Consider the following 135208-nt stretch of genomic DNA (forward strand, 5'->3'; position numbering starts at 1 on the left):
ATAACCGTCAGTCAAGTCAGCGTCACAAATTAAATAATTAAAATTAGAAAACATTGGTAAAATATTATATTGTCATTTAAAGAATTATAGATTTACATCTCTTGAACGCAATCAACTTGCCAGATTTAAAAATAACCTTACTGGGAAATCACACTTTGCAATAATCTGAGCACTGCGCCCAGAAAAATACGCGTTGCGATACAGACTAGACGTCATGTTGGGGAGATCTAAAATCGAAAATACTATGTAAATAATCCATTACCTTTGATTCTTTTCATCAGATGTCACTTCCAGGTATCACAGGTCCATAACGAATGTAGTTTTGTTAAAAAAAGCTCATCATTTATGTCCAAAAATCTCCGTCTTGTTAGCACATGATCTAAGCCAGCCGGACTTCTCGTCATGAACGAGGGGAAAAAATATATTTACGTTCGTTCAAACATGTCAAACGTTGTATAGCATAAATCATTAGGGCCTTTTTTAACCAGAACATGAATAATATTCAAGGTGGACGAATGCATACTCTTTTATAACGTATTGGAACGAGGGTACCCAACATGAACTCGCGCGCCAGGTGTCTAATGGGACATCATCGTTCCATGGCTCTTGTTCGGTCAGATCTCCCTCCAGAAGACTCAAAACACTTTGTAAAGGCTGGTGACATCTAGTGGAAGCAATAGGAAGTGCCAAAATATTCCTCAGCCCCTGTGCTTTTCAATGGGATAGGTTTAAAGGTAATACAACACATCAGGTATCCACTTCCTGTCAGAAAATGTCTCAGGGTTTTGCCTGCCAAATGAGTTCTGTTATACTCACAGACACCATTCAAACAGTTTTAGAAACTTTAGAGTGTTTTCTATCCATATATAATAAGTATATGCATATTCTAGTTACTGGGTAGGATTAGTAACCAGATTAAATCGGGTACATTTTTTTTATCCAGACGTGCAAATGCTGCCCCCTAGCCCTAACAGGTTTAATTACCTACTAAAAATAGTGATTTTCTCAGACAGCAGCTCTACACTTTATTGACTGACTGATCCAGTCATCCTTCCATCCCTCCTCAGCCTTCCTCTCCTCTGAAGACCCAGTGAGTGTGGAGCTCAGTCAGAGAGCTGTTGAGGGACTGGTTAGGAAGAACACTTCTACAGCCAGAGAGGTGAGAGGTCACACATGGTTTAGATGGTAAATATTTATGTTCCCTTAGCGGTTCATCACATCAGCAAAAGGGAATATGTTCCATCATCTGTTTATTTACATTAGTGCAAATGGTCCACTGATATTGGTGTAATTTCTCACCCCTTTTGCCTGTATGATAGTTAATTTCCCCTCAGACACACATATTTGTTCTTTGATATTATGAAGGTAATTTGTGTCAAATGTACTTTTCCCCACTCATTCACCCCATCTCTTTACATTGCTTATGCATATTCAGTGGCCTGACTGCATCCAGACTATGGCAAAGGCCCATCCTGGTAGATCTGAACCTAATGCAGCTTGGAGTGATCAGAAGTCACATTTAGGTGCCAGGTGTAACTGAGGCCATAGATGCTCCATATCCTTTACTTTGAGTTTTTTATATAATATGACTAAATGTGTTTCTTTCTGTGTTGCAGGGGCAGTCAAGAAATGGAACGGCAAGGCCACAGAACATGACATAAGTAGAGCTGTGGGAGACCACCTCAAGCCCCTGGTAGAGCCGGTGGTGGTGTTTACCACTCCACCACGCCTTCAGCAGGCTGGAAAAGTGGGATTGATACTGTTTTACATACTAAGAGGGTCTCTTGATTGGTCAGTCATTGGGTTAATTTGTTTTGCAATATGTTCAAATCAAATCAAGCTTTATTTGTACAGCACATGTCAGACATGGATGCAACACAATGGCTTCACAGGAAAAAACTATGAAAATTAAACTGAAATATTTAGTACACAAATATGAGGATAAAAAAACAGAAGACTAACAACTGAAAGACTAATGAGCATTCTAAGGAAATGCCATTGATTAAAATATTAACAATATGATGCTATATCCAACCCAAAATATAACTTGTTTTTTAGGAGGGGCTCTGAAAGACACTATGGGGGTGTCCACTGAAAGTTGACTAGTAACAACAACTGGGACATAAAAGACACCCACCATGAGACCCACTAAATCTGCCCAAGAAGAGGCAAACAAAAGAAAAACCCACACCAAACTTAAAGACAGGAAGCAAACCAAAAAGGTGGAGCAACTAAAGGTGTTGACTCTCCACATGTATCAAGACAACTGGAGCACTGGGCCAGACACTTAAATAGAACCTGGACCAGCTCAGGTGAAACACCTTCCCATATATTCCTTCCCTATATACACAATATACACAAACATCTGCCACAATAATCATATTACTTGTATTTTTTTAAACAAGCACCTTATAAATTGCTCAAGCACCAAAAACGCTGTTGTTTTGACAAGTAGCAATAAATCACTGATCGATTAGGGGGGAAATCAGGTTGTACGTGATGTTGAAACTAACACAACAACAAAAAAACACATGGAAATGAGAGATATATTTTACCTCACTGGTTAGAGGACAACCTGCAGAAGACAGTCAGCTACATTTTGGAGTGATGCATTTAAATGTAGGGGTCGCTAAACAAAGGAACGCAACACATTTGTCATCACTCATCAATATCATGTTGAAATCAATTGTGTGAGAGGGAGATGAGATTGCACGTCCTGTTAAAACTAACAGCTCAAAAACCACACAGAATCTGGGAATAATGTGTACATCCCTGGTTAGAGGACAATTTGTCGAAAACAGCTAGCTACATTTTGAAGTGTTGCATTTCGATTCAAGTGCATCACCAACGTGGTAAGTGTAACACGACCCTTTTTGTCTTAGTCACTTTTTGTTAAAACTCATAAATAGTACTCTTCCATTTCAGAGCCTGGATTTTTTCCCTGAGGCTAATATCCATATCATGTTGAAATCAATAGAACAGGGGACAAACGTTTAGGGTTCTACATTGTGACATCATTAAAATACTCCTACTACAATGTTAAAACATTCTACATTGTGACATTATTTCTTTGAAATCATGAAACAACTCCATGTATTTTCTGATGTTTAGTCAGACATCTTTTATCAGTGTCTCTCTCACCACATTGATTACAGCTAAGAGATTTCTCTCCTGTGTGTGTTCTCTGTTGCAAAGTCAGCTGGCTTGATGTAGTAAAACCCTTCCCACAATGACTACAGCTACATTGTTTCTCTCCTGTGTGTGTCCGTTTGTGTATATTCAGGCTGTCTGAACGAGGAAAAGTCTTCCCACATTGATCACAGCTATAAGGTTTCTCTCCTGTGTGTGTTCTCTGGTGTAGAGTCAGAGAGCCAGATCGACCAAAACTCTTCCCACATTGATCACAGCTATAAGGTTTCTCTCCTGTGTGTGTTCTCTGGTGTAGAGTCAGAGAGCCAGATCGACCAAAACTCTTCCCACATTGATCACAGCTGTAATATTTCTCTCCTGTGTGTGTTCTCTGGTGTAATGTCAGCTGGCAAGATTGACCAAAACTCATCCCACATTGACCACAGCTATAAGATTTCTCTCCTATGTGTGTTCTCTGGTGTTGAGTCAGATGGCAAGATCGACCAAAACTCTTCCCACATTGACCACAGCTATAAGGTTTCTCTCCTGTGTGTATTCTCTGGTGTAGAGTGAGAACGCTAGATGTAGTAAAACTCTTCCCACATTCATCACAGCTATAAGGTTTCTCTCCTGTGTGTATTCTCTTGTGTAGAATCAGAATGCTAGATGTAGTAAAATTCTTCCCACATTGACCACAGCTATACGGTTTCTCTCCTGTGTGTATTCTCTTGTGTAGAGTCAGAATGCTAGATGTAGTAAAACTCTTCCCACATTGATCACAATTATAACATTTCTCTCCTGTGTGTATTCTCTGGTGTTGAGTTAGATGGCAAGATCTACCAAAACTCTTCCCACATTGACCGCAGCTATAAGGTCTCTCTCCTGTGTGTATTCTCTGGTGTAGAGTCAGAACGCTAGATCTAGTAAAACTCTTCCCACATTGATCACAGCTATAAGGTTTCTCTCCTGTGTGTGTTCTCTGGTGTTGAGTCAGATGGCAAGATCTTCCAAAACTCTTCCCACATTGACCACAGCTATAAGGTTTTTCTCCTGTGTGTATTCTCTGGTGCACTGTCAGCTCTCCAGATTGACCAAAACTCTTCCCACATTGATCACAGCTATAAGGTTTCTCTCCTGTATGTATTCTCTGGTGTTGCGTCAGATGGCAAGATCGACCAAAACTCTTCCCACATAGACCACAGCTATAAGGTTTCTCTCCTGTGTGTATTCTCTGGTGCACTGTCAGCTCTCCAGATTGACCAAAACTCTTCCCACATTGATCACAGCTATAAGGTTTCTCTCCTGTGTGTATTCTCTGGTGTAGAGTCAGATGGCCAGATCGACCAAAACTCTTCCCACATTGACCACAGCTATAAGGTTTCTCTCCTGTGTGTATTCTCTGGTGTATAGTCAGAATGCTAGATGTAGTAAAACTCTTCCCACATTGATCACAGCTATAAGATTTCTCTCCTGTGTGTGTTCTCTGATGAATTTTAATTGAGGTGAATCTTTTCCCACAGTCAGAGCAGCAGTGAGTTCTCTTCCCTGTGGATCTCTGCAGGTTTTTCTTGAGGTGTTCTGATCTGGAGACACTCTTCTCTGCCTTGTCAGCATCATGAGGTTGTTGAGGCTCCCCAGAGGATCTACGATAGTTAAGTATCTCTCCTGTGTGAACAACAAAGTCAGACAGATGATTAAAGGCCCACAACAGCGGTAATCCACTGTAAAAGGTGATGCCAACAGCGTAGCCATGATGTTATACAACAATTGACGTCTGTAATATATGTTACAATTATTTGACATTTGTCTTAAAATGAGCAAGAATAGTCATATTTTGTCTTGTTTTCACATTAGTAGTAACATCTAAGATTGTAGGCTAGAAATAAGTTATTCATGTTGTTGAACCTCTAAGCAGTGTGCCGGATGACTTTTGGTCTCCAATATAGGCCCCTTTCTGTGTTTGCTAAAATTGTGGCACGAGGGCAATTTGATTGCAGAAACTCCTCCCTGCTCATGAGGAAACCGATAGTTATGGATGTACTATATCTGCCTGGAGCAAAAATGGTGAGCAAAGATTTTAGTTTTTCACAATGTATTCTGAATGTGAATAGGGGAAACCTCAGGGGAGTAACCTCCATTTCCAGGTTGCTTATGAGTGTATTTCACACTACTTTGGATTATAATTGTAAGGCTTGTTTGAATGTCCAGCTTAATATAATGTTTGCTGCAGTATTAAGAACCGCGTTAATGACAGTATCCATTTGGGTGTTGTCAATAAAGTTACGATTTCACCTTTATTTAACCAGGTAGGCCAGTCGAGAACAAGTTCTCATTTACAACTGCGACCTGGCCAAGATAAAGCAAAGCAGTGCGATAAAAAAACAACAGAGTTACACGTGGGAAAAACAAACGTACAGTCAATAACACAATAGAAAAATCTATATACAGTGTGTGCAAATGGAGTACGGAGGTAAGTCAATAAATAGGCCATAGTAGCGAAATAATTACAATTTAACAAATTAACACTTGAGGGATAGATGTGCAGATGATGATGTGCAAGTAGAAATACTGGTGTGCAAAAAAAGTAAATAAAAACATGGGGATGAAGTAGGCAGTTGGATGGGCTATTTACAGATGTGCTGTGTACAAGGTTGCAAAAATGGTGGCGGATAATGTTAGAAAGAGGGTCCAGATTGTCTAGCCCAACTGATTTGTACGAGTCCAGGTTTTGCAGCTCTTTCAGAACATCAGCTATCTGGACTTGGGTGAAGGAGAAGCGGGGTAAGGTTGGGCAAGTAGCTGTGGGGGGTGCAGTGCTGTTGGCCGGGGTTGGGGAAGCCAGGAGGAAAGCATGGCCAGCCGTAGAGAGATGCTTGTTGAAATTCTCGATTATCGTGGATTTATCGGTGGTGACAGTGTTTCCTAGCCTCAGTGCAGTGGGCAGCTGGGAGGAGGTGCTCTTATTCTCCATGGACTTTACAGTGTCCCAAAACCTTTTGGAGTTAGAGCTACAGGAAGCAAATCTTTGTTTGAAAAGGCTAGCCTTTGCTTTCCTAACTGACTGTGTGTATTGGTTCCTGACTTCTCTGAAAAGTTGCATATCGCGGGGACTATTCGATGCTAGTGCAGTACGCCACAGGATGTTTTTGTGCTGGTCGAGGGCAGTCAGGTCTGGAGCGAACCAAGGGCTATATCTGTTCTTAGTTCTACATTTTTTGAAAGGGACATGCTTATTTAAGGTGGTGAGGAAATCACTTTTAAAGAACAACCTGGCATCCTCTACTGACTGGATGAGGTCAATATCCTTCCAGGATACCCTGGCCAGGTCGATTAGAAAGGCCTGCTTGCAGAAGTGTTTTAGGGAGCGTTTGACAGTGATGAGGGGTGGTCGTTTGACCGCGGACCCATAACGGACGCAGGCAATGATCGCTGAGATCCTGATTGAAAACAGCAGAGGTGTATTTGGAGGGCAAGTTGGTCAGGATAATATCTATGAGGGTGCCCATGTTTACAGATTTAGTGTTGTACCTGGTGGGTTCCTTGATAATTTGTGTGAGATTGAGGGCATCTAGCTTGGATTGTAGGATGGCCGGGGTGTTAAGCATATCCCAGTTTAGGTCACCTAACAGAACGAACTCTGAAGATAGATGGGGGGGCAATCGATTCAGATATGGTGTCATGGGCACAGCTGGGCGCTGAGGGGGGTCTGTAACAGGCGGCAACAGTGAGAGACATGATTTTTTTTAAATTAGAAGCTCGAACTGTTTGGGCATAGACCTGGAAAGTATGACAGAACTATGCAGGCCATATCTGCAGTAGATTGCAACTCCTCCCCCTTTGGCAGTTCTATCTTGACGGAAAATGTTGTCGTTCGGGATGGATATTTCAGATATTTTGGTGGGCTTCCAAATCCAGGATTCAGACACGGCTAGGACATCAGGGTTGGCGGAGTGTGCTAAAGCAGTGAGTAAAACAAACTTAGGGAGGAGGCTTCTGATGTTAACATGCATGAAACCAAGGCTTTTACGGTTACAGAAGTCAACAAATGAGAGCGCCTGGGGACACACAGGGCCTGGGTTAACCTCTACATCACCCGAGGAACAGAGGAGTAGGATGAGGGTACGGCTAAAGGCTATCAGAACTGGTCATCTAGTGCGTTGGGAACAGAGAATAAAAGGAGCAGATTTCTGGGCGTGGTAGGAAAGATTCAAGGCATAATGTACAGACAGGGGTATGGTAGGGTGCAAGTACAGTGGAGGTAAACCTAGGCGTTGAGTGACGATAAGAGAGGTTGCATCTCTGGAGGCACCAGTTATGCTAGGTGAGGTCACCGCATGTGTGGGAGGTGGGACAAAAGAGCTCTCTGAGCCATGTTGAGTGGGACTAGGGGCTCCGCAGTAAAATAAAACAAGGATAACTACCCTAAACAACAGTATACAAGGCATATTGACATTAGAGAGACATAAAGCGAGGCATAAAGCAATCACAGGTGTTGATAGGGAGAGCTAGCTAAGACAACAACAGGTAAGACAACAGTTAATCAGCTAAGACAACAACAACAGGTAAAATGGTGATGAATGGGCAGAGAGGGTCGGTTAACTACACACAGGGCCTGAGTTCGAGGCTGGGGCCGACAGATAAACAAAATGGAGTAGTGATTAATGAACAGTCCAGCAGGCATCAGCTATGTAGCCAAGTGATCATAGTGTCCAGTGAACAGCAATATATGAACCAGGGCAGCCGTTAGGTAGTCATTACTACGCTAGCCAGGAGATGCGCCTGGCTCGGGGCTAACTGGTGCTAGCTTCGGGACAAGGGCGTCACCGACGCCTGGCAAAGGCCGGTTGAGGGAACATCGGACGGAATTGCGTCGGCAGACCAGTCGTGATGGATCAGCGGTGCTCCGTGTCGACAAATGGTCAAGGCCAATTGGCAAGAGGCATTGTAGCTGGAGTAATTTTGTTTGGTAGCCGGGAGATGCACCTGGCTCGAGGCTAACTGGTGCTAGCTTCAGGACAAGGGCGTTAGCCACTATAGCCAATCTGGTGCAAAGGTCCAGAGCTTACAGCAGGAATCCCGTGATGTAGTGGCTTCTAGTCGTCTCAGTGAAGAATCTGGGAGGCATCAGCTGTGTAGCTGAGTGATCATAGGTTCCACTGAGCAGGCCGGGAGATGGGCCTGGCTCAAGGCTAGCTTCGGACCTGGGCCACTCGGTAGCAGCTAGCTAGCTGCGATTATCCAGTGTAATGGTCGGCTTTTCACCAAAAACACTCACAAACTTTTACAGATGCACAATCGAGAGCATCCTGTTGGGCTGTATCACCGTCTGGTATGGCAGCTGCTCCGCCCATAACCGAAAGGCTCTCCAGAGGGTAGTGAGGTCTGCACCACGCATCACCAGAAACTTTAGGAGCATAACATCAGAATATACGAAGGCCAGCAGCAGCAGGAGGAGTAGGCTAAGGAAGAGTTTTTTTTCTAATGGTTATCTTGTTTCAGAGGGGTGTCATCAATAGCCCATAATGACAAAATGAAAACAGGTAAAAAACAAAAATACCTAATTAACATAAGTATTCAGACCCTTTGTTTCCATTAATCATCCTTGAGATGTATCTACAACTTGTTCGGAGTCCACCTGTGGTAAATTCAATTGATTGGATATGATTTGGAAAGGCACACACCTGTCTATATAAGGTCCCAAAAAAACCAAGCCATGAGGTCGAAGGAATTGTCCGTAGAGCTCCGAGACAGGATTGTGTCGAAGCACAGATCTGGGGATGGGTACCAAAAATAATTCTGCAGCATTGAAGGTCCCCAAGAACACAGTGGCCTCCATCATTCATAAATGGAATACTCTTCCTAGAGCTGGTCACCCGGCCAAACGGAGCAATTGGGGGAGAAGGGCCTCGGTCAGGGAGGTGACTAAAAACCTGATGGTCACTCTGACAGAGCTCCAGAGTTCCTCTGTGGAGATGGGAGAACCTTCCAGAAGGACAACCATCTCTGCAGCACTCCACCAATTAGACCTTTATGGTACAGTGGCCAGACAGAAGCCACTCCTCAGTATAAAGCATATGACAGCCTGCTTGGAGTTTGACAAAAGGCACCTTAAGACTCTAAGACCATGAGAAACAAGAGTCTCTGGCTTGATGAAACCAAGATTGAACTCATTGGCCTGACTGCCAAGAGTCACGTCTAGAGGAAACCTGGCACTATCCTTACGGTGAAGCATGGTGGTGGCAGCATCATGCTGTGGGGATGTTTTTCAGCAGCAGGGACTGGGAGACTAGTCCGGAAAGTATTATGTGAAATTATTTTGATGTGATATTTAAATATTGTGTGAAATTATTCTGAATTGATATGAAAGTACAGCAATTTATGCTTCTAGAAACGTATCGCAACTGAGAATCGATTCACATTTGACTATTTTAGCTGCCAGAGCCAGTCTACCTCTGAAAATAACATACAGTCCTTGGACCTTGAGGAGTAACGGGGGCAGCAATCAGCAGTAGAAACAATAACAAAGCGTACTCCCTGCCCGTTTCGGGTAAAAAGCTGAGGGATGGGGCTGGAGAAATGTAACCATCCATGATAAACATTCTAGTTTTAACCATGTTTTGAGGATATACAGTGTTTGTTTATATTTACTGACAAACATTGGAGTGAATAAAAGCTTAGATTTTGGGTTCTGATAGGGTACAACAGTTGAACTAAGCTCATGAGGCATTTATAAGTGATTTATTCAAGAATCAGATGGGTACATATCATTAATGTTTAAGTCCCAAAATGGATGTAACAACTGCTGATTGCCCCTTTAAGAGAACATCTTGGGCTAATCTAATAGGAGATATTGAGGACTACAGTATTTCAGGCGTTGTCATTGGATGCATTTGATCAATTGTTAACGTTTTGTTGATGGTCCACTCTTGATGTTCTACACGTTACAGCGTAGCTTCAGCCATTCCTACAGAACAACATTAAAGTGTAGAACCCCTTTACTGCATATTGGTTCAACGACTGCAGAGACAATACTTACTGGTGTTAAACAGATCTCCAACCTCCTCTTCTTCCTCCAATGTGACAGTCATCTCCCCCTCCTCTTTCACTCCAAAAACGACATCCTCCTCTTTCTCTGCCGCCTCTTCTTTTACTGTAACATCCTCCTCCTCTTTCACTCTGAACGCGTCTTCCTCTTCTTTCACTGTAACGTCTTTCTCTTCTTTCACGGTAACAGCTTCACCCTCTACTTGTTTTTGTATTGTAACACCTTTCTCTTCCTCCTCCTCTTTCACAAGAGCTTCTTTCTCCGTCCAGCAGACCTCCTCTTTAACAGGAGAGTAGTTTAGTGAACTCATGGTCGGAGATGTTAGCTAGTTAGCATTAGCGACTAGCCTAGTTCTAAGATAACTTAGCAAACCAGCTAGCTGACAAACAACGTAAATATATAATTAAATGGGCCAACAAGTACATACAACAGAAGTGTGTTTAAAACACTGCGAATAATATACACCAAAACAGTGTAAAGAGCGTGAATGTTGTAGCTATGTTTGCTAGAAAGCTACCGAGGTGTCTGACTAGCTGTTGTTGTTGAAGGAGCGTTCGTCCACTAGATTATACGTCACACTGGCAGCATCGCCTGAACCTAAAACACGCACATCGCCATCTGCTGACTGGAGGGGGCAACGCAGTTGAGGAACCAAACGTTTATTTTTCATTTTTTTCAGAAAAGTTTAATATTATATTAAGTCGTTCAAAGAGAAGCATGTGTTGATTGATTCGTTTTTAATGAGTGAGAATTTTAAACAAAGTTTACACCCACTACATATTTGCATTGAACCATACTTCTGACATGGATCATTTTGACCCCAGAGGCATATCTTTTATCATAGCCAAAATGTGGTGTATTCAATTCTTCCAATTTTTCATGACTTTGTCAATCAACTTGTTTTTAATACATATAAATCATGGTTTACGGTTTCTGCATCAAAATGGACTTATAACAAATTCAAATCCTTTGGAGTCCTTTTGACCCCAGCCAAAAGCACCTTTGAAAAATAGGATGTTTATTTCAAATCAAAATCGAATCACATTATATTGGTCCTATACACGTGTTTAGCAGATATTATTGTATCTAAATGCTTGTGTTTCTAGCTCCGACAGTGCAGTAATATCTAACAATTTCACAACATATACCCAATACACACAAATCTAAGTATTTGAATCTAGGTTTCTCTGTAGACATGATCCATCCCACCAGAGGGTGGAGGGGCACCTGTATCAGTGGTTTTGACCAGATAGACACCTGCAGACACACAGTATAGTGCCTCCCATGTACTCTCCTAAGATTGGACTTTTCTATACCACGTATCACATGACTGTGTACAAAACTGCCAATGGTAGAAAACTCTGCCAGCAATATACGTAAAGTATTCAGACCCTTTGTATATGTATATAATGAACAGACTAGGTCTATACTGCTCCTACATGGTCTAACAATACATCATGTAGATGTATATAATGAACAGACTAGGTCTATACTGCTCCTACGTGGTGTAACAATACATCATGTAGATGTACAGTATTTGATCCCCTGCTGATTTTGTACGTTTGCCCACTTACAAAGAAATGATCAGTCTATAATTTTAATGGTAGGCTTATTTGAACAGTGAGAGACAGAATAACAACAAAAAAATCCAGAAAAAACGCATGTCAAAAATGTTATACATTGATTTGCATTTTAATGAGGGAAATAAGTATTTGACCCCTCTGCAAAACATGACTTAGTACTTGGTGGCAAAACCCTTGTTGGCAATCACAGAGGTCAGACGTTTCTTGTAGTTGGCCACCAGATTTGCACACATCTCAGGAGGGATTTTGTCCCAATCCTCTTTGCAGATCTTCTCCAAGTCATTAAGGTTTCAAGGCTGACGTTTGGCAACTCGAACCTTCAGCTCCCTCCACAGATTTTCTATGGGATTAAGGTCTTGAGACTGGCTAGGCCACTCCAGGACCTTAATGTGCTTCTTCTTGAGCCACTCCTTTGTTGCCTTGGCCGTGTGTTTTGGGTCATTGTCATGCTGGAATACCCATCCACGACCCATTTTCAATGCCCTGGCTGAGGGAAGGAGGTTTTCACCCAAGATTTGACGGTACATGGCCCCGTCCATCGTCCCTTTGATGCGGTGAAGTTGTCCTGTCCCCTTAGCAGAAAAACACCCCCAAAGCATAACGTTTCCACCTCCATGTTTGACGGTGGAGATGGTGTTCTTGGAGTCATAGGCAGCATTCCTCCTCCTCCAAACACAGCGAGTTGAGTTGATGTCAAAGAGCTCCATATTGGTCTCATCTGACCACAACACTTTCACCAGTTGTCCTCTGAGTCATTCAGGTGTTCATTGGCAAACTTCAGACGGGCATGTATATGTATTCTTGAGCAGGGGGACCTTGCGGGCACTGCAGGATTTCAGTCCTTCACGGCGTAGTGTGTTACCAATTGTTTTCTTGGTGACTATGGTCCCAGCTGCCTTGAGATCATTGACAAGATCCTCCCGTGTAGTTCTGGGCTGATTCCTCACCGTTCTCATGATCATTGCAACTCCACGAGGTGAGATCTTGCATGGAGCCCCAGGCCAAGGGATATTGACAGTTCTTTTGTGTTTCTTCCATTTGCGAATAATCGCACCAAATGATGTCACCTTCTCACCAAGCTGCTTGGCGATGGTCTTGTAGCCCATTCCAGCCTTGTGTAGGTCTACAATCTTGTCCCTGACATCCTTGGAGAGCTCTTTGGTCTTGGCCATGGTGGAGAGTTTGGAATCTGATTGATTGATTGCTTCTGTGGACAGGTGTCTTTTTTACAGGTAACAAGCTGCGGTTAGGAGCACTCCCTTTAAGAGTGTGCTCCTAATCTCAGCTCGTTACCTGTATAAAAGACACCTGGGAGCCAGAAATCTTTCTGATTGAGAGGGGGTCAAATATTTATTTCCCTCATTAAAATGCAAATCATTTTATAACATTTCTGACATGCGTTTTTCTGGATATTTTTGTTGTTATTCTGTCTCTCACTGTTCAAATAAACCTACCATTAAAATTATAGACTGATCCTGTAACGGTTGTTGTCGGGAATGGAGGACCAAAACGCAGCAGGAATGTGGAGGCTCATCTTGTATTTTATTTTGAACCAAGAAAACACCAAAATAACAAAATAAGAACGAACGATCAACAAAACAGTCTTGTCAGGCTCACACACGCAAAACAAGAAACAATCTCCCACAAACACTAAACCAAACACATACCCATATATAGGACTCCCAATCAGAGGCAACGAGAAAACACCTGCCTCCAATTGAGAGTCCAACCCCAATAAACCAGACATAGAAATACAAAAGACCAGAGACCACATAGAAATACAAACATAGAACATTACCCAAAAACCCAGAAATAATAAATCAAACGCCCTACTAAATAAACCATCACCCCGAACCACATAAAACAAATACCCTCTGCCACGTCCTGACCAAACTACAATAACAAATAACCCTTATACTGGTCAGGACGTGACAGATCCTTTCTTTGTCAGTGGGCAAACTTACAAAATCAGCAGGGGATCAAATACTTTTTTCCCCCACTGTAGGTATTGGAGATGGGAGTGTGTTCTAGTGGGTCCTGATAGGTGTGATGTAGTTAATGGAGATGGAGGTGTGTTCTAGTTGGTCTGGACAGGTGTGATGTAGTTAATGGAGATGGAGGTGTGTTCTAGTGGGTCTGGACAGGTGTGATGTAGTTAATGGAGATGGAGGTGTGTTCTAGTGGGTCTGGACAGGTGTGATGTAGTTAATGGAGATGGAGGTGTGTTCTAGTGGACAGGTGTGATGTAGTTAATGGAGATGGGGGTGTGTTCTAGTGGGTCTGGACAGGTGTGATGTAGTTAATGGAGATGGAGGTGTGTTCTAGTGGGTCTGGACAGGTGTGATGTAGTTAATGGAGATGGAGGTGTGTTCTAGTGGACAGGTGTGATGTAGTTAATGGAGATGGGGGTGTGTTCTAGTGGGTCTGGACAGGTGTGATGTAGTTAATGGAGATGGAGGTGTGTTCTAGTGGGTCTGGACAGGTGTGATGTAGTTAATGGAGATGGAGGTGTGTTCTAGTGGGTCTGGACATGTGTGATGTAGTTAATGGAGATGGAGGTGTGTTCTAGTGGGTCTGGACAGGTGTGATGTAGTTAATGGAGATGGAGGTGTGTTCTAGTGGACAGGTGTGATGTAGTTAATGGAGATGGAGGTGTGTTCTAGTGGGTCTGGACAGGTGTGATGTAGTTAATGGAGATGGAGGTGTGTTCTAGTGGACAGGTGTGATGTAGTTAATGGAGATGGAGGTGTGTTCTAGTGGGTCTGGGCAGGTGTGATGTAGTTAATGGAGATGGAGGTGTGTTCTAGTGGGTCTGGACAGGTGTGATGTAGTTAATGGAGATGGGGGTGTGTTCTAGTGGGTCTGGACAGGTGTGATGTAGTTAATGGAGATGGAGGTGTGTTCTAGTGGGTCTGGACAGGTGTGATGTAGTTAATGGAGATGGAGGTGTGTTCTAGTGGGTCTGGACAGGTGTGATGTAGTTAATGGTGATGGAGGTGTGTTCTAGTGGGTCTGGACAGGTGTGATGTAGTTAATGGAGATGGAGGTGTGTTCTAGTGGACAGGTGTGATGTAGTTAATGGAGATGGAGGTGTGTTCTAGTGGGTCTGGGCAGGTGTGATGTAGTTAATGGAGATGGAGGTGTGTTCTAGTGGACAGGTGTGATGTAGTTAATGGAGATGGGGGTGTGTTCTAGTGGGTCTGGACAGGTGTGATGTAGTTAATGGAGATGGAGGTGTGTTCTAGTGGGTCTGGACAGGTGTGATGTAGTTAATGGAGATGGAGGTGTGTTCTAGTGGGTCTGGGCAGGTGTGATGTAGTTAATGGAGATGGAGGTGTGTTCTAGTGGGTCTGGACAGGTGTGATGTAGTTAATGGAGATGGAGGTGTGTTCTAGTGGGTCTGGGCAGGTGTGATGTAGTTAATGGAGATGGAGGTGTGTTCTAGTGGGTCTGGACAGGTGTGATGTAGTTAATGGAGATGGAGGTGTGTTCTAGTGGGTCTGGGCAGGTGTGATGTAGTTAATGGAGATGGAGGTGTGTTCTAGTGGGTCTGGACAGGTGTGATGTAGTTAATGGAGATGGAGGTGTGTTCTAGTGGGTCTGGACAGGTGTGATGTAGTTAATGTTTGTATGATGTTGTCGTTTGTGTGTGTATGTTTTTTATTGTTTATAAAATATAAAATAAAATATTTTTAAGTCCCAATGGAAAGTTACACCTCACTGTTCTATTTTTAGAGTTATTACATGAAACCAATCAGAATTCAGAAGAATGCCAAAGTCAGGTGTGATGTAATATGGAGGACCAGCCTATTCCCTATGATGTAAACTACAACAGAAATAACTTCAAATGTATAACTTCATACTAAACCAATCGTTTGCACTCATGGGTTCCCACTAGATAACACAACCACACAGTATATGAAACGCATGAGGTGTGGCTAATGTTGACAAGCTGGAGCTAGCTACCGAGCTAGCATACAAACTCTGTAGCACTGAGTAGATCCTCCATATGACGTTGAGAAATACTGCATTGTGGATAGTTTAGAAGATATCCAGAAATAAGTTAAGAAATATGTAATAACACAAACATATAACTGTACTTATAGGAAACCAGATCGTGACTACAACTAAGTTACTAAGTATTTAACCACACTGTGTTGTTACACTGGTGAGTAAAAACTCATGCTTCCTACCCTTTAACTTGTTGTCTGAAAATAAAATGTCAATTTTACTGAACTGCGTCCAGTCAGCAGATGGACTAGATGCCGCTTAGGCCGCCCATTGTGACTCCATCAAGAATTCAGCAGAGCAAGTTTGTATGAAGGTCTGGTTATTAAATGGGTACATAGTTTAATAGTAATATCCTCTAAAACGCTCTGGTGACAAACTTTACTGCCCTGTTTCCAATTGTCCACATGGCTGGGAGAACCTATTCAAGTAAGTAAGTAAGTAAATAGATTTTGAAAATGTAAAAAACAACAATGTATTATTAGCTAACTAGCTACAGTGCAGGCTAACTCAAATGAGCTGCTAAAAGAGCTAGCCACCTAGCCAACTTCAAATACTGTATAGATAGATAGCTATCTATCAATCTATCGAAGTTAATTAAATATCACCAGCTACCTAACTTCATATTAGCTAGCTATCCTGATGTATTTATCACTGTAAAAAACAAACTCCAAAAGCATTTGTAGGTAGCTAGCTACAGTGGAGGAAAAAAGTATTTCATCCCCTGCTGATTTTGTATGTTTGCCCACTGATAAAGAAAGGATCAGTCTATAATTTTAATGGTAGGTTTATTTGAACAGTGAGGGACAGAATAACAACAAAAATATCCAGAAAAACGCATGTCAGAAATGTTATAAATTGATTAGCATTTCAATGAGGGAAATAAGTATTTGACCCCTCTGCAAAAGAGGGCCAAACCCTTGTTGGCAATCACAGAGGTCAGACGTTTCTTGTAGTTGGCCACTGTAACAGCCATGGAGGAGGGTGAAAGGATAGCAGCCCCAACTGTCAGTGAGAGAGGAGGCTATTCTGGATAGGGCAGGTACTTTTGTGTAGTTCCTGTCCCTAGAAGTGAGGACGGAGATAATAGTAACATAATATTCAGTGTGGTATAATTTGACTATAATGAAGTCGGTTTCTTGTGAGGTTTTCTGTCCTCAGATAAAGAGCGCTATGAAAGCCAGTCTACAAATGAAGAGGTCCCAATGAAGAGCAGTGGTTCTCAGTCCTGGGGACTGAAAGAGGGGCACATCTTTGTTTTTGCCTTCACACTGCACAGCTGATTCAAATGATCAACTCATCATCAAGCTTCAAGTGGTATTTATGTATTCATTTGTGATGCTATCCTTGATATGATCCTGTTATTGTCACATGCTACACATGTACATATGTGTGCCCATGCATCTATCAATCCAATGTTATCATGATTTGTTATCAGGGATATTATACTTTAGTAATCCACAATGACCTGGTGATGTAAAAGTCTAATAATTACATTGTCTTCCATATTCCTACAGAGACCTTGTAACTGGAGATTCCTTCAAAACGATTGCCTACAGTTACCGTGTAGGGCACTGCAAGGTTGGGTGACCAGGGTCATCTGGGACTGCCTCCTGGATGAATTCAGGTGTGTGAAGGCTACCTGTGTCCTGCGTAACTTCATGAGGATGGACACGAGGACCAGGAGGGGATCTGCTGCTCACCGCCGTGTGCCAGAGGAGAAGTCTGCTGCTCTGCAGGATGTTTCAAGGATGGGGTCCAACAACGCAGTAAGTTCACCGTTAGATACCTTAAGATGCGTTTGGGAAACCGGGCCCAGATATCCAGTTTCCTCCTCTTCTTCTTCCTCCTTTTTGGATGTAACAGTCATCTCCTCCTCTTTCATTCCAAAAACTGCAGCCTCTTTCTCTGCCTCCTCTTCTTTTACTGTAACATCTTCCTCCTCTTTCACTCAGAACGCGTCTTCCTCTTCTTTCACTGAAACGTCTTTCTCTTCTTCTTTCACGGTAACAGCCTCACCCTCTACTTGTCTTTGTATTGAAACAGCCTCCTCTTCCTCCTCCTCTTTGACGAGAGCTTCTTTCTCCGTCCAGCAGACCTCTTCTTTAGCAGGAGGAGAGTAGCTAAGTGAGCTCATGGTCGGAGATGTTAGCTAGCTAGGCTAATGCTAACTTAACCAGCCCGCTAGCTGACTAATAACAACAACACCGTAAATATGAAATTAAATCGGATAACTAACTAGACCACAGAAGTGGGTTTAAAACACAGTGACTAATACACACGAAAGCGTCTAAAGAGCTTTATTGGTTCGGCTATTTTGTCTAGCAAGCTACCGAGGAGGCTGAATAACTGTTGCTGCTGTTGAAAGAAGCGCTCCGTCCACTACATTATACGTCACACCAACAGCATTACCTTAAATTCCCAGACCGCCATCTGCTGACTGGAGTGGGTAACGCAGTTGAGTAAAATGTTTATTTTATTTTCAGACAAGTTAAATTGTAGGAAGCGTGAGTTTTTACTCACCAGTGTAACAACACAGTATGTTTAAAGACTTAGAAACCTAGTTGTATTGAAGATCTGGTTACCTATAAGCACAACCAGTTATGTTTTTGAATTATCACATATTTATATATTTTTTTTAATTTTAGTTCACCTTTATTTAACCAGATAGGCCAGTTTTAGAACAAGTTCTCATTTACAACTGCGACCTGGCCAAGATAAAGCAAAGCAGTGCGACACAAACAACAACACAGAGTTACACATGGAATAAACAAACGTACAGTCAATTACACAATAGAAAAGTCTATATACAGTGTGTGCAAATAAGGTAAGATTAGGGAGGTAAGGCAATAAATAGGCCGTAGTGACGAAGTAATTACAATTTAGCAATTAAACACTGGAGTGATAGATGTGCAGAAGATGGATGTGCAAGTAGAGATACTGGGGTGCAAAGGAGCAAAACAATAAATAACAATATGGGGATGAGGTACAATTGAAGTCGGAAGTTTACATACACTTAGCCAAATATATTTAAACTCAGTTTTTCACAATTCCTGACATTTACTCCTAGTAAAAATGCCCTGTCTCGGGTCAGTTAGGATCAACACTTTATTTAAGAATGTGAAATGTCAGAATAATAGTAGATAGAATTATTTATTTCAGCTTTTATTTCTTTCATCACATTCCCATTGGGTCAGAAGTTTACATACACTCAATTAGTATTTTGTTAGCATTGCCTTTCAATTGTTTAACTTGGGTCAAACGTTTCGGGTAGCCTTCCACAAGCTTCCCACAATAAGTTGGATGAATCTTGGCCCATTCCTTCTGACAGAGCTGGTGTAACTGAGTCAGGTTTGTAGGCCTCCTTGCTCGCACACGCTTTTTCAGTTCTGCCCACAAATTTTGTATAGGATTGAGGTCAGAGCTTTGTGATGGCTACTCCAATACCTTGACTTTGTTGTCCTTAAGCCATTTTGCCACAACTTTGGAAGTGTGCTTGGGGTCATTCTCCATTTGAAAGACCGATTTGCGAACAAGCTTTAACTTCCTGACTGATGTCTTGAGATGTTGCTTCAATATATCCACATCATTTTCCTCCCTCATGATGCCATCTATTTTGTAAAGTGCACCCAGTCCCTAATGCAGAAAAGCACCCCCACAACATGATGCTGTCACCCCCGTGCTTCATGGTTGGGATGGTGTTTTTCGGCTTGCAAGCCTACCCCTTTTTCCTCCAAACATAACGATAGTCATTACGGCCAAACAGTTTCATCAGACCAGAGGTCATTTCTCCAAAAAGTACGATCTTTGTCCCCATGTGCAGTTGCAAACCGTAGTCTGGCTTTTTTATGGCGGTTTTGGAGCAGTGGCTTCTTCCTTGCTGAGCGGCCTTTCAGTTTATGACGATATAGGATTCATTTTACTGTGGATATAAATACCTTTGTACCTGTTTCCTCCAGCATCTTCACAAGGTCCTTTGCTGTTGTTCTGGGATTGATTTGCACTTTTCGCACCAATGTACGTTCATCTCTAGGAGACAGAACGCGTCTCCTTCCTGAGCGGTATGAAGGCTGCGTGGTCCCATGGGGTTTATACTTGCGTACTATTGCTTATACAGATGAACGTGGTACCTTCAGGCGTTTGGAATTTACATGTGTAGAAAATAAAGCATTTGACCTTTCCACTGCGTTAACAATGGAGGATTGGTTGATTTCCAGTTTAAGTATTTAAGATGATTAACGAGAAAAGTATTGTCCAACCATCGGGTAACTTGTTTCATGTGCATCAAAGGTGAAGGTGAATTTCAGATGTTCACTGCTTGTATTGATGAAGGAGTGGAATCGATGAAGTTCCTCTGCTGTCCCCTGGAATAGATGGAACACGTTATCAATGAAGCCTTTTTCAGAGCCTGATGAGGTGCAAGAATGGATTGTTAGGACTGACAATCACATTATTCTCTAACAACCCCACATACAGATTGGCATAATTTAGGGTGACCAAATTTTAGTTTTCAAAAAAGAGGACATGTCCGGGAAAAAGAGGACGTATGGTCACCCTACTGTAAATGCAATATATTTGGAAAAAATCCCATTATTTTCCAGTGTTTCTTTGATGTATTGCGCGATCGTATCAGCTGTCTCATTTGGAGTGTTTTTAACTTCGACTAATTTACTTTGCACGCCACCATTCTTCCAATACAAATACTGAATAAGCAGAGGGAATATTTTCACAGCACCGTGATTGCTCCCATCAGTAGAAACACCACAGTAAGGTATGTCTTCTAGTGCTTTCTGAGCTATGTCGACAGAATGTGGTGCTATCACAGCGTTAACAATTGCTTCGGTCTTAGTACGAGCGCTTGAAAAAGGTCAAAGCAATGCAAAACCCCAAAAACGCACACAAAGCATGGCGACTGTAGGAAGCAAAAGCCGAAACCCGGACATTTTGGGCGATTTAGAAATCCCGGCCGGACGCATTTTTTTAGGTCCAAAAAGAGGACATGTCCGGGAAAAAGAGGACGTATGGTCACCCTACATAATTAGATGCTATTTTTAAACTACAATGACCATAATGCACTGCGTGCCTTCTTGTCTTGTCTGTGTTTATTTTACACCTGCTATGTAAAAGAGACAGAAGAATGCACGATGGTCAATGCTATCTGGGATCCTTGGGACATCCCTATCCTGAACCCTAACCTTAACCCCTACCTTAACCATTTTAAATGTCAATTTCAATGGGCTATGGACGTCCCAAGGATGTATCTCTACCTGAAAATACATGATCTAAGTGATTGATAGTTGGTATTCAGCAGTCATAAAGCCTTATTTACTTTAATGAACTACTAAAATAGTGATTTTGTCAGACAGCATAGACAGCAGCTCTACACTTTATTGACTGACTGATCAATTCATCCTTCCATCCCTCCTCAGCCTTCCTCTCCTCTGAAGACCCAGTGAGGGTGGAGCTCAGTCAGAGAGCTGTTGAGGGACTGGTTAGGAAGAACACTTCTACAGCCAGAGAGGTGAGAGGTCACACATGGTTTAGATGGTAAATATTTATGTCCCCTTAGTGGTTCATCACGTCAGCAAAAGGGAATATGTTCCATCATCTATTTTTATTTACATTAGTACAAATAGTCCACTGATATTGGTGTAATTTCTCACCCTTTTTGGCTGTATGAAAGTTAATTTCCCCTCAGGCACACACATTTGTTCTTTGTTATTACATGAGCCACTGCCTGTTCAGCCTGCTATCATCCAGAAGGCGAGGTCAGTACAGGTGCATCAAAGCTGGGACCGAGAGACAGAAGCTGTTTTTCAATCTCAAGGCCATCAGACTGTTAAATAGCATCACTAACACAGAGAGGATGCTGCCTTCATTCACAGACTTGAAATCATTGGTCACTTTAAGGAATGGAACACTAGTCACTTTAATAATGTTTACATATCTGGTATTACTCATCTCATATGTATATACTGTATTCTATCCTATTCTACTGTATCTGTCACAAGTATTACTCATCTCATATGTATATACTGTATTCTATCCTATTCTACTCTATCACTCATCTCATATCTATATACTGTATTCTATACTATTCTACTGTATCTGTCTGTGCCACTCTGACATTGCTCGTCCATATATTTATATATTCTTATTCCATTACTTAGATTTGTGTGTATTAGGTATTTGCTGTGAAATTGTTAGATATTACTGCACTGTTGGAGCTAGGAACACAAGCATTTAGTTAGATATTACTGCACTGTTGGAGCTAGGAACACAAGCATTTAGTTAGATATTACTGCACTGTTGGAGCTAGGAACACAAGCATTTAGTTAGATATTACTGTTGGAGCTAGGAACACAAGCATTTCGCTACACCTGCAATAACAACTGCTAAACACATGTATGTGACAATAACATTTGATTTCATTTCTTATGAAGGTCATGTGTAAAATGTACTTTTCCCCACATTCATCCCATCTCTTTACATTGCTTATTTATATTCAGCGGCCTGACTGCATCCAGACTATCAAAGGCCCTTCCTGGTAGATCTGAACCTAATGCAGCTTGGAGTGACCGGATGACAGAAGTCACATTTAGGTACCAGGTGTAACTGAGGCCATAGATGCTCCATATCCATTACTTTGAGTGTTTTATATAATATGACTAAATGTGTTTCTGTGTTGCAGGGGCAGTCAAGAAATGGAACAGCAAGGCCACAGAACATGACATAAGCAGAGCTGTGGGAGACCACCTCAAGCCCCTGGTAGAGCCGGGGGTGGTGTTTACCACTCCACCACGCCTTCAGCAGGCTGGAAAAGTGAGATTGATACGGTTTTCATACTAAGATGGACCAAGAGTCTGTTGATTTGTCAATTATTGGGTTCATTTGTTTTGCAATATGTTCAAATCAAATCAAGCTTTATTTATATAGCAAATTTCAGACATGGATGCAACACAATGGCTTCACAGGAAAAAACAATGAAAATAAACAAATATTTACCACAACAAACACAGGATAAAAAAATATTAACTGAAAGACTAATAAACATTAAGGAAATGCCATAGATTAAAATATTAATTGGATGCAACATCCAACCCAAAATATAAGCTTGTTTTACTACATTGTTTGTTGTTACGTTCCCCAGCAAGAAAACCAGAAATGTCCCTTAAATAGAAAAGAGAACTAACAAAGAGTCACTGACAACAACCACAACTAAACAGGTGAGGTTTTAGGAGGGGCTCTGATAGACACCATGGGGGTGTCCACTGAAAGTTACCTAGTAACAACAACTGGGACCTAAAAGACACCCACCATGAGACCCACTAAATCTGCCCAAGAAGAGGCAAACAAAATAAAAACCCACACCAAACTTAAAGACAGGAAGCAAACCAAAAAGGTGGAGCAACTAAAGGTGTTGACTCTCCACATGTATCAAGACAACTGGAGCACTGGGCCAGACACTCTTAAATAGAACCTGGACCAGCTCAGGTGAAACACCTTCCCACTAACGAGATGGACAAGCCAGCACAGGTGTAACACATACTGACTAACGAGGTGACACCAATCAGTGCGTCCTACGTGCTAACGAGCTATACGTGCTAACGGAGCTAGACGTGCTAACGAGCTAGACGTGCTAACGGAGCTAGACGTGCTAACGGAGCTAGACGTGCTAACGAGCTAGACGTGCTAACGAGCTAGACGCGCTAACGGCTAGACGCGCTAACGGGCTAGACGCGCTAACGGCTAGACGCGCTAACGGGCTAGACGCGCTAACGGGCTAGACGTGCTAACGGGCTAAAATCCAAACCTCAAAACATAAATGGAAAAACCAAAGCCTGTAACACCTTCCCCCTTAAGACAACAAATATATCCTATATTTTTGTTGGACAAGTTTGATTACCACCAACAGAAAACAACTTCCATTTCACATGATAATCAACTACAAAGCTTCACCTTCACCAATATAAACATGGTGTCTACTGGCTGTCAACAATTAAAACAAGAAAAAAAAACATATTTCTAAATAATAATATACAATAGTATTATTTTCTCTCCTTTTTCTTTCTATAGAATCCTAAAACCCACTAGCTTCTAGAACTCTCGTCTTCCTAAAACTCACTAGCTTCTAGAACTCTCGTCCCCTTGGAACGAGTCCAAACAAAACTCATCTCCAATACGGAAAAACGTGCAGTCAAAATAAATTGTGATCCATGGCAACGCACTGGCTAAACGCAAAACACAAATCTTTTTGACTGCCCACCCTTGAGACAATCAGCAACCAAGTTGTCCTTACCACAGACATGTCTGATTTCAAGAGGAAACTCCTGCAATATCCGTAGTAACTTTCCACCTCACTGCGGAGCTTCTCTCTCTTTTCAGGGTTCACTAGATAGGCATATTGTTGGATCGGGCCCAGTCCCCAATGTCATGCTCTAGTACATTTGGGTTGGCACATCTGAGAATGAACCCTGATATTCTAAAAGCAGGGCAACAATGTCAATATAATTGTACCAAAAATTGTCAGTTGGTTGCATAAATAATTATGATTACTAAATGTTACATGAAATGTGAATATGAAAAATTTGGTTGCATAGTCTTATTTTCAGTCTTCTCAATTACATGTTGCTAGGTGGGATAGCCCAATGTCAAAACACAGTTTTAACGTGTCCAAATCATTTACCAATATGCAGAAACAGTTTGGGATAAATCGAAAACCTAAACATAAAATGTGCTATTTACACAAACATCTGCCACAATAATCATATTACTTGCATTTTTTTAAACAAGCACCTTATAAATTGCACAAGCAGTAATAAATCACTGATATCGATTAGGGGGGAAATCAGGTTGTACGTCCTGTTGAAACTAACAACAAAAAAAAACACATGGAAATGGGAGATATATTTTACCTCACTGGTTAGAGGACAACCTGCAGAAGACAGTCAGCTACATCTTGGAGCGATACATTTAATTGTAGGGGTCATTAAACAAAGGAACACAACACTTATTTGTTATAACTCATCGATATCATGTTAAAATCATTTGTCTGACAGAAGGGAGATGAGGTTGCACGTCCTGTTAAAACTAACAGCTCAAAAACCACATGGAATCTGGGAATAATGTTTACATCCCTGGTTAGAGGACAATTTGTAGAAAACAGCTAGCTACATTTTGAAGTGATGCATTTTGATTGAAGTGGGTCACCAACGTGGTAAGTGTAACACAGCTCTTTTTGTGTTAGTCACTTTTTGTTAAATCTCATAAATAATACTCATCCATTTCAGAGCCTGGATTTTCCCCCTGAGGCTAATATCCATATCATGTTGAAATCAATAGAACAGGGGACAAACGTTTAGGGTTCTACATTGTGACATCATTAAAATACTCCTACTACAATGTTAAAACATTCTACATTGTGACATTAATTCATTGATATCATGAAACAACTTCTTTATGTATGTATTTTCTGATGTTTGATCAGATAACTTTTATCAGAGTATCTCTTCCCACATTGAACACAGCTATAAGGTTTCTCTCCTGTGTGTGTTCTCTGGTGTGATATCAGGTTGCTTAGCTGAGAAAAACTGTTCCCACATTGATCACAGCTATAAGGTTTCTCTCCTGTGTGTGTTCTCTGGTGTAAAGTCAGCTGGCCAGATGTAACAAAACTCTTCCCACATTGATCACAGCCATGAGGTTTCTCTCCTGTGTGTGTTCTCTGGTGTATCTTCAGATGGCTAGATGTAAAAAAAAACTTCCCACATTGATCACAGCTATATGGTTTCTCTCCAGTGTGTGTTCTCTGGTGTCGTGTCAGGTTGCTTGGCTGAGTAAAACTCTTCCCACATTGATCACAGCTATAAGGTTTATCTCCAGTGTGTATTCTCTGGTGGGATATCAGGTTGCTTAGCTGAGTAAAACTGTTCCCACATTGATCACAGCTATAAGGTTTCTCTCCTGTGTGTGTTCTCTGGTGTATAATAAGATGGCTAGATGTAGTAAAACTCTTCCCACATTGATCACAGCTATGAGGTTTCTCTCCTGTGTGGATTCTCTGGTGTAATGTCAGCAGACCAGATCCAACAAAACTCTTGCCACATTGATCACAACTATAGGGTTTCTGTCCTGTATGTATTCTCTGGTGCACTGTCAGATCGCCAGATTGACCAAAACTCTTCCCACATTGAGCACAGCTATAAGGTTTCTCTCCTGTGTGGATTCTCTGGTGTTGAGTCAGACTGCTAGACTCAGTAAAACTCTTCCCACATTGACCACAGATATAAGATTTCTCTCCTGTGTGTGTTCTCTGGTGTAGAGTCAGATGGCCAGATGTAGTAAAACTCTTCCCACATTGAGTACAGGTAAAAGGTTTCTCTCCTGTGTGGATTCTCTGATGAATTTTAATGGCTGCTGAGGAGGTGAATCTCTTCCCACAGTCAGAGCAGCAGTGAGTTCTCTTCCCTGTGGATCTCTGCTGGTGTTTCTTGAGGTGTTCTGATCTGAAGAGACTCTTCTCTGCCTCGTCAGCATCATGAGGTTGTTGAGGCTCCCCAGAGGATCCACGATAGTCCTGTCTCTCTCCTGTGTGAACAACAAAGTCAGACAGATGGTTAAAGGCCCACAACAGCGGTAATACACTGTAAAAGGTGATGCCATGCTCTTTGGCTTTTCCATCAGCCTGACAATGAGGGTTTGTAAACTAAGTGTTTGGCAAATTGGCCCATAACTTCACCTAAGAATAACATAGACCTACTGTAGGACCCATAACTTCACCTAACAACAAATATACCCATGTCGTGATGTTTGTCATGCGACTGTCATTCAGAAAATGATTTCCTGGATCAGCTGATGATAGTTGAACATGTGACTAACTAAACAGCTACAGTATTAAGTATTATGTGTAATTATTGAAGACCCGCGTTAATGACAGTATCCATTTGGATGTCGTCAATAAAGTTAATGTGACTCTAGGTTAAAACCATTGGATCTAGCAAACTCTGAAATGACTTAGGATTTCTGTGCCCATAAAACTGTTTTCCCAGTGTAACATAAGGAGACACTAAATGTTACATAGTTAGAGAGCATTTCAGAATACAAAAAAACATAATATGACAAGGGTAACATTATGACTATAACTACTATTCCCTGAAGGAGGGAAACTAGGTACAACATACTATTAAATCCACACGTTATGACTATAACTACTGTTCCCGGAAGGAGGTAAACTAGGTACAACATACTATTAAATTCGTGCCTCGCTGGAAGCCCCGCCTTCCACAGGTGATGAGCGTGAGACTCGGATTTATTTCTTAAATTGAATATCTCACTTCACCGACCCAGGAAGTGGCGGGGCCATACAGGAGTTGTAACTCGTTCATAACTGGCACGCAGATCGGTAGAAATGCTAAGATAAATTGGCACTTTAAATGGAAATGTAAAAAGTTTGCCGGTTTTACCGGAAACTTCAGGAGCATAACATAGCATCCTCAAGTCATTTGTGTGTGTTAATTATTTAATAAAAAACTTGAAGCATCAGTTCAGTTCAAGTTCCGCACATACAGTTGATTTTATTAAACACATGGGGTGTGTCTATATGGAAAAATACACGTCATAACATTTCAACCAATCAATTGGTAGAAATAGAATACTATTTTTAATTTTTATTTGGGACAGCCCTAGAACATAGTGCATTCAGACCCCTTCCCTTTTTACACATTTTGTTACGTTACAGCCTTATTGTGAAATGGATTACTTTTTTTTTAATGATCAATCTTCAGACAATACCTCATAATGACATCACAATACCCCAGAATGACATCACAATACTCCATAAAAGTGAAAAAAAAGTTTAGAAATGCTTGCATACCAGTGGTTGTATCTATGTAGGACATGCCAGTAGGTTGTAACTCTCTAGGTCATGCCAGTAGGTTACAGTAGGTTGTAACTCTCTAGGTCATGCCAGTAGGTTACAGTAGGTTGTAACTCTCTAGGTCATGCCAGTAGGTTACAGTAGGTTGTAACTCTCTAGGTCATGCCAGTAGGCTACAGTAGGTTGTATCTCTCTAGGTCATGCCAGTAGGCTACAGTAGGTTGTATCTCTCTAGGTCATGCCAGTAGGTTACAGTAGGTTGTAACTCTCTAGGTCATGCCAGTAGGTTGTAACTCTCTAGGTCATGCCAGTAGGTTACAGTAGGTTGTATCTCTCTAGTTCATGCCAGTAGGTTACAGTAGGTTGTAACTCTCTAGGTCATGCCAGTAGGCTACAGTAGGTTGTATCTCTCTAGGTCATGCCAGTAGGCTACAGTAGGTTGTATCTCTCTAGGTCATGCCAGTAGGCTACAGTAGGTTGTAACTCTCTAGGTCATGCCAGTAGGTTACAGTAGGATGTAACTCTCTAGGTCATGCCAGTAGGTTACAGTAGGTTGTAACTCTCTAGGTCATGCCAGTAGCTTACAGTAGGTTGTATCTGTCTAGGTCATGCCAGTAGGTTACAGTAGGTTGTATCTCTCTAGGTCATGCCAATAGGTTACAGTTGGTTGTAACTCTCTAGGTCATGCCAGTAGGTTGTATCTCTCTAGGTCATGCCAGTAGGTTACAGAAGGTTGTAACTCTCTAGGTCATGCCAGTAGGTTGTAACTCTCTAGGTCATGCCAGTAGGTTACAGTAGGTTGTATCTCTCTAGTTCATGCCAGTAGGTTACAGTAGGTTGTAACTCTCTAGGTCATGCCAGTAGGCTACAGTAGGTTGTATCTCTCTAGGTCATGCCAGTAGGCTACAGTAGGTTGTATCTCTCTAGGTCATGCCAGTAGGCTACAGTAGGTTGTAACTCTCTAGGTCATGCCAGTAGGTTACAGTAGGATGTAACTCTCTAGGTCATGCCAGTAGGTTACAGTAGGTTGTAACTCTCTAGGTCATGCCAGTAGCTTACAGTAGGTTGTATCTGTCTAGGTCATGCCAGTAGGTTACAGTAGGTTGTATCTCTCTAGGTCATGCCAATAGGTTACAGTTGGTTGTAACTCTCTAGGTCATGCCAGTAGGTTGTATCTCTCTAGGTCATGCCAGTAGGTTACAGAAGGTTGTAACTCTCTAGGTCATGCCAGTAGGTTGTAACTCTCTAGGTCATGCCAGTAGGTTACAGTAGGTTGTATCTCTCTAGGTCATGCCAGTAGGTTACAGAAGGTTGTAACTCTCTAGGTCATGCCAGTAGGCTACAGTAGGTTGTATCTCTCTAGGTCATGCCAGTAGGTTACAGTAGGTTGTATCTCTCTAGGTCATGCCAGTAGATTACAGTAGGTTGTATCTCTCTAGGTCATGCCAGTAGGTTACAGTAGGTTGTAACGCTCTAGGTCATGCCAGTAGGCTACAGTAGGTTGTATCTCTCTAGGTCATGCCAGTAGACTACAGTAGGTTGTAACTCTCTAGGTCATGCCAGTAGGTTGTATCTCTCTAGGTCATGCCAGTAGGTTACAGTAGGTTGTAACTCTAGGTCATGCCAGCAGGTTACAGTAGGTTGTATCTCTCTAGGTCATGCCAGTAGGTTATAGTTGGTTGTAACTCTCTAGGTCATGCCAGTAGGCTACAGTAGGTTGTAACTCTCTAGGTCATGCCAGTAGGCTACAGTAGGTTGTAATTCTCTAGGTCATGCCAGTAGGCTACAGTAGGTTGTATCTCTCTAGGTCATGCCAGTAGGCTACAGTAGGTTGTAACTCTCTAGGTCATGCCAGTAGGCTACAGTAGGTTGTAACTCTCTAGGTCATGCCAGTAGACTACAGTAGGTTGTATCTCTCTAGGTCATGCCAGTAGGTTACAGTAGGTTGTAACTCTCTAGGTCATGCCAGTAGGTTACAGTAGGTTGTAACTCTCTAGGTCATGCCAGTAGGTTACAGTAGGTTGTAACTCTCTAGGTCATGCCACCAGGTTACAGTAGGTTGTATCTCTCTAGGTCATGCCAGTAGGTTATAGTTGGTTGTAACTCTCTAGGTCATGCCAGTAGGTTACAGTAGGTTGTATCTCTCTAGGTCATGCCAGTAGGTTACAGTAGGTTGTAACTCTCTAGGTCACGCCAGTAGGCTACAGTAGGTTGTAACTCTCTAGGTCATGACAGTAGGCTACAGTAGGTTGTAACTCTCTAGGTCATGACAGTAGGCTACAGTAGGTTGTATCTCTCTAGGTCATGCCAGTAGGCTACAGTAGGTTGTAACTCTCTAGGTCATGCCAGTAGGTTACAGTAGGTTGTAACTCTCTAGGTCATGCCAGTAGGTTACAGTAGGTTGTAACTCTCTAGGTCATGCCAGCAGGTTACAGTAGGTTGTATCTCTCTAGGTCATGCCAGTAGGTTATAGTTGGTTGTAACTCTCTAGGTCATGCCAGTAGGTTACAATCGGTTGTATCTCTATAGGTCATGCCAGTAGGTTATAGTTGGTTGTAACTCTCTAGGTCATGCCAGTAGGTTGTATCTCTCTAGGTCATGCCAGTAGGTTACAGTAGGTTGTAACTCTCTAGGTCATGCCAGCAGGTTACAGTAGGTTGTATCTCTCTAGGTCATGCCAGTAGGTTATAGTTGGTTGTAACTCTCTAGGTCATGCCAGTAGGTTACAGTAGGTTGTATCTCTCTAGGTCATGCCAGTAGGTTACAGTAGGTTGTAACTCTCTAGGTCATGCCAGTAGGCTACAGTAGGTTGTAATTCTCTAGGTCATGCCAGTAGGCTACAGTAGGTTGTATCTCTCTCGGTCATGCCAGTAGGTTACAGTAGGTTGTATCTCTCTAGGTCATGGCAGTAGGCTACAGTAGGTTGTAACTCTCTAGGTCATGCCAGTAGGCTACAGTAGTTGTAACTCTCTAGGTCATGCCAGTAGGCTACAGTAGGTTGTATCTCTCTAGGTCATGCCAGTAGGCTACAGTAGGTTGTATCTCTCTAGGTCATGCCAGTAGGCTACAGTAGTTTGTAACTCTCTAGGTCATGCCAGTAGGCTACAGTAGGTTGTATCTCTCTAGGTCATGCCAGTAGGCTACAGTAGGTTGTAACTCTCTAGGTCATGCCAGTAGGTTACAGTAGGTTGTAACTCTCTAGGTCATGCCAGTAGGTTACAGTAGGTTGTAACTCTCTAGGTCATGCCACCAGGTTACAGTAGGTTGTATCTCTCTAGGTCATGCCAGTAGGTTATAGTTGGTTGTAACTCTCTAGGTCATGCCAGTAGGTTACAGTAGGTTGTAACTCTCTAGGTCATGCCAGAAGGTTACAGTAGGTTGTAACTCTCTAGGTCATGCCAGTAGGTTACAGTAGGTTGTATCTCTCTAGGTCATGCCAGTAGGTTACAGAAGGTTGTATCTCTCTAGGTCATGCCAGTAGGTTACAGAAGGTTGTAACTCTCTAGGTCATGCCAGTAGGCTACAGTAGGTTGTATCTCTCTAGGTCATGCCAGTAGGTTACAGTAGGTTGTATCTCTCTAGGTCATGCCAGTAGCTTACAGTAGGTTGTATCTCTCTAGTTCATGCCAGTAGGTTACAGTAGGTTGTAACTCTCTAGGTCATGCCAGTAGGTTGTATCTCTCTAGGTCATGCCAGTAGATTACAGTAGGTTGTAGCTCTCTAGGTCATGCCAGTAGATTACAGTAGGTTGTATCTATTTAGGTCATGCCAGTAGGTTACAGTAGGTTGTAACTCTCTAGGTCATGCCAGTAGGCTACAGTAGGTTGTATATCTCTAGGTCATGCCAGTAGGCTACAGTAGGTTGTATCTCTCTAGGTCATGCCAGTAGGCTACAGTAGGTTGTAACTCTCTAGGTCATGCCAGTAGGTTACAACTCTCTAGGTCATGCCAGCAGGTTACAGTAGGTTGTATCTCTCTAGGTCATGCCAGTAGGTTATAGTTGGTTGTAACTCTAGGTCATGCCAGTAGGTTGTATCTCTCTAGGTCATGCCAGTAGGTTGTATCTCTCTAGGTCATGCTGGTAGATTACAGTAGGTTGTATCTCTCTAGGTCATGCCAGTAGGTTGTATCTCTCTAGGTCATGCCAGTAGATTACAGTAGGTTGTATCTCTCTAGGTCATGCCAGCAGGTTACAGTAGGTTGTAACTCTCTAGGTCATGCCAGTAGGTTACAGTAGGTTGTATCTCTCTAGGTCATGCCAGTAGGTTACAGTAGGTTGTAACTCTCTAGGTCATGCCAGTAGGCTACAGTAGGTTGTATCTCTCTAGGTCATGCCAGTAGGTTATAGTTGGTTGTAACTCTCTAGGTCATGCCAGTAGGTTGTATCTCTCTAGGTCATGCCAGTAGGTTACAGTAGGTTGTAACTCTCTAGGTCATGCCAGTAGGTTACAGTAGGTTGTAACTCTCTAGATCATGCCAGTAGGTTACAGTAGGTTGTATCTCTCTAGGTCATGCCAGTAGGTTACAGAAGGTTGTAACTCTCTAGGTCATGCCAGTAGGCTACAGTAGGTTGTATCTCTCTAGGTCATGCCAGTAGGTTACAGTAGGTTGTATCTCTCTAGGTCATGCCAGTAGGTTACAGTAGGTTGTATCTCTCTAGGTCATGCCAGTAGATTACAGTAGGTTGTATCTCTCTAGGTCATGCCAGTAGGTTACAGTAGGTTGTAACTCTCTAGGTCATGCCAGTAGGTTACAGTAGGTTGTATCTCTCTAGGTCATGCCAGTAGGTTACAGTAGGTTGTAGCTCTCTAGGTCATGCCAGTAGGTTACAGTAGGTTGTAACTCTCTAGGTCATTCCAGTAGGTTACAGTAGGTTGTATCTCTCTAGGTCATGCCAGTAGGTTACAGTAGGTTGTAACTCTCTAGGTCATGCCAATAGGTTAAAGTAGGTTGTATCTCTCTAGGTCATGCCAGTAGGCTACAGTAGGTTGTAACTCTCTAGGTCATCCCACCAGGTTACAGTAGGTTGTATCTCTCTAGGTCATGCCAGTAGGTTATAGTTGGTTGTAACTCTCTAGGTCATGCCAGTAGGTTGTATCTCTCTAGGTCATGCCAGGAGGTTATAGTTGGTTGTAACTCTCTAGGTCATGCCAGTAGGTTACAGTAGGGTGTAACTCTCTAGGTCATGCCAGTAGGCTACAGTAGGTTGTATCTCTCTAGGTCATGCCAGTAGGCTACAGTAGGTTGTAACTCTAGGTCATGCCAGCAGGTTACAGTAGGTTGTATCTCTCTAGGTCATGCCAGTAGGTTATAGTTGTTTGTAACTCTCTAGGTCATGCCAGTAGGTTACAGTAGATTGTATCTCTCCAGGTCATGCCAGTAGGTTACAGTAGGTTGTATCTCTCTAGGTCATGCCAGTAGGTTACAGTAGGTTGTAACTCTCTAGGTCACGCCAGTAGGCTACAGTAGGTTGTAACTCTCTAGGTCATGACAGTAGGCTACAGTAGGTTGTATCTCTCTAGGTCATGCCAGTAGGCTACAGTAGGTTGTAACTCTCTAGGTCATGCCAGTAGGTTACAGTAGGTTGTAACTCTCTAGGTCATGCCAGTAGGTTACAGTAGGTTGTAACTCTCTAGGTCATGCCAGCAGGTTACAGTAGGTTGTATCTCTCTAGGTCATGCCAGTAGGTTACAGTAGGTTGTAACTCTCTAGGTCATGCCAGTAGGTTGTATCTCTCTAGGTCATGCCAGTAGGTTACAGTAGGTTGTAACTCTCTAGGTCATGCCAGCAGGTTACAGTAGGTTGTAACTCTCTAGGTCATGCCAGCAGGTTACAGTAGGTTGTAACTCTCTAGGTCATGCCAGCAGGTTACAGTAGGTTGTATCTCTCTAGGTCATGCCAGTAGGTTATAGTTGGTTGTAACTCTCTAGGTCATGCCAGTAGGTTACAGTAGGTTGTATCTCTCTAGGTCATGCCAGTAGGTTACAGTAGGTTGTAACTCTCTAGGTCATGCCAGTAGGCTACAGTAGGTTGTAATTCTCTAGGTCATGCCAGTAGGCTACAGTAGGTTGTATCTCTCTTGGTCATGCCAGTAGGTTACAGTAGGTTGTATCTCTCTAGGTCATGGCAGTAGGCTACAGTAGGTTGTAACTCTCTAGGTCATGCCAGTAGGCTACAGTAGTTGTAACTCTCTAGGTCATGCCAGTAGGCTACAGTAGGTTGTATCTCTCTAGGTCATGCCAGTAGGCTACAGTAGGTTGTATCTCTCTAGGTCATGCCAGTAGGCTACAGTAGGTTGTAACTCTCTAGGTCATGCCAGTAGGTTACAGTAGGTTGTAACTCTCTAGGTCATGCCAGTAGGCTAGAGTAGTTTGTAACTCTCTAGGTCATGACAGTAGGCTACAGTAGGTTGTATCTCTCTAGGTCATGCCAGTAGGCTACAGTAGGTTGTAACTCTCTAGGTCATGCCAGTAGGTTACAGTAGGTTGTAACTCTCTAGGTCATGCCAGTATGTTACAGTAGGTTGTAACTCTCTAGGTCATGCCAGTAGGCTACAGTAGTTGTAACTCTCTAGGTCATGCCAGTAGGCTACAGTAGGTTGTATCTCTCTAGGTCATGCCAGTAGGCTACAGTAGGTTGTATCTCTCTAGGTCATGCCAGTAGGCTACAGTAGGTTGTAACTCTCTAGGTCATGCCAGTAGGTTACAGTAGGTTGTAACTCTCTAGGTCATGCCAGTAGGCTACAGTAGTTTGTAACTCTCTAGGTCATGCCAGTAGGCTACAGTAGGTTGTATCTCTCTAGGTCATGCCAGTAGGCTACAGTAGGTTGTAACTCTCTAGGTCATGCCAGTAGGTTACAGTAGGTTGTAACTCTCTAGGTCATGCCAGTATGTTACAGTAGGTTGTAACTCTCTAGGTCATGCCACCAGGTTACAGTAGGTTGTATCTCTCTAGGTCATGCCAGTAGGCTACAGTAGGTTGTAACTCTCTAGGTCATGCCAGTAGGTTACAGTAGGTTGTAACTCTCTAGGTCATGCCAGTAGGCTACAGTAGTTTGTAACTCTCTAGGTCATGCCAGTAGGCTACAGTAGGTTGTATCTCTCTAGGTCATGCCAGTAGGCTACAGTAGGTTGTAACTCTCTAGGTCATGCCAGTAGGTTACAGTAGGTTGTAACTCTCTAGGTCATGCCAGTAGGTTACAGTAGGTTGTAACTCTCTAGGTCATGCCACCAGGTTACAGTAGGTTGTATCTCTCTAGGTCATGCCAGTAGGTTATAGTTGGTTGTAACTCTCTAGGTCATGCCAGTAGGTTACAGTAGGTTGTATCTCTCTAGGTCATGCCAGTAGGTTATAGTTGGTTGTATCTCTCTAGGTCATGCCAGTAGGTTACAGTAGGTTGTAACTCTCTAGGTCATGCCAGAAGGTTACAGTAGGTTGTAACTCTCTAGGTCATGCCAGTAGGTTACAGTAGGTTGTATCTCTCTAGGTCATGCCAGTAGGTTACAGAAGGTTGTATCTCTCTAGGTCATGCCAGTAGGTTACAGAAGGTTGTAACTCTCTAGGTCATGCCAGTAGGCTACAGTAGGTTGTATCTCTCTAGGTCATGCCAGTAGCTTACAGTAGGTTGTAACTCTCTAGGTCATGCCAGTAGGTTGTATCTCTCTAGGTCATGCCAGTAGATTACAGTAGGTTGTAGCTCTCTAGGTCATGCCAGTAGGTTACAGTAGGTTGTAACTCTCTAGGTCATTCCAGTAGGTTACAGTAGGTTGTATCTCTCTAGGTCATGCCAGTAGGTTACAGTAGGTTGTATCTCTCTAGGTCATGCCAGTAGGTTACAGTAGGTTGTATCTCTCTAGGTCATGCCAGTAGGTTACAGTAGGTTGTATCTCTCTAGGTCATGCCAGTAGGTTACAGCAGGTTGTATCTCTCTAGGTCATGCCAGTAGGTTACAGTAGGTTGTATCTCTCTAGGTCATGCCAGTAGGTTACAGTAGGTTGTATCTCTCTAGGTCATGCCAGTAGGTTACAGTAGGTTGTATCTCTCTAGGTCATGCCAGTAGATTACAGTAGGTTGTATCTCTCTAGGTCATGCCAGTAGATTACAGTAGGTTGTATCTCTTTAGGTCATGCCAGTAGGTTACAGTAGGTTGTAACTCTCTAGGTCATGCCAGTAGGTTACAGTAGGTTGTAACTCTCTAGGACATGCCAGTAGGCTACAGTAGGTTGTAACTCTCTAGGTCATGCCAGTAGGCTACAGTAGGTTGTATCTCTCTAGTTCATGCCAGTAGGTTACAGTAGGTTTTAACTCTCTAGGTCATGCCAGTAGGTTGTATCTCTCTAGGTCATGCCAGTAGATTACAGTAGGTTGTAGCTCTCTAGGTCATGCCAGTAGGTTACAGTAGGTTGTAACTCTCTAGGTCATTCCAGTAGGTTACAGTAGGTTGTATCTCTCTAGGTCATGCCAGTAGGTTACAGTAGGTTGTATCTCTCTAGGTCATGCCAGTAGGTTACAGTAGGTTGTATCTCTCTAGGTCATGCCAGTAGGTTACAGTAGGTTGTATCTCTCTAGGTCATGCCAGTAGGTTACAGTAGGTTGTATCTCTCTAGGTCATGCCAGTAGGTTACAGTAGGTTGTATCTCTCTAGGTCATGCCAGTAGATTACAGTAGGTTGTATCTCTCTAGGTCATGCCAGTAGATTACAGTAGGTTGTATCTCTCTAGGTCATGCCAGTAGGTTACAGTAGGTTGTAACTCTCTAGGTCATGCCAGTAGGTTACAGTAGGTTGTAACTCTCTAGGACATGCCAGTAGGCTACAGTAGGTTGTAACTCTCTAGGACATGCCAGTAGGCTACAGTAGGTTGTATCTCTCTCGGTAATGCCAGTAGGTTACAGTAGGTTGTATCTCTCTAGGTCATGCCAGTAGGTTACAGTAGGTTGTAACTCTCTAGGTCATGCCAGTAGGTTATAGTTGGTTGTAACTCTCTAGGTCATGCCAGTAGGTTACAGTAGGTTGTATCTCTCTAGGTCATGCCAGTAGGTTACAGTAGGTTGTAACTCTCTAGGTCATGCCAGTAGGTTATAGTTGGTTGTAACTCTCTAGGTCATGCCAGTAGGTTACAGTAGGTTGTATCTCTCTAGGTCATGCCAGTAGGTTACAGTAGGTTGTAACTCTCTAGGTCATGCCAGTAGGCTACAGTAGGTTGTAATTCTCTAGGTCATGCCAGTAGGCTACAGTAGGTTGTATCTCTCTTGGTCATGCCAGTAGGTTACAGTAGGTTGTATCTCTCTAGGTCATGGCAGTAGGCTACAGTAGGTTGTAACTCTCTAGGTCATGCCAGTAGGCTACAGTAGTTGTAACTCTCTAGGTCATGACAGTAGGCTACAGTAGGTTGTATCTCTCTAGGTCATGCCAGTAGGCTACAGTAGGTTGTAACTCTCTAGGTCATGCCAGTAGGCTACAGTAGGTTGTAACTCTCTAGGTCATGCCAGTAGGTTACAGTAGGTTGTAACTCTCTAGGTCATGCCAGTAGGTTACAGTAGGTTGTAACTCTCTAGGTCATGCCACCAGGTTACAGTAGGTTGTATCTCTCTAGGTCATGCCAGTAGGCTACAGTAGGTTGTAACTCTCTAGGTCATGCCAGTAGGTTACAGTAGGTTGTAACTCTCTAGGTCATGCCAGTAGGCTACAGTAGTTTGTAACTCTCTAGGTCATGCCAGTAGGCTACAGTAGGTTGTAACTCTCTAGGTCATGCCAGTAGGTTACAGTAGGTTGTAACTCTCTAGGTCATGCTAGTAGGTTACAGTAGGTTGTAACTCTCTAGGTCATGCCACCAGGTTACAGTAGGTTGTATCTCTCTAGGTCATGCCAGTAGGTTATAGTTGGTTGTAACTCTCTAGGTCATGCCAGTAGGTTACAGTAGGTTGTATCTCTCTAGGTCATGCCAGTAGGTTATAGTTGGTTGTATCTCTCTAGGTCATGCCAGTAGGTTACAGTAGATTGTAACTCTCTAGGTCATGCCAGAAGGTTACAGTAGGTTGTAACTCTCTAGGTCATGCCAGTAGGTTACAGTAGGTTGTATCTCTCTAGGTCATGCCAGTAGGTTACAGAAGGTTGTATCTCTCTAGGTCATGCCAGTAGGTTACAGAAGGTTGTATCTCTCTAGGTCATGCCAGTAGGCTACAGTAGGTTGTATCTCTCTAGGTCATGCCAGTAGGTTAAAGTAGGTTGTATCTCTCTAGGTCATGCCAGTAGCTTACAGTAGGTTGTATCTCTCTAGTTCATGCCAGTAGGTTACAGTAGGTTGTAACTCTCTAGGTCATGCCAGTAGGTTGTATCTCTCTAGGTCATGCCAGTAGATTACAGTAGGTTGTAGCTCTCTAGGTCATGCCAGTAGGTTACAGTAGGTTGTAACTCTCTAGGTCATTCCAGTAGGTTACAGTAGGTTGTATCTCTCTAGGTCATGCCAGTAGGTTACAGTAGGTTGTATCTCTCTAGGTCATGCCAGTAGGTTACAGTAGGTTGTATCTCTCTAGGTCATGCCAGTAGGTTACAGTAGGTTGTATCTCTCTAGGTCATGCCAGTAGGTTACAGTAGGTTGTATCTCTCTAGGTCATGCCAGTAGGTTACAGTAGGTTGTATCTCTCTAGGTCATGCCAGTAGATTACAGTAGGTTGTATCTCTTTAGGTCATGCCAGTAGGTTACAGTAGGTTGTAACTCTCTAGGTCATGCCAGTAGGTTACAGTAGGTTGTAACTCTCTAGGACATGCCAGTAGGCTACAGTAGGTTGTAACTCTCTAGGTCATGCCAGTAGGCTACAGTAGGTTGTATCTCTCTCGGTAATGCCAGTAGGTTACAGTAGGTTGTATCTCTCTAGGTCATGCCAGTAGGTTACAGTAGGTTGTAACTCTCTAGGTCATGCCAGTAGGCTACAGTAGGTTGTATCTCTCTAGGTCATGCCAGTAGGCTACAGTAGGTTGTATCTCTCTAGGTCATGCCAGTAGGCTACAGTAGGTTGTAACTCTCTAGGTCATGCCAGTAGGTTACAACTCTCTAGGTCATGCCAGCAGGTTACAGTAGGTTGTATCTCTCTAGGTCATGCCAGTAGGTTGTATCTCTCTAGGTCATGCCGGTAGATTACAGTAGGTTGTATCTCTCTAGGTCATGCCAGTAGGTTGTATCTCTCTAGGTCATGCCGGTAGATTACAGTAGGTTGTATCTCTCTAGGTCATGCCAGCAGGTTACAGTAGGTTGTAACTCTCTAGGTCATGCCAGTAGGTTACAGTAGGTTGTATCTCTCTAGGTCATGCCAGTAGGTTACAGTAGGTTGTAACTCTCTAGGTCATGCCAGTAGGTTGTATCTCTCTAGGTCATGCCAGTAGGTTACAGTAGGTTGTAACTCTCTAGGTCATGCCAGTAGGTTACAGTAGGTTGTAACTCTCTAGGTCATGCCAGTAGGTTACAGTAGGTTGTATCTCTCTAGGTCATGCCAGTAGGTTACAGAAGGTTGTAACTCTCTAGGTCATGCCAGTAGGTTGTATCTCTCTAGGTCATGCCAGTAGGTTACAGTAGGTTGTAACTCTCTAGGTCATGCCAGTAGGTTACAGTAGGTTGTAACTCTCTAGGTCATGCCACCAGGTTACAGTAGGTTGTATCTCTCTAGGTCATGCCAGTAGGTTATAGTTGGTTGTAACTCTCTAGGTCATGCCAGTAGGTTGTATCTCTCTAGGTCATGCCAGTAGGTTACAGTAGGTTGTAACTCTCTAGGTCATGCCAGTAGGTTACAGTAGGTTGTAACTCTCTAGGTCATGCCACCAGGTTACAGTAGGTTGTATCTCTCTAGGTCATGCCAGTAGGTTACAGTAGGGTGTAACTCTCTAGGTCATGCCAGTAGGCTACAGTAGGTTGTATCTCTCTAGGTCATGCCAGTAGGCTACAGTAGGTTGTAACTCTCTAGGTCATGCCAGTAGGCTACAGTAGGTTGTATCTCTCTCGGTCATGCCAGTAGGTTACAGTAGGTTGTATCTCTCTAGGTCATGCCAGTAGGTTACAGTAGGTTGTAACTCTCTAGGTCATGCCAGTAGGCTACAGTAGGTTGTATCTCTCTAGGTCATGCCAGTAGGCTACAGTAGGTTGTAACTCTCTAGGTCATGCCAGTAGGTTACAGTAGGTTGTAACTCTCTAGGCCATGCCACCAGGTTACAGTAGGTTGTATCTCTCTAGGTCATGCCAGTAGGTTATAGTTGGTTGTAACTCTCTAGGTCATGCCAGTAGGTTACAGTAGGTTGTAACCCTCTAGGTCATGCCAGTAGGTTATAGTTGGTTGTAACTCTCTAGGTCATGCCAGTAGGTTGTATCTCTCTAGGTCATGCCAGTAGGTTACAGTAGGGTGTAACTCTCTAGGTCATGCCAGTAGGCTACAGTAGGTTGTATCTCTCAAGGTCATGCCAGTAGGTTACAGTAGGTTGTATCTCTCTAGGTCATGCCAGTAGGTTACAGAAGGTTGTAACTCTCTAGGTCATGCCAGTAGGCTACAGTAGGTTGTATCTCTCTAGGTCATGCCAGTAGGTTACAGTAGGTTGTATCTCTCTAGGTCATGCCAGTAGGCTACAGTAGGTTGTATCTCTCTAGGTCATGCCAGTAGGTTAAAGTAGGTTGTATCTCTCTAGGTCATGCCAGTAGATTACAGTAGGTTGTATCTCTCTAGGTCATGCCAGTAGGTTAAAGTAGGTTGTATCTCTCTAGGTCATGCCAGTAGATTACAGTAGGTTGTATCTCTCTAGGTCATGCCAGTAGGTTACAGTAGGTTGTAACTCTCTAGGTCATGCCAGTAGGTTACAGTAGGTTGTAACTCTCTAGGTCATGCCAGCAGGTTACAGTAGGTTGTATCTCTCTAGGTCATGCCAGTAGGTTATAGTTGGTTGTAACTCTCTAGGTCATGCCAGTAGGTTACAATCGGTTGTATCTCTATAGGTCATGCCAGTAGGTTATAGTTGGTTGTAACTCTCTAGGTCATGCCAGTAGGTTGTATCTCTCTAGGTCATGCCAGTAGGTTACAGTAGGTTGTAACTCTCTAGGTCATGCCAGCAGGTTACAGTAGGTTGTATCTCTCTAGGTCATGCCAGTAGGTTATAGTTGGTTGTAACTCTCTAGGTCATGCCAGTAGGTTACAGTAGGTTGTATCTCTCTAGGTCATGCCAGTAGGTTACAGTAGGTTGTAACTCTCTAGGTCATGCCAGTAGGCTACAGTAGGTTGTAATTCTCTAGGTCATGCCAGTAGGCTACAGTAGGTTGTATCTCTCTCGGTCATGCCAGTAGGTTACAGTAGGTTGTATCTCTCTAGGTCATGGCAGTAGGCTACAGTAGGTTGTAACTCTCTAGGTCATGCCAGTAGGCTACAGTAGTTGTAACTCTCTAGGTCATGCCAGTAGGCTACAGTAGGTTGTATCTCTCTAGGTCATGCCAGTAGGCTACAGTAGGTTGTAACTCTCTAGGTCATGCCAGTAGGTTACAGTAGGTTGTAACTCTCTAGGTCATGCCAGTAGGCTACAGTAGTTTGTAACTCTCTAGGTCATGCCAGTAGGCTACAGTAGGTTGTATCTCTCTAGGTCATGCCAGTAGGCTACAGTAGGTTGTAACTCTCTAGGTCATGCCAGTAGGTTACAGTAGGTTGTAACTCTCTAGGTCATGCCAGTAGGTTACAGTAGGTTGTAACTCTCTAGGTCATGCCAGTAGGTTACAGTAGGTTGTAACTCTCTAGGTCATGCCACCAGGTTACAGTAGGTTGTATCTCTCTAGGTCATGCCAGTAGGTTATAGTTGGTTGTAACTCTCTAGGTCATGCCAGTAGGTTATAGTTGGTTGTATCTCTCTAGGTCATGCCAGTAGGTTACAGTAGGTTGTAACTCTCTAGGTCATGCCAGAAGGTTACAGTAGGTTGTAACTCTCTAGGTTATGCCAGTAGGTTACAGTAGGTTGTATCTCTCTAGGTCATGCCAGTAGGTTACAGAAGGTTGTATCTCTCTAGGTCATGCCAGTAGGTTACAGAAGGTTGTAACTCTCTAGGTCATGCCAGTAGGCTACAGTAGGTTGTATCTCTCTAGGTCATGCCAGTAGGTTACAGTAGGTTGTATCTCTCTAGGTCATGCCAGTAGCTTACAGTAGGTTGTATCTCTCTAGTTCATGCCAGTAGGTTACAGTAGGTTGTAACTCTCTAGGTCATGCCAGTAGGTTGTATCTCTCTAGGTCATTCCAGTAGGTTACAGTAGGTTGTATCTCTCTAGGTCATGCCAGTAGGTTACAGTAGGTTGTATCTCTCTAGGTCATGCCAGTAGGTTACAGTAGGTTGTATCTCTCTAGGTCATGCCAGTAGGTTACAGTAGGTTGTATCTCTCTAGGTCATGCCAGTAGGTTACAGTAGGTTGTATCTCTCTAGGTCATGCCAGTAGGTTACAGTAGGTTGTATCTCTCTAGGTCATGCCAGTAGGTTACAGTAGGTTGTATCTCTTTAGGTCATGCCAGTAGATTACAGTAGGTTGTATCTCTTTAGGTCATGCCAGTAGGTTACGGTAGGTTGTAACTCTCTAGGTCATGCCAGTAGGTTACAGTAGGTTGTAACTCTCTAGGACATGCCAGTAGGCTACAGTAGGTTGTAACTCTCTAGGTCATGCCAGTAGGCTACAGTAGGTTGTATCTCTCTCGGTAATGCCAGTAGGTTACAGTAGGTTGTATCTCTCCAGGTCATGCCAGTAGGTTACAGTAGGTTGTAACTCTCTAGGTCATGCCAGTAGGCTACAGTAGGTTGTATCTCTCTAGGTCATGCCAGTAGGCTACAGTAGGTTGTATCTCTCTAGGTCATGCCAGTAGGCTACAGTAGGTTGTAACTCTCTAGGTCATGCCAGTAGGTTACAACTCTCTAGGTCATGCCAGCAGGTTACAGTAGGTTGTATCTCTCTAGGTCATGCCAGTAGGTTATAGTTGGTTGTAACTCTAGGTCATGCCAGTAGGTTACAGTAGGTTGTATCTCTCTAGGTCATGCCAGTAGGTTGTATCTCTCTAGGTCATGCCGGTAGATTACAGTAGGTTGTATCTCTCTAGGTCATGCCAGTAGGTTGTATCTCTCTAGGTCATGCCAGTAGATTACAGTAGGTTGTATCTCTCTAGGTCATGCCAGCAGGTTACAGTAGGTTGTAACTCTCTAGGTCATGCCAGTAGGTTACAGTAGGTTGTATCTCTCTAGGTCATGCCAGTAGGTTACAGTAGGTTGTAACTCTCTAGGTCATGCCAGTAGGCTACAGTAGGTTGTATCTCTCTAGGTCATGCCAGTAGGTTATAGTTGGTTGTAACTCTCTAGGTCATGCCAGTAGGTTGTATCTCTCTAGGTCATGCCAGTAGGTTACAGTAGGTTGTAACTCTCTAGGTCATGCCAGTAGGTTACAGTAGGTTGTAACTCTCTAGGTCATGCCAGTAGGTTACAGTAGGTTGTATCTCTCTAGGTCATGCCAGTAGGTTACAGAAGGTTGTAACTCTCTAGGTCATGCCAGTAGGCTACAGTAGGTTGTATCTCTCTAGGTCATGCCAGTAGGTTACAGTAGGTTGTATCTCTCTAGGTCATGCCAGTAGATTACAGTAGGTTGTATCTCTCTAGGTCATGCCAGTAGGTTACAGTAGGTTGTAACTCTCTAGGTCATGCCAGTAGGTTACAGTAGGTTGTAGCTCTCTAGGTCATGCCAGTAGGTTACAGTAGGTTGTAACTCTCTAGGTCATGCCAGTAGGCTACAGTAGGTTGTAACTCTCTAGGTCATGCCACCAGGTTACAGTAGGTTGTATCTCTCTAGGTCATGCCAGTAGGTTATAGTTGGTTGTAACTCTCTAGGTCATGCCAGTAGGTTGTATCTCTCTAGGTCATGCCAGGAGGTTATAGTTGGTTGTAACTCTCTAGGTCATGCCAGTAGGTTGTATCTCTCTAGGTCATGCCAGTAGGTTACAGTAGGGTGTAACTCTCTAGGTCATGCCAGTAGGCTACAGTAGGTTGTATCTCTCTAGGTCATGCCAGTAGGCTACAGTAGGTTGTAACTCTCTAGGTCATGCCAGTAGGCTACAGTAGGTTGTATCTCTCTCGGTCATGCCAGTAGGTTACAGTAGGTTGTATCTCTCTAGGTCATGCCAGTAGGTTACAGTAGGTTGTAACTCTCTAGGTCATGCCAGTAGGCTACAGTAGGTTGTATCTCTCTAGGTCATGCCAGTAGGCTACAGTAGGTTGTATCTCTCTAGGTCATGCCAGTAGGCTACAGTAGGTTGTAACTCTCTAGGTCATGCCAGTAGGTTACAGTAGGTTGTATCTCTCTAGGTCATGCCAGTAGGCTACAGTAGGTTGTAACTCTCTAGGTCATGCCAGTAGGTTACAACTCTCTAGGTCATGCCAGCAGGTTACAGTAGGTTGTATCTCTCTAGGTCATGCCAGTAGGTTATAGTTGGTTGTAACTCTAGGTCATGCCAGTAGGTTACAGTAGGTTGTATCTCTCTAGGTCATGCCAGTAGGTTGTATCTCTCTAGGTCATGCCGGTAGATTACAGTAGGTTGTATCTCTCTAGGTCATGCCAGTAGGTTGTATCTCTCTAGGTCATGCCAGTAGATTACAGTAGGTTGTATCTCTCTAGGTCATGCCAGCAGGTTACAGTAGGTTGTAACTCTCTAGGTCATGCCAGTAGGTTACAGTAGGTTGTATCTCTCTAGGTCATGCCAGTAGGTTACAGTAGGTTGTAACTCTCTAGGTCATGCCAGTAGGCTACAGTAGGTTGTATCTCTCTAGGTCATGCCAGTAGGTTATAGTTGGTTGTAACTCTCTAGGTCATGCCAGTAGGTTGTATCTCTCTAGGTCATGCCAGTAGGTTACAGTAGGTTGTAACTCTCTAGGTCATGCCAGTAGGTTACAGTAGGTTGTAACTCTCTAGGTCATGCCAGTAGGTTACAGTAGGTTGTATCTCTCTAGGTCATGCCAGTAGGTTACAGAAGGTTGTAACTCTCTAGGTCATGCCAGTAGGCTACAGTAGGTTGTATCTCTCTAGGTCATGCCAGTAGGTTACAGTAGGTTGTATCTCTCTAGGTCATGCCAGTAGATTACAGTAGGTTGTATCTCTCTAGGTCATGCCAGTAGGTTACAGTAGGTTGTAACTCTCTAGGTCATGCCAGTAGGTTACAGTAGGTTGTAGCTCTCTAGGTCATGCCAGTAGGTTACAGTAGGTTGTAACTCTCTAGGTCATGCCAGTAGGCTACAGTAGGTTGTAACTCTCTAGGTCATGCCACCAGGTTACAGTAGGTTGTATCTCTCTAGGTCATGCCAGTAGGTTATAGTTGGTTGTAACTCTCTAGGTCATGCCAGTAGGTTGTATCTCTCTAGGTCATGCCAGGAGGTTATAGTTGGTTGTAACTCTCTAGGTCATGCCAGTAGGTTGTATCTCTCTAGGTCATGCCAGTAGGTTACAGTAGGGTGTAACTCTCTAGGTCATGCCAGTAGGCTACAGTAGGTTGTATCTCTCTAGGTCATGCCAGTAGGCTACAGTAGGTTGTAACTCTCTAGGTCATGCCAGTAGGCTACAGTAGGTTGTATCTCTCTCGGTCATGCCAGTAGGTTACAGTAGGTTGTATCTCTCTAGGTCATGCCAGTAGGTTACAGTAGGTTGTAACTCTCTAGGTCATGCCAGTAGGCTACAGTAGGTTGTATCTCTCTAGGTCATGCCAGTAGGCTACAGTAGGTTGTATCTCTCTAGGTCATGCCAGTAGGCTACAGTAGGTTGTAACTCTCTAGGTCATGCCAGTAGGTTACAGTAGGTTGTATCTCTCTAGGTCATGCCAGTAGGTTACAGTAGGTTGTAGCTCTCTAGGTCATGCCAGTAGGTTACAGTAGGTTGTAACTCTCTAGGTCATTCCAGTAGGTTACAGTAGGTTGTATCTCTCTAGGTCATGCCAGTAGGTTACAGTAGGTTGTAACTCTCTAGGTCATGCCAATAGGTTAAAGTAGGTTGTATCTCTCTAGGTCATGCCAGTAGGCTACAGTAGGTTGTAACTCTCTAGGTCATGCCACCAGGTTACAGTAGGTTGTATCTCTCTAGGTCATGCCAGTAGGTTATAGTTGGTTGTAACTCTCTAGGTCATGCCAGTAGGTTGTATCTCTCTAGGTCATGCCAGGAGGTTATAGTTGGTTGTAACTCTCTAGGTCATGCCAGTAGGTTGTATCTCTCTAGGTCATGCCAGTAGGTTACAGTAGGGTGTAACTCTCTAGGTCATGCCAGTAGGCTACAGTAGGTTGTATCTCTCTAGGTCATGCCAGTAGGCTACAGTAGGTTGTAACTCTCTAGGTCATGCCAGTAGGCTACAGTAGGTTGTATCTCTCTCGGTCATGCCAGTAGGTTACAGTAGGTTGTATCTCTCTAGGTCATGCCAGTAGGTTACAGTAGGTTGTAACTCTCTAGGTCATGCCAGTAGGCTACAGTAGGTTGTATCTCTCTAGGTCATGCCAGTAGGCTACAGTAGGTTGTAACTCTCTAGGTCATGCCAGTAGGTTACAGTAGGTTGTAACTCTCTAGGTCATGCCAGTAGGTTACAGTAGGTTGTAACTCTCTAGGCCATGCCAGTAGGTTATAGTTGGTTGTAACTCTCTAGGTCATGCCAGTAGGTTGTATCTCTCTAGGTCATGCCAGTAGGTTACAGTAGGGTGTAACTCTCTAGGTCATGCCAGTAGGCTACAGTAGGTTGTATCTCTCAAGGTCATGCAAGTAGGTTAATGTAGGTTGTATCTCTCTAGGTCATGCCAGTAGGTTACAGAAGGTTGTAACTCTCTAGGTCATGCCAGTAGGCTACAGTAGGTTGTATCTCTCTAGGTCATGCCAGTAGGTTACAGTAGGTTGTATCTCTCTAGGTCATGCCAGTAGGCTACAGTAGGTTGTATCTCTCTAGGTCATGCCAGTAGGTTAAAGTAGGTTGTATCTCTCTAGGTCATGCCAGTAGATTACAGTAGGTTGTATCTCTCTAGGTCATGCCAGTAGGTTAAAGTAGGTTGTATCTCTCTAGGTCATGCCAGTAGATTACAGTAGGTTGTATCTCTCTAGGTCATGCCAGTAGGTTACAGTAGGTTGTAACTCTCTAGGTCATGCCAGTAGGTTACAGTAGGTTGTAACTCTCTAGGTCATGCCAGCAGGTTACAGTAGGTTGTATCTCTCTAGGTCATGCCAGTAGGTTATAGTTGGTTGTAACTCTCTAGGTCATGCCAGTAGGTTACAATCGGTTGTATCTCTATAGGTCATGCCAGTAGGTTATAGTTGGTTGTAACTCTCTAGGTCATGCCAGTAGGTTGTATCTCTCTAGGTCATGCCAGTAGGTTACAGTAGGTTGTAACTCTCTAGGTCATGCCAGCAGGTTACAGTAGGTTGTATCTCTCTAGGTCATGCCAGTAGGTTATAGTTGGTTGTAACTCTCTAGGTCATGCCAGTAGGTTACAGTAGGTTGTATCTCTCTAGGTCATGCCAGTAGGCTACAGTAGGTTGTAATTCTCTAGGTCATGCCAGTAGGCTACAGTAGGTTGTATCTCTCTCGGTCATGCCAGTAGGTTACAGTAGGTTGTATCTCTCTAGGTCATGGCAGTAGGCTACAGTAGGTTGTAACTCTCTAGGTCATGCCAGTAGGCTACAGTAGTTGTAACTCTCTAGGTCATGCCAGTAGGCTACAGTAGGTTGTATCTCTCTAGGTCATGCCAGTAGGCTACAGTAGGTTGTAACTCTCTAGGTCATGCCAGTAGGTTACAGTAGGTTGTAACTCTCTAGGTCATGCCAGTAGGTTACAGTAGGTTGTAACTCTCTAGGTCATGCCAGTAGGTTACAGTAGGTTGTAACTCTCTAGGTCATGCCACCAGGTTACAGTAGGTTGTATCTCTCTAGGTCATGCCAGTAGGTTATAGTTGGTTGTAACTCTAGGTCATGCCAGTAGGTTACAGTAGGTTGTATCTCTCTAGGTCATGCCAGTAGGTTATAGTTGGTTGTAACTCTCTAGGTCATGCCAGCAGGTTACAGTAGGTTGTATCTCTCTAGGTCATGCCAGTAGGTTATAGTTGGTTGTAACTCTCTAGGTCATGCCAGTAGGTTACAGTAGGTTGTATCTCTCTAGGTCATGCCAGTAGGTTACAGTAGGTTGTAACTCTCTAGGTCATGCCAGTAGGCTACAGTAGGTTGTAATTCTCTAGGTCATGCCAGTAGGCTACAGTAGGTTGTATCTCTCTCGGTCATGCCAGTAGGTTACAGTAGGTTGTATCTCTCTAGGTCATGGCAGTAGGCTACAGTAGGTTGTAACTCTCTAGGTCATGCCAGTAGGCTACAGTAGTTTGTAACTCTCTAGGTCATGCCAGTAGGCTACAGTAGGTTGTATCTCTCTAGGTCATGCCAGTAGGCTACAGTAGGTTGTAACTCTCTAGGTCATGCCAGTAGGCTACAGTAGGTTGTATCTCTCTAGGTCATGCCAGTAGGCTACAGTAGGTTGTAACTCTCTAGGTCATGCCAGTAGGTTACAGTAGGTTGTAACTCTCTAGGTCATGCCAGTAGGTTACAGTAGGTTGTAACTCTCTAGGTCATGCCACCAGGTTACAGTAGGTTGTATCTCTCTAGGTCATGCCAGTAGGTTATAGTTGGTTGTAACTCTCTAGGTCATGCCAGTAGGTTACAGTAGGTTGTATCTCTCTAGGTCATGCCAGTAGGTTATAGTTGGTTGTATCTCTCTAGGTCATGCCAGTAGGTTACAGTAGGTTGTAACTCTCTAGGTCATGCCAGAAGGTTACAGTAGGTTGTAACTCTCTAGGTCATGCCAGTAGGTTACAGTAGGTTGTATCTCTCTAGGTCATGCCAGTAGGTTAAAGTAGGTTGTATCTCTCTAGGTCATGCCAGTAGGTTAAAGTAGGTTGTATCTCTCTAGGTCATGCCAGTAGATTACAGTAGGTTGTATCTCTATAGGTCATGCCAGTAGGTTATAGTTGGTTGTAACTCTCTAGGTCATGCCAGTAGGTTGTATCTCTCTAGGTCATGCCAGTAGGTTACAGTAGGTTGTAACTCTCTAGGTCATGCCAGCAGGTTACAGTAGGTTGTATCTCTCTAGGTCATGCCAGTAGGTTATAGTTGGTTGTAACTCTCTAGGTCATGCCAGTAGGTTACAGTAGGTTGTATCTCTCTAGGTCATGCCAGTAGGCTACAGTAGGTTGTAATTCTCTAGGTCATGCCAGTAGGCTACAGTAGGTTGTATCTCTCTCGGTCATGCCAGTAGGTTACAGTAGGTTGTATCTCTATAGGTCATGGCAGTAGGCTACAGTAGGTTGTAACTCTCTAGGTCATGCCAGTAGGCTACAGTAGTTGTAACTCTCTAGGTCATGCCAGTAGGCTACAGTAGGTTGTATCTCTCTAGGTCATGCCAGTAGGCTACAGTAGGTTGTAACTCTCTAGGTCATGCCAGTAGGCTACAGTAGTTGTAACTCTCTAGGTCATGCCACCAGGTTACAGTAGGTTGTATCTCTCTAGGTCATGCCAGTAGGTTATAGTTGGTTGTAACTCTCTAGGTCATGCCAGTAGGTTACAGTAGGTTGTATCTCTCTAGGTCATGCCAGTAGGTTATAGTTGGTTGTATCTCTCTAGGTCATGCCAGTAGGTTACAGTAGGTTGTAACTCTCTAGGTCATGCCAGAAGGTTACAGTAGGTTGTAACTCTCTAGGTCATGCCAGTAGGTTACAGTAGGTTGTATCTCTCTAGGTCATGCCAGTAGGTTACAGAAGGTTGTATCTCTCTAGGTCATGCCAGTAGGTTACAGAAGGTTGTAACTCTCTAGGTCATGCCAGTAGGCTACAGTAGGTTGTATCTCTCTAGGTCATGCCAGTAGGTTACAGTAGGTTGTATCTCTCTAGGTCATGCCAGTAGCTTACAGTAGGTTGTATCTCTCTAGTTCATGCCAGTAGGTTACAGTAGGTTGTAACTCTCTAGGTCATGCCAGTAGGTTGTATCTCTCTAGGTCATGCCAGTAGATTACAGTAGGTTGTAGCTCTCTAGGTCATGCCAGTAGGTTACAGTAGGTTGTAACTCTCTAGGTCATTCCAGTAGGTTACAGTAGGTTGTATCTCTCTAGGTCATGCCAGTAGGTTACAGTAGGTTGTATCTCTCTAGGTCATGCCAGTAGGTTACAGTAGGTTGTATCTCTCTAGGTCATGCCAGTAGGTTACAGTAGGTTGTAACTCTCTAGGACATGCCAGTAGGCTACAGTAGGTTGTAACTCTCTAGGTCATGCCAGTAGGCTACAGTAGGTTGTATCTCTCTCGGTAATGCCAGTAGGTTACAGTAGGTTGTATCTCTCTAGGTCATGCCAGTAGGTTACAGTAGGTTGTAACTCTCTAGGTCATGCCAGTAGGCTACAGTAGGTTGTATCTCTCTAGGTCATGCCAGTAGGCTACAGTAGGTTGTATCTCTCTAGGTCATGCCAGTAGGCTACAGTAGGTTGTAACTCTCTAGGTCATGCCAGTAGGTTACAACTCTCTAGGTCATGCCAGCAGGTTACAGTAGGTTGTATCTCTCTAGGTCATGCCAGTAGGTTATAGTTGGTTGTAACTCTAGGTCATGCCAGTAGGTTACAGTAGGTTGTATCTCTCTAGGTCATGCCAGTAGGTTGTATCTCTCTAGGTCATGCCGGTAGATTACAGTAGGTTGTATCTCTCTAGGTCATGCCAGTAGGTTGTATCTCTCTAGGTCATGCCAGTAGATTACAGTAGGTTGTATCTCTCTAGGTCATGCCAGCAGGTTACAGTAGGTTGTAACTCTCTAGGTCATGCCAGTAGGCTACAGTAGGTTGTATCTCTCTAGGTCATGCCAGTAGGTTATAGTTGGTTGTAACTCTCTAGGTCATGCCAGTAGGTTGTATCTCTCTAGGTCATGCCAGTAGGTTACAGTAGGTTGTAACTCTCTAGGTCATGCCAGTAGGTTACAGTAGGTTGTAACTCTCTAGGTCATGCCAGTAGGTTACAGTAGGTTGTATCTCTCTAGGTCATGCCAGTAGGCTACAGTAGGTTGTAACTCTCTAGGTCATGCCAGTAGGCTACAGTAGGTTGTATCTCTCTCGGTCATGCCAGTAGGTTACAGTAGGTTGTATCTCTCTAGGTCATGCCAGTAGGTTACAGTAGGTTGTAACTCTCTAGGTCATGCCAGTAGGCTACAGTAGGTTGTATCTCTCTAGGTCATGCCAGTAGGCTACAGTAGGTTGTAACTCTCTAGGTCATGCCAGTAGGTTACAGTAGGTTGTAACTCTCTAGGTCATGCCAGTAGGTTACAGTAGGTTGTAACTCTCTAGGCCATGCCAGTAGGTTATAGTTGGTTGTAACTCTCTAGGTCATGCCAGTAGGTTGTATCTCTCTAGGTCATGCCAGTAGGTTACAGTAGGGTGTAACTCTCTAGGTCATGCCAGTAGGCTACAGTAGGTTGTATCTCTCAAGGTCATGCAAGTAGGTTAATGTAGGTTGTATCTCTCTAGGTCATGCCAGTAGGTTACAGAAGGTTGTAACTCTCTAGGTCATGCCAGTAGGCTACAGTAGGTTGTATCTCTCTAGGTCATGCCAGTAGGTTACAGTAGGTTGTATCTCTCTAGGTCATGCCAGTAGGCTACAGTAGGTTGTATCTCTCTAGGTCATGCCAGTAGGTTAAAGTAGGTTGTATCTCTCTAGGTCATGCCAGTAGATTACAGTAGGTTGTATCTCTCTAGGTCATGCCAGTAGGTTAAAGTAGGTTGTATCTCTCTAGGTCATGCCAGTAGATTACAGTAGGTTGTATCTCTCTAGGTCATGCCAGTAGGTTACAGTAGGTTGTAACTCTCTAGGTCATGCCAGTAGGTTACAGTAGGTTGTAACTCTCTAGGTCATGCCAGCAGGTTACAGTAGGTTGTATCTCTCTAGGTCATGCCAGTAGGTTATAGTTGGTTGTAACTCTCTAGGTCATGCCAGTAGGTTACAATCGGTTGTATCTCTATAGGTCATGCCAGTAGGTTATAGTTGGTTGTAACTCTCTAGGTCATGCCAGTAGGTTGTATCTCTCTAGGTCATGCCAGTAGGTTACAGTAGGTTGTAACTCTCTAGGTCATGCCAGCAGGTTACAGTAGGTTGTATCTCTCTAGGTCATGCCAGTAGGTTATAGTTGGTTGTAACTCTCTAGGTCATGCCAGTAGGTTACAGTAGGTTGTATCTCTCTAGGTCATGCCAGTAGGCTACAGTAGGTTGTAATTCTCTAGGTCATGCCAGTAGGCTACAGTAGGTTGTATCTCTCTCGGTCATGCCAGTAGGTTACAGTAGGTTGTATCTCTCTAGGTCATGGCAGTAGGCTACAGTAGGTTGTAACTCTCTAGGTCATGCCAGTAGGCTACAGTAGTTGTAACTCTCTCGGTCATGCCAGTAGGCTACAGTAGGTTGTATCTCTCTAGGTCATGGCAGTAGGCTACAGTAGGTTGTAACTCTCTAGGTCATGCCAGTAGGCTACAGTAGTTGTAACTCTCTAGGTCATGCCAGTAGGCTACAGTAGGTTGTATCTCTCTAGGTCATGCCAGTAGGCTACAGTAGGTTGTAACTCTCTAGGTCATGCCAGTAGGTTACAGTAGGTTGTAACTCTCTAGGTCATGCCAGTAGGTTACAGTAGGTTGTAACTCTCTAGGTCATGCCACCAGGTTACAGTAGGTTGTATCTCTCTAGGTCATGCCAGTAGGTTATAGTTGGTTGTATCTCTCTAGGTCATGCCAGTAGGTTATAGTTGGTTGTAACTCTCTAGGTCATGCCAGCAGGTTACAGTAGGTTGTATCTCTCTAGGTCATGCCAGTAGGTTATAGTTGGTTGTAACTCTCTAGGTCATGCCAGTAGGTTACAGTAGGTTGTATCTCTCTAGGTCATGCCAGTAGGTTACAGTAGGTTGTAACTCTCTAGGTCATGCCAGTAGGCTACAGTAGGTTGTAATTCTCTAGGTCATGCCAGTAGGCTACAGTAGGTTGTATCTCTCTCGGTCATGCCAGTAGGTTACAGTAGGTTGTATCTCTCTAGGTCATGGCAGTAGGCTACAGTAGGTTGTAACTCTCTAGGTCATGCCAGTAGGCTACAGTAGTTTGTAACTCTCTAGGTCATGCCAGTAGGCTACAGTAGGTTGTATCTCTCTAGGTCATGCCAGTAGGCTACAGTAGGTTGTAACTCTCTAGGTCATGCCAGTAGGCTACAGTAGGTTGTATCTCTCTAGGTCATGCCAGTAGGCTACAGTAGGTTGTAACTCTCTAGGTCATGCCAGTAGGTTACAGTAGGTTGTAACTCTCTAGGTCATGCCAGTAGGTTACAGTAGGTTGTAACTCTCTAGGTCATGCCACCAGGTTACAGTAGGTTGTATCTCTCTAGGTCATGCCAGTAGGTTATAGTTGGTTGTAACTCTCTAGGTCATGCCAGTAGGTTACAGTAGGTTGTATCTCTCTAGGTCATGCCAGTAGGTTATAGTTGGTTGTATCTCTCTAGGTCATGCCAGTAGGTTACAGTAGGTTGTAACTCTCTAGGTCATGCCAGAAGGTTACAGTAGGTTGTAACTCTCTAGGTCATGCCAGTAGGTTACAGTAGGTTGTATCTCTCTAGGTCATGCCAGTAGGTTAAAGTAGGTTGTATCTCTCTAGGTCATGCCAGTAGGTTAAAGTAGGTTGTATCTCTCTAGGTCATGCCAGTAGATTACAGTAGGTTGTATCTCTATAGGTCATGCCAGTAGGTTATAGTTGGTTGTAACTCTCTAGGTCATGCCAGTAGGTTGTATCTCTCTAGGTCATGCCAGTAGGTTACAGTAGGTTGTAACTCTCTAGGTCATGCCAGCAGGTTACAGTAGGTTGTATCTCTCTAGGTCATGCCAGTAGGTTATAGTTGGTTGTAACTCTCTAGGTCATGCCAGTAGGTTACAGTAGGTTGTATCTCTCTAGGTCATGCCAGTAGGCTACAGTAGGTTGTAATTCTCTAGGTCATGCCAGTAGGCTACAGTAGGTTGTATCTCTCTCGGTCATGCCAGTAGGTTACAGTAGGTTGTATCTCTATAGGTCATGGCAGTAGGCTACAGTAGGTTGTAACTCTCTAGGTCATGCCAGTAGGCTACAGTAGTTGTAACTCTCTAGGTCATGCCAGTAGGCTACAGTAGGTTGTATCTCTCTAGGTCATGCCAGTAGGCTACAGTAGGTTGTAACTCTCTAGGTCATGCCAGTAGGTTACAGTAGGTTGTAACTCTCTAGGTCATGCCAGTAGGTTACAGTAGGTTGTAACTCTCTAGGTCATGCCACCAGGTTACAGTAGGTTGTATCTCTCTAGGTCATGCCAGTAGGTTATAGTTGGTTGTAACTCTCTAGGTCATGCCAGTAGGTTACAGTAGGTTGTATCTCTCTAGGTCATGCCAGTAGGTTATAGTTGGTTGTAACTCTCTAGGTCATGCCAGCAGGTTACAGTAGGTTGTATCTCTCTAGGTCATGCCAGTAGGTTATAGTTGGTTGTAACTCTCTAGGTCATGCCAGTAGGTTACAGTAGGTTGTATCTCTCTAGGTCATGCCAGTAGGTTACAGTAGGTTGTAACTCTCTAGGTCATGCCAGTAGGCTACAGTAGGTTGTAATTCTCTAGGTCATGCCAGTAGGCTACAGTAGGTTGTATCTCTCTCGGTCATGCCAGTAGGTTACAGTAGGTTGTATCTCTCTAGGTCATGGCAGTAGGCTACAGTAGGTTGTAACTCTCTAGGTCATGCCAGTAGGCTACAGTAGTTTGTAACTCTCTAGGTCATGCCAGTAGGCTACAGTAGGTTGTATCTCTCTAGGTCATGCCAGTAGGCTACAGTAGGTTGTAACTCTCTAGGTCATGCCAGTAGGTTACAGTAGGTTGTAACTCTCTAGGTCATGCCAGTAGGTTACAGTAGGTTGTAACTCTCTAGGTCATGCCACCAGGTTACAGTAGGTTGTATCTCTCTAGGTCATGCCAGTAGGTTATAGTTGGTTGTAACTCTCTAGGTCATGCCAGTAGGTTACAGTAGGTTGTATCTCTCTAGGTCATGCCAGTAGGTTATAGTTGGTTGTATCTCTCTAGGTCATGCCAGTAGGTTACAGTAGGTTGTAACTCTCTAGGTCATGCCAGAAGGTTACAGTAGGTTGTAACTCTCTAGGTCATGCCAGTAGGTTACAGTAGGTTGTATCTCTCTAGGTCATGCCAGTAGGTTACAGAAGGTTGTATCTCTCTAGGTCATGCCAGTAGGTTACAGAAGGTTGTAACTCTCTAGGTCATGCCAGTAGGCTACAGTAGGTTGTATCTCTCTAGGTCATGCCAGTAGGTTACAGTAGGTTGTATCTCTCTAGGTCATGCCAGTAGGTTACAGTAGGTTGTATCTCTCTAGGTCATGCCAGTAGGTTACAGTAGGTTGTAACTCTCTAGGTCATGCCAGTAGGCTACAGTAGTTTGTAACTCTCTAGGTCATGCCAGTAGGCTACAGTAGGTTGTATCTCTCTAGGTCATGCCAGTAGGCTACAGTAGGTTGTAACTCTCTAGGTCATGCCAGTAGGTTACAGTAGGTTGTAACTCTCTAGGTCATGCCAGTAGGTTACAGTAGGTTGTAACTCTCTAGGTCATGCCACCAGGTTACAGTAGGTTGTATCTCTCTAGGTCATGCCAGTAGGTTATAGTTGGTTGTAACTCTCTAGGTCATGCCAGTAGGTTACAGTAGGTTGTATCTCTCTAGGTCATGCCAGTAGGTTATAGTTGGTTGTATCTCTCTAGGTCATGCCAGTAGGTTACAGTAGGTTGTAACTCTCTAGGTCATGCCAGAAGGTTACAGTAGGTTGTAACTCTCTAGGTCATGCCAGTAGGTTACAGTAGGTTGTATCTCTCTAGGTCATGCCAGTAGGTTACAGAAGGTTGTATCTCTCTAGGTCATGCCAGTAGGTTACAGAAGGTTGTAACTCTCTAGGTCATGCCAGTAGGCTACAGTAGGTTGTATCTCTCTAGGTCATGCCAGTAGGTTACAGTAGGTTGTATCTCTCTAGGTCATGCCAGTAGCTTACAGTAGGTTGTATCTCTCTAGTTCATGCCAGTAGGTTACAGTAGGTTGTAACTCTCTAGGTCATGCCAGTAGGTTGTATCTCTCTAGGTCATGCCAGTAGATTACAGTAGGTTGTAGCTCTCTAGGTCATGCCAGTAGGTTACAGTAGGTTGTAACTCTCTAGGTCATTCCAGTAGGTTACAGTAGGTTGTATCTCTCTAGGTCATGCCAGTAGGTTACAGTAGGTTGTATCTCTCTAGGTCATGCCAGTAGGTTACAGTAGGTTGTATCTCTCTAGGTCATGCCAGTAGGTTACAGTAGGTTGTAACTCTCTAGGTCATGCCAGTAGGCTACAGTAGGTTGTATCTCTCTAGGTCATGCCAGTAGGTTACAGTAGGTTGTATCTCTCTAGGTCATGCCAGTAGGTTACAGTAGGTTGTATCTCTCTAGGTCATGCCAGTAGGTTACAGTAGGTTGTAACTCTCTAGGTCATGCCAGTAGGCTACAGTAGGTTGTATCTCTCTAGGTCATGCCAGTAGGCTACAGTAGGTTGTATCTCTCTAGGTCATGCCAGTAGGCTACAGTAGGTTGTAACTCTCTAGGTCATGCCAGCTAGGCTTACAGTAGGTTGTATCTCTCTAGGTCATGCCAGTAGGTTATAGTTGGTTGTAACTCTAGGTCATGCCAGTAGGTTACAGTAGGTTGTATCTCTCTAGGTCATGCCAGTAGGTTGTATCTCTCTAGGTCATGCCGGTAGATTACAGTAGGTTGTATCTCTCTAGGTCATGCCAGTAGGTTGTATCTCTCTAGGTCATGCCAGTAGATTACAGTAGGTTGTATCTCTCTAGGTCATGCCAGCAGGTTACAGTAGGTTGTAACTCTCTAGGTCATGCCAGTAGGCTACAGTAGGTTGTATCTCTCTAGGTCATGCCAGTAGGTTATAGTTGGTTGTAACTCTCTAGGTCATGCCAGTAGGTTGTATCTCTCTAGGTCATGCCAGTAGGTTACAGTAGGTTGTAACTCTCTAGGTCATGCCAGTAGGTTACAGTAGGTTGTAACTCTCTAGGTCATGCCAGTAGGTTACAGTAGGTTGTAACTCTCTAGGTCATGCCAGTAGGTTACAGTAGGTTGTAACTCTCTAGGTCATGCCAGTAGGTTACAGAAGGTTGTAACTCTCTAGGTCATGCCAGTAGGCTACAGTAGGTTGTATCTCTCTAGGTCATGCCAGTAGGTTACAGTAGGTTGTATCTCTCTAGGTCATGCCAGTAGGTTACAGTAGGTTGTATCTCTCTAGGTCATGCCAGTAGGTTACAGTAGGTTGTAACTCTCTAGGTCATGCCAGTAGGCTACAGTAGGTTGTATCTCTCTAGGTCATGCCAGTAGGCTACAGTAGGTTGTAACTCTCTAGGTCATGCCAGTAGGTTACAGTAGGTTGTAACTCTCTAGGTCATGCCAGTAGGTTACAGTAGGTTGTAACTCTCTAGGCCATGCCACCAGGTTACAGTAGGTTGTATCTCTCTAGGTCATGCCAGTAGGTTATAGTTGGTTGTAACTCTCTAGGTCATGCCAGTAGGTTACAGTAGGTTGTAACCCTCTAGGTCATGCCAGTAGGTTATAGTTGGTTGTAACTCTCTAGGTCATGCCAGTAGGTTGTATCTCTCTAGGTCATGCCAGTAGGTTACAGTAGGGTGTAACTCTCTAGGTCATGCCAGTAGGCTACAGTAGGTTGTATCTCTCAAGGTCATGCCAGTAGGTTACAGTAGGTTGTATCTCTCTAGGTCATGCCAGTAGGTTACAGAAGGTTGTAACTCTCTAGGTCATGCCAGTAGGCTACAGTAGGTTGTATCTCTCTAGGTCATGCCAGTAGGTTACAGTAGGTTGTATCTCTCTAGGTCATGCCAGTAGGCTACAGTAGGTTGTATCTCTCTAGGTCATGCCAGTAGGTTAAAGTAGGTTGTATCTCTCTAGGTCATGCCAGTAGATTACAGTAGGTTGTATCTCTCTAGGTCATGCCAGTAGGTTAAAGTAGGTTGTATCTCTCTAGGTCATGCCAGTAGATTACAGTAGGTTGTATCTCTCTAGGTCATGCCAGTAGGTTACAGTAGGTTGTAACTCTCTAGGTCATGCCAGTAGGTTACAGTAGGTTGTAACTCTCTAGGTCATGCCAGTAGGTAACAGTAGGTTGTATCTCTCTAGGTCATGCCAGTAGATTACAGTAGGTTGTATCTCTCTAGGTCATGCCAGTAGGTTACAGTAGGTTGTAACTCTCTAGGTCATGCCAGTAGGCTACAGTAGGTTGTATCTCTCTAGGTCATGCCAGTAGGTTACAGTAGGTTGTATCTCTCTAGGTCATGCCAGTAGGTTGTATCTCTCTAGGTCATGCCAGTAGGTTACAGTAGGTTGTAACTCTCTAGGTCATGCCAGTAGGTTACAGTAGGTTATATCTCTCGGTCATGCCAGTAGATTACAGTAGGTTGTAGCTCTCTAGGTCATGCCAGTAGATTACAGTAGGTTGTATCTCTCTAGGTCATGCCAGTAGGTTACAGTAGGTTGTAACTCTCTAGGTCATGCCAGTAGGCTACAGTAGGTTGTAACTCTCTAGGTCATGCCAGTAGGCTACAGTAGGTTGTAACTCTCTAGGTCATGCCAGCAGGTTACAGTAGGTTGTATCTCTCTAGGTCATGCCAGCAGGTTACAGTAGGTTGTATCTCTCTAGGTCATGCCAGTAGGTTACAGTAGGTTGTATCTCTCTAGGTCATGCCAGTAGATTACAGTAGGTTGTAGCTCTCTAGGTCATGCCAGTAGGTTACAGTAGGTTGTAACTCTCTAGGTCATGCCAGTAGGTTACAGTAGGTTGTAACTCTCTAGGTCATGCCAGTAGGTTACAGTAGGTTGTAACTCTCTAGGTCATGCCAGTAGGTTACAGTAGGTTGTATCTCTCTAGGTCATGCCAGTAGGTTACAGTAGGTTGTAACTCTCTAGGTCATGCCAGTAGGCTACAGTAGGTTGTAACTCTCTAGGTCATGCCAGTAGGCTACAGTAGGTTGTATCTCTCTCAGTCATGCCAGTAGGTTACAGTAGGTTGTAACTCTCTAGGTCATGCCAGTAGGCTACAGTAGGTTGTATCTCTCTAGGTCATGCCAGTAGGCTACAGTAGGTTGTAACTCTCTAGGTCATGCCAGTAGGTTACAGTAGGTTGTAACTCTCTAGGTCATGCCAGCAGGTTACAGTAGGTTGTATCTCTCTAGGTCATGCCAGTAGGTTATAGTTGGTTGTAACTCTAGGTCATGCCAGTAGGTTACAGTAGGTTGTATCTCTCTAGGTCATGCCAGTAGATTATAGTTGGTTGTAACTCTCTAGGTCATGCCAGTAGATTATAGTTGGTTGTAACTCTCTAGGTCATGCCAGTAGGTTACAGTAGGTTGTATCTCTCTAGGTCATGCCAGTAGGTTACAGTAGGTTGTAACTCTCTAGGTCATGCCAGTAGGCTACAGTAGGTTGTAACTCTCTAGGTCATGCCAGTAGACTACAGTAGGTTGTAACTCTCTAGGTCATGCCAGTAGGTTACAGTAGGTTGTAACTATCTAGGTCATGCCACCAGGTTACAGTAGGTTGTAACTCTCTAGGTCATGCCAGTAGGTTACAGTAGGTTGTAACTATCTAGGTCATGCCAGTAGGCTACAGGAGGTTGTAACTCTCTAGGTCATGCCAGTAGGCTACAGTAGGTTGTATCTCAGTCATGCCAGTAGGTTACAGTAGGTTGTATCTCTCTAGGTCATGCCAGTAGGTTACAGTAGGTTGTAACTCTCTGGGTAATGCCAGTAGGCTACAGTAGGTTGTATCTCTCTAGGTCATGCCAGTAGGCTACAGTAGGTTGTATCTCTCTAGGTCATGCCAGTAGACTACAGTAGGTTGTAACTCTCTAGGTCATGCCAGTAGGTTACAGTAGGTTGTAACTCTCTAGGTCATGCCAGTAGGTTACAGTAGGTTGTATCTCTCTAGGTCATGCCAGTAGGCTACAGTAGGTTGTATCTCTCTAGATCATGCCAGTAGGTTACAGTAGGTTGTAACTCTCTAGGTCATGCCAGTAGGTTACAGTAGGTTGTATCTCTCTAGGTCATGCCAGTAGGCTACAGTAGGTTGTATCTCTCTAGATCATGCCAGTAGGTTACAGTAGGTTGTAACTCTCTAGGTCATGCCAGTAGACTACAGTAGGTTGTATCTCTCTAGGTTATGCCAGTAGGCTACAGTAGGTTGTATCCAAGTGGAAAAAATTATCAACCCAATGTGGAAAGTGTTGAATTTGGTCAACAACAAAATGAATGGCATATTTGCTACGTGAAGTTTACTTGATCCAACAGAAGTTTCGCAATGATTAAGTTGTTATGTGGACACGTGACATACCGACAACTTTGATAAAAACACTATAGGAGTTGTCTCCAGATCGCTATGCATATTCATGCTAGTAACTTAGCATCTCTCTCCATTGAATACAGGCGGTTGACGTCAACAACCCTCATAGAATATAAACATTAGATTACAATAATAAGATGTATCCACCAATCCAAAGACAGGATAGGTGGGAGATAGACAACCCACAGTGCAGCTTTGTGGACAACGACTCCCCTTGTTAGGGCGGAGAGACATCTTGTCAGTATATCCATAATCTTTGGTGTAGCCAACCCAACTCTCACATGGCTCTATTGGGGGTCACGGTGTGTAGTAAAACATCACTACATTAAAATCACTACATGCCGTGGCCCCCCAGTCTGCGGTCAGCAGATAGACCCTTCTCAAATATATATGTTAAGTCACTTTTTGGAAACGGAACGGAGAAAACAAGGGGTAGCTTGTCTCTACGTCCTGATTCTAGACATATCAGTCATCATCCCTGGGCCCTCCGTTGAAGAGGTATTGACGAGCCAACTCCGAATATCCAAAGTTAAAAACTAATTGAAGGCGGTACTTACTGGTGTTACTCAGATCTCCTTTCTCCTCCTCTTCGTCTTTCAATCTGACAGTAATCTCTCCTTCCTTCTTCACTCCAAAAACAGCATCCTCCTCTTCTTCCTCTTGTTTAACTGAAACGTCTTTCTCTTCTTCTTTCACTGTAACAGCCTCACCCTCTACATCTTGTTTAACTGTAACATCCTCCTCTTCCTTCTCCTCTTTCACGACAATGTTCAGCCCCAGAGCTTCTTTCTCCGTCCAGCAGACCTCCTCTTCTTTAACAGGAGGAGAGTAGTTTAGGGAGCTCATGTTCGGGGATGTTAGCTAGCTAGCTATCATTAGCGACTAGGCTAATGCTAACTTAACCAGCCAGCTACTATAGCTGACTAATACAAAATAACGTAATATTAAATTAAATAGGTTAACAAGTAGATACGACAGAAGTGTGTCTAAAACACAGTAGCTAATATAGACCGAAAGCGTATAAATAGCTTGAATCTTTCGGCTATGTTGGCTAGCAAGCTACCGAGGTGGTTGACGAGCTGTTTATGAAGAACCGTCCACTAGATTATACGTCACGCTGGCAGCATCGCCTGAAAGACGCACATCGCCGTCTGCTGACTGGAGGGAAACGCAGTTGAGGATGAGATTTTATTTTCAGACAAAGATTATCTTACATGGATTTAATAATTAAATAATACTATTATAATTAGACAACCAAAGACCTGAATGTGTTGATTGATTAGTGCGAATAAAACATGTTTACTACAGCACATTTAAGGCAGTTTCATTCAGTCAAACAACATCTAAATAAGTAGCCAGCTACTGTAGGTCTATACTGCTCCTACATGGTGTAACAATACATCATGTAGATGTATATAATGAACAGACTAGGTCTATACTGCTCCTACATGGTGTAACAAATGTTTGGGGTCACTTAGAAATGTCCTTGTTTTTGAAAGAAAGTCACATTTTTTGTCCATTAAAATAACATCAAATTCATCTGAAATACAGTGTAGACATTGTTAATGTTGTAAATGACTATTGTAGCTGGAAACAGCTGATTGTTTATGGAATATCTACATAGGCGTACAGAGGCCCATTATCAGCAACCATCACTCCTGTGTTCCAATGCCACGTTGTGTTAGCTAATCCAAGTTTATCATTTTAAAAGGCTAATTGATCATTAGAATCCATTAGCATAGCTGAAACTGTTGTGCTGATTTAACAAAGCTTTTGTAAACAGTGTTGTTGCATAACAATCAGGCAGTAGAACAACAATAATCATCACCCTCTTGACCAATCTTCCCTCCCCTTAACATTGGGTTTAATTCAGACCCTGTCAGTGTACCAGGTGGACATTGGGTTTAATTCAGACCCTGTCAGAGTACCAGGTGGACATTGGGTTTGATTCAGACCCTGTCAGAGTACCAGGTGGACATTGGGTTGATTCAGACCCTGTCAGTGTACCAGGTGGACATTGGGTTGATTAAGACCCTGCCAGTGTGCCAGGTGGACATTGGGTTTGATTCAGACCCTGCCAGTGTGCTAGGTGGACATTGGGTTTGATTCAGACCCTGCCAGTATTTCAGGTGGACATTGGGTTTGATTCAGACCCTGCCAGTATGCTAGGTGGACATTGGGTTTGATTCAGACCCTGACAGTATTTCAGGTGGACATTGGGTTTGATTCAGACCCTGCCAGTGTACCAGGTCAACATTGGGTTTGATTCAGACCCTGCCAGTGTACCAGGTGGACATTGGGTTTGATTCAGACCCAGCCAGTGTACTGTTAGTTCATAACCCATCATTTATAACCCATCATTTATACCTATTAGTTCATAACCCATCATTTATACCTGTTAGTTCATAACCCATCATTTATACCTGTTAGTTCATAACCCATCATTTATACCTGTTAGTTCATAACCCATCATTTATACCTGTTAATTCATAACCCATCATTTATACCTGTTAATTCATAACCCATCATTTATACCTGTTAATTCATAAATCAAATAAAATGTATTTATATAGCCCTTCTTACATCAGCTGATATCTCCAAGTGCTGTACAGAAACCCAGCCTAAAACCCCAAACAGCAAGCAATGCAGATGTAGAAGCACGGTGGCTAGGAAAAACTCCATAGAAAGAAACCTAGAGAGGAACCAGGCTATGAGGGGTGGCCAGTCCTCTTCTGGCTGTGCCGGGTGGAGATTATAACAGAACATGGCCAAGATGTTCAAATGTTCAGCATGACCAGCATGGTTAAATAATAATAATCACAGTAGTTGTCGAGGGTGCAACAAGTCAGCACCTCAAGAGTAAATGTCAGTTGGCTTTTCATAGCCGATCATTGAGAGTATCTCTACTGCTCCTGCTGTCTCTAGAGAGTTGAAAACAGCAGGTCTGGGACAGGTAGCACGTCCGGTGAACAGGTCAGGGTTCCATAGCCGCAGGCAGAACATTTGAAACTGGAGCAGCAGCACGGCCAGGTGGACTGGGGACAGCAAGGAGTCATCATGTCAGGTAGTCCTGAGGCATGGTCCTAGGGCTCAGGTCCTCTGAGAAAAGAAGGAAAGAGAGAATTAGAGAGAGCATAACCCATCATTTATACCTGTTAAATCATAACCCATCATTTATACCTGTTAGTTCATAACCCATCATTTATACCTGTTAGTTCACAACCCATCATTTATACCTGTTAGTTCATAACCCATCATTTATACCTGTTAGTTCATAACCCATCATTTATACCTGTTAGTTCATAACCCATCATTTATACCTGTTAGTTCATAACCCATCATTTATACCTGTTAGTTCATAACCCATCATTTATACCTGTTAGTTCATAACCCATCATTTATACCTGTTAGTTCATAACCCATCATTTATACCTGTTAGTTCATAACCCATCATTTATACCTGTTAGTTCATAACCCATCATTTATACCTGTTAATTCATAACCCATCATTTATACCTGTTAGTTCATAACCCATCATTTATACCTGTTAGTTCATAACCCTTCATTTATACCTGTTAATTCATAACCCATCATTTATACCTTTTGCTCGAAAGGGGCGGTTCAGGCAGGCTGGCACGCTCCCTGACCTTACTTCTTACTAGGCAGGAACTAATGGGGATCCATAATAAACCCCAGGAAGAGTAGCGGCTGCCTTGGCAGGAACTAATGGGGATCCATAATAAACCCCAGGAAGAGTAGTTGCTGCCTTGGCAGGAACTAATGGGGATCCATAATAAACCCCAGGAAGAGTAAATGCTGCCTTGGCAGGAACTAATGGGGATCCATAATAAACCATAGGAAGAGTAGTTGCTGCCTTGGCAGGAACACAGTCATGTGATACATGGTATAGAAAAGTCCAATCTTAGTCACATACACATGTTTAGCAGATGTTATTGTGGGTGTCCTTCTGGTCAAAACCACTGATACAGGAGCCCCTCCACCCTCTGGTGGGCTGGATCATGTCTACAGAGAAACCTAGATTCAAATACTTAGATTTGTGTGTATTGGGTATATGTTGTGAAATTGTTAGATTTTACTTGTTAGATATTACTGCACTGTCGGAGCTAGAAACACAAGCATTTCACTACACCCGCAATAACATCTGCTAAACATGTGTATGTGACCAATAAAATGTGATTTTGATTTGAAATAAACGTCCTATTTATCAAAGATGCTTTTGGCTGGGGTCAAAATTACTCCAAAGGATTTGAATTTGTAAAAAGTCCATATTGATACAGAAACACTAAACCATGATTTAGATTTATTAAGAACAAGTTGTTTGACAAAGTCATGAAAAATTTGAAGATTTGAATAAACCACATTTTGCCTATGATAAAATATACTCCTCTGGGGTCAAAATGATCCATGTCAGAAGTGTGGTTCAATGAAAATATGTAGTGGGTGTAAAGTTTGTTTTAAATTCTCACTCATTAAAAACGAATCAATCAACACATGCTTCTCTTTGAACAACTTAATATAATTTTAAACTTTTATGAAATAAATGAAAAATAAACGTTTGGTTCTTCAACTGCGTTGCCCACTCCAGTCAGCAGATGGCGATGTGCATCTTTTAGGTTCAGGCGATGCTGACAGTGTGACGTATAATCTAGTGGACGGGACGCTCCTTCAACAACAACAGCTAGTCAGACACCTCGGTCGCTTTCTAGCAAACATAGCTACAACATTCACGCTCTTTACACTGTTTTGGTGTATAGTAGTCGCTGTGTATTAAACACACTTCTGTCGTATGTACTTGTTGGCCCATTTAATTATATATTTACGTTGTTTGTCAGCTAGCTGGTTTGCTAAGTTAGCTTAGAACTAGGCTAGTCGCTAATGCTAGCTAGCTAACATCCCCGACCATGAGTTCACTAAGCTACTCTCACCAGAAATACTTTAAGAAATGAGGATATTGGAAACTCCTTTCGATTCGTATCAACAGCTTAAAGAAAAGAACATTGGCATGAATTACCCTCCATTAACAAGAAGCACAGCATTACAAATATTTTCAAAGATGTGAGATAATTAACTTGTTCTCTGTAATATTGTATAGCTTTGCAATCGTGACTTTCCGTACTTTCAAGGAAAATAGGCATGTTTCTCGACTCATACCCTGACTTTAAAAAGGGGATTTAGTGAGAATTAGCTTAGGATCGGCATGTCACAGCATGACAATGTGAAAGCGATTGGTTGACAGTTTCTTGGACGGGCGTTATATACGCTTTGACATTTTCTGGAATAGGTTTTATTTTAAAACGTTTTTGTTTACTTGCCTGCCTATTGAATTTGGAATGCACTGTACTGTTCATCTCTGAAACTCACTTAGATAATTCCTTTGATACAGCAGTAGCAATACAGGGATATAACATCTACAGAAAAGACAGGAATGCTTATGGGGGAGGTGTTGCTGTATACAGTGCATTCGGAAAGTATTCAGACCCCTTGACTTTTTCCACATTTTGTTACGTTAAAGCCTTATTCTAAAATTGATTAAAATCTTTTTCCCCCCTTTCATTTAGCTAGTCTAGTTGGCACACCTGCATTTGGGGAGTTTCTCCCATCCTTCTCTGCAGATCCTCTCAAGCTCTGTCAGGTTGGATGGGGAACATCACTGCACAGCTATTTTCAGGTCTCTCCAGAGATGTTAGATCGGGCTCAAGTCCGGGCTCTGGCTAGGCCACTCAAGGACATTCAGAGACTTCTACTGAAGCCACTCCTGTGTTGTCTTGGCTGTGTGCTTAAGGTTGTTGTCCTATTGGATAGTGAACCTTCCACTCAAGGACATTCAGAGACTCCACTCCTGCGTTGTCTTTGCTGTGTGCTTAAGGTTGTTGTCCTGTTGGATAGTGAACCTTCGTCTCCAGTCTAAGGTCCTGAGCGCTCTAGAGCAGGTCTTTCATCAAGGATCTCTCTGCACTTTGCTCTGTTAATATTTCCCTGGATCCTGACTAGTCTCCCAGTCCCTGCTGCTGAAAAACATCCCCACAGCATGATGCTGCCACCACCATGCTTCACCGTAGGGATTGTGCCAGGTTTCCTCCAGACGTGACTCTTGGCATTCAGGCCAAAGAGTTCAATCTTGGTTTCATCAAGCCAGAGAATCTTGTTTCTCATGGTCTTGGAGTCCTTAAGGTGCATTTTGTCAAACTACAAGTAGGCTGTCATGTGCCTTTTACTGAGGAGTGGTTTCCATCTGGCCACTCTACCATAAAGGTCTGATTGGTGGAGTGCTGCAGAGATGGTTGTCCTTCTGGAAGGTTCTCCCATCTCCACAGAGGAACTCTGGAGCTCTGGTTTTTGGTCACCTCCCTGACCAAGGCCCTCTTCCTCCAATCGCTAAGTTTGGCTGGGTGACCAGCTCTAGGAAGAGTATTCCATTTAAGAATGATGGAGGCCACTGTGTTCTTGGGGACCTTCAATGCTGCAGAATCTTTTTTGGTACCCTTCCTCAGATCTTTGCCTCAACACAATCCTGTCTCGGAGCTCTACGGACAATTCCTTCGTCCTCATGGCTTGGTTTTTGCTCTGACATGCACTGTCAACTGTGGGACCATATATAGCCAAGTGTGTGCCTTCCAAATCATATCCAATCAATTGAATTTACCTCAGGTGGACTCCAAACAAGTTCTAGAAACATCTCAAGGATGATTAAAGGAAACAAGATGCACCTGAAAGCAATTTCGAGTCTCATAGCAAATGGTCTGAATACTTATGTAAATAAGGTATTTCTGTTTTTTACCTGTTTTTACTTTGTCATTATGGGCTCTTGATGACACCCCTCTGAATATAGATAGCCTAACCATCAGAAAAACCTCTTCCTTAGCCTACTCCTCCCGCTGCTGCTGGCCTTCGTAAACTCTGATGTTATGCTCCTAACGTTTCTGGTAATAGGCTACACCAGCAGTCGTTATGCTCCTATAGTTTCTGGTAATAGGCTACACCAGCAGTCGTTATGCTCCTATAGTTTCTGGTAATAGACTACACCAGCAGTCGTTATGCTCCTATAGTTTCTGGTAATAGACTACACCAGCAGTCGTTATGCTCCTAAAGTTTCTGGTAATAGGCTACACCAGCAGTCGTTATGCTCCTATAGTTTCTGGTAATAGGCTACACCAGCATATATATATTTAAAATCGGCTGATTTAATCGGTATCGGCTTTTTTTTGGTCCTCCAATAATCGGTATCGGCGTTGAAAAATCATAATCGGTCGACCTCTACTATGTTATTGTTTGTTAAACACTTAGTGTACAAACCCTCATTGTCAGGCTGATGGAAAAGCTAGCCAAAGAGCATTTTACTGGTTTAAGTTTTTTTTAAAGTATAAAGCAGTTGATTTGCGACAATAACACAAACATATTAAGCAGGAGATTCAAGCGAGCCTTACTATTATAATCCAAAAGTAGTGTGAAATGCACTCATAAGCAACCTGGAAATGGAGGCTATATTTTCTGTCAGCCTATGAGAACTCCCCTGAGTTTTCCCCCTCAGTGGTGAATTAGTGAATAGACACAGAGCTTAATGTGAGTTTCCTTGAGAAGCACTCCTGATCTTGTGCTGTAATATTCAGAATACATCGTGAAAAACTAAAATCTTTGCTCACCATTTTTTTCTCCTGGCAGATATACTACATCCATAACTAGTGGTTTCCTCATTAGCAGATATACTACATCCATAACTAGTGGTTTCCTCATTACCAGATATACTACATCCATAACTAGTGGTTTCCTCATTACCAGATATACTACATCCATAACTAGTGGTTTCCTCATTACCAGATATACTACATCCATAACTAGTGGTTTCCTCATTACCAGATATACTACATCCATAACTAGTGGTTTCCTCATTACCAGATATACTACATCCATAACTAGCGGTTTCCTCATTAGCAGGAAGGTGTTTCTGCAATCAAATTGTGTGTGCTTTGACCTCGTGCCGCAATTTTAGCAAACACAGAAAGGGGCCTATATTGGAGACCAAAAGTCGTCTGGCACACTGCTTAGGATTTCAACAACTTTAATAATTGATTTCTAGCCTACAATCATCAGTTTTACTACTAATGTGAAAACAAGAATAAATATGACTATTCTTGCTCATTGTAAGAAATTAAATAATTGTAACATTCATTACAGACGTCAGTTGTTGTACATCATGGCTCCGCTGTTAGCATCACCTTTTACAATGGATTCCCCTGTTGTGGGCCTTTAACCATCTGTCTGACTTTGTTGTTCACACAGGAGAGAGACGGGACTATCGTGGATCCTCTGGGGAGCCTCAACAACCTCATGATGCTGACGAGGCAGAGAAGAGTCTCTCCAGATCAGAACACGTCAAGAAACACCTGCAGCGATCCACAGGGAAGAGAACTCACTGCTGCTCTGACTGTGGTAAGAGATTCACCTCCTCAGCAGGCATTAAAATTCATCAGAGAATCCACACAGAAGAGAAATCTTATAGCTGTGATCAATGTGGGATGAGTTGTGTTACATCTAGCATTCTGACAGGACACCAGAGAATCCACACAGGAGAGAAACCTTTTAGCTGTGATCAATGTGGGGATATTTGTACTATGTCTAGCAGTCTGACTCGACACCAGAGAACACACACAGGAGAGAATCCTTATAGCTGTAATCAATGTGGGAAGAGTTTTGTTTGACTATAATTACTGTTCCCTGAAGGAGGGAAACTAGGTACAACATACTATTAAATCCACATGTTATGACTATAACTACTGTTCCCTGAAGGAGGGAAACTAGGGTACAACATACTATTAAATCCACATGTTATGACTATAACTACTGTTCCCTGAAGGAGGGAAACTGGGTACAACATACTATTAAATCCGCACCTCGCTGGAAGCCCCGCCTTCTACAGGTGATGAGCGTGAGGCTCGGATTTATTCCTTAAATTTAATGCCGCTCTTCACCGACCCAGGAAGGGGTGGGGCCAAACAGGTGTTGTACCTCGTTTCCCTCCTTCAGGGAACAGTAATTATAGTCAAAGTTACATTTGGGGATGTCTGATAGTATTTCTGATTGTCTTAACACACCACCACTAATGAGTTGGAGTGTTTAAATTTTTGGGCTTTATGTAGGTCATTTTAAACTTAGCAATGGAAATAAAAATGTATATTTATAATTTTCATTTAAATAGAACGTAGATTAACCACAGAGAATGATGTTGAGATACAAAGACAATTATAATTATTAATACTATTATAAATTAAATGAAACTGTTCCAGTAAAATGTGAATATGAAAATCATAACTAGCACCAGATCAGTAGAAATGGTCAGAAATTGGCACCAAATGGAAAAGGTTGCTGACTGCTGGTGTAGCCTATTACCAGAAACTATAGGAGCATAACGACTGCTGGTGTAGCCTATTACCAGAAACTATAGGAGCATAATGACTGCTGGTGTATTCTATTACCAGAAAATATAGGAGCATAACGACTGCTGGTGTAGCCTATTACCAGAAACTATAGGAGCATAACGACTGCTGGTGTAGTCTATTACCAGAAACTATAGGAGCATAACGACTGCTGGTGTAGCCTATTACCAGAAACTATAGGAGCATAACGACTGCTGGTGTAGTCTATTACCAGAAACTATAGGAGCATAACGACTGCTGGTGTAGCCTATTACCAGAAACTATAGGAGCATAACGACTGCTGGTGTAGCCTATTACAAGAAACTATAGGAGCATAACGACTGCTGGTGTAGCCTATTACCAGAAACTATAGGAGCATAACGACTGCTGGTGTAGCCTATTACAAGAAACTATAGGAGCATAACGACTGCTGGTGTAGTCTATTACCAGAAACTATAGGAACATAACGACTGCTGGTGTAGCCTATTACCAGAAACTATAGGAGCATAACGACTGCTGGTGTAGCCTATTACCAGAAACTATAGGAGCATAACGACTGCTGGTGTAGCCTATTACCAGAAACTATAGGAGCATAACGACTGCTGGTGTAGCCTATTACCAGAAACTATAGGAGCATAATGACTGCTGGTGTAGCCTATTACCAGAAACTATAGGAGCATAACGACTGCTGGTGTAGCCTATTACCAGAAACTATAGGAGCATAACGACTGCTGGTGTAGCCTATTACCAGAAACTATAGGAGCATAACGACTGCTGGTGTAGCCTATTACCAGAAACTATAGGAGCATAACGACTGCTGGTGTAGTCTATTACCAGAAACTATAGGAGCATAACGACTGCTGGTGTAGTCTATTACCAGAAACTATAGGAGCATAATGACTGCTGGTGTAGCCTATTACCAGAAACTATAGGAGCATAACGACTGCTGGTGTAACCTATTACCAGAAACTATAGGAGCATAACGACTGCTGGTGTAGTCTATTACCAGAAACTATAGGAGCATAACGACTGCTGGTGTAGTCTATTACCAGAAACTATAGGAGCATAACGACTGCTGGTGTAGTCTATTACCAGAAACTATAGGAGCATAACGACTGCTGGTGTAGCCTATTACCAGAAACTATAGGAGCATAACGACTGCTGGTGTAGCCTATTACCAGAAACTATAGGAGCATAACGACTGCTGGTGTAGCCTATTACCAGAAACTATAGGAGCATAACGACTGCTGGTGTAGCCTATTACCAGAAACTATAGGAGCATAACGACTGCTGGTGTAGTCTATTACCAGAAACTATAGGAGCATAACGACTGCTGGTGTAGTCTATTACCACAAACTATAGGAGCATAACGACTGCTGGTGTAGCCTATTACCAGAAACTATAGGAGCATAACGACTGCTGGTGTAGCTTATTACCAGAAACTATAGGAGCATAACGACTGCTGGTGTAGCCTATTACCAGAAACTATAGGAGCATAACGACTGCTGGTGTAGTCTATTACCAGAAACTATAGGAGCATAACGACTGCTGGTGTAGCCTATTACCAGAAACTATAGGAGCATAACGACTGCTGGTGTAGCCTATTACCGGAAACTTTAGGAGCATAACATCAGAGTTTACGAAGGCCAGCAGCAGCGGGAAGAGTACACTAAGGAAGAGGTTTTTCTGATGGTTAGGCTATCTATATTCAGAGGGGTGTCATCAATAGCCCATAATGAAAATACCTTATTTACTGAAGTATTCAGACCCTTTGCTATGAGACTCGAAATTGCTTTCAGGTGCATCTTGTTTCCATTAATCATCCTTGAGATGTATCTACAAGTTGTTTCGGAGTCCACCTGTGGTAAATTAAATTGATTGGATATGATTTGGAAGGCACACACACACCTGTCTATATATGGTCCCACAGTTGACAGTGCATGTCAGAGCAAAAACCAAGCCATGAGGTCGAAGGAACTGTCCATAGAGCTCCAGGACAAGCTTGTGTCGAGGCACAGATCTGGGGAAGGGTACCAAAAACAAATTCTGCAGCATTGAAGGTCCCCAAGAACACAGTGACCTCCATCATTCTTAAATGGAATACTCTTATTAGAGCTGGTCACCCGGCCAAACTGAGCGATTTGGGAAGAAGGGCCTTGGTCAGGGAGGTGACCACAAACCTGATGGTCACTCTGACAGAGCTCCAAAGTTCCTCTGTGGAGATGGGAGAACCTTCCAGAAGGACAACAATCTCTGCAGCTCTCCAACAATCAGACCTTTATGGTAGTGGCCAGACAGAAGCCACTCCTCAGTATAAAGCATATGACAGCCTGCTTGGAGTTTGACAAAAGGCACCTTAAGGACTCTAAGACCATGAGAAACAAAAGTCTCTGGCTTAATGAAACCAAGATTTAACTCATTGGCCTGAATGCCAAGAGTCAGGTCTGGAGGAAACCTGGCACCATCCCTACGGTGAAGCATGGTGGTGGCAGCATCATGCTGTGAGGATGTTTTTCAGCAGCAGGGACTGGGAGACGAGTCCGGAAAGTATTATGTGAAATTATTTTGATGTGATATTTAAGTATTATGTGAAATTATTTTGATGTGATATTTAAGTATTGTGGGAAATTATTTTGATGTGATATGAAAGTACAGCTATTTATGTTTCTAGAAACGTATCGCAATTGAGAATCGATTCACATTTAGATGGAATATTTGACTATTTTACCTGCCAGAGCCAGTCTTCCTCTGAAAATAACATACAGTACTTGGACCTTGAGGAGTAACGGGGGCAGCAATCAGCAGTAGAAACAATAAAAAAGCGTACTCCCTGCCCGTTTCGGTAAAAAGCTGAGGGATGGGGATGGAGAAATGTAACCATCCATGATATCAACATTCTAGTTTTAACCATGTTTTGAGGATATACAATGTTTGTTTATATTTACTGACAAACATTGGAGTAAAAAAAAGCTTATATTTTGGGTTCTGATGGAGTACAACAGTTGAACTAAGCTCATGAGGCATTTATAAGTGATTTATTCAAGAAACAATGGGTACATATCATTAATGTATAAGTCCCTAAATGGATGTAACAACTGCTGATTGCCCCTTTAAGAGAACATCTTGGGCTAATCTAATAGGAGATATTGAGGACTACAGTATTTCAGGCATTGTTATTGGATGCATTTGATCAATTGTTAACGTGTTGTTGATGGTCCACTCTTGATGTTCTACACGTTACAGTGTAGCTTCAGCCATTCCTACAGAACAACATTAAAGTGTAGAACCCTTTACTGCATATTGGTTCAACGACTGCAGAGACGGTACTTACTGGTGTTAAACAGATCTCCAACCTCCTCTTCTTCCTCCAATGTGACAGTCATCTCCCCCTCCTCCTCTTTCACTCCAAAAACTGCTTCCTCCTCTTCTTTTACTGTAACATCCTCCCCCTCTTTCACTCTGAACGCGTCTTCCTCTTCTTTCACTGTAACATCTTTCTCTTCTTCTTTCACGCTAACAGCCTCACCCTCTACTTGTTTTTGTATTGTAACATCTTTCTCTTCCTCCTCCTCTTTCATGAGAGCTTCTTTCTCCGTCCAGCAGACCTCCTCTTTAACAGGAGAGTAGCTTAGTGAACTCATGGTCGGTATGTTAGCTAGCTAGCATTAGTTCTAAGCTAATTTAGCAAACCAGCTAGCTGACAAACAACGTAAATATATGATTAAATGGGTCAACAAGTGCATACGACAGAAGTGTGTTTAATACACAGCGACAAATATACACCAAAACAGTGTAAAGAGCGTGAATGTTGTAGCTATGTTTGCTAGAAAGCGACCGAGGTGTCTGACTTGCTGTTGTTGTTGAAGGAGCGTCCCGTCCATGAGATTATACGTCACACTGTCAGCATCGCCTGAACCTAAAAGACGCACATCGCCATCTGCTGACTGGAGTGGGCAACGCAGTTGAGGAACCAAACGTTTATTTTTCATTTATTTCATAAAAGTTAAATATTATATTAAGTCGTTCAAAGAGAAGCATGTGTTGATTGATTCGTTTTTAATGAGTGAGAAATTAAAACAAACTTTACACCTACTACATATTTGCATTGAACCATACTTCTGACATGGATCATTTTGACCCCAGAGGGATATCTTTTATCATAGCCAAAATGTATTTTATTCAATTCTTCCAATTTTTCATGACTTTGTCAATCAACTGGTTGTTAATACATCTAAATCATGGTTTAGTGTTTCTGTATCAATATGGACTTTTAACAAATTCAAATCCTTTGGAGTCATTTTGACCCCAGAGGCATATCTTTTATCATAGCCAAAATGTGGTTCATTCAATTATTCCAATTTTTAATGACTTTGTCAATCAATTTGTTTTTAATATATAAATCATGGTTTAGTGTTTCTGTATCAAAATTGACTTTTAATTCAAATCCTTTGGAGTAATTTTGACCCCAGCCAAAAGCACCTTTGATAAATAGGACGTTTATTTCAAATAAAAATCAAATCACATTTTATCATACACATGTTTAGCAGATATTAATGTGGGTGTAGCGAAATGCTTGTGTTTCTATCTCCGACAGTGCAGTAATATCTGACAAGTAATATCTAACAATTTCACAACATATACCCAATACACACGAATCTAAGTATTTGAATCTAGGTTTCTCTGTAGACATGATCCATCCCACCAGAGGGTGGAGGGGCTCCTGTATCAGTGGTTTTGACCAGATTGACACCTGCAGATACTCAGTATAGTGCCTCCCGTGTACTCTCCTAAGATTGGACTTTTCTATGCCACGTATCACATAACTGTGAACAAAACTGCCAGAGGCGGCAGGGTAGCCAAGTGGTTAGAGCGTTGGACTAGTAACCAAAAGGTTGCAAGTTCAAATCCCTGAGTTGACAAGGTACAAATCTGTTGTTCTGCCCCTGAACAAGGCAGTTAACCCACTGTTCATAGGTCATCATTGAAAATAAGAATTTGTTCTTAACGGTCTTGCCTGGTTAAATAAAGGTTACTTTTTTTTTTTTTAACTCTGCCAGCAATATACATACAATCCCAAAACAGGTTTTTAGACATTTTTACAAATATACTTAAGTATTCATACCCTTTGCTATGAGACTCGAAATTGAGCTCAGATGCATCCTGATTCCATTAATCATCCTTGAGATGTTTCTACAACTTGATTGGAGTCCTCCTTTGGTAAATTCAATTGATTGGACATGATTTAGAAAGGCACACACCTCTCTATATAAGGTCCCACAGTTCACAGTGCATGTCAGAGCAAAAACCAAGCCATGAGGTCGAAGGAATTGTCCGTAGAGCGCTGAGACAGGATTGTTTTGAGGCACAGATCTGGGGAGGGGTTCCAAAACTGTCTGCAGCATTGGAGGTCCCCTAGAACACAGTGGCCTCCATCATTCTGAAATGGAAGAAGTTTGGAACCACCAAGACTCTTCCAAGAGCTGGCCGCCAGGCCACACTGAGTAATCGGGGGAGAAGGGCCTTGGTCAGGGAGGTGACCAAGAACCCGATGGTCACTCTGACAGAGCTCCAGAGTTCCTCTGTGGAGATGGGAGAACCTTCCAGAAGGACCATCATCTCTGCAGCACTCCACCAATCAGGCGTTTATGGTAGAGAGGCCAGACGGAAGCCACTCCTCAGTAAAAGGCACATGACAGCCCACTTGGAGTTTGCCAAAAGACACCTAAAGGACTCTCAGACCATGAGTAACAAGATTCTCTGGTCGGATGAAACCAAGATTGAACTCTTTGGCTTGAATGCCAAGTGTCACGTCTGGAGGAAAATTGGCACCATCCCTACGGTGAAGCATGGTGGTGGCAGCATCAGGCTGTGGGGATGTTTTTCAGCAGCAGTGCAAATTGTCCACTGATATTGGTATAACTTCTCACCCCTTTTGGCTGTATGAAAGTTAATTTCCCCTCAGACACACACATTTGTTCTTTGATATAATGAAGGTCATTTGTGTAGAATGTACTTTTCCCCACCTCTTTATTTTTTTCAAGAGAAAAACTGCTGATGCACAACCACATTTCTAAATGACACCTTGTCTATTCTTCTATTCTAACTCTCAACAGTAAGTTTAGACCCTGACTGATTAAAAAAAATATGTATATATTTATTACAAAAAACACAAGGAAGGGGTAACATTAAAGTATTAGAACATGAAGGACAAACAATACAGCATCAACACACTATCAAACATGTATCAGTCTTTCTGCAACATAGCCATCCTTATGTGTGAGAGTGCATGTGCATGATAGTGATATAAAATATATGTAATAGTGTCCTTTTCATGATCACAATCTTGTGAAACCCGAACCTTCCAAGATCCCCCCACAGTTCCCCAATAGCTGTCCCTCAACCATTTGAGACCCCTCCCACAGGTCCCCCCCCCCCCCCCCGGAAGAAAAAATATAAAAAATACAATTGATTCCATTCCCCACCCCCAAGAACCTCCCAATGCACCAACAACCAAGAGAATGAACTAAAGAGAAAAAAGGAAAAGACAGAAGAAAACAGCAAACAACAATGCAACAACAATAAAAAGTATATTTAAACAAAGGACATCAAGGACAACTGAAATCATAACAGCAATTCCAACTGTATATGTTTTTGTGCATGTCTGGCACTATTACATGTATGTGTGTGTTCTTGTATGTGTTTGTTTGAATGAGAGTGTGTGAATATGCATGTGTTCCTGCACGGCATCAGCCTCAGGCAAACCGGCATTAGTTGTAAAAACACTGCCACTTAGTGTCATTCAAATGTACTTTTTATTATGTTTGATTTTGACTTAAAAAAATAAATAAAAAACTTTTATCTTTTGACCATCTCCTGTCATCTACCATGAGGTAGTCACCTGGAATGCATTTCAATTTACAGGTGTGCCTTGTTAAATGTTCATTTGTGGAATTTCTTTCTTAATGCATTTGAGCCAATCAGTTGTGTTGTGACAATGTAGGGGTGGTATACAGAAGATAGCCCTATTTGCAGAAAGACCAAGTCTATATTGTGGCAATAACAGCTCAAATAAGCAAAAAGAGATGACAGTCCATCATTACTTTAACACATGAAGGTCTGTCAATGCGTAAACTTTCAAGAACTTTGAAAGATTCTTCAAGTGCAGTCGCAAAAACCATCCATCGCTATGATGAAGCTGGCTCTCATGAGGATTGCCATAGGAAAGGAAGACCCAGAGTTACCTCTGCTGCAGAAGATAAGTTCATTAGAGTTAACTGTGAAAACAACACAACTATGCCTATGAGATGATTTGGGATGAATTGGACCGCAGCGACAAGGAAATGCAGCCAACAAGTGCTCAGCATATGTGGGAACTCCTTCAAGACTGTTGGAAAAGCATTCCAGGTGAAGCTGGTTGAGGGAATTTATTTATTTATTTTATTTCACCTTTATTTAACCAGGTAGGCAAGTTGAGAACAAGTTCTCATTTACAATTGCGACCTGGCCAAGATAAAGCAAAGCAGTTCGACAACATACAACAACACAGAGTTACACATGGAGTAAAACAAATATACAGTCAATAATACAGTAGAAAAATAAGTATATGTACAATGTGAGCAAATTAGGTGAGATAAGGGAGGTAAAGGCAAAAAAGTCCATGGTGACAAAGTAAATACAATATAGCAAGTAAAACACTGGAATGGTAGATTTGTAGTAGAAGAAAGTGCAAAGTAGAAATAGAGATAATGGGGTGCAAAGGAGCAAAATAAAATAAATAAATACAGTAGGGGAAGAAGTAAAGAGTGTGAAAAGCTGTCATCAAGGCAAAGGGTGGATACTTTAAAGGATTTCAAATAAAAAAAATATTTTGATTTATTTAACACTTTTTTGGTTACTACATGATTCCATATGAGTTACTTCATAGTTGTGTTGTAGACAATAGTTAAAATAAAGAAAAAACATTGAATTTGTAGGTGTGTCCAAACAATTGAATGGTACTGAATATGCATTGTGGAGGAGAACTGATCCTAGATCTGTACAAACATCTACAGCAGAAACAACTGTCTGTGTTAAAAAGGCCCAGCTGGATTGAATTGAGCTATTTAAAATGACATATTTGAATGTCAAATGATTTGGTCTGTTTGTCAATACAAGACAGGTTCTGTGGAGGCTTGGCCTATTAGTGGTAGATTTGGGAGAGAATTTGAGTTGGAATAGTGATAGATTTTTGGAGGGTCCCTTGTCACTACAGCCAATCAGTGAGCAGCGTCCCTTCCCCCACATCGTAGGCAGTTCTGTTACTCACAACACTTCCCCTGCTTTCCTCAACAATGGAAAAGCCCACTGAACTAAAGTCTTGTCATTTCAGATCTTTTTTAAAAGATTGGGGAATTTTTTACAATTAGGAAATAATATTTCATGTTTTACTCGTACCTCAGCCGGCATTGTGAATGGTTAGGAAATAATATGTCATGTTTTACTCGTACCTCAGCCAGTATTGTGAATGGTTAAGAAATAATATGTCATGTTTTACTCGTACCTCAGCCAGCATTGTGAATGGTTAGGAAATAATATGTCATGTTTTACTCAAACCTCAGCCAGCACTGTGAATGGTTAGGAAATAATATGTCATGTTTTACTCGTACCTCAGCCAGTATTGTGAATGGTTAGGAAATAATATGTAATGTTTTACTCGTACCTCAGCCAGCATTGTGAATGGTTAAGAAATAATATGTCATGTTTTACTCGTACCTCAGCCAGCATTGTGAATGGTTAGGAAATAATATGTCATGTTTTATTCGTACCTCAGCCAGCATTGTGAATGGTTAGGAAATAATATGTCATGTTTTACTCGTACCTCAGCCAGCATTGTGAACGGTTAGGAAATAATGTGTCATGTTTTACTCGTACCTCAGCCAGCATTGTGAATGGTGTCTGATGCAGTGACATACTAGACCATGGCAGTAAATCTAATACTTAGGTGTTTTTAGTCATGCATGAAAGGTCTGGGGTGGTTATGTGGTTATAAGTTACTGACCTTGGAATATATTTCTGGCCATGCTGGCAGGGTCTGAATCAAACCCAATGTCCACCTTGTACACTGGCAGGGTCTGAATCAAACCCAATGTCCACCTGGCACACTGACAGGGTCTGAATCAAACCCAATGTCCACCTGGCACACTGACAGGGTCTGAATCAAACCCAATGTCCACCTGGTACACTGACAGGGTCTGAATTAAACCCAATGTCCACCTGGTACACTGGCAGGGTCTGAATCAAACCCAATGTCCACCTGGTAGAATGGCAGGGTCTGAATCAACCCAATGTTAAGGGGATGGAAGATTGGTCAAGAGGGTGATTATTATTGTTGTTCTACTGCCTGATTGTTATGCAACAACACTGTTTACAAAAGCTTTGATAAAGAACAAGTTGTTGTTTCTGTCGCACTGCTTTGCTTTATCTTGGCCAGGTCGCAGTTCTAAATGAGAACTTGTTCTCAACTGGCCACCTGGTTAGATAAAGGTTAATTTGTTTTATTTATTTATTTAAATATTTTTTACAACATTAACAATGTCTATACTGTATTTCTGATCAATTGTATTATTATTTTAATGGATGAAAAATGTGCTTTCTTTAAAAAACAAGGACATTTCTAAGTGACCCCAAACTTTTGAACGGTAGTATATAGCTACATGATGTATTGTTACACCATGTTGGAGCAGTATAGACCTAGTCTGTTCATTATATACATCTACATGATGTATTGTTACACCATGTAGGAGCAGTATAGACCTACAGTAGCTGGCTATTTATTTAGATGTTGTTTGACTTAATGAAACTGCCTTAAATGTGCTGTAGTAAACATGTTTTATTCGCACTAATCAATCAACACATTCAGGTATTTGTATGTCTAAATATAATGGTATTATTTAATTAAATCCATGTAAAATAATCTTAGTCTGAATATAAAATGTGATCCTCAACTGCGTTACCCTCCAGTCAGCAGACCGCGATGTGCGTCTTTCAGGCGATGCTGCCAGCGTGACGTATAATCTAGTGGACGGTTCTTCATAAACAGCTCGTCAACCACCTCGGTAGCTTGCTAGCCAACATAGCCGAAAGATTCAATCTATTTATACGCTTTCGGTCTATATTAGCGACTGTGTTTTAGACACACTTCTGTCGTATCTACTTGTTAACCTATTTAATGTAATATTACGTTATTGTTTATTAGTCAGCTATAGTAGCTGGCTGGTTAAGTTAGCATTAGCCTAGTCGCTAATGATAGCTAGCTAGCTAACATCCCCGAACATGAGCTCCCTAAACTACTCCCCTCCTGTTAAAGAAGAGGAGGTCTGCTGGACGGAGAAAGAAGCTCTGGGGCTGAACATTGTCGTGAAAGAGGATGTTACAGTTAAACAAGATGTAGAGGGTGAGGCTGTTACAGTGAAAGAAGAAGAGAAAGACGTTTCAGTAAAAGAACAGGAGGAAGAGAAAGAGGAGGATGTAGTTTTTGGAGTGAAGGAGGAGAAAGAGGGAGAGAGAACAGGAGTCAGGAGATCTGATTACCATCAGTAAGTACTGTCTTAAAAACGGGCTCTAACTGTCCAAAGGTTTTGAACGAATGTGTTGTTTTTAAGCAGCATGCTACTGAAATTCTATATGTAACAGTGTAGGTTCCGTCCCTCTCTTCGCCCCAACCTGGGCTCGAACCAGGGACCCTTGCACACATCAACAACTGACACCCACCGAAGCATCGTTACCCATCGCGCCACAAAAGCCGCGGCCTTTGCAACGCAAGGGGAAACCCTACTTCAGGTCTCAGAGCGAGTGACGTCACCGATTGAAATGCTACTAGCGCGCACCACTGCTAACTAACTAGCCATTTCACATCGGTTACATATACTTGAAAATGTTGTTCTGTACTATAGGAATTTATGTTATAATATAAGGTTAAAGCTACATTTTAAAATGGGTGATTAAAGCCCTGAATGCTGATTGGCTGACAGCCGTGGTATATCAGGCCGTATACCATGGGTATGACAAAATATGTATTTTTACTGTTCCGATTACCTTGGTAACCAGTTTATAATTGCAATAAGCCACCTCGGGTTTGTGATATATGGCCAATATACCACGGCTAAGGGCTGTATCCAGGCACTCTGTGTTGTGTTGTGCTTAAGGACAGTCTTTAACCATGCTATATTGGCCATATACCACACTTCCTCTGGTCTTATTGCTGAACTGTAACATGTGTATACCATCAGAGCCCCGCCCCCCACCTCAAAATCACAACTTAATTGTCTCACAGAATGGCAAACAAGTTATAAATGAAACTTTTGACTTGTGTCTATTGTAGGCCTTGCGTGGAGTGTGTATACCAGCAAACGCAAATTTCTAAATAATGTTGGAGAAATACATAAAATACGAATCATTATTGACATGAAATGGACACGTGTTATGGAGAGACTGAACATATTAGCAAAAGGACAAGCGCTTTGGGGAGACTGAACATATTAGCAAAAGGACAAGCGCTTTGGGGAGACTGAAGATATTAGCAAAAGGACAAGCGTTTTGGGGAGACTGAACATATTAGCAAAAGGACAAGCGCTTTGGGGAGACTGAATATATTAGCAAAAGGACAAGTGCTTTGGGGAGACTGAAGATATTAGCAAAAGGACAAGTGCTTTGGGGAGACTGAAGATATTAGCAAAAGGACGTGTTATGGGGAGACTGAACATATTAGCAAAAGGACAAGCGTTTTGGGGAGACTGAATGTATTAGCAAAAGGACATGTGTTATGGGGAGACTGAATATATTAGCAAAAGGACAAGCGCTTTGGGGAGACTGAAGATATTAGCAAATGTTTGTTTGTCGACAAAAAACATGGGCAAAATAGCCATTTCAAGGAAAGGCTAAACTAAATAATTATCATTTAGAAAATATGGTAATTATTACTTTAGAGATGAAGTGGGCCACCAACAAAACGATATTAACAATGGATCAACTGCAGCCTATAACATTGACTGAAATAGTAATATATATTATTATAGAGCTCTGCTCAGCCTATAAACATGACATTATCTATTATTATAGAGCTCTGCTCAGCCTATAAACATGACATTATCTATTATTATAGAGCTCTGTTCATCCTGTAAACATGACATTATCTATTATTATAGAGCTCTGTTCAGCCTATAAACATGACATTATCTATTATTATAGAGCTCTGCTCAGCCTATAAACATCACATTATCTATTATTATAGAGCTCTGTTCAGCCTGTAAACATGACATTATCTATTATTATAGAGCTCTGCTCAGCCTGTAAACATGACATTATCTATTATTATAGAGCTCTGCTCAGCCTGTAAACATGACATTATCTATTATTATAGAGCTCTGTTCAGCCTATAAACATGACATTATCTGTTATTATAGAGCTCTGCTCAGCCTGTAAACATGACATTATCTATTATAGAGCTCTGCTCAGCCTGTAAACATGACATTATCTATTATTATAGAGCTCTGCTCAGCCTATAAACATGACATTATCTATTATTATAGAGCTCTGATCAGCCTATAAACATGACATTATCTATTATTATAGAGCTCTGCTCAGCTCATAAACATGACATTATCTATTATTATAGAGCTCTGATCAGCCTATAAACATCACATTATCTATTATTATAGAGCTCTGTTCAGCCTGTAAACATGACATTATCTATTATTATAGAGCTCTGCTCAGCCTATAAACATGACATTATCTGTTATTATAGAGCTCTGCTCAGCCTGTAAACATGACATTATCTATTATAGAGCTCTGCTCAGCCTGTAAACATGACATTATCTATTATTATAGAGCTCTGCTCAGCCTATAAACATGACATTATCTATTATTATAGAGCTCTGATCAGCCTATAAACAGGACATTATCTAGAGCTCTGCTCAGCCTATAAACATGACATTATCTATTATTATAGAGCTCTGCTCAGCCTATAAACATGACATTATCTATTATTATAGAGCTCTGTTCAGCCTGTAAACATGACATTATCTATTATTATAGAGCTCTGCTCAGCCTGTAAACATGACATTATCTATTATTATAGAGCTCTGCTCAGCCTATAAACATGACATTATCTGTTATTATAGAGCTCTGCTCAGCCTGTAAACATGACATTATCTATTATAGAGCTCTGCTCAGCCTGTAAACATGACATTATCTATTATTATAGAGCTCTGCTCAGCCTATAAACATGACATTATCTGTTATTATAGAGCTCTGCTCAGCCTGTAAACATGACATTATCTATTATAGAGCTCTGCTCAGCCTGTAAACATGACATTATCTATTATTATAGAGCTCTGCTCAGCCTATAAACATGACATTATCTATTATTATAGAGCTCTGATCAGCCTATAAACATGACATTATCTATTATTATAGAGCTCTGCTCAGCCTATAAACATGACATTATCTATTATTATAGAGCTCTGCTCAGCCTATAAACATGACATTATCTATTATTATAGAGCTCTGTTCAGCCTGTAAACATGACATTATCTATTATTATAGAGCTCTGCTCAGCCTGTAAACATGACATTATCTATTATTATAGAGCTCTGCTCAGCCTATAAACATGACATTATCTGTTATTATAGAGCTCTGCTCAGCCTGTAAACATGACATTATCTATTATAGAGCTCTGCTCAGCCTGTAAACATGACATTATCTATTATTATAGAGCTCTGCTCAGCCTATAAACATGACATTATCTATTATTATAGAGCTCTGCTCAGCCTATAAACATCACATTATCTATTATTATAGAGCTCTGTTCAGCCTGTAAACATGACATTATCTATTATTATAGAGCTCTGCTCAGCCTGTAAACATGACATTATCTATTATTATAGAGCTCTGCTCAGCCTATAAACATGACATTATCTGTTATTATAGAGCTCTGCTCAGCCTGTAAACATGACATTATCTATTATAGAGCTCTGCTCAGCCTGTAAACATGACATTCTCTATTATTATAGAGCTCTGCTCAGCCTATAAACATGACATTATCTATTATTATAGAGCTCCGCTCAGCCTATAAACATGACATTATCTATTATTATAGAGCTCTGATCAGCCTATAAACATGATCTATTATTATAGAGCTCTGCTCAGCCTATAAACATCACATTATCTATTATTATAGAGCTCTGTTCAGCCTGTAAACATGACATTATCTATTATTATAGAGCTCTGCTCAGCCTGTAAACATGACATGATCTATTATTATAGAGCTCTGCTCAGCCTATAAACATGACATTATCTGTTATTATAGAGCTCTGCTCAGCCTGTAAACATGACATTATCTATTATAGAGCTCTGCTCAGCCTGTAAACATGACATTATCTATTATTATAGAGCTCTGCTCAGCCTATAAACATGACATTATCTATTATTATAGAGCTCTGCTCAGCCTATAAACATCACATTATCTATTATTATAGAGCTCTGTTCAGCCTGTAAACATGACATTATCTATTATTATAGAGCTCTGCTCAGCCTGTAAACATGACATTATCTATTATTATAGAGCTCTGCTCAGCCTATAAACATGACATTATCTGTTATTATAGAGCTCTGCTCAGCCTGTAAACATGACATTATCTATTATAGAGCTCTGCTCAGCCTGTAAACATGACATTATCTATTATTATAGAGCTCTGATCAGCCTATGAACATGACATTATCTATTATTATAGAGCTCTGCTCAGCCTATAAACATGACATTATCTATTATTATAGAGCTCTGATCAGCCTATAAACATCACATTATCTATTATTATAGAGCTCTGTTCAGCCTGTAAACATGACATTATCTATTATTATAGAGCTCTGCTCAGCCTGTAAACATGACATTATCTATTATAGAGCTCTGCTCAGCCTGTAAACATGACATTATCTATTATTATAGAGCTCTGCTCAGCCTATAAACATGACATTATCTATTATTATAGAGCTCTGATCAGCCTATAAACATGACATTATCTATTATTATAGAGCTCTGCTCAGCCTATAAACATGACATGATCTATTATTATAGAGCTCTGCTCAGCCTATAAACATGACATTATCTATTATTATAGAGCTCTGTTCAGCCTGTAAACATGACATTATCTATTATTATAGAGCTCTGCTCAGCCTGTAAACATGACATTATCTATTATTATAGAGCTCTGCTCAGCCTGTAAACATGACATTATCTATTATTATAGAGCTCTGCTCAGCCTATAAACATGACATTATCTGTTATTATAGAGCTCTGCTCAGCCTGTAAACATGACATTATCTATTATAGAGCTCTGCTCAGCTTGTAAACATGACATTCTCTATTATTATAGAGCTCTGCTCAGCCTATAAACCTGACATTATCTATTATTATAGAGCTCTGCTCAGCCTATAAACATGACATTATCTATTATTATAGAGCTCTGATCAGCCTATAAACATGATCTATTATTATAGAGCTCTGCTCAGCCTATAAACATGACATTATCTATTATTATAGAGCTCTGTTCAGCCTATAAACATGATCTATTATTATAGAGCTCTGCTCAGCCTATAAACATGACATTATCTGTTATTATAGAGCTCTGCTCAGCCTATAAACATGACATTATCTGTTATTATAGAGCTCTGCTCAGCCTGTAAACATGACATTATCTATTATAGAGCTCTGCTCAGCCTGTAAACATGACATTATCTATTATTATAGAGCTCTGCTCAGCCTATAAACATGACATTATCTACTATTATAGAGCTCTGCTCAGCCTATAAACATGACATTATGTATTATTAAAGAGCTCTCATGAGAGCATGATCATAATACTGTAGTCTTCTGTCTTTATTATAGAGATCTGATGTAATCAAACCTATTGTTTTGATGGATTTCTTCTCATTAATCTCTTAACGGATTAATGGTAAAAAAAAACACTACTCAGACAACAACAAGGGAACAGAGTGTCCCATGGGATGCGCTGTAATAAGCATTCGAAGTCTAAGGCCTTTTCTCAATTAGAGTTGCTCCTCCATCCTTTCTGGCCTTCTCTTGAAAAAGGTCAAAGGTAATCGAAGAGAGGCAAACTTGATGAAAATGTGTTTGTATAAAATGACTCTCCTTCTCTAATCTCGCTTCGGCAAATTACGTTTCCACGGTGGAATCCCAAAATAAATGCATAGTGATAAAAATAAATGCTAGTTGGGTCATTCTACTATTATATATACTATACTACTATATTCCTACTATTATATATACTATACTACTATATTCCTACAGTTATATATATACTATACTACTATATTCCTACTATTATATATACTATAGTACTATATTCCTACAGTTATATATACTATACTACTATATTCCTACTATTATATATACTATACTACTATATTCCTACTATTATATATACTATACTACTATATTGCTACTGTTATATATACTATACTATACTACTATATTCCTACTATTATATATACTATACTACTATATTGCTACTGTTATATATACTATACTACTATATTCCTACTATTATATATACTATACAGTCCCTAGACTTCCTGGCGCTGGCGGAAACATGGATTACCACAGATAACACTGCTACTCCTACTGCTCTCTCTTCGTCTGCCCACGTGTTCCTCGCATACCCCTAGAGCATCGAGCCAGCGGGGTGGTGGCACTGGAATCCTCATCTCTCCCAAGTGGACATTCTCTCTTTTGAATTCCATGCTGTCACAGTTACCAGCCCTTTCAAGCTTAACATCCTTATCATTTATCGCCCTCCAGGTTCCCTTGGAGAGTTCATCAATGAGCTTGACGCCTTGATAAGTTCCTTTCCTGAGGATGGCTCACCTCTCACAGTTCTGGGTGACTTTAACCTCCCCACGTCTACCTTTGACTAATTTCTCTCTGCCTCCTTCTTTCCACTCCTCTCCTCTTTTGACCTCACGCTCTCACCTTCCCCCCCTACTCACAAGGCAGGCAATACGCTTGACCTCATCTTTACTAGATGCTGTTCTTCCACTAATCTCATTGCAACTCCCCTCCAAATCTCCGACCACTACCTTGTATCCTTTTCCCTCTTGCTCTCATCCAACACTTCTCACTCTGCCCCTACTCGGATGGTATTGCGCCGTCCCAACCTTTGCTCTCTCTCTCCCGCTACTCTCTCCTCTTCCATCCTATCATCTCTTCCCTCTGCTCAAACCTTCTCCAACCTATCTCCTGATTCTGCCTCCTCAACCCTCCTCTCCTCCCTTTCTGCATCCTTTGATTTTCTCTGTCCCCTATCCTCCAGGCCGGCTCGGTCCTCCCCTCCTGCTCCGTGGCTCGACGACTCACTACGAGCTCACAGAACAGGGCTCCGGGCAGCCGAGCGGAAATGGAGGAAAACTCGCCTCCCTGCGGACGTGGCATCCTTTCACTCCCTCCTCTCTACATTCTCCTCTTCTGTCTCTGCTGCTAAAGCCACTTTCTACCACTCTAAATTCCAAGCATCTGCCTCTAACCCTAGGAAGCTCTTTGCTACCTTCTCCTCCCTCCTGAATCCTCCTCCCCCTCCCCCCCCCTCCTCCCTCTCTGCGGATGACTTCGTCAACCATTTTGAAAATAAGGTTGACGATATCCGATCCTTGTTTGCTAAGTCAAACGACACCGCTGGTCCTGCTCACACTGCCCTACCCTGTGCTTTGACCTCTTTCTCCCCTCTCTCTCCAGATGAAATCTCGCGTCTTGTGACGGCCGGCCGCCCAACAACCTGCCCACTTGACCCTATCCCCTCCTCTCTTCTCCAGACCATTTCCGGAGACCTTCTCCCCTTCCTCACCTCGCTCATCAACTCATCCTTGACCGCTGGCTACGTCCCTTCCGTCTTCAAGAGAGCGAGAGTTGCACCCCTTCTGAAAAAACCTACACTCGATCCCTCCGATGTCAACAACTACAGACCAGTATCCCTTCTTTCTTTTCTCTCCAAAACTCTTGAACGTGCCGTCCTTGGCCAGCTCTCCTGCTATCTCTCTCAGAATGACCTTCTTGATCCTAATCAGGCAGGTTTCAAGACTGGGCATTCAACTGAGACTGCTCTTCTCTGTGTCACGGAGGCTCTCCGCACTGCTAAAGCTAACTCTCTCTCCTCTGCTCTCATCCTTCTAGACCTATCTGCTGCCTTTGATACTGTGAACCATCAGATCCTCCTCTCCACCCTCTCCGAGTTGGGCATCTCCGGCGCGGCCCACGCTTGGATTGCGTGCTACCTGACAGGTCGCTCCTACCAGGTGGCGTGGCGAGAATCTGTCTCCGCACCATGCGCTCTCACCACTGGTGTCCCCCAGGGCTCTGTTCTAGGCCCTCTCCTATTCTCGCTATACACCAAGTCACTTGGCTCTGTCATATCCTCACATGGTCTCTCCTATCATTGCTATGCAGACGACACACAATTAATCTTCTCCTTTCCCCCTTCTGATAACCAGGCGGCGAATCGCATCTCTGCATGTCTGTCAGACATATCAGTGTGGATGACGGATCACCACCTCAAGCTGAACCTCGGCAAGACGGAGCTGCTCTTCCTCCCGGGGAAGGACTGCCCGTTCCATGATCTCGCCATCACGGTTGACAACTCCCTTGTGTCCTCCTCCCTGAGTGCTAAGAACCTTGGCGTGATCCTGGACAACACCCTGTCGTTCTCCACTAACATCAAGGCGGTGACCCAATCCTGTAGGTTCATGCTCTACAACATTCGCAGAGTACGACCCTGCCTCACACAGGAAGCGGCGCAGGTCCTAATCTAGGCACTTGTCATCTCCCGTCTGGATTACTGCAACTCGCTGTTGGCTGGGCTCCCTGCCTGTGCCATTAAACCCCTACAACTCATCCAGTACGCCGCAGCCCGTCTGGTGTTCAACCTTTCCAAGTTCTCTCACGTCACCCCGCTCCTCCGCTCTCTCCACTGGCTTCCAGTTGAAGCTCGCATCCGCTACAAGACCATGGTGATTGCCTACGGAGCTGTGAAGGGAACGGCACCTCCATACCTTCATGCTCTGATCAGGCCCTACACCCAAACAAGGGCACTGCGTTCATCCACCTCTGGCCTGCTGGCCCCCCTACCTCTGAGGAAGCACAGTTCCCGCTCAGCCCAGTCAAAACTGTTCGCTGCTCTGGCACCCCAATGGTGGAACAAGCTCCCTCACGACGCCAGGACAGCGGAGTCAATCACCACCTTCCGGAGACACCTGAAACCCCACCTCTTTAAGGAATACCTAGGATAGGATAAAGTAATCCTTCTAACCCCCCCCCCCCCCCTTAAAAGATTTAGATGCACTATTGTAAAGTGGTTGTTCCACTGGATATCATAAGGTGAATGCACCAATTTGTAAGTCGCTCTGGATAAGAGCGTCTGCTAAATGACTTAAATGTAAATGTAAATAGCTTTCTCTATGAATTTTAGAGTGGTTACATTTCTCCAACCCCCATTCCTCAGATGTTTACCAAACCAAGTCTCTGGACAGCCATTTTGTTTCTGTTTAAATCCTAGGTTGTCCCTTTAAACAAGCCACACAATCAACCAATCAATCTGCAGTTGAAACAATAACAAAGTTGTAATTCCATCACTGTCTTGGTAATAAGATGATGATGGGGCTGGAGAAATGTAGCTACTCTCAAATTAATAGACGGACCTATGGATGCAAGGACTGACCATCCATGATATCAACATTATAGTTTTAACCATGTTGAGGCTATACAGTGTTGATTTACATTGTTTCTAAACATTGGAGTAAAAAAAGCTTATTTGGGGTTCTGATGGGGTACAACAGTTGAACTAAGCTCACGAAGCATGTGTTATATTCTTCAAGAATCAATGGCTATAAATTAATAATTGAAAGTCCAAATATGGATGTAGCAATTACATATTTCCCCTTTAACACCACACATCAGTTCAACAACTGCAGAGTTTGTGCCTCTGTATTTAAGACAGTACTTACTAGTGTTAATCAGGGAACGGTTTCTCAAAACCATCTTATTGCTAAGTTCATCGTTAGAACCATTGGACGCCTTAAGATGTGTTTGGGAAACCGGACCAAGATGTCCAGTTTCCTCCTCTTCTTCCTCCTCCTTTATCGATGTGACAATCACCCCCTCTTCCTCTTTCACTCCAAAAACAGCATCCTCCTCTTTCTCTGCCGCCTCTTCTTTTACTGTAACATCCTTCTCCTCTTTCACTCTAACGTCTTTCTCTTCTTCTTTCACGGTAACAGCTTCACCCTCCACTTGTTTTTGTATTGTAACATCTTTCTCCTCCTCCTCCTCTTTCACTAGAGCTTCTTTCTCCGTCCAGCAGACCTCCTCTTCTTTAGCAGGAGGAGAGTAGCTTAGTGAACTCATGGTCGGGGATGTTAGCTAGCTAGCATTAGCGACTAGCCTAGTTCTAAGCTAACTTAGCAAACCAGCTAGCTGACAAACAACGTAAATATATAATTAAATGGGCCAACAAGTACATACGACAGAAGTGTGTTTAATACACAGCGACTAATATACACCAAAACAGTGTAAAGAGCGTGAATGTTGTAGCTATGTTTGCTAGAAAGCTACCGAGGTGTCTGACTAGCTGTTGTTGTTGAAGGAGCGTCCCGTCCACTAGATTATACGTCACACTGACAGCATCGCCTGAACCTAAAAGACGCACATCGCCATCTGCTGACTGGAGTGGGCAACGCAGCTGAGGAACCAAACGTTTATTTTTCATTTATTTCATAAATGTTTAATATTATATTAAGTCGTTCAAAGAGAAGCATGTGTTGATTGATTCGTTTTTAATGAGTGAGAATTTAAAACAGACTTTACACCCACTACATATTTGCATTGAACCATATTTCTGACATGGATCATTTTGACCCCAGAGGCATATCTTTTATCATAGCCAAAATGTATTTTATTCAATTCTTCCAATTTTTCATGACTTTGTCAATCAACTGGTTGTTAATACATCTAAATCATGGTTTAGTGTTTCTGTATCAATATGGACTTTTAACAAATTCAAATCCTTTGGAGTAATTTTGACCCCAGACAAAAGCACCTTTGATAAATAGGACGTTTATTTCAAATCAAAATCACATTTTATTGGTCACATACACATGTTGAGCAGATATTCATGTGGGTGTAGCGAAATGCTTGTGTTTCTAGCTCCGACAGTGCAGTAATATCTAACAAGTAAAATCTAACAATTTCACAACATATACCCAATACACACAAATCTAAGTATTTGAATCTAGGTTTCTCTGTAGACATGATCCATCCCACCAGAGGGTGGAGGGGCACCTGTATCAGTGGTTTTGACCAGATAGACACCTGCAGACACACAGTATAGTGCCTCCCATGTACTCTCCTAAGATTGGACTTTTCTATATCACGTATCACATGACAGTGTATAAACTTTGATTTGATCATGTACAAAACTGCGGTAGAAAAGTAAAGTATTCAGACCCCTTCACATTTTCCACATTTTGTTACGTTACAGCCTTATTCTAAAATTTACTTTTTTCCCCCCTCATCAATCTACACACAATACCCCATAATGACATCACAATACCCCATAATGACATCACAATGCCCCATAATGACATCACAATACCCCATAATGACAAAGTGAAAACAGGTTTTTAGAGATTTTTGCAAATGTATTTACTTAGGTATTCAGACCTTTTGCTATGAGACTCGAAATTGAGCTCAGATGCATCCTGATTCCATTGATTATCCTTGAGATGTTTCTACAACTTGATTGGAGTCCACTTGTGGTAAATGCAATTGATTGGACATGATTTGAAAGGCAGACATCTGTCTATGTAAGGTCCCACAGTTGACAGTGCATGTCAGAGCAAAAACCAAGCCATGAGGTCCAAAGGAATTGTCCATAGAGCTCTGAGACAGGATTGTGTCGAGGCACAGATCTGGCAAAGGGTTCCAAAAAATGTCTGCAGCATTGAAGGTCCCCAAGAACAAAGTGGCCTCCATCATTCTTAAATGGAAGAAGTTTGGAACCACCAAGACTCTTCCTAGAGCTGGCCGCCTGGACAAACTAAGAAATCGGGGGAGAAGGGACTTGATCAGGGAGGTGAACAAGAACCCGATGTTCACTCTGACAGAGCTCCAGAGTTCCTCTGTGGAGATGGGAGAACCTTCCAGAAGGACAACCATCTCTGCAGCACTCCACCAATCAGGCCTTAATGTAGCAATGATTAAATTGTCAAAATGTATTTCAATGGACAATTCAGTGAACTGTTCTGTGAAAGGTGTCGGCTAGAGATGACATGCAGGAGCTTGTAGGGATTTGTAGTCTTGCATGTCGTCTACTTTGATGTTAATTAGCATTTTAGAATCCAAGAGTAAAGAGAGACAAATATATTGATAAAGTATTTGTATTTATTATGGATCCCCATTAGTTCCTGCCAAGGCAGCAGCTACTCTTCCTGGGGTCCAGCTAAAATAAAAGCAGTTATACCATTTTAAAAACATTACAATAAATTCACAACACACTGTGTGTCCTCAGTCACCTTGACCTAGAGAGATTTACATGGTTATCAAAACGTCACACCACTGTGAGCCTAAACAAAACACAGCCCTATGGGGGAAATGAATGGTGGAAAAACGATGTGAACCATTTCCCTGTTTGACCTGTAGTTGTTATGGATATTATGACTCTACAGAGCCCCACAGTGGACGTGTCAAAATATGTTACATTGGTAAAGCACCCTTTATTTAACCTCAATGTCATCTTGTTTTTACATGGCATTGTAGATTTTAACAGTACACAGGATGTATTTTGGATGTTTTCAGTGTATTTTTAACCCTTCCAGACAATGGATTAATCGCGATTAAAAAAAGAGTGCACTAACATTACACAAAGTGAACTCAAGTCTGACGGTCCAAACAGAATCACAAATTCTCAGTCAAAAACACAAGTCAGAACACAGCCTCTCTATTCTCTCATGTGATTTCAGGTCCTCTGACTGGGAAAATGTCTTTCCACAATGAGAGCAGTGGTATGTCTTCTCCTCTTGTGTATTTGTATGTATTCTTTCATGCTCTTTCAGGTACCTTAACCGGATAAATCTCTTTCCACAGTGGGAGCAGTGGTGTGTCTTTTTTCCTGTGTGTGTCCTCTCATGCTGGATTAGGTTTCCTAACTGGGCAAAATGCGTTCCACAATGGGAACATTGGTAAGGCTTTTCTCCTGTGTATTCTCTCATGCTCCTTCAGGCTCCCTAACTGCGTACAACTCTTTCCACAATGAGAACATTGTAAAGGCATTTCTCCTGCGTGTGTCCTCTCATGCCTTTCCACACTCCCTAACCACCTAAAACTCTTTCCGCAGTAGGAGCAGTGGTAAGGCTTCTCTTCTGTGTGTATTCTCTTATGTGTTCTCAGGCTCCCTAACTGAGTAAAACTCTTTCCACACTGGGAGCAGTGATGTCGTCCTGCTGGTTTGGACGACTCAGGGTCTGGTTCCTCTGAAGGACTCTTCCTGCTGTCAGAAGGAGAGTCTGGTCTCTCTCCTGTCAAAGACAAACAGATTATTTAATTAACTAAACAGAGACCTGAATGAAACCTCCACATGATAAAACTTCCTATGATGTTTAATCTAGACTAGATCCCTTAATCACCTGAAGTCAGTTTCACAAGTATTATTAAACCCACTTCAACATGCAGGTCTCTGTGTGCTTCTTAGGATGTCCAGGCAGGTGATTCACTTACAACCGAAGTCTTGCAGGTGTTTACATGGTTTTCACATCTGCCAGGTCATCAAAAAATCTAATTTCATTACGAGTGTATATATATATATTTTTTTCTCACCAATTTCATGATATCCAATTGCAACTCCCCTACGGACTCGGGGGAGAGGCGAAGGTCGAGAGCCATGCGTCCTCTGAAACATGACCCTGCCAAGCCGCACTGCACATTTTGACACACTGCTCGTTTAACCTGGAAGCCAGCCACACCAATGTGTCGGAGGAAACACTGTCCAGCTGGCGACCGAAGTCAGCGTGCATGCTGACCGCCACAAGGAGTCGCTAGAGCGCGATGGGACAAGGACGTCCCGGTCGGCCAAACCCTCCCCTAACTTGGACGACGCTGGGCCAATTGTGCGCCGCCCTATGGGACTTCCGATCACAGCCGGTTGTGATAGAGCCTGGATTAGAACCAGGGACTGTAGTTACGCCTCTAGTGACACCAATGACAAGCATACCCATAACATGATGCAGCCACCACCATGCTTGAAAATATGAAGAGTGGTACTCAGTGATGTGTTGGATTTGCCCCAAACATAACGTATTGTATTCAGGACATAAAGTTAATTTCTTTGCCACATTCTTTTGTAGTATTACTTTAGTGCCAACAGCCTCTCTATTCTCTCATGTGATTTCAGGTCCTCTGACTGGGAATGCTTCCTTCTTTTCACTCTGTCATTTAGGTTAATATTGTGGAGTAACTACAATGTTGTTGATCCATCCGCAGTTTTCATATCACAACCATTAAACACTGTAACTATTTTAAAGTCACCATTGGCCTCATGGTGAAATCTCTGAGCGGTTTCCTTCCTCTCCAGCAACTGAGTTAGTGACTGGGTATATTGATACACCATCTAAAGTGTAATTAATAACTTCACGATGCTCAAAGGGATATTCAATGTCTGCTTTTTTTTTACCCATCCACCAATACATGAAACCCCACCTCTTTAAGGAATACCTAGGATAGGATAAAGTAATCCTTCTAAACCCCCCCCCCCCCCCCCCCTTAAAAGATTTAGATGCACTATTGTAAAGTGGTTGTTCCACTGGATATCATAAGGTGAATGCACCAATTTGTAAGTCGCTCTGGATAAGAGCGTCTGCTAAATGACTTAAATGTAATGTAAATGTACATGCCCTTCTTTGCGAGGCATTGGAAAACCTCCCTGGTCTTTGTGGTTGAATCTGTATTTGAAATTCACTGCTCGACTGAGGGACAATACAGATAATTGTATGTGTGGGGTACAGAGATTAGGTATTCATTCAAATATCATGTTAAACACTATTATTGCACACAGAGTGAGTCCAAGCAACTTATTATGTGACTTGTTAAGCAAAATCTTTACTCCTGAACTTATTTAGGCTTTTAATTAAATTTGTAAACATTTCCAAAAACATAATTCCACTTTGACATTATGGGGTATTGAATCCATTTAACCCCAGTGTCTCTACTTGCACATTCATCTTCTGCACATCCTACCATTCCAGTGTTTAATTGCTATATTGTAATTACTTCGCCACCATGGCCTATTTATTGCCTAACCTCTCTTATCCGACCTCATTTACACATGCTGTATATAGATTTTTCTACTGTATAATTGATTGTATGTTTGTTTATTCCATGTGTAACTCTGTGTTGTTGTATGTGTCGAACTGCTTTGCTTTATCTTGGCCAGGTCGCAGTTGCAAATGAGAACTTGTTATCAACTAGCCTACCTGGTTAAATAAAGGTGAAATAAAAATAAATACAAATAATTTTTACATTTAGGCTGTAACACAACGAAATGTGGGGGGAGTTTTATATATACAGTGCCTTCAGAAAGTATTCACACCCCTTGACTTGTCCCACATTTCGTTGCAATCTAATAGCATCAGTAAAATCTGTTGAAATTAAACCACAGATAAATATACCTAACATAGTACATCTATTAAACAATACATCACAACACATACATCAGAAATAGTTACACATTATAGAGATCCATTCATGGATGTACAGGTCTGTTGGAAAAATGTTCAGAAATGTCCACTGCTGATTTTTTCCAGGTGTCCATAGCGGACACCCTGGCCCTATGAATCCTGGCCGTGGACAAATTCTCAGTCAGAAACATAAGTCAGAACACAGCCTCTCTATTCTCTCGTGTGATTTCAGGTCCTCTGACTGGGAAAATGTCTTTTCACAATGAGAACAGTGGTATGTCTTCTCCTCCTGTGTATTAGTCTGTTGGAAAGGCTTTTCTCCTGTGTGTTTTCTCGCATGCTTTTTCAGACTCCCTGACCACCTAAAACTCCTTTCACACTGGGAACATTGGAAAGGCTTTTCTCCTGTGTGTATTCTCTCATGCGTTTTCAGGCTCACTAACCACCTAAAACTGGTTCCACAGTGAGAACAGTGATAAGGTTTCTCTCCCGTGTGTATTCTCTCATGCTTTTTCAGGACCCATAACCACCTAAAACTCTTTCCACAGTGGGAACAGTGATAAGGCTTCTCTCACGTGTGTGTTCTCTCATGCCCAACCAGGGCCCCTAACTGAGTAAAGTTCTTCCCACAGTGGGAACAGTGGTAGGGCTTTTCTCCTGTATGTATTCTCTCATGCATTTTCAGGCTCCCTAACCACCTAAAACTCTTTCCACAGTGGGAGCAGTGGTAATGGTTAGGTGTCTCTGGGTCTGTTTCCTCTGAGGAACTCTTCCTGCTGTCAGAGTCTGGTCTCTCTCCTGCCAAAGACAAACAGAGTATCTAGTTAAACAGAGACCTGAATGAAACCTACATTAAATAAAAATGTCTTCCTATGAGGTTTAATCTAGACTAGATCCCTCAATACCCTGAGGTCAGTTTTTACAACATTACATCATTAATAATAAACTTGGTGACGGTGAGATTTAAAAACAAATGATGAAGAGCTCCAAATCTAATCTCTCAGGGAATGTCATGTTTATAGGCTGAGCAGAGCTCTATAATAATAGATAATGTCATGTTTATAGGCTGAGCAGAGCTCTATAATAATAGATAATGTAATGTTTGTTTATAGGCTGAGCAGAGCTCTATAATAATAGATAATGTCATGTTTGTAGGCTGAGCAGAGCTCTATAATAATAGATAATGTCATGTTTGTTTATAGGCTGAGCAGAGCTCTATAATAATAGATAATGTCATGTTTATAGGCTGATCAGAGCTCTATAATAATAGATAATGTCATGTTTATAGGATGAGCAGAGCTCTATAATAATAGATAATGTCATGTTTATAGGCTGAGCAGAGCTCTATAATAATAGATAATGTCATGTTTGTTTATAGGCTGAGCAGAGCTCTATAATAATAGATAATGTCATGTTTATAGGCTGATCAGAGCTCTATAATAATAGATAATGTCATGTTTATAGGATGAGCAGAGCTCTATAATAATAGATAATGTCATGTTTATAGGCTGAGCAGAGCTCTATAATAATAGATAATGTCATGTTTATAGGCTGAGCAGAGCTCTATAATAATAGATAATGTCATGTTTATAGGCTGAGCAGAGCTCTATAATAATAGATAATGTCATGTTTATAGGCTGAACAGAGCTCTATAATAATAGATAATGTCATGTTTATAGGCTGAGCAGAGCTCTATAATATGTTTATAGGCTGATCAGAGCTCTATAATAATAGATAATGTCATGTTTATAGGCTGAGCAGAGCTCTATAATAATAGATAATGTCATGTTTATAGGCTGAGCAGAGCTCTATAATAATAGATAATGTCATGTTTATAGGCTGAACAGAGCTCTATAATAATAGATAATGTCATGTTTATAGGCTGAGCAGAGCTCTATAATAATAGATAATGTCATGTTTATAGGCTGATCAGAGCTCTATAATAATATATATTACTATTCCAGGCTGCAGTTGATCCATTGTTAATAACATTTTGTTGGTGTCTCACTTCATCTCTAAAGTAATAATGGACATTACTATCTTCTCTAAATTATAGTTTTTTGTTTAGCCACACCTTTCCTTCAAAAAATTTATTTTGTTTTGAAGACTTACAAACTCACAGACGTTTGCTAATATGTTCAGTCTGGAATGATCTCTTGTCCTATACAGACGTGGAAGCTGATAGTCAGGTTTTTCTATCCACAATCCAGACTACAATAAATGGTTTCCTAAAGAAAATCAAATCCAAACCTGGCCAAATGAGCACTCTTCCTTGGCTAAATGGAGAAATCTGGAAATTGATGAAAGAACGAGATTATGCTCTAAAAACAGCTCTAAAATCCAAATTAGAGCACGACAGACGTAGGTTTACCATTTTGAGAAATAAGGTGACGAAAGAAATCAGACAGGCCAAGGCAAACTTTTTTATTAACATAATTGGTGAGGCAAAGGGAAATTCTAAATTGATCTGGGAGAATCTAAAAAAGTTAACAGGGAAAGACCATAGTAACACTGCAAAAAGACTAGAAATCATGGTGAATAACAATCTAACACAGGATGCAGTCGAAATAGCAATAGCCTTCAATTCCTACTTTATTGACTCTGTCAGGGTACTGACACAGAACCCCTCCACTGGTTTATTGGGCTCAGTGTTAGTGAATGACGCTCAACCTGTCTTCATCATAAGGGAGGTTTCTGAGTCAAAGGTGAACAAGGTGATTAGCTCACTAAAGAACTCTAAATCCCAAAGATGTGTTTGGGCTGGACTCTACCTTTCTTAAAAACTACAAAGAGTCACTCATTGGCCCAATTACTAAGGTCACCAACACATCTATTGGTCTGGGGGTGTTTCCAAGGGTGTTTCCAAGGGTATGGAAGTCAGCCATTTTTAAATCGGGCGACCCTGCTGACGTGAGTAACTACAGGCCCATTAGTATACTACCTGTAGTGTCGAAGGTTGTTGAAAAGTGTGTAGCAGAACAACTGATTTCCCACCTCAACAACAGCCCCTTCACATTACACTCCATGCAGTTTGGCTTCAGAGCGAAACACTCCACAGAAACGGCCAACTGCTTTCTTCTGGAAAATGTGAAGTCCAAGATGGACAAAGGGGGCGTTGTTGGGGCTGTGTTTCTGGACCTAAGGAAGGCTTTTGATACTGTTAACCATGAGATTCTCATCACAAAATTGTCCAAGTTCAACTTTTCCCCCGATGCCTTGAGATGGATGAAATCATACCTTGAAGGCAGAACTCAGTGTGTCAGAGTGAGCAATGAGCAGTCGCCCACTCTTAGCTATGATGTGGGCGTGCCCCAAGGGTCAATACTGGGGCCCATCCTGTTCAGCCTGTACATTAATGATCTGCTTTCTGTCTGCACTTGGTCTGAAGTTCAAATGTATGCAGATGACACAGTGATATATGTGCATGCAAAGAGCAAACAACAAGCTGCACAAGAACTCACTATGGTAATGGTCAAGGTTACAAAGTGGCTCAGTGACTCGTGTTTGCATCTCAATGTGAAAAAAACTGTTTGCATGTTCTTCACAAAGAGGGCAACTGATACTACTGAGCCAGATGTCTATGTGTCAGGGGAGAAGCTCCAGGTGGTATCTGATTTTAAGTACCTTGGCATCATACTTGATTCCAACCTCTCTTTTAAAAAGCATGTGAAAAAGGTAATTCAAATAAGCAAATTCAACCTAGCTAATTTCCGATTTATACGAAATTGTTTGACCACAGAGGTAGCAAGACTGTACTTCGATATCGATGATACTCCCCCACTTAAAATACTGCTTGACTAGTTGGGCCCAAGCTTGCTATACAACATTAAAACCTATTCAGTCTGTCTACAAACAGGCTCTCAAAGTGCTCGATAGGAAGCCCAATAGCCATCATCACTGTTACATTCTCAGAAAGCATGAGCTCCTGAGTTGGGAAAATCTTGTGCAATACACCGACGCATGTCTTGTATTCAAGATCCTAAATGGCCTAGCTCCCCCTCCACTCAGTATTTTTGTTAAACAGAAAACCCAAACATATGGCAGCAGATCCACAAGGTCTGCCATGAGAGGTGACTGTATAGTTCCCTTAAAACATGTTGGGGATAGGGGGCAGTATTTGCACGGCCGGATAAAAAACGTACCCGATTTAATCTGGTTACTACTCCTGCCCAGTAACAAGAATATGCATATAATTAGTAGATTTGGATAGAAAACACTCTAAAGTTTCAAAAACTGTTTGAATGGTGTCTGTGAGTATAACAGAACTCATATGGCAGGCCAAAAACCTGAGGAAATTCCATGCAGGAAGTGGAAATCTGATTTGTGGAATCACCTTCAACACTTTGCCTATGAAACACACCGTGAGTTAGGATTCATTTAGCACTTCCTAAGGCTTCCACTAGATGTCAACAGTCTTTACAAAGTGGTTTGAGTGTTCTCCTGTAAAAACTGACCGAACGAGAGGCCTGGAAAGTTGGTCATAGGCGGATGGCCATGTCTACTATGATGCGCATGCGTGTGGGGACCCTTTCTTTCCGAAACGTTTTATAAGACAATGCAATCGTCCGCCTTGAATATTATTGAAGTTCTGATTGAAAAAGTCCCTAAAGACTTCTGCTATACAACGTTTGACATGTTTGAACGAACGTAAAAAAAAATGTTTTGCTCTTTCGTGGCGACAAGTCCCGCGGGCTTCAGTACATTTTGAGTAGCCTACAGAACGCGCTAACAAGAAGGAGCTATTGGGACAAATTATTAACTTTTTCGAACAAAACTACATTTGTTGTGGACCTGGGATTCCTGGAAGTGCCTTCTGATGAAGATAATCAAAGGTAAGTGAATATTTACAATAGTGTATTTGATTTTAGATGGTTCCAAGATGGCGCTAACATGTATCGCCTAGCCTATTTTTCTTAGCATAGCACCTCGTTTATTGCAAAGTGTGATTTCCCAGTAAAGTTATTTTGAAATCTGACAATGCGGTTGCATTCACGAGATGTTAATCTATAATTCTTTGAATGACAATATTATAATTTACCAATGTTTTAGAATAGTAATTTTGTAAATTGTAGCGCTGCTTCACCGGCAGCATTTGAGGGAAAATATTTTCTGAATTTCACCGCCACTGTAAAATGCTGTTTTTGGATATAAATATGAACTGGATAGAATAAAAAATGCATATATTGTCTAACATAATGTCCTAGGAGTGTCATCTGATGAAGATTGTCAAAGGTTAGTGCATCATTTTAGCTGGTTTTCTGCTTTTGGTGACGCCTGTCTTTGCATTGACAAAACATTACACACAGCTATTTTCAATGTACTGTCCTAACATAATCTAACTTTATGCTTTCGCCGTAAAGCCTTTTTGAAATCGGACAACGTGGTTAGACTAAGGAGATGTTTATCTTTCAAAGCGTGTAAGATAGTTGATTGTTTGAGAAATTTAAATCATTCGATTTATTCTGTTTTGAATTTCGCGCATTGTATCTTGTCAAGCAATCCCGTTAACGGGATCCGAACGGGAAGGGGTATCACCAACAGGTTAGGAAAAGCACCTTTAGTAAATCCGTTTCTCTGTGAGAGATTCTCATGTCTGGAATACACTGCCATCAGACACACATAACTGCACCACATATCACACTTTCACAAATTGCATGAAGACATGGCTTTTTGTTCTATGTTGCTCTGTCTGTATGCTACATCTTGCTTGTCCTATGTTGCTCTGTCTGTATGCTAGGTCTTGCTTGTCCTATGTTACTCTGCGTGTGCTCACTGTTCAATGATTGTCTATATTGTAATTGTTTTTAATAACCTGCCCAGGGAATGCGGTTGAAAATTAGCCGGCTGGCTAAAACTGGCACTTTTACTGAAACGTTGATTAATGTGCACTGTCCCTGTAAAAATAAAATAAACTCAATATTGGTGTAATTTCTCACCCATTTTGTCTGTATGAAAGTTAATTTCCCCCCAGACACACACATTAGTTATTTGCTATTATGAAGGTAATTTGTGTAGAATGTACTTTTCCCCACTACTCTTTACATTGCTTATGCATATTCGTTGGCCTGACTGCATCCAGACTATGTCAAAGGCCCATCCTGGTAGATCTGAACCTAATGCAGCTTGGAGTGATCAGATGACAGAAGTCACATTTAGGTGCCAGGTGTAACTGAGGCCATAGATGCTCCATATCCATTACTTTGAGTGTTTTATATAATATGACTAAATTTGTTTCTGTTGCAGGGGCATTTATCATTTTCAGCAAATGTACTGGGTTCGTTGAAAAGTGATACTAAATGTACATACCATGCACTATTTTGACAGTAAAATATACTGATTTTCATACTAACATGGACAAAGATACATGTTGCTTTTGCACAGATTTCCTCATTGGTTTTACAAGGGTCTGTTGATTAATCAGTCATTGGGTTCATTTGTTTTACAATATGTTCAAATCAAGCTTTATACAGCACATTTCAGACATGGATGCAACACAATGGCTTCACAGAATAAAACATAAAAACATAGAAAATAAACAGAAATATTTAGTACATTTACACAAACATTAGAGGATAAAAAACAATAACTGAAAGACTAATGAGCATTCTAATTCATTTTAAGGAAATAAAATTGATTAAAATATGAACAATTGGATGCAATATCCAAACCAAAATATAAGCTTGTTTTACTACATTGTTTGTTGTTACGTTCTCCAGCAACAAAAATCTAAATTGCTCAAACAGAAGAGGAACTAACAAAGAGTCACTGACAACAACCACAACTAAACAGGTGGGGTTTTAGGAGGGGCTCTGAAAGACACTATGGGGGTGTCCACTGAAAGTTGACTAGTAACAACAACTGGGACCTAAAAGACACCCAACCATGAGACCCACTAAATCTGCCCAAGAAGAGGCAAACAAAAGAAAAACCTACACCAAACTTAAAGACAGGAAGCAAACCAAAAAGGTGGAGCAACTAAAGGTGTTGACTCTCCACATGTATCAAGACAACTGGAGCACTGGGCCAGACACTCTTAAATAGAACCTGGACCAGCTCAGGTGAAACACCTTCCCACTAACGAGCTGGACAAGCCAGCACAGGTGTAACACATACTGACTAACGAGGTGACACCAATCAGTGCGTCCTACGTGCTAACGAGCTAGACGTGCTAACGAGCTAGACGTGCTAACGAGCTAGACGTGCTAAAGTCCAACCTAAAAACATAAGATGGAAAAACCAAAAAGACTAACACCTTAAGAGAATGCTTACCACCAACAGAAAACAACTTCCATTTCACATTATATTCAACAATGCTTCACCTTCACCAATATAAACATGGTGTCTACTGGCTGTCAACAATTAAAACAAGAAAAAAACATTTTTCCCCCACTAGCTTCTAGAACTCGTCTTCCTAAAACCCGCTAGCTTCTATAAATTGTGATCCATGGCAATGCACTGGCTAAACGCAAAACACACAACTTTTTGACTGCCCACCCCTGAGACAATCAGCAACCAAGTTGTCCTTACCTGTCTGAACTCCTGCAATATCCGTAGTAACTTTCCACCTCACTGCGGAGCTGCTCTCTCTTCTCAGGGTTCACTAGATAGTTGTTGGATCGGGGCCCAGTCCCCAATGTCATGCTCTAGTACATTTGGTTTGGCATATGTGAGAATTAACCATGATATTCTAAAAGCAGGGCAACAATGTCAATATAATTGTACCAAAAAATTGTCAGTTGGTTGCTTGAAAAAATATAATTACTAAATGTTACATGAAATGTAAATATGAAATAGCCCCAATGTCAAAACACAGTTTTAACGTGTCCAAATCAATAACCAATATGCAGAAACAGTTTGGGATGAATTGAAAACCTAAACATAAAAATGTGCTATATACACAAAACATCTGCCACAATAATCATATTACCTGTATTTTTTTTAAACAAGCACCTTATAAACTGCACAAGCACCAGAAATGCTGTTGTTTTGACAAGTAGCAATAAATCACTGATATCGATTAGGGGGGAAATCAGGTTGTACGTGCTGTTGAAACTAACACAACTAAAAAACACATGGAAATGGGAGATATCTTTTACCTCACTGGTTAGAGGACAACCTGCAGAAGACAGTCAGCTACATCTTGGAGCGATACATTTAAATGTAGGGGGTCGCTAAACAAAGGAACACAACACTTATTTGTCATAACTCATCGATATCATGTTGAAATCAATTGTGTGACAGAAGGGAGATGAGGTTGCATGTCATGTTAAAACTAACAGCTCAAAAACCACACAGAATCTGGGAATAATGTGTACATCCCTGGTTAGAGGACAATTTGTAGAAAACAGCTGGCTACATTTTGAAGTGATGCATTTTGATTCCAGTGGGTCACCAACGTGGTAAGTGTAACAACTTTTCTGTTAGTCACTTTTTGTTAAATCACATAAATAGTACCCTTCCATTTCAGAGCCTGGATTTTCCCCCTGAGGTTAATATCCATATCATGTTGAAATCAAAAGAACAGGGGACAAACGTTTAGGCTTCTACATTGTGACATTATTAAAATACTCCAACTACAATGTTAAAACATTCTACATTGTGACATTATTTCATTGATATCATGAAACAACTCCTTCATGTATGTATTTTCTGATATTTGATCAGAAGTCTTTTATCAGAGTATCTCTGGTCACAGCCACGAAGTTTCTCTCCTGTGTGTGTTCTCTGGTGTTTCTTCCTTTCTCCAGATTGAACAAAACTCTTCCCACATTGAGTACAGATATAAGATTTCTCTCCTCTGTGACTTCTCTGGTGTATCAAGTGGGTCACCAACGTGGTAAGTGGAACACAATCAGAGCCTGGATTTTATCATGAAACAACTCCTTCATGTATTTTCTGATGTTTAATCAGAGATCTTTTATCAGTGTATTTCTTCCCACATTGATTACAGCTATATGGTTTCTCTCCTGTGTGTGTTCTCTGGTGTGATATCAGGTTGCATAGCTGAGTAAAATTCTTCCCACATTGATCACAGCTATAAGGTTTCTCTCCTGTGTGTGTTCTCTGGTGTACAATAAGATAGCTAAATGTATCAAAACTCTTTCCACATTGAGTACAGATAAAAGGTTTCTCTCCTGTGTGTGTTCTCTGGTGTGATATCAGGCTGTGTGACTGAGAAAAACTCTTCCCACATTGAGTACAGCTATAGGGTTTCTCTCCTGTGTGTGTTCTCTGGTGAAGAGTCAGATTGCCCCATGTAGTAAAACTCTTCCCACATTCATCACAGCTATATGGTTTCTCTCCTGTGTGTGTTCTCTGGTGAAGAGTCATATTGCGCATATAGTAAAACTCTTCCCACATTGATCACAGCTATAAGGTTTCTCTCCTGTGTGTGTTCTCTGGTGTGTTATCAGGCTGGATGAATAAGTCTTCCCACATTCATCACAGCTATGAGGTTTCTCTCCTGTGTGGATTCTCTGATTAATTTTAATGCCTGCTGAGGAGGTGAATTTCTTCCCACAGTCAGAGCAGCAGTGAGTTCTCTTCCCTGTGGATCGCTGCAGGTGTTTCTTGAGGTGTTCTGATGTGGAGACACTCTTCTCTGCCTCGTCAGCATCATGAGGTTGTTGAGGCTCCCCAGAGGATCCACAGTAGTCACGTCTCTCTCCTGTGTGAACAACAAGTCAGACAGATGGTTAAAGGCCCACAACAGCAGAAATCCACTGTAAAAGGTGATGCCAACAGCGTAGCCATGATGTTGTACAACAATTGTCGTCTGTAATGAATGTAATGATTATTTGACAATTGTCTTAAAATGAGCAAGAATAGTCATGTTGTCACATTAGTAGTAACATCTAAGATTGTAGACTAGAAATAAGTTATTCATGCTGTTTAAACTCTAAGCAGTGTGCCAGACAACTTTTGGTCTCCAATATAGGCCCCTTTCTGTGTTTGCTAAAATTGTAGCACGAGGGTGATGCACACACAATTTGATTGCAGAAACACCTCCTTGCTAATGAGGAAACCGCTAGTTATGGATGTAGTATATCTGGTAATGAGGAAACCACTAGTTATGGATGTAGTATATCTGGTAATGAGGAAACCACTAGTTATGGATGTAGTATATCTGGTAATGAGGAAACCACTAGTTATGGATGTAGTATATCTGGTAATGAGGAAACCACTAGTTATGGATGTAGTATATCTGGTGATGAGGAAACCGCTAGTTATGGATGTAGTATACAGTGAGGGAAAAAGTATTTGATCCGCTGCTGATTTTGTACGTTTGCCCACTGACAAAGAAATGATCAGTCTATAATTTTAATGGTAGGTTTATTTGAACAGTGAGAGACAGAATAACAAAAAAATACAGAAAAACGCATGTCAAAAATGTTATAAAATGATTTGCATTTTAATGAGGGAAATAAGTATTTGGTATTTATTTTTATCAGGATATATTTTCTACCTGCAGCCTGCAATGTTAAAATGTTTGGGCTTTATGTAGGTTATTTTAAAAAAAAACTTAGCAATGGCAATAAAAATGTTTATTTATTTATCATTTTAATTTAAATAGAATGTAGATTAACCACAGAGAATGATGTTGAGATACAAAGACTATTATAATTATTATTAATACTATAAATTAAATGAAACTGTTCCAGTAAAATGTGAATATGAAAATCTTAACTGGCACCAGATCAGTAGAAATGGTCAGAAATTGGCACCAAATGGAAAAGGTTGCTGACTGCTGGTGTAGCCTATTACCAGAAACTATAGGAGCATAATGACTGCTGGTGTAGCCTATTACCAGAAACTATAGGAGCATAACGACTGCTGGTGTAGCCTATTACCAGAAACTATAGGAGCATAATGACTGCTGGTGTAGCCTATTACCAGAAACTATAGGAGCATAACGACTGCTGGTGTAGTCTATTACCAGAAACTATAGGAGCATAACGACTGCTGGTGTAGTCTATTACCAGAAACTATAGGAGCATAACGACTGCTGGTGTAGTCTATTACCAGAAACTATAGGAGCATAACGACTGCTGGTGTAGCCTATTACCAGAAACTATAGGAGCATAACGACTGCTGGTGTAGCCTATTACCAGAAACTATAGGAGCATAACGACTGCTGGTGTAGCTTATTACCAGAAACTATAGGAGCATAACGACTGCTGGTGTAGTCTATTACCAGAAACTATAGGAGCATAACGACTGCTGGTGTAGTCTATTACCAGAAACTATAGGAGCATAACGACAGCTGGTGTAGCCTATTACCAGAAACTATAGGAGCATAACGACAGCTGGTGTAGCCTATTACCAGAAACTATAGGAGCATAACGACTGCTGGTGTAGCCTATTACCAGAAACTATAGGAGCATAACGACTGCTGGTGTAGCCTATTACCAGAAACTATAGGAGCATAACGACTGCTGGTGTAGCCTATTACCAGAAACTATAGGAGCATAATGACTGCTGGTGTAGCCTATTACCAGAAACTATAGGAGCATAACGACTGCTGGTGTAGTCTATTACCAGAAACTATAGGAGCATAACGACTGCTGGTGTAGTCTATTACCAGAAACTATAGGAGCATAACGACTGCTGGTGTAGTCTATTACCAGAAACAATAGGAGCATAACGACTGCTGGTGTAGCCTATTACCAGAAACTATAGGAGCATAACGACTGCTGGTGTAGCCTATTACCAGAAACTATAGGAGCATAACGACTGCTGGGGTAGCCTATTACCAGAAACTATAGGAGCATAACGACTGCTGGTGTAGTCTATTACCAGAAACTATAGGAGCATAACGACTACTGGTGTAGCCTATTACCAGAAACTATAGGAGCTTAACGACTGCAGTGTAGCCCATTACCAGAAACTATAGGAGCATAACGACTGCTGGTGTAGCTTATTACAAGAAACTATAGGAGCATAACGACTGCTGGTGTAGTCTATTACCAGAAACTATAGGAGCATAACGACTGCTGGTGTAGACTATTATCAGAAACTATAGGAGCATAACGACTGCTGGTGTAGTCTATTACCAGAAACTATAGGAGCATAACGACCGCTGGTGTAGCCTATTACCAGAAACTATAGGAGCATAACGACTGCTGGTGTAGCCTATTACCAGAAACTATAGGAGCATAACGACTGCTGGTGTAGTCTATTACCAGAAACTATAGGAGCATAACGACTGCTGGTGTAGTCTATTACCAGAAACTATAGGAGCATAACGACTGCTGGTGTAGTCTATTACCAGAAACTATAGGAGCATAACGACTGCTGGTGTAGTCTATTACCAGAAACTATAGGAGCATAACGACTGCTGGTGTAGCCTATTACCAGAAACTATAGGAGCATAACGACTGCTGGGGTAGCCTATTACCAGAAACTATAGGAGCATAACGACTGCTGGTGTAGTCTATTACCAGAAACTATAGGAGCATAACGACTGCTGGTGTAGTCTATTACCAGAAACTATAGGAGCATAACGACTGCTGGTGTAGTCTATTACCAGAAACTATAGGAGCATAACGACTGCTGGTGTAGCCTATTACCAGAAACTATAGGAGCATAACGACTGCTGGTGTAGCCTATTACCAGAAACTATAGGAGCATAACGACTGCTGGGGTAGCCTATTACCAGAAACTATAGGAGCATAACGACTGCTGGTGTAGTCTATTACCAGAAACTATAGGAGCATAACGACTACTGTTGTAGCCTATTACCAGAAACTATAGGAGCTTAACGACTGCTGGTGTAGCCCATTACCAGAAACTATAGGAGCATAACGACAGAATTTACGAAGGCCAGCAGCAGCGGGAGGAGAAGGCTATAAGGAAGAGTTTTTTTCTGATGGTTAGGCTATCTTGTTTCAGAGGGGTGTCATCAATAGCCCATATTGACAAAGTGAAAACAGGTAAAAAAAACAGAAATACCTTATTTATTTAAGTACTCAGACCCTTTGCTATGAGACTCGAATTTGCTTTCAGGTGCATCTTGTTTCCATTAATCATCCTTGAGATGTATATACAACTTCTTCGAAGTCCACCTATGGTAAATTAAATTGATTGGATATGATTTGGAAGGCACACACACACCTGTCTATATATGGTCACACAGTTGACAGTGCGTGTCAGAGCAAAAACCAAGCCATGAGGTCGAAGGAACTGTCCGTAGAGCTCCAGGACAGGATTGTGTCGAGGCACAGATCTGGGGAAGGGTACCAAAAAAAGTCTGTAGCATTGAAGGTCCCCAAGAACACAGTGACCTCCATCATTTTTAAATGGAATACTCTTCCTATAACTGGTCACCAGGCCAAACTGAGCGATTGGGGGAAAAGGGCCTTGGTCAGGGAGGTGACCACAAACCTGATGGTCACTCTGACAGAGCTCCAAAGTTCATCTGTGGAGATGGGAGAACCTTCCAGAAGGACAAACATCTCTGCAGCACTCCACCAATCAGGCCTTTATGGTAGAGTGGCCAGAAGGAAGCCACTCCTCAGTAAAAGGCACATGACAGCCTGCTTGGAGTTTGCCCAAAGGAACCCAAAGGACACTGACCATGAGAAACAAGATTCTCTGGCTTGATGAAACCAAGATTGAACTCTTTGGCCTGAATGCCAAGCATCACGTCTGGAGGAAACCTGGCACCATCCCTACGGTGAAGCATGGTGGTGGCAGCATCATGCTGTGGGGATGTTTTCAGCAGCAGGGACTGGGAGACTAGTCAGGATCCAGGGAAATATTAACAGAGCAAAGTGCAGAGAGATCCTTGATGAAAGACCTGCTCCAGAGTGCTCAGGACCTCAGACTGGGGCGAAGGTTCACCGTCCAACAGGACAACGAGCTTAAGAACACAGCAAAGACAACACAGGAGTGGCTTCAGTAGAAGTCTCTGAATGTCCTTGAGTGGCCCAGCCAGAGCCCGGACTTGAGCCCTATCTAACATCTCTGGAGAGACCTGAAAATAGCTTCGCAGTGATGTTCCCCATCCAACCTGACAGAGCTTGAGAGGATCTGCAGAGAAAGATGGGAGAAACTCCCCAAATGCAGGTGTGCCAACTAGACTAGCTAAATGAAAGTGGGGAAAAAAGATTTTAATCCATTTTAGAATAAGGCTTTAACGTAACAAAATGTTTAAAAAGTCAATGGGTCTGAATACTTTCCGAATGCACTGTATACAGCAACACCTCCCCCATAAGCATTCCTGTCTTTTCTGTAGATGTTATATCCCTGTATTGCTACTGCTGTATCAAAGGAATTATCTAAGTGATTTTCAGAGATGAACATTACAGTGCATTCCAAATACAATAGGCAGGCAAGTAAACAAACGTTTTAAAATAAAAACTATTCCAGAAAATGTCAACGCGTATATAACGCCCGTCCAAGAGACTGTCAACCAATCGCGTTCACATTGTCATGTGACACGCAGTTCCTAAGCTAATTCTCACGAAAATCCCTTTTTAAAGTCAGGGTATGAGTCGAGAAACATGCCTATTTTCCTTGAAAGTACGGAAAGTCACGATTGCAAAGCTATACAATATTACAGAGAACAAGTTAATTATCTCACATCTCTGAAAATATTTGTAATGTTGTGCTTCTTGTTCACGGAGGGTAATTCATGCCAATGTTCTTTTCTTTAAGCTGTTAATACGAATTGAAAGGAGTTTCCAATATCCTAATTTCTTAAAGTATTTCTGGTGATAGCTAGTGATAGTGATACACAAGCTAGGTCTATTACCAGCCACCAGGTTCAGAAGCTTTAAAACCACATAACAAATATTTTAAACCCAATTCTATTTTTGCCCAAAGTTAAGATATAAATTATTCAAACTGAACATAATTCATGCTGGTTATTATTTTAGGCTATTTTAGTTTTGGAGTCAAAGATAGTTTTGGAATAGTTTTCAAACAGGTTAGTTATTTTATTTCAGTTTTCTAAATAGTTTTCCCCAAATTACTTTTTCTATAATAAGCATGGAGGTTTCCCCTATAAACCAGTCATAGGTACTGGTGACAAAGCACCTCGTAACCTAGCTGGGAATGGGACAGACTGAAACCACTCCCCTATCAACCAGTCATAGGTACTGGTGACAAAGCGCCTCGTAACCTAGCTGGGAATGGGACAGACGGAACCCTTCTGTCGTAACACACAGGGGAGATTTGTAATCAAATCTAATTCCCAGGAATGGGGTTCATATGAACCACAGAGACTGTGTGTGGGATAATAACATGGCCGTGTCCAACCCTGCTTGTTCCCTCGACTCCGCTACCAACCACCAATCTCCAACAGGGCCCTTAACCTGTATCACTAGACACCTCATAGTGAGCTACAGGTAGGAATCAGCAATGAATCCCAATAATGAGACACCTCTGGGGAGGGGTGTCAGCAACATTTAAAAATACATATATAGTGTTTTATGACAAACCGTTTTTTACAAATCCGTCAAGACACCAACTTAGACTTTACAGTGAAATGCTTTACTTACAAGCCCTTAACCAACAGTGCAGTTCAAGAAGAAGAAAATATTTACCAAGTAGACTAAAATAAAAAGTTATAATAAAAAGTAACACAATGAGAATAACAATAACGAGGCTATATACAGGGGGCACCGGTACCGAGTCAGTGTGCAGGGGTACAGGCTAGTTGAGGTAATCTGTACATGAAGGTGGGGGCGTAGTGACTATGCATAGGTAACAAACAACCAGCGAGTAGCAGCAGTGCACAAAAGGGAGGGGGGTGGGGTCAATGTAAATTGTCTGGTGGTGATTTTATGAATTGTTCAGCAGTCCTAAGGCTTGGGGGTAGAAGCTGTTGAGGAGGCTTTTGGTCCTAGACTTGCCGTGCGGTAGCAGAGAAAACAGTCTACGACTTGGGTGACTGGAGTCTCTGACAATTTTGTGGGCTTTCCTCTGACACCGCCTATTATATAGGTCCTGGATGGCAGGAAGCTTGGCAACAGTGATGTTCTGGGCCGTTCGCACTACCCTCTGTAGCGCCTTACGGTCAGATGCCAAGCAGTTGCCATACCAGGCGGTGATGCAACCGGTCAGGATGCTCTCGATGGTGCAGCTGTATTACCTTTTGAGGATCTGGGGACCTATGCCAAATCTTTTCAGTCTCCCGAGGCGGAAAAGGTTTTGTTGTGCCCTCTTCATGACTGTCTTGGTATATACACACGTGGGTGATTGAAAGATGAACTGAGGTCCACACTCCAGTCCAGTTTCTTCCAAAGAAGAAAAAAGAATCCTGAAGGAAGGAGAAATGACGAGAAACGAATTTGGTTTACCGTTTGGGGCGTCGCAACTGGTTACCTATTTTGATGTGATATGAAAGTATTATGTGAAATTATTTTGATGTGATATGAAAGTACAGCGATTTATGTTTCAAGAAACGTATCGCAATTTTGAATCGTTTCACATTTAGATAAAATAGTCAAATATTCCAGCTGCCAGAGCCAGTCTACCTCTGAAAATAACATACAGTCCTTGGACCTTGAGGAGTAACCGGGGCAGCAATCAGCAGTAGAAACAATAACAAAGCGTACTCCCTGCCCGTTTCGGTAAAAAGCTGAGGGATGTGGCTGGAGAAATGCAACCATCCATGATATTGTCACAGGGGTCGTCTAAAGGAGACCAAGGCGCAGGTTGTAGAGTGCTCATATTAATTTATTAATGAAACACTTAATAAAAAAACATTAAAAAACGACAGCCAAACAGTTCCATCAGGACACTATACAAAACGGAAAACAACTACCTGAAAAACAGGCTGCCTAAGTATGGCTTCTAATCAGAGACAATATGATAGACAGCTGCCTCTGATTGGAAACTATACCCGGCCAAAACATAGAAATAGAAATCTAGAAAAACCCCACATAGAAACAGAAAACACAAAACAACCCAAAACAACCACCTGTCACGCCCTGACCATAAAGGAAAAATGAGGGTGGGTATAATTTGTGGAACGTTCCAACAGGAATCCGTTCCAAAAGCTCCGCAAATGTCAAGGTTGCCAACCAACAACGCATACAAAGTCGTATAACGGTAGAATGAGATACCGGGTAGGGAGTGAGCAATGTAATAACGTTTTTCACTCACCCTGTTTATCTTGAAAATTGTCTCTTCTTTCTGGTAGCCTCCACCATTCCTCGTTCGTTGGTTTAGTTATTATTTCCGGTATTCCTGCATTCGCAGGTGAACTCTGTTGCGCCTCAATTAGGGAATCGCTATGGTTGAAATGTAACTAATGACTGCCAGCCCCACTATTTTATTAGCTAGGTGGATTGTACACAATTGTTACCGATGATACTGTATATACCAGCCTACTCGTATTACAGAAACATACCTTGTATTTTGCCATGTTCTCTCTGTGTTAATCCTGGTTCCCAAATATCAGCTAACTTGTGTCTGTGTCGATGTTGTTTAGTTCAACTTGCCTAGTTAAATAAAGATTAAATGAAATAGAACTTATACAATATGCTTTGACCTATTTCAGGTAACCTAAAGATGCTTGATTCACTATAGTTGCTTTTGAAGAACTTTCCAGTCGTTTGTGCTTTACATTACGATTTTTGAACGTCTGTTTATTGGACATATATATTAGTGTCTTATAAAAAAGGGCAACGAATGTAAAGCATCCCATCTGTTTTAAGGTTATAGTGTGTATGTGTGTGGTGTAGTTCCTCTTGATGTCCACTAGGTGTCATCACAGCTTCAATAATGTCACACCAGGGTCACAACATGTTTTCATGTGTAACCTTACAGTGAAATGCTGACTGACAAGCCCTTAACCAACAATTTCGTTTTAAGAAAAATATGTGTTAAGTAAAAAATTAGAAATAAAATTAACTAATAATTAAAGAGCAGTAGTAAAATCAAAATAGCGAGGCTTTATACATAGGTACCTGTTTGTCGAGGTAATTGAGGTGTTCCTTTCAATTCCAGTGGTGTAAATTACTTAACAAAAAATGTTTTTAAACTACTCCACTACATTCCGTTTATATATCTGTTGATTTTGTATCTGTACTTTTACTCTTTCTGTTTCTTTACAACTTGAAATTGTACTTCACTACATTTCTAAATAAAAAAATGTATTTTTTACTCTATACAGTTTCCCTGCCACACAAAAGTACTTGTTCATTTCAAATGCTGAGCCGGACAGGAAAATGGTCCAATTCACACACTTATCAAGACAACATCCTTGGTCATCCCTACTGCCTCAGATCTAGCGGACTCACTAAACACATGCTTCATTTGTAAATTATGATTGTTGGAGTGTTCCCCTGGTTATTTTTTAAATAAAATAACAGAATCGTGCTGTCTGGTTTGCTTAATATATGGAAGGTCAAATAATTGATACTTTTACCACTGATACTTAAGTATATTTTAGCAATGACGTTTAATTAGTATTTTACTGGGTGAATTTCACTTTTACTTGAGACATTTTCTATAAACGTAATCTTAATATTGTAACTTTTTCCCTTCATTTGCCTACTACTGTCTATAAGCTATCATACCATGTGGGTTTTTTCTTGGGGACCAGGTATCGGAACGCCTTTGAAGGGTCTACAAAGCATGCCCCCCAGGTAAAAGTTGCCTTTTGCAGACGAGGATTGTATTGTTACTCCACGACATAATATGTTATCACAACTCTATTAAAAGGACATTCTACACAAGGTGTCACTTCATTCCTTTTATTTCATGGGAACTAGCCCCTACCGCCCTACACACCTCCAGTTAGCTCTTTCATGCCAACAAAAGGCAACATTAAAAATGGGTCACTGTTAATTGTTCCTCGGGGCTTTGTACTCACATGCTCTTGTTTGGGGAGCAACCACCATAACCACTACTCTACCAGACAGACAGAGGGAGAATGTTGAGGGGAACTAGAAAATGCACACATTCAACACAACATTTCAGAGGTTGGAGAACGGTGTGGGGGCTTGTACTTCTTGGACCTATCAACCGTTCCTCAATCTTCTTCTGATGACTACAATCAGAGATTATGAATCTTCAAATCCTACACTATAGGATGGATGTGTTTAGGAATGGGGGACGAAATTCCAAAGGGACCTGTTTCCAATTACCAGCAAATAGACCCTAGAAATGTTATACCATGATCTTAATATTGTTACTTTTTCCCTTCATTTGCCTACTACTGTCTATAAGCTATCATACCATGTGGGTTTTTTCTTGGGGACCAGGTATCGGAACGCCTTTGAAGGATCTACAAAGCATGCCCCCCAGGTAAAAGTTGCCTTTTGCAGAGATATTTTGAATCAAATCCATCTTAAAGTTTGTTACTCCATGACATAATCTGATATCACAACACTACTGAAATGACATACTTTACAATGTGACTGGAGTCTTCGACCATTTTTTTTGCCCTTCCTCTTACACCGCCTAGTATATACAGTAGATCCTGGATGGCAGTAAGCTTCTAGTCAATGATGTACTCAGCCGTACGCAATCAAATTTGATTCATTAAGTCCTTTCAACATCAGCCGATGTCACAAAGTGCTGTACAGAAACCCAGCCTAAAACCCCAAACAGCAAGCAATACAGATGCACGGTGGCTAGGAAAAACTCCCTAGAAAGGCAGGAACCTAGGAAGAAACCTAGAGAGGAACCAGGCTCTGAGGGGTATCCAGTCCTCTTCTAGCTGTGCCGGGTGGAGATTATAACAGAACATGGGCAAACATTCATAGATGACCAGCAGGCTCAAATAATTATAATCACAGTGGTTCAAGAGGGTGCAACAGGTCAGCATCTCAGGAGTAAATGTCAGGTCTGGGACAAGGTAGCACGTCGGGTGAACAGGTCAGGGTTCCATAGCCGCAGGCAGAACAGTTGAAACTGGAGCAGCAGCATGACCAGGTGGACTGGGGACAGCAAGGAGTGATCAGGCCAGGTAGTCCTGAGACGTGGTCCCAGGGCTCAGGTCCTCCAGGATAGAAGGGAGAAGGAGAGAGTGAATTAGAGGGAGCATACTTAAATTCACACGGGACACTGGATACGACAGGATAAATACTCCAGGTATATCTGACTGACCCTAACCCCCCTACACAAACTATTGCAACGTAAATAATGGGGGCTGACACAGGAGTGATCGGGAGACACTGTGGCCCCTTACAACGATACACCCTCAGTAGCGCCTTATGGTCAGATGCCGAGCAGTTGCCATACCAGGAGGTGATGCAACCTGTCAGGATGCTCTCGACGGTACAGCTGTAAATCCTTTTGAGGATCTGAGTATCCTTTCCAAATCTTTTCTGTCTCCTGAGTGGGAATATGTTTTGTCGCACCCTCTTCACAACTGTCTTGGTGTGCTTGGACCATGTTCGTTTGTTGGCGATGTGGACACCACGGAACTTGAAGTTCTCAACCTGCTCCACTACAGCCCCATCGATGAGAATGGGGGCATGTTCGGTCATCCTTTTCCTGTAGACAACAATCACCTCCTTTGTGTTGGTCACGTTGAGGGAGAGGTTGTTGTCTTCGCCCCACACGGTCAGGTCTCTGACCTCCTCCCTATAGGCTGTCTCATCGTTGCCGGTGATCAGGCCTACCACTGTTGTCATCAGCAAACATAATGATGGTGTTGGAGTCGTGCCTGGCTGTGCAGAATTGAGTGAACAGAGTACAGGAGGGGACTGAGCACGCACCCTTGAGGGGCCCCCGTGTTGAGGATAAGCGTGCCGGATGTGTTAACTATCCTTACCAGCTGGGGGCGGCCCGTCAGGAAGAATCCAGTTCCAGAGGGAGGTGTTTAGTACCAGGGTCCTTTGCTTAGTGATCAGCTTTGTTGGCACTATGGTGTTGAACGCTGAGTTGTAGTCAATGAGCAGCATTCTCACAGAGGGGATCCTTTTGTCCCGGTGAGAGGGTAGTGTGGAGCGCAATAGAGATTGCATCATCTGTGGATCTGTTGGGCCAGTATGCCAATTGGAGTGGGTCTAGGGTTTCCGGCATGATTGCTTGATGTCAGCCACTACCAGCCTTTCAAAGGACTTCATGGCTACCAATGTGAGTGCTACGGGGCGCTAATCATTTAGGCAGGTTACCTTTGCTTTCTTGGGCACAGGGACTATGGTGGTCTGTTTGAAAGATGTAGGTATTACAGACTCGGTCAGGGAGAGGTTGAAAATGTCAGTGAAGACACTTGCCTGGTAATCAGTCTGGGCCCGCGGCTGTGGGAATGTTTACCTGTTTAAAAGTCTTGCGCACATCGGCTATGGAGAGCGTGATCCCACATTCATCCAGAACAGCTGGTGCTCTCATGCATGCTTCAGTGTTGCGTTGCTCGAAGCGAGCATAAAAGGCTTTTAGCTCATTTGGTAGGTTCTTGTCACCGGCCAGCTCGTGGCTGGGTTTCCCTTTGTAGTCATGAATATTTTCCAAGCCCTTTCACATCCAACAAGCATCAGAGCCGATGTAGTAGGATTCAATCTTATTCCTGTATTGACACTTCAGGACAAGTCTCTGAATTTCCTTGAGTGGGCCAGCCAGAACTGTGACTTGAACCCAATCGAACATCTCTGGAGAGACCTGAAAATAGCAGTGCAGCAACGCTCTCCATCGAACCTGTCAGAGCTTGAGAGGATCTACAGAGAAGAATGGGAGAACCTCCCCAAATACAAGTGTGGCAAGCTTGTAGCATCAGACCCAAGGCTGTAATCGCTGCCAAAGGTGTTTCAACAAAGTACTGAGTAAAGGGTCTGTTACCTATGTAAGTGATCAAATTTTGATTGAATAAATTGCAATTCATTTAAATGTCACACCCTGATCTGTTTCACCTTTCCTGTGATGGTCTCCACCCCCTCCAGGTGTCGCTTATTATCCCTAGCCTCTGTGCCAGTTCGTCTTGTATGCTTTTAAAGGCAACCAGCGTTTCCCTTACTCCTGCTCCTATTCTCTTTTGCTAGTCCTCACGTTTTTTTTACCCTTGCCTGTTTTCTGGACTCCATACCTGCCTGCCTGACCATTCTGCTTGCCCTGACCTCAAGCCTGCCTGCCACTCTGTACCTCCTGGACTCTGAACTGGTTGACATTTCGCCTTTCCACGACCACTCTTGCCTAGCCCTTTAGGATTGTTTAATAAATATCAAGACAAACCATCTGCCTCCCGTGTCTGCATCTGGGTCTCGCTTTGTGCTCTTATACTAAACCTGCTTTTGCTTTGACATTGTTCGCTATTGTGTGTAGATTGATGAGAGAACCAATGTAATCAATTGTAGAAGGCTGTAACTTAACAAAATGTCAAACAAGTCAAGGGGTCTGAATACTTTCCGAAGCACTGTAAATATTGATAAGTCACCTTGTACTGTTGGGTTATATTTTCTTAAACTTAATGTGATGCATAGGTTATGAGTAAATTAATGTTAAACATAACAGGTTTGTATTGTACTAACATGGATTGAGCTACATATAATAATGTATGACTAACTGGAGGGTTACTGGAGTGTAGGCCGAGTAGACTCGTGACACACATACACACACACACAATGCCTGGTTGTGGGGCCGCTCAAGGACAGGTGTATGTGAGGAACTGATAGAGGGGAAAATGGCTGTGGCATAAGAACAGGCACTGTCCTTGGGTGTCTGACTCTCGGGTACACACACGAAGATAAGCTAGAAGACAACTATGCTTGGCAACAAAGATGCGTCTACAGGCTGCACGCCAACGATAGGCTGGAGTAAGTCTAAACCACACCCAAGCCTCTACTATGACAGGCCCTCAGGGAGAGGGAACTAAGTCTGTCAAGAAGTATTTCAAGAAAAACTTGTGATGTCATTCCAGTTCTCTGTCTACCCTGCGTGGTGTCACAGTGAGCCCGTATATACGAACATCATATTTACCATTCAAGTGTTTGCATTAATTAAAGTACAAAGAAATCAGAAGTTACTCTGTGCTGACTATTTTTGTTCTGATACCAGATTCGAATTGACGCGAACCCAACAGTACCAAATATGTTTTAAACCATATAGTTACATTCAGAAATGGTAGGTTGAGACTAATACAGTCAGGATAGTATAACTTATCCCATCATACCCAGGACATTTAGTACAGTCTTCCAATACATTAGATTAATCAAGAGTCAATATCTTAATACCATTATGATAATTAAGGCTTTTTAATGCCACTGATGGTAAACACAAAATTCATTTTTCATCAATATAATGGTTAACGTTCTTTGTAGAAGTTGCAGAAAGGAAAATACCTACTGTAGCTATGTAGGCTTCCTGCTGGCTGCCAATTGTCACTCAAAAAAACATAAGAATAGGTTGTTTTTTAAATTACAAATTAAACTAGCATGTGCATTTCTCTAAGAAGCTAGAGGTAAATTTCAGTCAGATAACTCAAAACGAAACCAAAAAACAAGTTCACTGAAATCCACTATCATTCGCTTATGCCAGCTTAACCATAACCCATCTATACAGTTCAGTATAGCAATATTATGGCATTATCGGGGTACTGTTACTTTAATTACATTTAACTATAAAAAAATTACCGGGGGGAAATCACGTGACCCTTGATCGAGATGGCTGCATGAACTAAGAGCTCCGCAGAAGTAGTTTCCAATTCCTAATCTTACCTCCACTTCAAGTTAAAACTCCTTTAGCTTTAGTCAGAAAGTCATGGCGCCTACAAAAGGCGATGTTACAAGTGACATTTTTACCCTGACTCGAGCATTAGCGGCGGAAAAAGACTCCAAGAAGCAGCTAGCTTTAGAAAAAGCTAGCGCAATTAGCCAGGAGCAAGAGGACCCGTTCCCCCACAAGGCCCAACCTCGCACTCTGTCGAAGACATCCTTTCTGAACTGAGATCCCAACGTACAGAACTCAACATTAAATTAGATGCCATTAACACTCAGCTCAGTGCCATAGGGTGCAACGTGACAATCCTGGAAAATGCTTGGCCTGACATCAACAACAAGAACCATCAACGCGGGGCGCCTGGACGAGGCAGAGGGGCGAATCCTATCCATGGAAAACTTACTGACAGACGCCATGGAAACAATAGCATATGCTAAAAACAAAATAGAGCATCTGGAAGAGAAAACAGAGGACCTGGAAAACAGCGGGCGAAGGAATAACAGGGCTCTATTAAACCAGGCTGAAAAAGAAGAGAAACATGCCAATGATCCGCTACCTACAAGACAAACTCCCCGAGTGGCTCCACCTGTCCACCGACAGGCCCATAGAACGAGAGAGCTCACCGAGCACTGAGGCCCCCACCAGCAGCCAGACAACCACCGCTCCCAATCACCATACGTTTCCTGAGATTCACCGACAAGGAACGAGTCCTACAGGCGGCGAGAATCAACACCATGACAGTGGGAAATGCCAAACTCACTTTACACCAGGACCTGTCAGCTGGAATACGCCGAGAGTTTGACGGGGTGAAGAAATACTCCATTGACCGAGGCATCTTTAGGGGATTCAAATACCCGAACGAGCTCAGGATTCTTCACCAAGGAGCCCTGCGACACTTCAAAACTCTAGGAGGCAAAACGTTTTTAGAAAGACAATCCTGGTCAATGAGAAATGGACCAATGACTAAATGCGATTATTGTTATTACTAAAGGAGGGAAGACAACATATAGCCGACATCCAAAGACCCACGCGCCCCGCTAAATGTCATTATAGCCGTCTAATCTATATTTATTTTCCTTTAGCTGAGAGGGATAGGCTCTATAGCCTGACCTAGGCCTACTAACGTTTCAGCCTACTTTTATTTCCCTTTTTTGGTGCTATTATTACTATGTCCCTTGGGGGAGGTATATGTAGGCTAGGCTATAGATTTTATTTTCTCCCTCTTTTAATGTGGTCTGGATGGGGGCTACGTTGTAATTTACTCAATGCGGGGCGGAGAGGAGAGGATGAGGCATTTCTTTGGTGGGTGGGGGAGACGTTGTGCGTTGCTAACTGTTCCCTTTTTTTGGGGAACAGAATTGAGACTGAGCGGGGGGAGTATAGATCCAACGGGATATGTCGAGTTGTTTGGGAACTCGGCTGGGGTGTTCAGAGATTGTTATTTTATGTGAACGCAGCTGTAACTATTATCCACCTTTACCCAGAGATGACTTGCACTAATGTTCGATGACGATGACTAGTACCTTAAATCTCTTGACATGGAACTGCCATGGTCTAGGTCATGCAATATAACGGAAAAAGATACTATTTGCTCTAAAAAAAGGGAAAAAGCAGACATTGCGCTATTACAAGAGACACACCTCTGTGATGCCGAACATGCCAAACTCCGCAGAGCCTGGGTGGGACTGGTGTATTTCCCATCTTTCAAATCAAACAGTAGAGGTACAGACATACTTATCCATAAGCATGTTCCATTCATAATTGACAAAAACATATCTGATCCGGAGGGGAGATTTATTTAGAAAACTGGGTCACTTTATTGGCAACCAATTACTATCTTAAACATATACGCCCCTAATACAGATACTCCTGCTTTCATGTCAAAAATGATAACCCTGCTCAATGAGCATTGTGCTTCCTTTGGAGGGCTGGCCGGAGATCTTAATTGTACCCTCAACCCAACCCTGGACAAATCATCTCAAGTCCCCACCACAAATCCTAGGTCTGCAAAGATCTCCGGCAGCCTCTGGAACTGCCGGTCTGCGGCCAACAAGGCAGAGTTCATCTCAACCTATGCTACCCTCCAGTCCCTCGACTTCTTGGCGCTGACGGAAACATGGATTACCACAGATAACACTGCTACTCCTACTGCTCTCTCCTCGTCTGCCTACGTGTTCTCGCATACCCCGAGAGCATCTGGCCAGCGGGGTGGTGGCACTGGAATCCTCATCTCTCCCAAGTGGACATTCTCTCTTTCTCCCCTGACCCATCTGTCTATCGCCTCCTTTGAATTCCATGCTGTCACAGTTACCAGCCCTTTCAAGCTTAACATCCATCCAGGTTCCCTAGGAGAGTTCATCAATGAGCTTGACGCCTTGATAAGTTCCTTTCCTGAGGATGGCTCACCTCTCACAGTTCTGGGTGACTTTAACCTCCCCACGTCTACCTTTGACTCATTCCTCTCTGCCTCCTTCTTTCCACTCCTCTCCTCTTTTGACCTCACCCTCTCACCTTCCCCCCCCTACTCACAAGGCAGGCAATACGCTTGACCTCATCTTTACTAGATGCTGTTCTTCCACTAATCTCATTGCAACTCCCCTCCAAGTCTCCGACCACTACCTTGTATCCTTTTCCCTCTCTCTCTCATCCAACACTTCTCACTCTGCCCCTACTCGGATGGTATTGCGCCGTCCCAACCTTCGCTCTCTCTCGCTACTCTCTCCTCTTCCATCCTATCATCTCTTCCCTCTGCTCAAACCTTCTCCAACCTATCCCCTGATTCTGCCTCCTCAACCCTCCTCTCCTCCCTTTCTGCATCCTTTGACTCTCTATGTCCCCTATCCTCCAGGCCGGCTCGGTCCTCCCCTCCTGCTCCGTGGCTCGACGACTCATTGCGAGCTCACAGAACAGGGCTCCGGGCAGCCGAGCGGAAATGGAGGAAAACTCGCCTCCCTGCGTACCTGGCATCCTTTCACTCCCTCCTCTCTACATTTTCCTCTTCTGTCTCTGCTGCTAAAGCCACTTTCTACCACTCTAAATTCCAAGCATCTGCCTCTTGCCACCTTCTCCTCCCTCCTGAATCCTCCTCCCCCCTCCTCCCTCTCTGCGGATGACTTCGTCAACCATTTTGAAAAGAAGGTCGACGACATCCGATCCTCGTTTGCTAAGTCAAACGACACCGCTGGTCCTGCTCACACTGCCCTACCCTGTGCTTTGACCTCTTTCTCCCCTCTTTCTTCAGATGAAATCTCGCGTCTTGTGACGGCCGGCCGCCCAACAACCTGCCCGCTTGACCCTATCCCCTCCTCTCTTCTCCAGACCATTTCCGGAGACCTTCTCCCTTACCTCACCTCTCTCATCAACTCATCCTTGACCGCTGGCTACGTCCCTTCTGTCTTCAAGAGAGCGAGAGTTGCACCCCTTCTGAAAAAACCTACACTCGATCCCTCCGATGTCAACAACTACAGACCAGTATCCCTTCTTTCTTTTCTCTCCAAAACTCTTGAACGTGCCGTCCTTGGCCAGCTCTGCTGCTATCTCTCTCAGAATGACCTTCTTGATCCAAATCAGTCAGGTTTCAAGACTGGTCATTCAACTGAGACTGCTCTTCTCTGTGTCACGGAGGCTCTCCGCACTGCTAAAGCTAACTCTCTCCTCTGCTCTCATCCTTCTAGAACTATCTGCTGCCTTTGATACTGTGAACCATCAGATCCTCGTCTCCACCCTCTCCGAGTTGGGCATCTCCGGCGCGGCCCACGCTTGGATTGCGTCCTACCTGACAGGTCGCTCCTACCAGGTGGTGTGGCGAGAAGCTGAACCTCGGCAAGACGGAGCTGCTCTTCCTCCCAGGGAATGACTGCCTGTTCCATGATCTCACCATCACGGTTGACAACTCCATTGTGTCCTCCTCCCAGAGTGCTAAGAACCTTGGCGTGACCCTGGACAACACCCTGTCATTCTCCACTAACATCAAGGCGGTGACCCGATCCTGTAGGTTCATGCTCTACAACATTCGCAGAGTACGACCCTGCCTCACACAGGAAGTGGCGCAGGTCCTAATCCAGGCACTTGTCAACTCCCATCTGGATTACTGCAACTCGCTGTTGGCTGGGCTCCCTGCCTGTGCCATTAAACCCCTACAACTCATCCAGAACACCGCAGCCCGTCTGGTGTTCAACCTTCCCAAGTTCTCTCACGTCACCCCGCTCCTCCGCTCTCTCCACTGGCTTCCAGTTGAAGCTCGCATCCGCTACAAGACCATGGTGCTTGCCTACGGAGCTGTGAGGGGAACGGCACCTCCATACCTTCAGGCTCTGATCAGGCCCTACACCCAAACAAGGGTACTGCGTTCATCCACCTCTGGCCTGCTCGCCTCCCTACCTCTGAGGAAGCACAGTTTCCGCTCAGCCCAGTCAAAACTGTTCGCTGCTCTGGCACCCCAATGGTGGAACAAGCTCCCTCACGACGACAGGACAGCGGAGTCAATCACCACCTTCCGGAGACACCTGAAACCCCAGCTCTTTAAGGAATACCTAGGATAGGATAAAGTAATCCTTCTAACCCCCCCTCCTTAAAAGATCTAGATGCACTATTGTAAAGTGGTTGTTCCACTGGATATCATAAGGTGAATGCACCAATTTGTAAGTCGCTCTGGATAAGAGCGTCTGCTAAATGACTTAAATGTAAAGATGTTGAAGTCTCTTACTAAAGAGATGGGACTGATAGATATCTGGAGAGAGACTAATAGCTCATCTATGGACTATACATACTACTGTAATGTCCATAACACCTACTCCCATATAGATTACATGTATATCATCCCAAAGAGTTTCATAAATTCAGCCACGTGCACAGTCGGACCCATAGCACTTTCAGATCACGCTTTTGTCCACCTCTGCAACAACATTCCAAGGTCAAAGAGCTGGAAATTCAACACCTCCATGTTATCAAACGAAGAGTTCCATACATTGGTAACTACATGGATAGACAACTACACACAAGACAACAAAGATTCTGCTGTTTCTCCGGCCACAATGTGGGACGCTGCCAAAGCCACACTAAGAGGTCATCTAATTGTATATGCTTCCTCTAAGAAAAAAGCAATGGAAGCACACAGGCTAGATCTTGAGAGGGAGCTGGAACACTATGAAAAAGTACATAAACAATCCCGACAGCACCTCCTGGAGTCACCTTAAAGCAGCCAAAGCTGAATTTGGACTATACTCGGGAGATAAAAAAAAGTTTCACTAAACAGAAATACCATGAGTATAGCAATAGGCCAAGTAGATTGCTTGCCAATTAAAAAAAAGAGCAGTCAGAGTGTACAATCATGGCTATCCGAACAGCAGAGGACCAGGTCACATATGACCCAAAAAAGATAAATGTAACTTTCATGATTTTTACTGCAAACTATATACCTCTGAGAGAAAACATACGGAGGCAGAACTCCACTCCTTCCTAGAGGGAATCTCGCTACCTAAACTATCAGAGACCGACCGAGAAGATCTCATCTCCCCCTTCACTCCTGAGATGTTGGAGGCAATTACCTCCATGCCACCTAATAAGTCCCCAGGCCCAGATGGATTCCCCAGAGAGTTCTACAAAGCTTTTTGGCCCCAGCTTAGCCCTATTTTCATGCCAATGCTGGATGATTTTTACAAAAACTGACCCTCTATCCTGCTCGTCCTTCCGGCGCATAAGCTTGTTGGATTACGACTACAGAATAATTACCAAATTGCTCGCCAAAAGACTAAACACTCTTCTTCCCAAAATAATACAAGCGGACCAAACTGGATTTATTAGAGACAGATACTCTTCTGATAACAGTCGCTGTCTTTTTGATATTATTGATCAAGTAAACGCACAGAAGACCCCTGTCCTGCTGGCTTCAGTGGATGCTGAGAAGGCGTTCGACAGGACGGAGTGGAGCTTTCTGTTCTCAGTCTTAGAAAAGTTCAATATGGGCCCAAACAGATTCCCTTTGGGACGGGGCACAAGACAAGGATGCTCTCTGTCCCCCCCTGCTCTATTTGTTGGGGGCGGAGCCTCTGGCAGAGTTGATAAGGAGCAATCCAAGTATTATGGGTGTTTCTGCAGGCGGCCTGCTGCACAAGATTTCGCTTTACGTGGATGTTATCTTGCTCTACATATCCAACCCTGAGAAATCCCTGCCTCCCATTTTATACACAATTGCTCAGTATGGCAAGTTTTCAGGTTATAAGATACATTTTAGCAAATCCACCGTCTGCCCTCTCAATCTTACACTCACCAGCTCTATGAAGACACTATGTCAATTTCAATGGAAGACAGGGGTTTCAATACTTTGGGATCTTCATAACACCAGGTCTGAATAGCCTTTAAGGAAAATTATCTTCCACTCCTAGATCGAATCAAGAACGATCTCCCTCCCAATTAGCCTAGTCGGAAGAATTAATGTCATCCGTATGAACATCCTCCGTAGACTGAACTATTTATTTCACATGCTCCCATGCTATCACCCAGTTTCCTTTTTCAAAACAACTAACCAAAGCTTCACCAAATTTATATGGGGCAATAAAAAAAAACTAGGATCAACTGCTCCACTCTATCGAAACCTGAATCTAAGGGTGGTCTTGCCCTTCCCTCCCTTCAATTGTACTACTGGTCTACCCAAATCCACAACATGCTAACATGGATCACAAACTGACAAGAGTCAACGTGGATTCAGATAGAAGCCCAATCCTGTGGTTCATTGCCCCTAAGCTCAATTATATTCATTAATAACTTTAGTGAAGTGGGCAACATAGCCAAAACCTTTTTGATTTACAGCACCCTACTAGCGTGGAGGGATTAAGAAATACCTGGGCATTTCCTCCAAAATATGTTCTCACTCACCTATAGTAGGCAACCCAGACTTGCCAAAAGCCCAGAGTGATGCCAACTTTGATCTTTGGCATACTGTTGGAATCAGGACCTTTTCAGACCTATTTCATCAGAAAATCACTACACTGAAATCCTTTCAAGAGTTCTGCAGTGAATTCAATGTGCCAAAAAAAATATATAATCTAATTAGACATGTCATTCACTCATTTACTTCCAAGAGGAGGTTTAGAGCTCAGCTGAATGAGGTTGAAACCCTTCTTGTCACAGCACAATCCATTAAAGGAAAAATATCTTATATCTATAGACTCCTTTCTGAGAAAGGAGGCTCCTCCTTTACTCCTTTGAAAATAATCTGGGAAAGGGACCTTGGTCTGACTATCAGTGATGAGTTATGGACGGAGGTTTGCGACAGGGTATACTGCTCCTCTACTAATGTAAAAATGAAAGAATCTAATTACAAATTGTATTACATTCCAATGACACTCCACAGAATGAAAACAGACATTTTTCCTAACCGTAGAAGATGTACCTCTAAAAATGGAACCTATATGCATTTCTTTTGGAGCTGTAGAGAGATTGCCAGATTTTGGTAATCTATACATACTGCTGCACACAAAATACTAGATGTACAGTTTGATATGATCCCGTGTATCTATCTTCTTAATGCCCAGCAGGACTTTGTTCTTGATCCTGACAAAGAAAATGAGCTCATGAAAATGTGGATTGACCAGAGTGTTGACTTTCTCCCTCTTGAAAAGCTCACTTATGACCTCAGCAAGAGACAGCCCAAGTTTGATAGACTCCGGTCTCCACTACTCAACTATATTTCAAATTGGACACAGTGAATGGGCTGATTAGGAAAATGAGCAGAAACATGTTGTGTAAGGTGCTGTAAAAACTAAAGATTTGCTCGTATATATATAATTTCTATTTGAATAATTAATCTTTATATCAAAAATATTTGTCTTTTTTATTATTGTTAGTTTTTATAAATAATATATGTTTTAAGTCTGTCACATCTGTGAATGTGGAATGTGTTTTGTTGGTTGAAAAACAAAAAAATGTTAAATAAAAAAAACTAAACTACAAGTATATAAATGACAAAGTACTGAGTAAAAGTAGTTTTCAAAATCCAACATGCCTTTGATATTTTTTCAGTTTCTGTTACCTTAATGTTTTCACACATTACCTGTTCCTTTCAATTTAAGGGAGAAGCAGCAAATGTACTGTAGGAGGTAATTTAATTGGTTGCAACAAAGACATGTGTTTTTAAAAAAAAAAATAGTCACCTCATTTCTATCAGCATGTTAAACGCACAACCAGAGGGAAACAAATTCGAGACCAGCTTTACTCCACACACAGATGCGTACAAAGCTCGCCCTCCACTTCGCAAATCTTACCATATTTATCAGGTATGAAGGTAAGACCCAGATGCAGACCACGTCAATGAAACAATAGTTTAATACTCACAGGGGCAAGCAATAGTAACTTTAGTTAACTCTACCTACATGTACATACTACCTCAACTAACTGGTGCCCCCGCACATTCACCCTGTACCAGCATCCCCTGTATATATTGTTATATTTTAATGTTGCCCTTTAATTACTTTTCTCTTATCTGTCTTTTTTGAAACTGCAGAGTTGGTTAGAGGCTCGTAAGTAAGCCTTTCACTGTAAGGTCTACACCTGTTTTATTCAGCATTTCACTGTAAGGTCTATACCTGTTGTATTCGGCGCATGTGACTAATAAGATTTGATTTAACAGTACAAGGCAGACAGGGGTCAGTAACCAGAGGTGTGGCAACGGTACCAGACCACAGGTAGGCTCAGGTTCTGGGTAGGCAGAGGTCAGAAACAGGAGACAAAGAGCTGTGAGACATGGTTTTAACTCAGGACACATTAAAGGGTGGGATGTATACGAGGAGTACGGCGCAACAGAAGATGAACAGCAGAGGGCCTAATAATCTTGGAGATGGGAAATGGGCCAATAACCTGGGGGGGGAAGAGTTTGCGAGATCCACCCGGAGTGGCAGATCCCGGGTGGACAGCCATACCTTCTGCCCTAGCCGATACTGGGGAGCTGTGGTCTGATTGCAATCCTCTTGTCTTCGATACCTTGAGGTGGTATTGAGGAGGGCCAATCGGGCTCTCCTTCAGGTTAGACGACAGCGGCGGACAAACATCTCGGCAGAAGGTATGCCGACCTCTTCCTCCTGCTCGGGGAAAAGCGGAGGCTGATACCCCAGGGAACACTCGAACGGAGATAGGCCCATGGCAGAGCAGGGTAGGGTGTTGCGGGCGTACTCGACTCACACCAGCTGCTAGCTCCAGGTGGTGGGGTTGGCGGAGACCAGGCAGTGCAGAGTAGTCTCTAGATCGTGGTTTGCTCGCTCCCACTTGCCAGTGGACTGGTGGTGGAACCCAGAGGACAGGTTGGCCGACGATCCAATGAGGGCGTAGAATGCCTTCCAGACCCGGGATGAGAACTGAGGCCCCCGGTCGGAGACCAGGTCCACGGGCAGTCCATGGATCCGGAAGACGTGCTACACCATGGGCTGGGCCGTCTCCTTGGCCAAGGGTAGTTTGGGGAGAGGAATGAAGTGGGCTGCTTTGGATAACCGGTCGACCAGTCAAGATTGCAGTGTAGCCCTCAGACCGGGGGGGGGGGGGGACCCGTGACAAAATCCAGAGATATGTTGGACCAGGGACGGTGAGTGTGACAGGCTAGCCTGGAGGAATTGGCCCACTCCAGGACCGCGTAGCGGACAACCTCAGGCACGAACATCTGGTTATCTTGACCCCGCCAGGTTTCGGATACGACCGCTGCGCCTCACGGACCTGTTCCCCTATACCCCAGCTGAGTGCCGTCCCCAGGCAAGAGGTAGGAAGGATTGTCTCGGGCTCCGGGGTGCTAGCCGTGGGGTTATAGCGGTGAAACAAAACATCTGGCTTGACGTTCTTGGACCCTGGCTGGTAGGAGGGGGAAAGTAGAACTGGGTAAACAGTGCCCATTTCAGTTGCCTGGAGTTGAGGTGATTGGCGGTGCGGAGATACTCCAGATTTTTGTTGTCTGTCCACACAATGAACGGATGCTCCGCCCCTTCAAGCCAGTGCCTCCATTGCCATCTTCACTGCTAGAAGCTCCCGATTCCCCACATCATTATTCCTCTGTGGCGTTGAGGCGGTGGGAGAAGGCAGCGCAAGGATGCAACTTCCAATCCAGGGCAGAACGTTGCGACAGAACAGCCCCCACTCTGACATCAGAAGAATTTGCCTCCACCACAAACTGACAGGAAGGGTCCGGATGAACCAAGATCAGAGCTGTGGTGAATCGCTTTTTCAGGTCCCGGAACGCCGGTCAGCGGCCGTGGACAACGTGAACTGAACCTTGGTAGAGGTGAGGGCAGACAGGGGGAGGCAAGGATGCTGTAATCCCAGATAAAGCGGCGATTAAAGTTGGCTAACCCCAGGAGGTGTTCAGCTGCATCCTGGACTCAGGCGGAGGCCAATCCACCACCGCTTTCACTTTCTCGGGATACATCTGGACACTCCCAGCAGAGATCATGTAGCCCAGAAAGGGAATGTGGAGTGATGGAAATTGCTCCAGAAGGCGCTGGAGATCCTACTGGACATGAAGCATGTGTTCTTGAGGGGAGCGGGAGAAGACAAGGATGTTATCAAGGTAGACGAAGACAAACCGATTCAGCATGTCACGGATAACGTCATTCACCAGAGTCTGGAACACGGCAGGGGAGTTGGTGATGCTAAAGTGCATGACCAGATATTCTTAGTGGCAGTCTTCCACTCGTCCCCCTCTCGTATCCCCACCAGGTGGTAGGCGTTTCGTAGATCCAGCTTGGAGAATACAGTTTCCACCTGGAAAGGATCGAAGGGCGAGGAAATGAGTGGTGGCGGACATCGGTTCTTAACAGTAATGACATTGAGTCCCCTGTAGTCAATGCACGGGCACAGGGTCTGATCCATGAAGAACAAGCCTGTGTCAGTGGGAGGGAAGAGGGATGGATAAATCCTGTAGCTAGAGAGTCCCCAATGTAGTTCGCCATAGCCTTCGTCTCTGGTCCCGACAACCAGTACAGACGTCCCCGGGGCGGCGTGGTGCTAGGGAGAAGGTCAATCCCGCAGTCATGGGGCGGTGCGGCGGAAGGGAAGTGGACCGGGACTTGTTCAAAACCTCCCAGAGGTCCCGGTACTCTTCATGAATGACGGAGAGGTCCGTAACCACCTATGAGGACCCAGGAAGCCTTCCCTGGTTGTGCCGAATTCAGACAATGGCCGTGGCAGAACGGACTCCAGCCCATGATAGCACCAGTAGACCAGTTGATGAGTGGATTGTGCCGTTTGGTCCAGGAGAATCCCAAAACCACGGGAATCTGGGGGGACTTAATGAGCAGGAACTGAATGGCCTCGCTGTGATTCCCTGACACCCATAGGTTGATGGGAGTGGTGTTATGGGTGACCCGACATATAGAGCGCACGTTCAATGCTCGAACATCAATGGGAATAAAGAGGGGCTGAGTAGGGATGTCAAAGCGATGAGAGTCAAGACCAGTGGGTAACTCCCCAGCAGCAAGCTTGTCCTTAACCTCCTCTGAGACGCCGTGCTGGAACATGTCAAACAGTGCTTCCGGGTTCCATGCACTCTCCACTGCCAACGTGCGGAAATCCACTGCATAGTCGGCCACCCTGCGGGCGTCATGCCGGAGATCAATTAGCTTACAGGCTGCTTCTGTCCTGGAGAACGGGTCATCAAAAACCTTCCTCACCTCTCCCACGAACCCCTCCAGGCTCATGCATATGGCTGGCTGCTGTTCCCATACGGCGGTAGCCCAGGTGAGAGCCCTTCCAGACTTATACGTGATGAGGTAGGCTATTTTGGAGCGATCTGAGGGGAAGGAGGGCTGAAGCGCGAAAATGAGGGCACACTAGGCTAAAAACGCCTGACAGGTGCTCGGCTCTCCATTAAAGCGTTCTGGAGGAGGTAACCCGGGGTTCCCGGGAAGGTAGTGGCCGGTGGGACGGCGCTGCTAACCGGCGAGTGACTGAGGAGCGGTGGGGTTACCCCCGTGGCAGGCTGCCCTCCAGAGAACCCGCGGAATTGCTCTAGCAGCATGTCCAACGCCCGGGTATGGCTGGTCAGTAACCAGAGGTGGGGCAATGGTACCAGATGGCAGATTCAGGGTAGGGGTAGGCAGAGGTCAGAAATCAAACGGGAAGCAAAGGTCCAGGTCACAGGCAGGCTCAGGCAGAGTGGTCAGGTGGGCAGGCTCAGGGGCAGGCAGGCAGAGTGGGCAGGCAGGCAGAGTGGTCAGGCTCAGGGGCAGGCAGAGTGGTCAGGCTCAGGGGCAGGCAGAGTGGGCAGGCTCAGGGGCAGGCAGGCAGAGTGGTCAGGCTCAGTGGGCAGGCAGGCAGAGTGGTCAGGCTCAGTGGGCAGGCAGGCAGAGTGGGCAGGCTCAGTGGGCAGACAGGCAGAGTGGGCAGGCAGGCAGAGTGGGAAGGCAGGCAGAGTGGGAAGGCAGGCAGAGTGGGAAGGCTCAGGGGCAGGCAGGCAGAGTGGTCAGGCTCAGGGGCAGGCAGGCAGAGTGGTCAGGCTCAGGGGCAGGCAGGCAGAGTGGGCAGGCTCAGGGGCAGGCAGGCAGAGTGGTCAGGCTCAGGGGCAGGCAGACAGACAGAGTGGGCAGGCAGAGTGGTCAGGCTCAGGGGCAGGCAGAGTGGGCAGGCTCAGGGGCAGGCAGGCAGAGTGGGCAGGCTCAGGGGCAGGCAGAGTGTTCAGGTGGGCAGGCAAGCGTCAAAACCAGGAGGGCGAGAAGAAGAGACACTTTAAAAAGCAGGAGCTGAGACACAAAACGCTGCTTAACCTGACAAACAAGACGAACTGGCACAGAGGCTAGGGATAATAAGCGACACCTGGAGGGGGTGGAGACCATCACAGGAAAGGTGAAACAGATCAGGGTGTGACTTTTAGAAATGATTTCCAATTTATTAAATCAAAATTTGATCAAATTTACATAGGTATACAGACCCTTTAATCAGTACTTTGTTGAACCACCTTTGACAGCGATTACAGCCTTGGGTCTGATGCTACAAGCTTGCCACACTTGTATTTGGGGAGGTTCTCCCATTCCTCTCAAGCTCTGACAGGTTCGATGGAGAGCGTTGCTGCACTGCTATTTTCAGGTCTCTCCAGAGATGTTCGATTGGGTTCAAGTCACAGTTCTGGCTGGCCCACTCAAGGAAATTCAGAGACTTGTCCTGAAGTGTCAATACAGGACTAAGATTGAATTCTACTACACTGCCTCTGATGCTTGTTGGATGTGAAAGGGCTTGGAAAATATTCATGACTACAAAGGGAAACCCAGCCACGAGCTGGCCGGTGACAAGAACCTACCAAATGAGCTAAAAGCCTTTTATGCTCACTTCGAGCAACGCAACACTGAAGCATGCACGAGAGCACTGGCTGTTCTGGATGAATGTGGGATCACGCTCTCCATAGCCGATGTGCGCAAGACTTTTAAACAGGTAAACATTCCCACAGCCGCGGGCCCAGACTGATTACCAGGCAAGTGTCTTCACTGACATTTTCAACCTCTCCCTGACCGAGTCTGTAATACCTACATCTTTCAAACAGACCACCATAGTCCCTGTGCCCAAGAAAGCAAAGGTAACCTGCCTAAATGATTAGCGCCCCGTAGCACTCACATTGGTAGCCATGAAGTCCTTTGAAAGGCTGGTAGTGGCTGACATCAAGCAATCATGCTGGAAACCCTAGACCCACTCCAATTGGCATACTGGCCCAACAGATCCACAGATGATGCAATCTCTATTGCGCTCCACACTACCCTATCACCTGTACGAAAGGATCCCCTCTGTGAGAACGCTGCTCATTGACTACAACTCAGCGTTCAACACCATAGTGCCAACAAAGCTGATCACTAAGCAAAGGACCCTGGTACTAAACACCTCCCTCTGGAACTGGATTCTTCCTGACGGGCCGCCCCCAGCTGGTAAGGATAGTTAACACATCCGGCACGCTTATCCTCAACACGGGGGCCCCTCAAGGGTGCGTGCTCAGTCCCCACCTGTACTCTGTTCACTCAATTCTGCACAGCCAGGCACGACTCCAACACCATCATTATGTTTGCTGATGACAACAGTGGTAGGCCTGATCACCGACAACGATGAGACAGCCTATAGGGAGGAGGTCAGAGACCTGACCGTGTGGGGCAAAGACAACAACCTCTCCCTCAACGTGACCAACACAAAGGAGGCGATTGTTGTCTACAGGAAAAGGATGACCGAACATGCCCCCATTCTCATCGATGGGGCTCTAGTGGAGCAGGTTGAGAGCTTCAAGTTCCTTGGTGTCCACATCGCCAACAAACGAACATGGTCCAAGCACACCAAGACAGTTGTGAAGAGGGTGCGACAAAACATATTCCCACTCAGGAGACAGAAAAGATTTGGAATGGATCCTCAGATCCTCAAAGGGATTTACAGCTGTACCGTCGAGAGCATCCTGACAGGTTGCATCACCTCCTGTTATGGCAACTGCTCGGCATCTGACCGTAAGGCGCTACTGAGGGTGTATCATTGTAAGGGGCCACAGTGTCTCCCGACCACTCCTGTGTCAGCCCCCATTATTTACGTTGCAATAGTTTGTGTAGGGGGGTTAGGGTCAGTCAGATATACCTGGAGTATTTATCCTGTCGTGTCCCGTGTGAATTTAAGTATGCTCCCTCTAATTCACTCTCTCCTTCTCCCTTCTATCCTGGAGGACCTGAGCCCTGGGACCACGTCTCAGGACTACCTAAGCCTGATCACTCCTTGCTGTCCCCAGTCCACCTAGTCATGCTGCTGCTCCAGTTTCAACTGTTCTGCCTGCGGCTACGGAACCCTGACCTGTTCACCGGACGTGCTACCTTGTCCCAGACCTGACATTTACTCCTGAGATGCTGACCTGTTGCACCCTCTTGAACCATAATTATTTGAGCCTGCTGGTCATCTATGAATGTTTGCCCATGTTCTGTTATAATCTCCACCCAGCACAGCCAGAAGAGGACTGGATACCCCTCAGAGCCTGGTTCCTCTCTAAGTTTCTTCCTAGATTCCTGCCTTTCTAGGGAGTTTTTCCTAGTCACCGTGCATCTGTATTGCTTGCTGTTTGGGGTTTTAGGCTGGGTTTCTGTACAGCACTTTGTGACATCGGCTGATGTTGAAAGGACTTAATGAATAAAATTTGATTGCGTACGGCCGAGTACATCATTGACTAGAAGCTTACTGCCATCCAGGATCTACTGTATATACTAGGCAGTGTCAGAGGATGGGCAAAAAAAATGGTCTAAGACTCCAGTCACATTGTAAGGTATGTCATTTCAGTAGTGTTGTGATATCAGATTATGTCACGGAGTAACAACCTTTAAGATGGATTTGATACAAAATATCTCCGCAAAAGGCAACTTTTACCTGGGGGGCATGCTTTGAAGACCCTTCAAAGGCGCTCCGATACCTGGTCCCCAAGAAAAAACCCACATGGTATGATAGCTTATAGACAGTAGTAGGCAAATGAAGGGAAAAAGTAACAATATTAAGATCATGGTATAACATTTTTAGGGTCTATTTGCTGGTAATTGGAAACAGGTCCCTTTGGAATTTCGTCCCCCATTCCTAAACACATCCATCCTATAGTGTAGGTTTTGAAGATTCATAATCTCAGATTGTAGTCATCAGAAGAAGATTGAGGAACGGTTGATAGGTCCAAGAAGTACAAGCCCCCACACCGTTCTCCAACCTCTGAAATGTTGTGTTGAATGTGTGCATTTTCTAGTTCCCCTCAACATTCTCCCTCTGTCTGTCTGGTAGAGTAGTGGTTATGGTGGTTGCTCCCCAAACCAGAGTTTGGGAGTTCAAATCCCCGAGGAACAATTAACAGTGACCCATTTTTAATGTTGCCTTTTGTTGGCATGAAAGAGCAAACTTGAGGTGTGTAGGGGCTCGTTCCCATCAAATAGAAGGAATGAAGTGACGCCTTGTGTGAAATGTCCTTTTAATAGAGTTGTGATAACATATTATGTCGTGGAGTAACAATACAATCCTTGTCTGCAAAAGGCAACTTTTACCTGGGGGGCATGCTTTGTAGACCCTTCAAAGGCGTTCCGATACCTGGTCCCCAAGAAAAAACCCACATGGTATGATAGCTTATAGACAGTAGTAGGCAAATGAAGGGAAAAAGTTACAATATTATGACGACGTTTATAGAAAATGTCTCAAGTAAAAGTGAAATTCACCCAGTAAAATACTAATTAAACGTCATTGCTAAAATATACTTAAGTATCAGTGGTAAAAGTATCAATTATTTGACCTTCCATATATTAAGCAAACCAGACAGCACGATTCTGTTAT

The 135208-nt window shown here is 42.9% G+C and overlaps 2 protein-coding genes across 3 annotated transcripts; both read right to left on the reverse strand.

Moving 5' to 3' along the window:
* Positions 1-1839: 1839 nt before the first annotated feature.
* Positions 1840-61220, reverse strand: LOC145863024 (uncharacterized). 2 transcript variants are annotated; one of them, XM_082968134.1, is made up of 2 exons: positions 10166-10718; positions 1840-4794 (listed from the first exon to the last, which is right to left on the reverse strand). In XM_082968134.1, exons 1-2 carry the CDS (start codon positions 10482-10484, stop codon positions 3077-3079), a joined length of 2037 nt encoding a protein of 678 aa, XP_082824260.1. In that variant the 5' UTR covers positions 10485-10718; the 3' UTR covers positions 1840-3076. The 2 variants fall into 2 exon arrangements, with proteins under 2 accessions (XP_082824260.1, XP_082824262.1); XM_082968136.1 differs by lacking the exons at positions 1840-4794; positions 10166-10718 and adding exons at positions 22672-26352; positions 60683-61220.
* A 79-nt stretch (positions 61221-61299) lies between these two features.
* Positions 61300-73424, reverse strand: LOC145863031 (uncharacterized). Its single transcript, XM_082968183.1, has 2 exons — positions 72888-73424; positions 61300-63224 (listed from the first exon to the last, which is right to left on the reverse strand). Exons 1-2 carry the CDS (start codon positions 73195-73197, stop codon positions 63181-63183), a joined length of 354 nt encoding a protein of 117 aa, XP_082824309.1. The 5' UTR covers positions 73198-73424; the 3' UTR covers positions 61300-63180.
* Positions 73425-135208: the final 61784 nt, after the last annotated feature.

The sequence above is a fragment of the Salmo salar genome, chromosome 02 (assembly GCF_965601325.2).
Source record: "Salmo salar chromosome 02, fSalSal1, whole genome shotgun sequence".
In the NCBI taxonomy this organism is placed as follows: Eukaryota; Metazoa; Chordata; class Actinopteri; order Salmoniformes; family Salmonidae; genus Salmo; species Salmo salar.

What these genes read in the sequence shown, in the direction of transcription:
- LOC145863031 (XM_082968183.1), bottom strand. Translation starts at nt 73,197, where the DNA reads ATGAGTTCACTAAGCTACTCTCCTGTTAAAGAGGAGGTCTGCTGGACG. An exon ending in TGGAGATCTGTTTAACACCA is followed by an intron (nt 63,225 to 72,887) that starts GTAAGTACCGTC and finishes TTCTTTTCTCAG; the next exon opens with AGGACCTGAGCCCTAGGACC.
- LOC145863024 (XM_082968134.1), bottom strand. Translation starts at nt 10,484, where the DNA reads ATGAGTTCACTAAACTACTCTCCTGTTAAAGAGGAGGTCTGCTGGACG. An exon ending in TGGAGATCTGTTTAACACCA is followed by an intron (nt 4,795 to 10,165) that starts GTAAGTATTGTC and finishes TTGTTCACACAG; the next exon opens with GAGAGATACTTAACTATCGT.